Source organism: Myotis daubentonii, chromosome 7, assembly GCF_963259705.1.
Source record: "Myotis daubentonii chromosome 7, mMyoDau2.1, whole genome shotgun sequence".
In the NCBI taxonomy this organism is placed as follows: domain Eukaryota; kingdom Metazoa; phylum Chordata; class Mammalia; order Chiroptera; family Vespertilionidae; genus Myotis; species Myotis daubentonii.
In genome coordinates, this window is record NC_081846.1 from 58,174,423 (window position 1) to 58,307,190 (window position 132,768).

The following is a 132,768-nucleotide window of genomic DNA, read 5'->3' on the forward strand; positions in this document are numbered from 1 at the left end:
GCCAAGTGCTTAGTACCCTGTCTAAGGGGTGAGCAAGTGGGCATGGCCTAGTGTGGGAGCCTGTAGGAGCACCGACCTTGTCTGTCATACTTGCTCTTTTAACTCTAGTATCCAGCACATAGTACGTGCTCAATAAATATCTGAGGAATTACAGAACGATGAATAGACTTGCTTTCCTAGTGACTTTGCTTGCAATGGTTATCTGAAGGGCGTCATAAAGTAATAATTGCTCTATGACTACTTGGCCTCATGAGTTAATGTTTGCAAAGTGCTTTGAACTCCTTGGGAAAAAGAATGGTGTTTTTGTTGGCACCCTATCATGTTTGCAGTGGCACAGACATTACTCCTCCTTCTCTTCCTCCAGCTGCCCATACTGTGCCCTCCCCCAGCTCCGTGCTGGGCCAGGATCTTCCAAAGGGCAGCCACATCGCTCTCACTGCCTTCTCCAGCCCTGCAGGACAGGTAAGGACAAAGTACAGGCCAGACAGATTTCTTTCTCAAGAGACGCTGGGGAAATGGAATTTAGGAAGAGCTTAATGATGCTTAGAGGGACTGCTGTAGAGAGGAAGGCAGGTTCTTGGCCAGGCCTAGAAGAAGCTATTGGGACAGACAGGCTGATCTGTGAGGACACATCTAACTAAATCCTGGAGGAGAGGTAGAGGGTGTTATATGGGTGATTGTGAGGATGTGCCCAAACAGCTGGTCTCTAAAGTGCATATGGTTATACACCCCTAAAACAAAACCTCGACTCTAACTGGCAGGAACTACTGTAGTTTTGTTAGAAGAAACTCCTAAGACAAGCCAGATTTCTTTCAGATGGGCAAACATTTTAACTACTGTGATTACATTCGCCACAGTTTTTAAAAAAAATATTTAATGATGGCACATAAAGGGGTTCTGTCTCGCAGTAATCATAGGCTGCAACTTTTCCAATGTATTTATTACTATAAAAATTGCTTTTATTTTTAAGAACTTAATAGTTAAATAGTTTAAATATGATTTAGAAAAATAAAAGCTGTTTTTCTATTTAGAATGGCTGTTCTTTACGAACAAATTCAAGAAAACAATTTTCCTTTTGAGGTTCTATTAGCTTTCGACGGATCATGCCTAAGAATTATTTCAAAGGAATGCGCAGAGAGCTGGTTACAGGTGCGGAATCATGCAAATGACTATCGGTGGCAGGTCTTGCCTTTAAGGCAGGAACAGGTCCTATTTTCCACAACTTTGAAGTGACTTGTTTTCTAAACCAAATCATGAGGCTTTCTGTGTGTGGACTTTTTCATGATACATATTTATATGCTGGTTGCTATACATGTGGCAAATTTGCTGTTTCTATAAATTGTTTCTAGACTGGCAATGAATGTTTTGTGGACAAAAGCTAACATGGTTTTCTGTTAAAAAGATAGACCATGTAACTGGTGTCTATTCTGTACTTGCTATTAATCTGAAACCAAGATCAAGCACAGTGAAATTCGTAGTTAGATCATAGTAAGCAACATTGAAACTCTGAAAGATTAAGATGCCCATAAAAACCACAGGTGAAACATTGATTTGGGAGTGACTCCAGATAAGAAATGGTTTATTTTTCCACTTGATTCATTAGAGGATGAGGAATCCTGGTTTTTCCCTCTGTATAGGGCTTGTGAATCACAAAGGCATTATTGAATTGTTGTTGCTTTTTTTTCTCTTTTATTTTAAGGTATTTGAAACTAGACAGTTTGTCCAAGTCCTGCAATAAACACATGGGAGCGCCCGAGGAAAGGGGAGGAGGGCAGCGTGAGTTGGGGTGAGATCGAATTTCCTTTCCAGAAGGCCAGTGTCCTGTTGCATTGCAGGGCGCTGCAAATTCATTTAGCACAGAAGAGGCGAAACCTCATACCTTCTGGCTGGGTGACTAGGAATCGCTGTCGGTGATTTGCCCACTCAATTCCATTTGCCAACTAAAGTTCTATGGTAAGTGTGGGTTTGAAACGTATGGGTTGATTCTCCTTATGCATTATTGTTATTTTCTTTGATGTGGGGGAGTGGAGAACATGAACACGTTCTAGTGTAGTTTTGCATATTAAGAAGAATAAAATATTAATGGAATTATTGCTGGAAATTCATTATTCAAATGTTTCTTGAATAAGCTGGTTTAGCTTTTAGGGTCCCCCTCCCCAGTGTTCTGGATTTCCACTTGTGTTTTTACTGTAGTTATTCTTGTTACTAGGTCTCTTCTTACATCATAGCGTCAGTGAATTTAATAATGGGTATTTCTTCTATCAGGTCGAATATGGGGTTTGTGATAGCCAGACAATTTTTGGTAATAACGGGAAAGGTGCAATAAATATACAGGCATGTGATATCATTGAAAGGAGAAGGGGAAAAAGACTGGTCAAGAAAGTGAAAGTTTCTTAGTAAAAGAAAAAAGAAGGAGTTGGTGAGAAGCCAAGTTTAAACTGGCTAAGCACTAGAGCTCAAACATGATGTTCTAATGAAGACAGGGTAAAGCAGCTCATGGAAATTTACTCTCTCTCTCTCTCTCTCTCTCTCTCTCGCTCTCACTCTCTCTAGAATAGGTTTTTTCCTTATCTACAGCTACACTAACATTTCTAAGACTAGGAATCCTGTCCTTTCAGTTCTGCATTACCTGCTAATAGACAACTGATAAATATTTATTGATCAAAAAGCTATCTCTTTTTGTAGCTGCTACCAAAAAAAGGTCATCAAACTAATTGCTTTGATGTGCTTTCTATGAGATAGGCCAGAACTCAGCCAGAGGCAGCTGATACTTAATCAAATAAATTGCAGCCAAAGGTGAGCTGTGAGCTTATCACAGAGTATTTTCTCAAAGCCCTATCTTGGCAGAGTCACACTTTTGGGTTAGACCACCAGGGGTCAGCGCGTTATTTGCAGGAAAGTTTTATTAAAGGACACTTTCCGTGTCAAAGAAGAAAAAACAAAACAAAACAAACAAATAAACAAAAAACCTAGGGCCGTGGATCTCAAACTTTTAAGCATGAAAAGTGCTCAGGACTGGTTCCTGAGACTTATTGCTAGGGATTCTGATTCAAGAAGTTGGGGGAGGAGTGTCCCTGGGAATCTTTATTTTGTCAAAGCTGCAGGTGTTGGAGGACCTCACTTTTAGGAAAATGTGTGGGTTTTCTCTAGCTTGTTTATCTCATGAGAGGACTGCAGGCTTGGAGCCCACCAGGAGCCTGGCTCTCAGACTCAGATAAGCTTAGATGAAGAGGCAGGGTCTGTCACAGAGACCTGGGTTTGGATTCCCTGTGGCTTTGCACAAAGTACTTTTCTAAGAGACAGGTTCCTCCTTTTTATTTTTATTTATTTATTTTTCTTTATTGTTGAAAGTATTAAAGGTGTCTCCTTTGTTGATTTGTTTTTCCCATTGACGCCCTCCATCCCGCAACCACCCCTCACAGACCTTCACAACCCTATTGTCTGTGTCCATGTCCTACATAAAAAAAGGGTAATATGCAAATCAACTGAATGGGGGAACAACTGGTCACTATGATGTGCACTGACCACCAGGGGGCAGGTGCTCAATGCAGGAGCTGCCCCCTGGTGGTCAGTGTGCTCCCACAGGGGGAGTGCCGCTCAGCCAGAAGCTGGGCTGACAGCTGGTGAGCGCAGTGGTGGTGGTGGTGGGAGCCTCTCCTGCCTCCATGGCAATGCTAAGGATGTCCTACTGCCAGCTTAGGCCCACTCTCTGTGAGGAGCGGGCCTAAACCATCAGTCAGACATCCCCCAACGGCTCCCAGACTGCAAAAGGGTGCAGGCTGGGCTGAGGGGCCCCCACGCCCCTGAGTGCATGAATGTTGTGCACTGGGCCTCTAGTATGCATATAAGTTCCCAGGTTAATCACTCCCATCCACCACCACCCATGCCTTTGCTCTGAGATTCATCAATCTGTTCCATGCTTCTATGTCTCTGGATCTATTTTGTTCATCAGTTTATTTTCTTCCTTAGATTCCACATATGAGTGAGATCATGTGATACTAATCTTTCTCTGACTGGCATATTTTGCTTAGCATAATACTCTCCATATCCATCCATGCTGAGAGGAGAACCATACTGCCTACCTCATGGTGTTTTGCCAGTGAAAATGGGGTTCTTCCATGAAGTCACAAGAAAAGCATTTTAGGGACCCATGCACGGGAGGATGGGGTGTAGCGGAAAGATTTATTGAAGCTGTAGCAAACACAAAGGACCATCCCTGATGCTGGGGGTTTCATCCACCACCAGGTAGCTTAGCTCCATCCCGCTGTGGAAAAAGTCCAGCTTTGTCTTCATCAAGCCCAGAAAAAGGACCAGAGTCCAGAGATGTTGTCCCACTACCTGGCATCAGCAGGGCATATGAAGCTGTCGTAGTTCACTTTAGTCCATGCCAAAGCTTAATTCAGCCCAGTCTCTGTCCCCACCCTTTCAGGCTAGCTTAGTCTTTGTCCCAGGCTGTGCTTGGCTGGTGCCGAGCTGTTGCATGGAAGCCTTTGCTTGGAGCCCTGCTTGGAGCCCATGCTTGGGTGTGTGTAGCTGCCAGGCCTGCATGGCTGCAATGGACCTGCATTTGAAACTGCACAGCTACTATGGCGAGAGAACAAAAAACACACAAACAGGCCAACAAAGAGGTGCTACTGAGGGGCCCTTGCCCTTGTTAAGCTTTGATTATAATACCTTAGGCTTGGGAAGGAGTAAGCTTTCTCTCAAACTAACCAATCTCTTTCCTGCCTCTTTGCGGGCTTGTATTAGGTCCTCCCCCTATCCAATCCAGTCTTTTCCCCAGGTTAGATTCCTCCCCTTTTTGGTTGCCATCTTGGCTCCTACTGTACATGCACCCAGCAGAGGAATTTCCTCTTTATTATTTTCTCTCCCTGGGTAATTCTGGATAGTGATTGGTCCTGCCCCCACAACCTGCTTTGGGGATTAAGTCTCCTTGTGGCAGGATGCGGTGGACCCTGGGAAGCCTGTGAATGTTATAGCTTCCTAGTAAGTCAGGCTTGATGTCCGACTGAGCTCCCTAGTTTATTATACTTAATGTCTAATACCCTTTGCTCCCTTACTTTATTAATAACCAGCTACCTATGCTAACAATGGGATTGAAAGAAATAATTCATACAAAGCACTTAGCGGAGTGATTGGCATATAATAAAGCACTTAGTAAATGGTAGCGCAAGGTGGGAAGAGAAGGGAAATGTCAATGACAAGCCCTCTGTCCCTAGGAACATGGTTGCAGACAGAGCCAAGGTGTGGCTAACCAGGAGGTTAGTTCTTGGATGTGGGGGTCCAAGGCCAGTGTCTGAACATAGGTCCTGGAACAGAAGATGAATATACATGAGGATGGGAGACATACTTTCTCACGATTACAAATTTTCCCCAAGAGTAGTAATGAACAACCCAGATGGCACAGTTAATTGGAATTATAATTGATTCCCAAATAGTATTTAAGTCAACAGTTTAATTGACTTTCCTCAGGAAAACTATAAGAACTTCTGAAAGGGAACAAAGTGGAATATATCAAATTTGGTGATTTGTTCATATCTGCCACCCACACTACAGGGAGTGGCGAACGAAGAGAAAAACGATCAAAGGAGGAAGGGAACAGGGACCACGAATCAAATAGACTGCAATTAAATGAAATCCTTGTCTGGTAAATGTCAGGTTGTACTGAATCCGCTGGCTGGCTTGCATGTGGCTACTGCCAAGTGCTCTCCCAAGATGAAGCCTGAAGAGCAGAGGAAAGGGGGCTGACACCTTAGTTATCTGCCTTTCTTAAAAGACAAAGATGAAATTAGATGAAATTGAGCAGCACTTGAATGCTGCGACTGAAACAGCCAACAAGTGTATAGATGTGTGTGTGGGGCGGGGAGTGGGGTGGGGGGGAAGGGGGAGGGTATGAAGGATGAGTGGGGATGTAGTAGGATCAGACTGTCTTAGGCTAATCATGTAGCTTCTTTGGGCTTTCCTTTCCTAAGTCACCTTCTAGTCCTGAGACACTGTGGTAAGGTACAGAAAGTGGGCTGAATCCCAACCCTTTTATATTTTTCTCCCTACACTAGCGTATCTAAGTTATTGCCAAATGCTAACTATTTTGAGGAATTTTATTTACCCAAACTATGAATGTTTTAGTGCTATGGGTTTATATGTTTGTTGGTTTGCATAAACCCTGATTTTAACTTAGATAGATTTTTACCAGAGTTGTTCATTCTCTGGATAAATAACCATGATAATAGATGGCAATTTATATATATAAAAGCCTAAGCGACTGTTACAACCAGTTGACCAAACGACTGGTCAACCTGTCGCTATGATGTGCACTGACAACCAGGGGGAAGACACTCAACGCAGGAGCTGCCCCCTGGTGATAAGTGTGCTCCCACAGCCAACCTCCTGCAGTCCGTCCCCCTGACCTGGCCAGCCTCAATCGGCCCCGATTGGGACTGGGTGAGACAGACCCGATCAGCCCCGATCACCGGCCAGGCTGAGGAACCACACCCATGCACGAATTTGTGCACCAGGCCTCCAATAATAAATAAATGGTAAAGAAACAATGCTGATAATAGTAGCCACCATTTTCTGAGCACCTATCATTTGCTAGGTATTGTGGGGGTTAAAAATATTAATGCTTTTTCTCTCACCTTCTACATTTTTCTGGCGGGGCTAATCATCAAATTAACAGAGGCAGATTAACAGGAGAAAATCAGTTTTAATATATGTGATATTGGTGGAAATGGAATTCTTGGGAGAATGGGGTGTGGTGAAAAGCTTTATTGATGCTGTTAAATTGAGGGGGTTTTCCTGCAAGTTCCTTTCTCTGTCTGTTCCACCATGGAAAAAGTCTGATTTTGCCTTCAGCAGAGCCAGAATAAAAACCAGTATCCAAAGTTACTGTTCCATAGTAAAGTCATGCCCAGTCCAGCATCTGGCAAGCTTAGCTTGTGTTCCCAGCTGCAGTCATTTGGGTGAGGGGTCGACACAGCTTTAGGCCATGTAGCTGCTTAAGGCCACATGACTATGGAGAGAGAATATATGAACACATGGGCAAGTGCAGGTCACAGAGCCAGAGGAAAAAAGCACACAGGAGCAGGAGTGAGCAAGAGAGAGGGAACTCTTTGTCTCAGGATTTTAACCTTCCAAGATTTTGCACATTTTTGATGGGCTCCACTCCTAGCCAATCCATTGCTCCCCAGGCTAGATTGACAGGCAAGCACTTTCTCTATATCACCCTGACTTCCCTGCACGTGCACCCATCTCCCCCTTTTTTCAATCCCAGTGATCTGCAGGGAATAGACCAGAGGTTCCCTGGAGAGCATGAAGCTATAGCTTCGTGATGAAACTGCCCCGATGACCATGCTTATAATGTCTGGCCTTCCCTTCGCCCTCTTCCTATTATTAATATTAATAAACTAGCTAACTATGACAATAACACATATACATGGGGAATTCACATAGGCATGAAAATTCCAAAGACAGTGAGGTCACATTGGGTATATAAGACATTTTGGACAAAGGGGAAAAGGAGGGGAATAAGGTCTTATTTCAGAAGTGAGAATGGGCAATTTACAGGCAGTTGAGGAATTGGGGGACATACATGCAAGAAATTTCTTACAAGGCAACTCAGAAACAATGGGATACAGGGGGCATCTAGCTCATAAACACCTGCCTGAAGCCTTCCTCTTTAACATACTTAATTGAAATTAGTCTGAGGTGAACATCCCAAGATCCCGTTTCTGGAGCAATTTTTTTCTATCTGAATCTCTTGGGCAGGAAAGTGGGGAGGATCAAAGTTTCCCTTTGAGTTCGCTTCCCAACGAACAGCTTAAAAATCAACATCCCAAAATGGCAGACTCAAGGTGGCAAAATCTGTTTCTTCTCAGTAGTAGGCTTGCCACTTTTCATCGGCAATCCTCACACTAACCTTGTTAGGAGGCACTCTTGTGGCCCTTTTCCATGAGGATTTTGAGAGGTCGCAGAGGTAGCAAATAGCAGTCAGGATTTGAATCCATCTCTTTCTAAATCCAACACCCATGTTTCTCCATCTCTAATAAGACATCAGTCTGCTGTGCTGAGTGCATTCATAGGAATAATCCTGTATAGTTTGCTCTTTAGTTCAGGGTCTCCTAACTATTAATCAAAATTACAACGTAATGTGTCCTCCTCCTTAACTTTTCACTTGTGACCACTTTAGTGGAACACTTTTTCCTAATGGAAATATCATATTATTTTGTTTGCTTTGAGTAATGAGTTTGCTGACTAGTCTGAACTTGCCTGGGGCTTATACATGAGAGTAACAATTATTTTTTCTCCTTCAATTACTTAAGCTTTGTCAAATTTCCCTATCCTTAGGCAGATACAATAATCTTTTGGTCCTTTTTTTTTTTTAACAAAAAAAACTAATTCTGTGTTATAAAAACTCAATTTCAATCCATTTAAAAGTATCCTAACTGACATCATAGGTTAGATGCAGGATTTGGGGATCAGAAGGAGAGGGGTGTGATATGTTCCCCTTTTGGCTATTACAGTTTGGGGAGATTTGGGACAGGGACAAAGGGGAAAAAAGGACAAGTCTCTCACATTTAATAGTCCTTCCTCTGTGTAAGATTTTGACTTTTTCCTGGTTCCCATGGACTGGCAAGCTGAGGTCCTCGGTGGTTGGCATTCGCATGAGTTCTCGGCACCCTGGGGGCATCCCCAAGGCAGTCATGGATGTGGGAGATCCAGTCCAGAAAGATCTTATCCATGTGAACATCCCAGCCTCCTGCACCTGGGCCTGCTCATTCAGCAGCCTGCCCTCATGCATGGAAAATGGCAAGTTAACACCAACCCGGCCACTGTGCCTGAGTTCGCTCAGCCCACGGACAGAGGTTGTGAGTTGCCACAATGGCTGTGACTTCTTTCCCATGTCTCTTTTTCTCCTTAATTCAGACGGGGACAGGGTAAGGCCACTGCATATCAGAGGTCAAAGCTGGAAAAGAAATAGTGGCATTCCCTTCCTACAGGCACCCCTCCCGGCTTTTAGAAGGGCTCTCTTGGCAGCCCCCCAGCCCCCATACTTGGCTCTGCTCCGGCTCGGTGGTGAAAGGTGTGTCCTTAGAGGAGTGGATGAAAAACCTGCAGCATTGCTCTCTTCCACCCTCCCAAGGCCACCTCACAGTGTTGCTGATTTTCCACTTCTCTTCCCCAGTGCCATCTCCTTTTAGACTCCACCAGGGAAGGGAAGGGAAGAGCATGGTCTGGGTGACCATTGAGAGCAGCACAGCCTGCTTCCTGCCACATAGTAAATCTGAAAAAGGTGACAGTTCCAGCTGTTAGTTCTGTAGCTTCTTTACCCCAGTATTGGGGCCCTAATGCCTAATTCTGAGGTTACAGGAAAACTTGCACTTAATAGCCTGTTACACTTGTGCACTTTGGGAGGCAAAGTTAATTGGTGTAAAATTTAAAACTTATTTGTGAGAGACACCGTTAAGATAATGAGAAGACATGCTGGGAGAAAATACTTGCAAATGATGTATCTGATCAAAGACGTATCCAAAACATATTTGCCAAAACTTGAAAGCAGCCACGGTGTCCTGAAGTAGGTGCATAGATAAACTGTGGTACCTACAAGCAATGGAATATTAGTCAGTACTAAAAATAAATGAGCTGTTAAGCCATGAAAAGACATGGAAGAACCTTAAATGCATATTAGTAAGTGAAAGAAGTCCATTTTTAAAGGCTACATACTGTATGATTCCAACTTTATGGCATTCTAGAAAAGACAAAGCTATGGTTACAATCCAAAGAGTAGAGGTTGCCAGGGGTTAGGGAGAGGGAGGGATGAACAGGCGGAGAACAGATGTTTAGTGCAGTGTATATAATCTGTATATTATGATGGTGGATACTGTCATTATACACTTGTCAAAACCCATGGATTGAACAACACCAAAAGTGCACCTGATGTTAACTATGGACTTGGGTGATTATGATGTGGCAGGGTAGGTTCTTTGATTAAAATGAATTGACTGATGTGGGATGGTGATAGTAGGAGGGGTTTTGCATGTGTAGGGGCAAGAGGTATATGAAAACTTGGTACTTTATGGTCCATTTTGCTATAAACCTAAAACTGTTCTAAAAAGTAAAGTGCATTAGAAATTAATTTATATTAAAATATTATAAAAAGTCAAACAAAGCCAAAATAGAGAAATCTATTTTCTAAATGGATAACAGATTGCTTTACTTTTTTGCCTGGGACCAAGTGATGTCTTGTTATATGACTGCATCCCTTGGACAGGGAATGTCTGTCAAATGATAGACATGGTTCGTTCTTCTATCTCTTCTCTGTATTTTATACTCATAGATAAAGATCCTGAGATGACTGGGCAGCAGCACAGGTGGGTGAGTAGAGAAACTTTTTCCTGGAAGCCTTCTCCTTGGTAATGTAGCTCCCTCACGGCTGCACAGAATTCTGCATCACATTTACTGTTGTGAGTGATGCAACTCTGCGGTGACTCATTATTACCTAAAACACAGGAATCCCCAAAAGTTGTAATTCTGTCTTCTTAGAACACTCTTTTCTTTGTTCACAATTTTAGTCTGTCTTTAAACCAGGTAAAAGCAGCAGAGAAAGACAGAATTGTAGCTGGCAAGTTAGACATAGTATAGTTCTGAGAAATTTAACTACTTGAGCAAAACTGGCATTTGCCTATTATGCTATTCTTTCACATTTAGTTACAAACACCCATTCAGGGCCTTGGTCTCTCAGACTATCTTCATATCAAAACTAGAGGCCCGGTGCATGAATTCATGCACGGGTGGGGTCCCTTGGCTGGCTGGTGATAGAGGCCTATCAGGGGGCCAGCTGGCAAGGGGGGGGGGACTGCAGGAGGCTGGCCTCCATGATCAGGGCCTGGGGGGAAGGGCCGTAGGAGGTTGGCTGTGGGAGTTCACTGACCACCAGGGGGCAGCTCCTGCATTGAGCGTCTGCCCCCGGTGGTCAGTGTGCATCATAGTGACTGGTCAGTGGGTCATTCTAGTGATTCCGGTCCTTCAGTCGTAATGGTCACTTAGGCTTATATATATACTAGGGGCCCGGTGCACGAAATTCGTGCGCTGGGTGTGGGGGGAGCAGGGGGGAGTGTCCCTCAGCCCAGCCTGCCCCCTCTCACATACTGGGAGCCCTCAGGCGTTGACCCCCACCACCCTCCAATCGCAGGATCGGCCCCTTGCCCAGGCCTGACGCCTCAGCCAGAGGCGTAGACCCCCATCACACTCTGATCGCCTGATCGGCCCCTTGCCCAGACCTGACGCCTCCGCCAGAGGTGTCAGGCTTGCACAGGGGACCCCCATCTCCCCCCGATCACTGGCTCTGGCCCCCGCCCAGGCCTGAGGCCTCTGGCCCAGGAATCATGCCTGGGCAGGGGACCCCCATCTCCCTCTGATCGCTTGCTCCACCCCCCGCCCAAGCCTGATGCCTCTGACCCAGGCTTCAGGCCTGGGCAAGGGGACCATCATATCCTCCCAATCCCCGGCTCAGCCCCCCGTCCAGGCCTGATGCCTCGGCCAGAGGAGTTGACCCTCATCACCCTCCGATCACCAATCACCGGATCGGCCCCTTGACCAGGCCTGAGGCCTCTGGCAGAGGTGTCAGGCCTGGGCAGGGGACCCCCAGCTCCCCGCGGTTGCAGGCTCCGCCCCTGCCAAGACCTAACGCCTCTGGCTGAGGCGTCCGGCTCGGGCAGCGGGGACACGCAGCTGCAGCGGCCCCGTGATCGTGGGCTCCGCTTTAGGCCCAGGCAAGGGACCCCTAGCTCCCGGGACTGCCAGCTTCGACTGTGCCCAGCTCCCATTGCTGGCTCCACCCCTACTTCCTGCTATCACTGGCCAGGGCGGAAAAGGCGCCTGATTCTCTGATCATGGCTGGGGGGCAGGGCAAAGGCGGCCCCAGGGCTGCCTTTGCCCTGCCCCCCAGCTCTTAGCTCCCCCCTGGGTTTCCGATCACTGTCAGTGGCAGGGGGCTTCTTCCTGCTTTCCCTTTCGCCTCCCTGCATTGTGCCTACGTATGCAAATTAACCGCCATCTTGTTGGCAGTTAACTGCCAATCATAGTTGGCAGTTAATTTGCATATAGCCCTGATTAGCCAATGAAAAGGGTATCGTCGTACGCCAATTACCATTTTTCTCTTTTATTAGTGTAGATATAGATAGATAAGAAGTTTTGCACAACTAATAAAGAGCTAATATTTGGTAATTTTCTAGCTAGATATAAAAAACATGTATCTTTGGGAGATGGGTTATAAGTGATTTAAAAGTTAAATTTATGCACTTTCTGAAAAATGTTTTTATAATGGACATGCACTTTTTATTATCAGAAAAATAATATATTTTCATTTGTAAATGAAGGTTTCCTGAAAGAAAAACAAAAATATTTATGAAAAATTTTTTAAAGATAAGATTATAAGGACTTACCTTATTAATATAGGATAATGACAATAGTAGTAATAGTTAACTTTCCTGTGGCACTTTCTATGTGCCAAGCACTCTTCTAAGCTCTTTATTTTATTAACAAATTTTATCTTCACAGCAATCTCATGATTGAAGTAGTATTGGTATGACCATTAGACAGATTAGGAAACTGAGTCATAGAGAGGCCATGACTAGCTCATTGTTAGATAGCTAGTAAGGAGTAGATTTGAAATCTGAGAACATGCACCCTAGTTCCATAGTAGAATTCTTAATCACTCTACTGGGTGCAAAAGCCACAATAGTAAGAACAACATAGTACTAGCTAAAGATCAGAGCTATGAATGCAATAGAAGTAAATAGGCTGTTCAGTTCCTGTAGAAATGGACCCTCAGAGACTCCCAAGCTTGGCCTGGGGTGAGAAGATAGCCAGCTAGAGAGGGCAGTGCTTCCATTTCAGTAGACTGGCCCTGGCCTTCACTTGCTTCTCCAACCTCCTCAGCTTCCCCCACTCCTACCTTGTCTTACACTGTGCACCTCTGCCCTGCACTCCACTCAGCCACCACTGCAGACAAGCGCTCCACCCTCCACCTTCATTTCCCCCACCACTGAAGCCACCGCCAGGCCTATTGCATAGAGCCTACCTGTATGCCAATAAACAGCAGCTGAAATAAATGAATGAATGAATAAATAAATAAATAAATAAATAAATAAATAAATAAATATGCTGGCCATAGAAACTAGAATACAGAAAAGTTTAATAATGAATAAAACACCATAAATCCATGAGCTAGGGCATGGGTAATTTTATAATGCTATTTGGGGAAATTTATTATTCAGATAAAAAAAAATTCAGGTTAGTGCACCACCTACCCCCCACCCCTCAAGTGCAAATAATTACCCACTTTTACTCCAAATAGATTAAGGAGTTAAATAGAAATAGCTAAACCAAAATATCTTGGAAGAAATATAGATGAAGATTTCTCTGATCTCTGGATAGGAAAGGACTTTCTAAACTTATAAGCAATTAAAGAATTTACAGAAAAAAAAGGTTGATGGAGAAAATAAAAATTTTCTGTATGTCATAAACAAAATGAAAAGTTAACTAACACATTTGATAAACTGTGATTTGAAAAACACATATCTGTAAGAAAATCAAAAAAGAAACAGAAATGGTTAACAAATATGAAAAATACCCTATTTTGTAATACACAAAAGACAGATTTTCAAAAATCAAATAAAAAACAAAATTAAGGTAGTATTTCTCACAGAGCAATTTTAATAAAGATTTTTAACTGGTAGTAAATAAAAATTGTCAGGCATTCTGTAGTATCAATGACCTAATATACAACCCTTTGGCCCTAACCGGTTTGGCTCAGTGGATAGAGCGTCAGCCTGCGGACTCAAGGGTTCCAGGTTCGATTCCGGTCAAGGGCATGTACCTTGGTTTCTGGCACATCCCCAGTAGGGGATGTTTCTCATTGATGTTTCTAACTCTCTATCCCTCTCCCTTCCTCTCTGTAAAAAATCAATAAAATATATTTAAAAAAATATACAACCCTTTGGTCAATAACTTAGCAATATCTATCAAGAGCATGAAAAGCAGCCATATTTTTCAAAACAAAATTTTTTACATAAGGATTGATCCTACAAAAATGTTGACAAAGATTTATATTCAAATTTTCATCATACATTATTTCTAATGCTGAAATAACTTGATAGTTAATAAAATTGGATAAGTTGAATAACTAGAAAAGATGATATAGCTAGCTATAGGATGCACTATTATACCACAATTAAAATCATGTTGTGAATAGTTCTTAGTGAGAAAAGAAAATACTTATTAGATAGCAGTTTAAGTGGTTCAATAAAGGGTACATAATTATTTAAGCATAATTGTCTCATCTAGTTAAAATTAGTAACAATAAAAAAGGACTAGAAGGATCATGACAAGTTCACAATGATTACTGGTTGGTGGTGGAGGGATATCAATATTTTACAAACTGCCTAAAACAAACAGATAATAATTGAGAAAAACTTATTTTGAGTAAGAAAAAGTGAATACAAGGGCTAGGTAGCTCAGCTGGTTAAATAATTGTCCTGATATGCCAAGGTTTCGGATTCGATTCCCAAGTCAGGGTATACACAAGAATCAACCAATGAATGCATAAATAAGAAAAAAGAAAAGAAAAGAAATACAGAGGACAATACAAAAAAAAAATTAAAAAGTCAGATCATTGAAAATGGTGAGGAGCACATGGATATGATCTCATATCTGAAATTACAGCAGAGCCAGGATAGAGCTTAAAAGAGATAAAAATATTACAGCAATTAATGCCTTGAACAGCACCTTGAAAGTGTTATGGTCAATAGAAAAACTAAAATGACAGACCTTTGCTTCTCTCTCTACATTTGGGAAGAGATACCCCTGGTAAATGTTGATAACACCTGTGTTTTTACTAAAACAAACCAGTTCCCTGCCCAAACTCACATTTTTACAGATGTCACATAGATGTCACATGTCACCTCTAAAATATCTGCTTAAGATGTGTCAAAGGAATGAGTCTTGGAATTCAGCCCCTACCATTTTCTCCTTATTTTGAGTTGTGAATTTTCCAATTCATACTACAGTATACATTTTGGGGAGTAGGGAAAGCAGCAGGAAAAGGAAAAGTAATTTATTAATTTGTGTTCATTTTTTTTTATATAGTCGAAACATACAGAAGTTTCCAACTCTTCCTACCCTCATCTGAATTGCATTTCCTAAAATGTCTGAGAGGAATTTGAAGCTCAAATTATTTTCTTTAAATACTTTCCTCCCCTGGGAATTTGGATGCATTTATCTCTCCCCTGTAGGCTCTGCTCCATCGCCAGGAGAATTTATGACCCCACAGTTTTAGTTCTCATGTGGACCTCTTGTTTTAGAGTTGAGCCCTTCCATACTTCTTCTCAGGGTACTGGATCCCTGGTCCACACGGTCAAGTTCACATGTTCAGTTTCCATCTTTTCATGCTGTGCCAGAGTAACATTTTTTGAATGCCATAAAGTTGGAATCATACAGTACGTAGACTTTAAAAATGGACTTCTTTCACTTACTGTTTACTCACTTCCTGGCCTCCCTGACACTAGCCTGCCTACCACCACCTAATCCCATACCCCAACAGAGAGTGACCTCGGGGAAGCATGATAGAAAATAACATTATTTTATTTCCTTCCTTTTTAGGAGATATCAATGTATTTTGGTTAAATCATGAACATAACTTTTTATGTCTAATAAACTTGAACAGAAACAAAGTGTAATTGAAGCTGTATTTTCCATTGAGTCATCATCTGACTGTTTTATGTAGAGAGGAGCATTTTTTTTACCCCTCAGTCTCAGTAAGATTCCATGGGGCTCTCCATCCAACCAAAAGATGTGATTCTGGTTGTTGGCTCCACAAAGCACGATGTCACCGAGTCCCAGGGCATTAATCATCATGGCATTTGCATTGTTTTGCTGCTTTGCTCTGCTGAGCCAAGAGATGATGCATATGAATTCACACTCCTCCACTCTTACCTTTCCTCTCCCATCTCCACTTTCTCTCTGAAGGCAGTTTTGGCTGCCACCAAATACTGTACCCCAAGTGCCAAATTTTCAAATGCAAATGGCGTTTTTCCCATTTACAGGAACATCTTGTCACTTGGGCCAGTTCATCTTTCAGTGGGTACATACCTACTGGTAGTACAACACTGAGTTTGGCACTGCTCCGTACGGTAAATATAGACGTGGCAACTAGAATTGTGTAACGCTCATGTAAAATTGGAAGGCCCGTTGGTAGGCTCAAATGCCTCCGGGGTCACTAAGTCTCCTTAGTAGTGTGGAGCTGTATCAGCCTGGGATTTTGCTCTGCATCACATAAGCCCCCCTCTTCCCTTTTGGAAACCCTGTTGCTAAGAACCTCTGCTGTAAACATTGTCACCATTGCTTCTACCTCTGCATTCACTCATTCAGCTAGCAAATAGAGAGAGAACACCATCCACTGCCAGGCATTCTGCTAGGTGCTAGGGATACAAGCAAAAAAACGAAGAAAGAGAGCCTGCCCTGAGGGAGCTTACATTCTATTGGAAACTACAGAAAAGAGAGAGCCAATTGCAATATGGCGGGACAAGAAAACCCCCTGGTGGTGTGGCAGGACACAGACCTCAAGAGGGACACGTAGATTGGCCTTTGAAAAGGGTGGCCAGGGGAAGTTGCCTGAAGAAGCAGTCTAGAACCTGAAGGAGAGAGGCCTAAGGCTGGGTGGGTCTGATGCCTCATGGGAAGCACATGAATGATGCATGTAACACAAGCACACACTGGGATTCCAGAAGCCCCAGGATAACACAGCAGTAAATCACCCAGACCAAGCTTGGCCAGGCTCTGGCAAGCAATGAAAATCACTAATTTATGTTTCTGGTGGTGCTTTGGGTCATTAAATTTTTGAGGTGTGTTTCGTGTTACTTAATACAGGTTAAACATAAAAATATATAAATAGTGATTTCTTTTTATGAACAAAAATCCTGGATGTGCTTTTCTGGGTCCAGGGATCCTCCTAGTATCTTACTGCAGATCTAACTTTCCTGGAGGTTGGCTCAAGGCCATAGAGTGCCCTCTGCGAATGGATCCACACTGTGAATAGCCTCCTTAGAGAGAATGTGTGTGGGCACGGCTGAAGCGATGATGCCATCTCTCCAGGATGCCTTCTGTAGGTTCCTCTTTGTTCTGCTCAGAGGCAAACTTCACTGACTCAGATTTCTTGAACCTTAGAATTCAAATGCCTTCCACAACCACTCTTTAATTTGATCAGCCTGTAATATCCCAGGTCTCAACTTGCTTCTCTCTTTTCATCATTCTTCTAATAGCATTCCAAATAGCTTCACTAATGACATTTTTACCTATAATCCTACTTCCACTTATACTACCACTTGTACTATTACTAATAATACCACTACTAACCACTATCACTACTTCTACTACTAGTACTGCTACTATTACCACTCCTATTCTTACTACTACTACTACTACTACTGCTATTGTAACTACTACTACTACTACTTCTGTGGCTATTACAACTACTACTACTTTTACTGCTACCATTTCTCCTCCTCCTTCTCTTCCTCCTCTTTTACTTTCTTTTTCTCCTTTTACCACTACTACTAATGTGGGTGTGTTTTTTTTAGTGACTATATTCTAGGCACTGTCCTAGGTACTTTTTCATATATCTTCACAACAACCCTGCACAGAGATATTATCTACATTTCACAGGTGAGTTTACTGAGGCTCAAAGGATTTAAGAAACTGAGTTCTGCTTTCTTCTTGTTTTGTCCTCACATGGTAAAGAGAGCAGAGAGAGAGGCAAGCCCTCTTGTGTTTTCTTATAAGGGCACTAATGCCATCTTTAGGGCCCCCCCCGCCCCTTATGACCTGATTACCTCTCAAAGGCCTCATATCCAAATATCACCACAGTGTGTATTAAGATACAATACATGTATTTTTGAGGGACACAGTCAAACGAAGGGTCTTCTTGAGGGCAGGTGGGTCCCATGTAGGAGAAACCCAGCCTGTCAGACTTCATAGTCAGTGAGTAGTGAGGAGGACAGAGTACTCCATCCTAGGGCAGAAGTGTCACTAGGCATTCGTTTTCTGTTTGTTTTGTTTTTGTTTGTACTATCTGCTGAGTATTGGTAGTTATGGGCTTAGAACCATTAATTTTTGGCACAAAAAACTTATCTTCAGTACTGTAGTTAAAACCACCCATCTTGGGGACAGAGAGAAAGGTGCTTGGATTATCAGATCAGCATTATTAACATCAGCAGTTCCTAAGGAACCCTGCAAATATACTGATGCTTTGGCATGCTCCAGAAGTTTTATTATTTTTTAAAAAACTCACCTTTTAGTGAAGCTATTTAAACTTATTATCAGATTCATAAAATAACAAAGAACATATAAAAACAAATTTAAATTTTTACTCTCTGTTACCTAAGGGGCTGTGTGTGTGTGTCTGTGTGTGTATACACACACACATACTTTGGCAACAGTTAAGAAAACATGCCTTATCTGGAGGGAATAAAGTTAGAGCAGGTGTTGAATTAGTTTTAATAAGATCTTTTGAAGAGGCACTTAGAGTGGTGGAGAGAGAGCTATGGCCTGAGAGATTAAGAATGGGAGGTGTATTTAGCCACAGGCCATGGGGTGGTAAGGCTCTGTTTCTTGTTGTTTTGGAATAAAGTAATGCCAACCTCAGTGCATTTCTCTTTTTCCCTTCACCTTCATTGAGATACAATTGACAAATAAAATTGTAAGATATTTAAAGTATACAATGTGATGGTTTGATAAATGTACACATTGTGAAATGATTCCCCTCATTTTGTTAATTAACACATGCATCACCTCATAAGGTTACTTTTTTTTTTCCCAGTGAGGACATTTAAGTTCTATTTTCCTGGCAAATTTCAGCTGTACAATATGGTGTTATCAACTATACTTACATGTTATACATTATGTCCTCATACTTTATTCTTCTTATACTGAGCAGCCTTCTTGTTGAAGCAACTCTTTTGCTAATGGTTTGTGATCAAAGGCTACTATAAGGTAGCAAAGAGAATCATTGACTTAGTCTTTTCTGAACATGGCCTTCCACTTTCTTTTCCAGAATGTTAATAGTCTAGACAGAGACAATGAAAAGGAGGGAACGTGGCCTGGAAGAGGGCTGGAACTGACTGTTGCATCATATTATTCTGTGTACAATTATTTTTTCTGGTGGCTTTAACCAGGTTTCAGAAGTCCCAGCTAAGTGTTGTCATAAAATTGTTGTAGGTAATTTTTCCCCTTCAAGAGATAAGCATTTCTATACAGCTCATTAGGCATGCTTTATGCCCCTATACAATTCTATCCAATGTATCAGTAGGAAATTCAAGTATGCAATTTGTGCACTTCATATTCATTACACTTCATATACACATTTGTTCATACTTACTACATAGTGAATCTTGGAATCAACAAGATTTTTCATCATGAAAAATTTTTATTGAATTTATTGGGGTGACATCTATACTAATAAAAGAGAAATATGCAAATTAACCATCACTCTGCTACTCTGCTACACCCACAAGACACACCCACCAGCCAATCAGTAGCGAGTATGCAAATTAAACAAACTAAGATGGCGGCAGCCATGGAGCTGGAGCGAGCAGGAGGCTTAGGTTGCCCCCAGCAATGGAGGAAGCCAAGCTTCCCGCCTGCCCTGGCTGGTCCTGGGCTCTGCTCAAGGCTACAAGGTTTCAATTATAGAAGATAAATAAATCCCAGATACCTGCTTCCAGCCCGCCCTGGCCTCCACTCAAGGAGTCACTGAAAAAAAGAAAAGAAAAGAAAAGATAAAAAGGAGAGGCTGGGAGCTTGGGTCTCCAGGGGGCATGGCCAGCCTGAAAATGGCCATCAGCCCCTCACCCAGGCTGGCCAGGCAACCCAGTGGGGACCCCCAACCCTGAAGGGGCTGTGGCCAGCCGCAATCAGCCATCAGCCCCTCACCCAGGCTGGCCAGGCACCCCAGCAGGGACCTCCACCCTGAAGGGGGAGTGGCCAGCCTGAAAACAGCCCTCAGCCCCTCACCCAGGTTGCCCACACCCCCATGGCATGAGGGTCTCTGTTGGGAGGCTTGGCCAGTCTGCAAACAGCCATCAGCCCCTCATCCAGGCTGACCAGGCACTCCAGTGGAGAGTCACACCCTGAAGGGGGTGAGGCCAGCCTGAAAATGGCCCTCAGTCCCTCACCCAGGCTGGCCAGGCACCCCAGCAGGGACCCCCACCCTGATCCGGGACAAACCAGCCGGCCCCCACCCATGCACTAGGGCAAACCAGTCAGCCCCCACCCAGGCACCAGGCCTCTATCCTATATAATAAAAGGGTAATATGAAAATTGACCCTAACTGCAGAACCACTGGGAATGACTGGTCACTATGACACACACTAACCACAAGGGGCAGACGCTCAATGCAGGAGCTGTCTCCTAGTGGTCAGTGCTTTCCCACAGCGGGAGCTCTGCTCAGCCAGAAGCCAGGCTGACGGCTGCCAGCACAGAGGTGGTGGTGGTGGGAGCCTCTCCTGCCTCCTCAGCAGCGCTAAGGATGTCTGACTGCAGCTTAGGTCTGCTCCCCGCTGGCAAGTGGACATCCCTCGTGGGCTCCCGGGCTGCCAGAGGGATGTCTGACTGCCAGCTTAGGCCTGATCCCCCGGGGAGCGGTCCTAAGCCACCAGGTGGACATCCCCTGAGGGGTCCCAGACTGCGAGAGGGCACAGGCCGGGCTGAGGTACTCCCCTGAGTGCACAAATTTTTGCACACTGGGCCTCTAGTTGGTTAATAAAATTGTACAGGTTTCAAGTGTAAAATTCTATAATACACCATCTGTTCATTTCATGTTCACCACCCAAAGTGGAATAAGCAAGATTTTGTTTGTTTTTTAGTCAACCTCTTGGTTTATTCACTTTCACCTAGTTTATATCAATAGGCTAAATTTTAGTAAAATTCATCAAGTTAGCTCTTGACCACATTTAGCATGATTCTTCTTGTCTTTGGAAGACTTTCATTTTGTCATTGTTGTTCAAGTCATTGTGAGTTTAAACAGATCTCTTATATTTGAGAGACTGGTATCATCTCTAAGTTAAAAAAGGGAAAATGGAGATGTAAGATTATTCCTAAAATGCCATAAATTTGGATGAGGTGAAATGCCTGGTACATAACAAAAAAAAAGCCCCCACAAACATCAGGCCTAGCCACCTTTAAGGAGCTGAAATGGTTCACGTTTCTAAGATACTTGGGTAAATTAAACCAAACAGGAAAAAACAGAAGTTCATGAGTCAGAGAGGAACTGCTCATTAGTCATTTGACTTTGCAAACAGAATGATGATGCCATTACCCTAAAATCTAAAAACTTAAGATAACTCATTGTCGATTATGAAAATCCTATGGCTAAGCTCTTGCATCATGAATCCCATGAGCTACTGCCTTATCCATTTTTTAGATCACTCCAACCCTTCAGACCTCTAGAACTAGATCATGTTTTTAACAACTTTTTAGATGATGGGGCACTTTGGGGAAGATAGCTTAACCTCATTCCATCTTTTGAATGATGTAGCCCATTCTATATAATTTGAATGGGGAAACTATACATAGGAACAAATGGACAGACAAGTGTTCCTTTGACATAATAGAGACAGTGCTCAGTTTCTCAAAATGCAGGGACAAGGTAACATTACGTGCAAAAGCAACCACTGATCTCTTTGGCCTCCTGTGGATGGCAGTCATGTGTAATACGCAGACCACTGTCACGCCCAATGAAAACCATGAAGGGGAAGCAGAATGGAGAAGTAGGCATGAAGGTTTTAATTTAGTGGTCTTGTAGCATTTTGGAAAATATAAGTCAGTGTTGTATTTGCAGAAGTTCTCACAATGTTATCAAAGATGTCATATACCCTCTCTTGAAACATTCCCTAAACAATGCTGGTTTCTTTTAATCCTTAAATCTAGGGAGGAGAGAGAATGTTTCCCTTTCTAAAGCAACAGTCCACTTCTGCCCCCTGGGTCTCTGGGTCCATATGCCATGCCAGTGCTCAGGAGCTTGGGATTTCTTAGATATTTTAATTAACATTTATTGAATACTTAGTATTTTTCAGGTACTTCTAAAGCACTTTAACTTTCACAAAAAACCCTCTGAGGTTGGTACTATCTATATATGTATATAAAAGCCAAGCAACCAGAACAACCAGAACGACTAGAATGACCGGTCACTATGATGTGCACTGCAGCGGGCCAACTGGCCCGATGGGCGTCGGGCAGGCCAGCCAACCTCCTGCAGCCCCTCCATCAAGCTGGCCCCGTCCCCATTGGCCCCGATTGGGCCAGCTGGCCGTACCCCACCTGTGCACAGATTCATGCACCAGGCCTCTAGTTTTTTATACAGATACTAGAGGCCTGGTGCATGAAAATTCATGCAAATTGGGGGTCCCTCAGCCCAGCCTGTGCCCTCTCACAGTCTGGGACCCTTGGGGGATCCCCACCTGCTGGCTTAGGCCTGCTCCCCAAAAACAGATGATCTAAAAGAAATAATCATATCCTTGGGTAAGGATTTTTTAAAAAGGTAATGGTCGCATGAAAATTCACTGCCAGTGGGGTTGAGAAGACTGGGGGACTCCAGCGCCTGCCACCCCCCAGCTGAACTGAGGGGACTGGGCACCACCATCTTGTGGCTGTGGGCACCACCATTTTGTGAGGTTGTGACAGTCAATTAGCATATTACCTCTTTACGATATAGGACAAAAACAGGCACAGAGGGAGACAATGCACTAGTCTCAATAACTGGTATACTGTCCCCATAGGACACCTGAAGTAAGTCCTCATGTGGTACCTGCAGCATTTTTTTAGCTCTTTCCCTCTTAATCTATAATTGTTTTAGAAATTTAAACTGATTTTGAAGTTACAGAAGTACATGTATAAGGTAAGGATTAAAACATACAAACAGGTAGACAGAACTCTTCCTTTCCTTATACCCAAGGACTACTCCACAGAGGTGTAACTATTACCAGTTTATAATGTATTTAGAAATAATCTATGCATAAACCAGGCTATATACACATATGAATACATATTTATTTTAGCTTGTGTTTCTCTTAAGGATTTGTTATACCTTGACATATTATAGTCATTTTGTGAACGTGCTTATTTCCCTGAATTGACCATAAGTTCTCTGAGTTCATGCTACATATACTGTTCTGGTTAGCTATTATTAAGTAACAAATGAGCCCAAGACTTAGTGGCTTTAAATAATGAGAACATTTATTTTGCTCAAAGACATGAAATTTGGATAGGGCTCAGTAAGAACATCTCATCTTTGTTTTACTAAGCATCCGTTGGTGGCTCAGAGACTGAAGGTTCAATCGTTGACATTTGTGGTGTTCAATGCTGCTTTCAGGGGGACCTTGAGTGAGATAGCACTTAGCACACCTATGCATGGTCTGTCCATGTAGCTGCTTGGTTTCTGCAGAGCATGGTGACTGGATTCCAAGCATCCCAATGGAACTGGGCAGAAGCTCTATTGCCTTTTATAACTTACCCTTGGATGTCACATAGTCTTATTTCTGCAATGATCACAGGCTTACCGAGAAATCCATAGGGAGAAGGTATATTCCAACTCTCAAAAAATCATATGGTAAGAAGAGCATGTGGGTTGGGCTATATTGATGAGGCCATCTTTAGAAAATACTATTTGCTACAGTATCTTTTCATCTTGGGCTCATCTCTCTACTGTCTAGGTCTTTATCTCATAGCTTTGTATGGAGTAGATGCCCAATTAATGCCCAAAGACAATTAATTGTTGAATGAGGGTTAGGAGGAGGCGGCTCTCTGTACTGAGCTAGGATAACAAGGGAGGGGAGGTGGGGCTCATGCTTGGGAAGACGCTGCTGGGTATCTCAAAAACAAGATCCAGGATATAAAACCTCACTGGGCACAATTGCTAGGGGTGGATAGAAAAACTGTTCCTACAGCTATTCCCCTGAGGTAGCTAGCAGATGCCTTGAGCTTTCTTCTCTGTCCAAGAGGTTTCTGAGAAGTGCCATTTTGATTGCAAAGGGGAAACGGGCTAGCACAATACTGGGTTTCATGTGAGCAGGTGCATTGAGACTGCATCTTCTAAGAACCACAGTCAGCACTAAAGCCCTACTCTTTTCTAGGGAAGCTCACCTGAATTGCTCACACGCCTTTATTGTGTGTTTTGCAGTGGTTAAGTTAGTATGAAGGTGAAACTCTGGGTAGAAAAGATGAAGGTGGAGTGTGAACTTTGTGTGCTCTTAGATTTTATGGGCATACATATCATAGGTTCCTATCAGAGCAGGGCCTGAAAGGCTGATAGTATCGATGTTGGTCCTCTGGGTCTGAGACCAGGTCTCTAGCACCAGTGGAGGTTTGGTATAGAAGAATTCATCTCTTGGCCAAGCAAAGCGAAGTAAGCTAAACATAAGGGAAGGGTGGGGACAGAAGGGAAGGTCCTATTCACAGGACTTGTCTCAGAACTCATTCCTGTTATGTCTTGTCTTTTTTTTCTGGTTTTGTTTCTCTTATTTCCTGAGTCAGTTCCCAAGCTCCTCTGCTCACTAGACATTGATTGAAACACTTGTTCTCCTATGGCACTGCATCACTTAAACTTGATAACCCTTGCCATAGCCTGTGTGGCTCAGTTGGATGAACATTGTCCCATGCACCAGAAGGTCATTGGTTTGATTCCCTGTCAGGGCACATGCCCAGAGTTTCAGCCTCAATTCTCGGTAGGGGGCATGCAGGACACAGCCCATCAGTGTTTCTCTCTCTCTCTCTCTCTCTCTCTCTCTCTCTCTCTCTCTCTCTTCCTCTCCTTCCTCTTATTCTCTCTAAAATATCAATAAAAACATATTTAAAAAACACACACCTGATAACCCTGAATCAGACCAACTGGCCCAAGGAATAATCTCCACCACACCTCACCCCGCCACGCTCACATATTGCAATGTGCATACTCTGTCTTCTCCCATAGGGTCTTACATGAGGCTCGAGCTCCAACTGCTCTGCTTTTCTTCCCATTTTGTCCTAGTAGAGTTAGAGCAAACACTCATTAAGATTCAGTGATGATGTGTTTACAGAGCTTAGGACCAGAGATACAATTTTAAAAATGCTTGTGTGCACATCTTTTGATAATATTTCTGGCTACTTGTAGGAGCTTTCTGTCACATTGCCTATACTGACTTCTTCACCCAAGTGGGTATTCATAGTGTTTCTTAACTCCATTTTCCCTTTAATTTAGTTTATTATTTTTAACACTTAGGCTGCTTTATTTTTATTTTTTTAAAAAAAGATATTATTTTTTTAAAATATAACTTTATTGATTTCAGAGGGTGAGGGAGAGGGAGAGAGAGAGAGAAACATCAATGATGAGAGAGAATCATTGATTGGCTGCCTCCTGCATGCCCCCTACTGGAGATCAAGCCTGCAATCCAGGCATGTGCCCTTCATCAGAATCAAACCTGGGACCCTTCAGTCTGAAGGACAATGCTCTATCCACTGAGCCAAACTGGTTAGGGCACATTTAAACTACTTTAACTCATTACTTTTGAATAGGTCATTAAAGGTCAACTTTTAGCTGCATACCCATCACTGTCCACATTCCTCCCCTTCTGATAAGATTAACTGGTAGAGTATGACGTCTAATGGGGGTTGCCTAAAATAGGAAGAGGTAGCAGCTGAAACATGACTTTCATGACAGCCTTTGGTGTTCAGGTCAGATTCTCTTACTGGACATTGGTCTGAAGGGATGGTCAGACACTAAATTATCTAATCGAGTTCAAGGTGTACATTTAGTGTGACTTTCAGAACTGTTGTTTTTGGAAAGCTACAGAATCTTGGTATTTGTTAACCTGCCATTGTAAATGTTTTCTGTAGTGTGGAATAAAGCAAATATAAGATTTTCCAATGTGGTTTAATTTTGGGGTCTTAGAGTTTGAACACGAGCTTGACTACTGTTGTCTCAGTGAAATAGCTTCCTTCCATTATTGCCCATGATATCATCATCCGTTTGTTGCCCAGGATGGTTCAGAATCATCAACTCTGTCTCCCATTTCTCCTTATACCTAGGAGTCACCAAGTCCGATTGCTTAGCCATGTCCAGTGCTTCTGGTTTCTCTTCTTTCCTTTTCCCCTCTCCTCACTAACATTGCTTATTTATAAGTTTCTGGCATTAGTAAACTATAGCTCTCTCCCCTACAATTACTTATAATCCACTGCCAAGTCAATTTCCCTAATTTTTTTTATTTAGTTCACTTATATGTCACTGCTAAAAATATTAGTGATTGCCCTGTGATTATTTTTAAAATTTAGTTTTATTATTTATTAAATTTTTGGGGTGACATTGGTTAATAAAATTATATAGGTTTTAAGTATAAAATTCTATGATATATCATCTGTATATTGATTTGCGTGCCCACCACCCAAACTCAAATCTTCTTCTGCCACCATACACCTGACCCTGGTGATTATTGAATCATGTCCAAGTTATTGAGAAAATAGGGACCCTTACCCATCCGGTCCCAAGAAGGTGCTTGGTAGTCATCTTTTACTTAATACCCCACCCTCCTGAAATACCAGCATTTTAAAATCAATCTTTGATCAGTTATCTTTGTGTTCTCTCCTCTCGGTGATTCTCCTTATATTCATTCCTATGTAAAATGTTTATTCTCCACTGGCTGCCATACCTGTTGAAATTCTACTGATTCTCTAAACTTGTCTTCCTCCTTCAAAGGCAACTCTTGCCCGCATCCCATAGAAGAAATCAGTCTGTATTCTGTCTTCTTGAAGTGCTTTGTGCGATTTTTTTTTCTTTTTCCACTTTTAAAAAAATTTATCGTTATTGTTGAAAGCATTACATATGTCCTCCTTTTTCTCCCCATTAACCCTCTCTACTCACAACCTGTCCCCCCCCCCCTGCCACCACCACCGCTATTGTCTGTGTCCATGGGATATGCATATATGCATATAAGTTCTTTGGTTATTCTCTCCCCTCCCCCCGCTCCCACCCCGGCCTCCTTGTACTCTGTGGAAGTGGGCAGGCTGATCTCTTCCTAGACTCATGCAGGGCAGAGATGAGGTTTTAATAACTTCAGCATTGCTTTCCCTTAGCCCAGAGCCAGATGTGTAGTAGGGCTTTAGTAATAGTTATTGTTTTGAATTTAATTTTTACAGATTCTCTCTGGGAAAAGGTTACATTTAACTCAAACCATTAATTCAAGGTTTTCTGTAAAGGGTGTAAAATTGGTGTGGTGAAAATGTATGATTGGTTTGGTGTCTAATTACTCTGATTATGTTTTCTAAATAAAAATATTTAAATGTGATTTATTATGTTTAAGAGATATAATTGTTGAAGGACACTAGGACTCTTTTCTCAAAAATTGGAGCAGGAAGAGATTAACCAAAGAACTTATATGCATATATGTATAGCCCATGGACAGACAATAGTGTGTGGGGGGGTGTGAAGGGGGACACTAGGGGAGAAAAGGGGACACTTGTGATACTTTCAACAATAAAGATACATTTTTAAAAATTTGATGTTCAGTGCTTGATCTGTGTATTAGAGCTTCTCAATTCTAACTGCCCTCATACACACAAATAGTAACACCAATGGTTGTTGTTTACCCAATGTACTGCCATGAGAAATCTTTAAATATTTTGATTTATATACCTATGCCTTTATTTTCCTCATCTTTTTTAGAGGTAAGCTCTATTATGTGGTACGTTTATGAGAAGTGAGACCACCAATGTGTCTTTCCCTCTTCATCTGTACTAACAAGATCCAACTAAGGTGTAGGCCAGTCTGAGAATTAGGGTCACAGAAATTTGGGCATTAAAGACATGAAACTGCTCTATTTAAAAAAAAATTTTTTTCTTCTTGTAATTTGTTGCCCCAAATTATTGTTCTTCTGTATTAAAAGTTGTAGTGTTCACAACTGATTCTCTTTGCACCTTGTAACAATATCTAGTTATCCTGTTTTCAGTTTTGAATACTGTCATTTTTCCATCACTACGTGCAGGTCATATATACCCCTTTTCTGGTGTTATTCATAATGGACCTGCTTTTCAGTCCTCACTACACATTTAACTACTTCTTTTGGGCACAGATCTTCCTTTGAAGCCAGTGGGAGCTTTGTCACAGATGAAATATGTGCAGGAAGGGAACCGTTTCCCACCTTCCTCTCTCTCTGACCCTTTCATCATGTGTAACAACGTTTTCCACTCCTCTGAAGATAAGAATCTCTTTGTGAATTTTCTATATTTAACACCAACTCTACTGTTAAGCAACATCAGCCATTCTCACCACATCCACCCAGATGAAAAGTGAGCAAAGACAATTAGGTTACTCTGGCAGGCACTGTGACCCGACAAACTGATAATTTTTTATAGTGTCTTCCAGTCCCTGTAGATACAAACAGTGTGTTCTCTTCTGCAAATGTCAGGAGGCAGAGTAAGGCAATTTTCTTTGTAGCACCTGTATTTTTAAAGAGAATCTGATATGTTTATTTTGTCCAGGCATGCTTGGTCCTTTGCTTGACTTTTTAGAGCTAGAGGGGCGCTTGATTCTCAATTGTTATACACTCAGTGCTTATATGAAGTCACTGGAATTCATCCAACCCTCTTTGCCTCTATGCCTTGCCTAACTTGGTCAAACTTCAGGAAAAGGCACTCCACAAATTCCCTTGATGAGACATGCTAGCGTTGAATGGTCTTTCCTTTCTGGATAGCACCACCTCAAGTAGTCACTTGAAGAACAATAACCAGCTTGTTCTTGTCTGGACCTCTGACGGTGTCAGTCATGTCCTCTTTTAGATAAAACACACGTCAGATCAGTCCTCATGCTCTGCCACACCCTGTCATTCAAGTCTTAGCTTCCTCCTGATTTCTTCTCTGAATCTCCTTCCAGGTACCCACAGTCTATGAAAGGCTAAAGCTGGGCTTTCCTTTACTCTGAAGTGTGTTCTCATATTTAGCCTTTTTCTACATAAAATAAGCTCAGTGGGGGAAGTTTGCTTTTCACCAACCAGTTCAGCTCTACTTCTAGTTAAGAAATTCAGGGACCAGAAAGAGCTACTCCTCTGACAAGTTTTAATGAAAGGACAGTCTTAGCCTTTAATTGGAGTGTTTTCATAAGCATGGATTGAACACTTGAGGCAGACAGTATATATTTTTAAATATTCAGTTATGAATTATTATGAACGATCTAAATGACCATTCCCCTGCCCAGTTCCCCAGAGTAATTTTGTTTTGGAGTTCATGTTTTTCTCCTAATTCATTTAGAATAATTATCTACATGTCCTTGTGTGTAAGATGAAGCAGGAGAAGGGGACTGTCCCAAGCATGTTTTTAACTCTACTCATATTTTTAAATTTTTGTGATTCTAGATAAACTTTGTTGTGGATATAAAGATGACTTGAAGGGATATTTAACAGAAAGACATGAATTGTACAGTTAATAAAATTTGGTTCAATAAATTTAATTTAAAAATTTGGAGTCAAATTCATCTTTCTCCCTCTGAGAGAGTCTTCACATAACTCAAGAAGAGTCTCCCAGCTTCTCCTCCTGCTGCTTTCCTTCTCTTTTCCCCCTTATTTTTCTCCTCTTTCCTCTTATGCTCTTCTTTTTTCTTCTTTCTTCCCATTTGATTCTTCAAGAGGAAAAAAAGACAATTTTTAAGGACATTTATGTAATGACTTCTCCAAATTCCTATTGTAATGTAGACCGATATTGAACAAAAAAAATCTGTGGCAATGTCCATGTGTGGCTTTTAAACTGTGCTATTTTATGCTAAATTAACTTTGCAATTCCCTAGTTTCCCACCTGAGACAGCAAGGGCTCAGGAGAGAGAATATGTATTGAAGTGTGAGGTCCTTTCCATATCCATAATATTTTTCCTTCTCATGAGAAAAGGGCATGCTCATCCAGTGTGCACATTTAGTACAATGGATTTTTATTGCTTCAATATATTAATTTGATTTCCCATTGAAATTCCAGTTACAGTGATTGCCTCTGTATTCTATCTCCTCTTCTATCTTACCTCAAATAATCAAACACAAAAAAGTGTCTTATATTTAGAATAGACACAAAGAAAATCAGTATTTCATCTAGTGTTCTTTTATCTCGGACTTTTTTCAGATACCTATAGAATGAAACCTTTTTTTTTTTTTTTTTAGCTTTCCTATAATTATGTTTTAGTATTGAGGATTATTTCTTGTCAGAGTATATTTCTAACAATTTAGTAAAATGTTGTAAATCAGTCAGAGTCTTTAAAAAATTTGTCCTACCAAGACTGAAATACTTTCCTACATATTCATGTTTGAATTGATGGGCGGATGACAGCAGTAGGCAGAAGGATTGAGTACGAAACAATTCTGTGTCAGGCTTCAGAAATCTTAGCAATGTGATCTGTAGCAATGAAAAGGAGTAGGGAAAGAGCAAAAACAGAAATATGTATGAGAATTTGGTCTTAAGTAAGAAAATAGCAACAAAGAATTATTTTTAGTCGCTGGCCTGGTAGCTTCGTTTGTTAACATGCCATCCTGATATGCCAACGTTGCATGTTCGATCCCCAGTCCGGACACATACAGAAAGTAACCAATGAATGCATCAATAAGTGGAACAACAAATTGATCTCTCTCTCTCTCCCTCTCCTTTCTTCTCTCTCTTAAATCAATAAAAATAAAAATTAAAAAAATTCTTTCTACTAAGGATGAGCAGAAAAATAGTAAGGTTAGAGAGCTGGAACTTTCGATATCATTATGGACAAATGAACTGATTATCTTAAATTTTGTCGAAAAGTTGTCTGTTATCTGGCATAAGTCATGCCGAAATTTTAGAGATTTCTTGAAAGACCATAAAACTGACGGAAAGGTTTGAAGGCTGAATTTATGACACAAGATGAAAAAAAGGCAAAGTGGTTTCTAAAAGGTAGCATGGTTTGATGGGAAGATCATTGGCCTGGGAAATAGAAAGCCTGTGACAAATTTTACAGTTGCTCCCAATGACCATGTGTCCCCAGGCAAGTTGCTTCAGTCCTTTGTGTCAAATTGTGCCTATCAGCAAAATGAAGGCATTATATTGGGTGATTACTAAGGTCCTTCAGCTCAAACTTTATAATAGCTTTTCATCTACTAGCAATATAGAATGAGAAAAAAAATGTGCAGAGTATGGATCAAGTTCACCTTGGTAAGAAAAAAAGAAAATACTTTTTAAGCTAAGGATAAACCATTCAGAATTGGGGGAAATTTTATTTAATCTACACTGTTGACATTTGGGTTTAATTCTTATCTTCTTTTCCTTTTTTTTGCAAAGCCCATTGTATCTTGCTTATTCTAAGCAAGTGTTCAAATACCAGCTGCATAAAAGAAAAACAAGTGTGTAAATGGAAAAATCAGTGCCAAGTACAATTTCTTCTAGGGAGTCCACTGGTTTCCTCTCAGCCTGCCCTACTTAAAAAAATAAAACCACAAAAACACCTGGTTTGCATGCCAATTTTGTGTGTTTCTTTGTAAACCTTGTTAGAGATTTTGCAAATAAGTAGAGAAAGAGGAAGAAAAATAAAAATGATAAAACTAAATAAAATTAACAGGTTGGCAGTACTTAAAAGCAAAATAACACAGAATTGCATTCCTGTCTGCACGGAATCATTCAGGAGCCCATGGAATCAAGTAAAACATTAACTACGACTCACTTGGAGAATGACAAAGAGGACCTTGGGTTTGTTGAGCAAGGACTCGATGATCTTCCAAGTCCCATGCAGTCCAAGGTTCCAGGACATGATTCCTGCCCACAGGGAAATCACATTTCAAGAGAGGAGGAAAAGGGAAATTACACAAAGCCAAGGTAGTTCACCTGAAAATGACAAAAGCTATTTTACCTCCTAGTGTGTCTAACCACTCCCAGCATCCCATACACTGGGGAGTTCCCTGAATTAGCTTTTTCAGTTGCTTGAGAAAATGAACCATATCCCAAAAGCTAAACTATTAAGCAAAGGATAGCAAACAGCAAGTAAGGAATACAGTGGAAAGTGACAAGTGCATAATGGTATGCATTTGTAAACTATTTGCTAGTTAAGGGAATTCAGAGGCACGAGTATAATAAGTCATCAGTTTGTAGTAATTGAAATACAAATCAAAGTTAATTGTAGTGAACACTATTGTTCATGTTATCTCTGCATTTCAGAAAGACTATTTTAAAAACATTTCTTTTTAAAAATCTGCTCTAAAAGCCAGCTAGGAAATTGACTCTCTCAGCCAGGGAGAGTTGGGAGTCAATAGCCTGGCCAAAAACAAAACAAAACAAAACAAACAAACAAACAAACAAAAAAACCCACCATGTTGCAAACCCTGTTTTCTGGAGCGAATAGGGAAGGAAACGTTCCCTAGTTGGTTACGTAATTGGTGTGTGATATGCACAGAATGCTTTGCCAGGTGTGTGAGTGAGATAAAATATGTGACAAACACACTTTGCCCTTATGCTAGCTATTATTCAGAAAGATGAAATACAGCAGCCTGAGAAAGACTTGGGAATATTAACAATCTGCTTCCCAGGCAGTGAGTGGAGACCTCCCTGATGATGGAGTGGGATATCACATCATAGATAGGAGCGACAGATCCATACAATCTGGCTTTTCCTCCATTCAGTTTCTTAGCTAGTGGCTAGAAGTCAGTGAGTGACACATTTTCCTGTCTCTTCCTGTAGAATGGCATGTTTTCTCTTCCCTCTTTCCTGTAGAATGGTGGTGCTGCCTTTCTCTGACACTGCTAACCTAAAACCGTGGTGTTTAGGTGATTGCATGCACTCTGGTGTTCCTCCTCCCTATCCACAAGAATATTTAACATTTGATCATTTCCACTTTGCACCTGTTCCACTTGGTCTGAACCAAGCAAGTTGGTCAGGGATAATGGCTGTGTTACCTTCTAGTGCATCCCGAAAGATGCCCCGTGTACGAAGTGTTCCACTGAATGCACATGTGAAAGAGTTTGAAATAAAATTCTTAATGTCAGTCATTTGTATCTGCTTTCACCCCCTCTGTGTTACTCAGTCACTTCCATGTGACATCCAATTGACAGAAATATCTGCTCCCAAAATCATATTAATTTACTTGACATATATATTTTACTAAACCAAGATGTTATTTAAGCCCATGAGGGTCACAAATATATATACAATGGGGTTCCCAGCCTAATAGGAGAATCCCATACCCCCAAATAACTAAGATATATGGCAATGTGTTAAGGGATTAATGAGTGGGGCAGATACTAAACTGTATAGGAGTTCAGTAGTGGCAATGAGACATTCCAGCTGCTGTCAGGGAATGCCTCACAGAGCAGGTGGCCTTTGAGCTCAGGTCTTAACAATGGAGGGAATTTCAATGAATAGAAATTGGGGTGGGGGTTTTAGGAAGAAACAAAGGTGCAAAGGTTTGACAATGTTAGGCATATTCTCAGGAGGAAGGCTATTATATCTAGAAGCCTCTAAATCAATTTACTTAGATTAAAAGCTAAGACTGGAGAGTTAGGTATGAATTACATTATGGGTGATTTTGAATGCAAAACTAAGAAGTTTAAGTGTAATTCACTAGGCAGGACATAAAGCATGATTAGATTGGAAGTGTTGGGTTGTCTGTATATAGGGAAACCAGTTGCCTGCAATTGTGTTGTGTTGAGGGCCATCCCTGGGGCTTGGAAGATGCAGGTGGTCATGGAAAGGAGGAGCCAGATGTGGGATGTTCTAGCGGCAGAAGGAACAAAACGTGAGGTCCAATCAAATAGAAAAAGAGAAGTCTGAGACAATAAGAAGGGAGGCTGTGTTCTGCCTGACAGGACTGGCTGGGCAAGCCTGGTTTAACGTGTGTCCACCTGGGGACACTGAGGAGGCTCTTCCGGGAGATGAGAGCCCTGACTGCATTTCTTCACTTCTGATGCACATCTTCCCACTTTTTATTTCCGAAATTGGGATGCTCCCTACAACCTATGGCTACGTTTAATGTGGAAGTTTTTCTTTAAAAAGTAGTAGTTAGTAAATTAATGGTGCATGTTGCTGTGATGGCACCTTATCATCAAATAACTAAAGTATAAAATGTATATTATTATTGTATTAAGTTTTCCTTTCAAACTGCAAATTATTTTGTACAACTTACAATTAAGCCAAACAATCCAGTAAACATAAATTACATTTAAATATTAAAAACACAATAAATATGATTCATCAAACACCTGCATTGCCCAAAGTAAAGAATCACTAGGAAAATAAATCAACTCCCAGAGCTTTGGGCAGATTATGAATGTATTCATCAAATGCTTACAGAGCAGCTTTTATGAGAAAGTCACTCGTCAAAGTGCTAGAGGGATACGAAGATGAACGACAAAGAATTCTGTCTTGGGGTGGGAGTGGAGGAGGTGAGCTCACAATTTATTAAGGAGGAAAAGACAGGTACACATAATTTTAACAAGGCACAATATGATTCATCATAAGAGAGAGCTCCAAGATGTGCTTTGGAGGATCTGAGGAGGTGATGCTCGTACCTGCTTGGATTTATCAGGCAAGGCTTCATGAATGATGTGGCATTTAAGTTGGGCCTGGGAGAATGGGTACGATGTCTACAGATAGAAGTGGAACAGGTAAATCCAGATGAACAATATGTGTGGACAAAGGTAAGAGGTCGGAAAAGACCATGTGTATTCAGGAAACAACCGTCCAGGGGTGCTGGAGGGCAAAGTATGACTAATAATAATGATTACAGAAAGCATTTATTGAGCAATTATTAGGTGCTGAGTAGTGTTATGTTTTACTTGGTGAGATGTAGTATAATTGGTCCTGTTTTATAACTAAGTACAGATTAGTTAATTTCCTTGATTAAGGGCCCAAAAGCTCAGCTGAACCAGTTTGCCTTGCTCCTTTCACAAGCAGAATCCAGGGAAAGGTGCACACACAGGGATATGCAGCTGTGAAAGGAGGCTGGACAGAGGTCAGGGGAGGTGCTGCACGCCCCGTGGGGAGTCTGAAATTTATTCTGTAGCTGAAATGACAGCATTCTCTGGATTTGGAAGATGATGGCACCACCCTTTTGGTGTGTATAATGGAATCGGATAATAATGGTCTTTAGAAATATAGTACCCAAGGAGTGTAGGTAATGTGTCCAATCATAGCATCCTATAGGTATCTTTTAAAACCCTTAAATTTTTATAAGACTTTACATTCTTAATTTTTATTTTGTTTTATATGTTATCTATTTGGATCCTTACAATGGTGTGGCATTTCTCCCTGTATATGGAGAAATGTACCCTAAATGGGCACTGACTTTGACAAACCCCTAGGACTGGTAGGTGGTAGAGCTGGGGAAGGAAACAAGACCTGGGGTCTAGATCGATGCTCCTGTCTTTTACTCAATCCTCTGTTCCTTTTACTGGCTTTGTCTCAACTCCTCTTTGCAGTCAGAGGTGTGAATGGCCACACAAATGGTAATTGCTGGGTTCGCTCAACACTGGAGAGCAATGCTCCTAGGTAGAATTTTTGTCTGACAAAAGCAATGGACCATTCTCTGGTTGGCATAGGCAGGACCACACGGTCAAGTACTTGCCCAGGGAGGGAGTAGCTCCTGTACTTTTCCATTGGTGAGGGGGGAGCAGTCCTAGCTGGCTGCCTCTGGAAGCTCACATGGCAATTTCCCCAGGCCTCTGTGTTGGGAACGAGGCTGACTGTCAAACTACCTCAGGTTAAACCCTTCATTTCACAACCTTTTTGCTCCACCACCTCCCCAGCCCTCTCCAGTTTGTTAGTAAAGTAGACTGTTCACTGGGCTAAAGAGAAAGTATCACTGATTCTGAATTCAGCACAATTCTTTGTCATATACAGGGTGTCCCCAAACATGCATATACTCTTTAACAGCTGATAGCTCAGTTGATATTTCCTTTTTTTCATATTTAACCCATTGGAATTAGTAATTAGTCAAAGTGTGTATACATGTTTTGGGACATCCTGTATTTTTACATAAAATTTCAATACTTGTTATTTCAGACCTTCCACTGTGTTTTGAATCAATAACCAGACCAAAGAGGTGCTGAATAATCATCTATTCTTGAGATTGACAACACTTCCCACCTTTATTTTTCTCATAAGACCTCTAAATGTAAGGAAAAATGGATATTGGGTGAGTTTCCTAGGGCTGCGATGACAAATTACTACAAATTTAGTATCTTAAAACAACACCCCCCACCCCCCCGCATCGTTCTAGAGGCCAGAAGTCTGAAATCAAGGTGTCAGCAGGGCCATGCTCCCTCTGAGTTTCAGGTAGACTCCTTCCTCATTTCTCCCCAGCTTCTAGTGGTGACCACCAACCCTTGGTGTCTCTTGGTGTGCCTCTGCAAAGCTTACAGTCAAAATCTGCCTGTCATTACCTTGTGCTATTCTTGTGTGCCTATCAATATGGTGTTTTCCTCTTCTTATAAGGACACCAGTAATATATTATATTGGATTAGGGCTCCCCCTAAGACCTCAACTTGATTACACCTGCAAAGGAAGGTCAAGATCATGGGTGTCAAGAATTAGGACTTCAACATATGTTGGGGGAGGCATAATTCAGGCCTTAACAGATAGAAACCAAATAACTAGCACTATTCCTTTTCTTAAGGTTAAATGTATACAGATCATATGACTTTATCTAGATTGTAAACTTCTTAGGGGTATGAGGAAGGACAGTGTGACCAGGATGTGGTATGATATATCATAGGAATTTCTAGTACATTCAGGACCTCAAACAATAGGCTAAGTAAAGAGCTTGGATTTTATTCAAAGGCCAGGGGGAAATCGCCTAGATAGCATGTGGGTGTTTTGTTGTTCCAAGTATTTACACAAAATTCCAGTTTCAAACAGGTTTCTTGCTTTCTAAGAAGTTACTTTCCGAAGTCCTGAAGCTCTTCCTAATTTTGTCGATGGCACTGCCCAGACCCACTGGGCAAGTTCAGTAAAAGCTGATCACTGAGGGTGACGCAGGGTGTTAGCTAAGGGAAGTGGAAGGAGCACTGTCACTTGTTTATCTTAAATTTTGATAAAAGACTTGAATTTTGAAATGGAACTGTGTGTGTGGTGGGGAGGGCAGGGGTAATAAATGGCTAATGAGAAAGAATTCAGCAGCTGAGAACTGCTATTTTAGAAACAGTGGATTTCAACAGAACAAACCAATGTCTTTTACCTCCATAAAATTAGTGGCCCATAATTGTGTTACTCTTCTTTGCTATACTATTTTGTGGACACGTCAGCAATCCTTTTTGAGGAGGAATTTTACTTGGTTGGAAGAAAATGATAGGGAGATCTGAAAGAATTACATAAGAGGATTTAAAAATCCCATTAAGCAAGATCTTTGGCTATACACAAACACCAAACATCCAGTCGATACACAAATAATTATCATTAGTAATCATAGAAAGAAGCATGAGGACCTATTATAAAGACGCAAGATAGTGCTATCAACAAAATGTGATTGGTTTCCAAAATGTTTTCGTGATTTATTGATACTTTTAAAGTTGACCAAATAATATATGAATGCACACTTATTATAAAAGGTTTGAACTATATGTGAAATAAATTTTGAACGTCTCCCTTCACACTCCTCCCCTATCTTCCACAATGCCTCCAGAAGCAGCCACTTTTAACAGGAGGATGTAGATTTGTGTTGTCTTTTTTATCTATACATGTTAGTGCACATATACATATGTGATCTTCCTTTAAGAAGAAGGCATAAATGAGATCATATTATGCACATTGTTCTTCTCTCTTTTCCTTTACTTTGTCTTAAAGATCTTTATGAAAATAACTGTTTATTTATATTTCCTAGTGGATGCAGAGTATTCCATTGACTTACATTATTATAAGCCACTTCTCAATTGATATACATTTAAAAATCTAATTTTTCACAATTACAGTGCCACAGAAGAATTCTGTGCTGTTGTCTGCACATGTCAGAGTACTTCTGTAGGGTAAATTCTTAAAAGTAAAATTCTTTACATGCATGTTTTAAATTTCAATACTGTCCTATTACCCTACTAGTAAAGTTTTATTGATTTATAGTTCTACAAAGTGCTAACATCCCATGTACTTGTAACTTCATCAACACTGGAAATGACCAATTTTTATTTTTTTGTTTGTTTGGTGGACAAAAATGAGTGTCTAACTGTTGGTTCAAATTTCACTTTCCTGATTACTAATAAGTTCAAACATTATTTAATAAATGTATTAATGATTTTTATTTCTTCTTTAAAATACATTTTCATAGCTTTTGCTCATTTAAAAATACTTTTCTACAAAATATATTTAAGAACTATTTATATATTATGGTCTTTAATCAATTGTGGATTACAAATAATTTCTTGCTATCTGTCACTTAGCTTTAACCTATGATGTGCATATAGCTTCTATTGACCAGAAGTTTTTAATCTTTATGTTGCTAATCATCTCTGGATATTTTTGTATTTTTAGGAAGACCATTTCCAACTTAATCTTACTAAAATATTATATAGTTTTTGTTATTATTTTATGTATTTAAAATTATGTTGGCATTTAACTCTTTAAGCCATATTGATTTGATTATTATAATAAATGAGTATGACTTAATTTTTTCCAAGTAGGTGCTAACCCTATTTATCAAAAGGTCTATTCTTTTCCTAATGAGCTAAAATAACTTGGTGATATAGTAAATTTCTGAATAAATATATATATGTTTTGTGTCTCTTTATTCATTTGACAATTTCCATTTATCAATACTATTTTTCTAACTTTTTCTTTAATCCTCATCTGAGGATATGTCTTTATTGATTTTAGAGAGAGAGGAAGGGAGAAAGAGAGAGAGAAACATCCATGTGAGAGAGAAACATCAGTTGGTTGCCTCCTGTATTCGCTCCAACCAGGGGTAGAACCCTCAACCTTGGAATGTGCCTTGACTGGGAATCGAACAACACTCCAACCAAGTCACCCAGCTGGGGCTATTTGTCAATATCCTTTTACTGACTTATTCTACTTGATAATACAGTTCTAACTTTTGTAATATCTTTTGATGCCCAAGTAGGGTAGTTTTCTCAATGTCCATCCTCACCTCCATCCCCTACCATTGTTATTTTCAAAAATTCTTCTTGGCTAGTCTTATGCACTTTCTTTTTCACATAGGTGTAAGAATATATATCAAATTTTATTAACCAACAAGCAAATAAACGAAACCGGCAGATATTTTGATTCACAGTACATTGAATATTTTAGAAAATTGGGGATAATAGACATCTTTTACAAGAAGGACTCTTCTCATGTGGGAAAGGATGTTGCTTTCCCATAGTCTGGACATCCCATAGAATGTTCTTCATAAAAATCTTAAAAACTGTAGTTAGGGCCCTGTCCGGGTAGCTCAAGTTGGTCAGAGTGTCATCCCAATAAGCCCAAGTTACAGTTTTGATTCCTGATCAGGGCACATACAAAAATCAACTAATGAATACATAGGTAAGTGGAACAATTAGTGTTTTGCTCTCCCCCTCTCTCTCCTTACCCCTCTCTCTCTCTCTCTCAAATCAATATTTTAAAAAAGGGTTTAAAAATGCTTGCTAGGTTTATTCCTCTTTTATGACTTTTTGGTTATTTTGACAGTATTCCTTTCCTCTATTATTATAACTCCTTCCTTATCACCATTGTTGCTGTTTGAGAAATTTATTTATTTTTATATGCATCCTTCGAATTCTACACTTAGAAAAACTGTCTTACTAAGTCTGTTCTTCAGGGGAGTGTCTTGGATATTCTAGTCATGCAACCATATTACCAACAAGCCTTACAGTTTTGTCTCTCTCCCTTTTCTTCCCCCCCCCCCAAGTTCTATACCTCTTATCTATGATATAGAACAAAACAGTGACAGGTGGTGAGGGTTATTGTCATCACTGCCTTCTCACTACTATAATGGAGACACATTTCAAAATTCAGGACAATATTTGGTGGGTGTTTCTGGCAGATACCTTTTATTATGTTAAAAATATTTCCTTCAATTCCTAGCTTACTTGGGATTGTTCAAAGCAAAGAAAAACATTTTTAAAAAGTAAAATTTTTAAAAATACAGTTAATGATGATTCTATGTGATAAGTGCATGACATGAAAGTATCAAGACATTTAGTTTTACATCTAAAAGAAGGCTTGAAATTACCTAAGTGGATTCCTGAAAAGCCAATCTAGATAATCTATTTAAGGCCCCAGATAATGTCAGTTCTTAAGCTCTTGGATGATATTGTAATCTACTCATAGGTCATGATTTGACTGCATTAAACTTTAATAGCTCAGAATATTGTTTCCTTGTATATGTGTTAACAATATATGGATATGATTTATTGTTAGCTATTATTTATATTCGGTTTACAGCTGTGTGTGTATGCTGTTTTAAATATGTATGTCACCTCCCCAACCGAAGGACCATGCATGCACATAAGCATAACCAATGGACGCAAGACACTGGGAGGGAGGTGAGGGCATGTGCTGAGGGGTAGAGGAGGCTGGGGGGAAGGTCAAATGGAATAAATAAATAAACAAATAAATATGTATGTCACAACTCTAAACTAATACTTGGTTTGCATCTACCTTGGGATTTCTAATACAGGGACTTCACAACCTCTGTTTCCTTATTGTCCTATCCTGTGCTAGCTACTTTTCAGAGCCAATCCTGATCATAGAGTTTAGTTTACCTTTTTCTGAAAGACTACTCCTCTATGGGAATTGCTCTGAGAGTCCCAATAATCCATCCTGAGTGGGGAAGATGGAGACACCCTTCCACCAGCCAATCACTCAAATAAAGTGAGAAATAGGACAAGCAGTCATCCCAGTCTGTGGGCTCTCTGGGATATATTGAGTCTGCCGTATATAAATTCAAACATAAAATATTCAAATACTATCTCCATGACTTTACCCCATTTCCTACATCAGTCCAGGTAGCTAAATAAAGGTTTTTCTGTGGAAATAAAGGCAAAAAGCCAAAATAAACAGAATAAGCAAACCACAAAACAAAACCTTGTAATATTCCAGGAAACTGAATAAAGTCTTCTCATGCAAATAAAGGCAAGCAGCCAAACCAAAATGAACAAAAACTCAATAACTATCATAAAATCAGAAGGACAGAGAGTCATCCTTATTTTTTGAGTAACCACTGACTCCCACGTCTACCCTAATGAATAGATGAGTCGGGCTAATGGTAATCCAGGAACTTCAGACACTGGCTCTGACGGCTTTGCAAGCATACCTTGGTGAATGACAGCTAAGATTTTCACATGCATTTTAGACTTTAAACCAAGCATGTCAAACTCGAAGGCTAATGCGGGCCAAATAAAGGAGGCATGCGGCCCGCAGGCCACGAGTTTGACATGCTTGCTTTAGCCAGCGGTTCTCAACCTGTGGGTAGCGACTCTTTCACAGGGGTCACCTAAGACCATCGAGAAACACATATATAATTACATATTGTTTTTGTGATTAATCACTATGCATTAATTATGTTCAATTTGTAACAATGAAATTGGGGGTCACCACAACATGAGGAACTGTATTAAAGTGTCGCAGCATTAGGAAGGTTGAGAACCACTGCTAGACTATATGGTAGATGAGGCCATGAGGTGCATTTGGTAATGGATAGGGCAGCTCATAGAGCATTAAGGATCATTTTTCTTTAAAGTTTTTCCTTTTAAATTCTTATTACTGTACACAAAAACTCCATGGTAATTCTTTACTTTTACAAAGTGATATGTGTGGACTATTTTATCTATTCCTCACTAAAAATTTTTATTTTAGAATGTGGAAACTGAGGTTCAGAGAGTGCATTAGTTAGCTCACACTAATACCATCTGTAATAATAAAAGTGTCATATGGTAATTAGACTGGACATCCTTCCGGACGACCTTCCAGATGAAGCCTGGGCTGCCAGGCAAGCCTGGGTCCCGGACGCCTGCCTGAGGCTGGAGGGAAGCCTGGGTCCTGGGTGCCGGAAGGAAGCTGGTGCTGGAAGGAAGGCCTACTCTTTCACGAATTTCGTGCATCGGGCCTCTAGTAATACCATAATGACAATTACCATACCCTGGGTGGTATCGACTTTGGCAATTAACTATGCCAATTATAAAGCACTGCAACTCTGAAGATTTTACTATTTTTACATTTCACAGGTTCTGCTTGAGCGGAATTCACCTTGACTTCCATTTTAGTTGAAAGACTTCCTAAATTCTACTGTTGACCTTCAAAATGATTTCAAAAATCGTAGTTGACTTTTTTAGACTATGTAAAACTTCTCTTTTTTTTAATTTTTGTTTTGATTCTTCCTTCTGTTTCCATCCCTTGCTCCTCCTCTGAAACCAGTTCTCTCAAAACACATGTCCCCAGCCCCAGCCGGAAAAAGCATGTGGTCTTGACTACTTCACCATGGTGCCCTTGACCCATAGGCACATGCAGGGGCCACTGGCAACATTCTTGTGCCACTTTGGTTGGCCTGTCACCTTACTGCCCTCTCCATTCCTCCCAAGGCCCACTTGCTGATGCTGCAGCGAAGTCCACTCTAAAATATAGCCAAGTCTGTGCTCTACGTGTGCCGGTCTTCCCCTGCCCTTGTTCCTTGTAAAGATGATGGATAATGTTAGCCAGGGCAACGTAGTTAAAGGACAACCAGGAGAATGCTGAATGGTTACAGTCCACGTGGCACATATAATGTCTTTCTGATGAACATTAATGGGTTACAGTGTACTTTGGGGAAAGTACATTACAAGGACTTTGCGAGAGAACATTATGACCAGACCTTGTAATTCTTGCTTATACTCACGAGAACTGAATGTTCGCACATCCTGGCTTTTACATCACCTTGCTCATATTAAATAGGAAAATGGATGGGAAAGAAATGGCAGAACTTGGGAAAAATTTTTCTTCCTTTAAAAAAAAAAAAAAAGGCAGATGGTGTTTTGAACACAACTTGTCAGAGAACATGAACGCATAAGAGTCCTGGCTGTTTGAAGGGGGGGAGAAATAAGTTGGTTCTTTTTTAGTGGTAAAAAGTAGCTATAGGTTTCTCTCAGGAGCACAAAGAAAAAAGCCACTGAGAAATGGGAGTGAACTGCAAGATAGGGTTTCTGTAACAAGTACCTCAAACCACAGAAGTCACATGGGCTCTTTCTGCTTTGCTACTTCTGATTACTTGTCAGAGGCTTATACTTTTAGCTTCCCCCATCCTGCAAGGCCATTCAGCCATGTGCCAGCTGGAGTGATCTTTGCGCACCATGTCTTTACCAAGGCTCATGCACCAGAGCAGCAATGGCAATTTGGTGGACGGCTGTGCTGGCCCAGCATGCGGCTCATACTCCCTACTCACAGGCAGCTTTTCCATGGATGACAATAGGCGGATTCAAATGCTGGCCGACACTGTGGCCACTTTGCCTCGGGGACGAAAGCAGGTACGATTGCTATTTTGTAACTTTTAGAGGGTTCATGGTCTCTTGAGAGCAGAGTGATATGTCTGTCCGGCTTCATACTGAAATTGTTATTTTAGAGGCTTCCAAGAGAACGAGTGAGGAAGGAGGTGAGGAGCCCAGACAGTACTAGTGTATTGTCCAAAAATTTAAGATCATAACAAAACTTCCTTTGTTATGGCAAAACTTAAGAGAAGATTGCTTTTCTCATTTGGAGAGGTGTCAATTCTTCATCAAATTTGAAGATGCTACTTATAGACATGGCCCATTTGAGAATTCTTGATTCCGCCCCCCTGTGTGTGTCCCATTGATTCTTTCCCCCCCCAGCCTCACTCCCAGTCTTAGATGGTCGTTTCAGTTCATAATCAAATGAGAGTGCTTTTTTGGAGGACAAGTTTTGTGGACTAAATTATCTTCAGCTTTGAGGCATGGGCACATGCCTCATGCTCTGGAAAATATTTGTATTAGATAAGTGAGTGCAGATTGCACAACAGTCCAGTCACTTAAGAGCTGTGGGATCTTGGACAAGTCACTTGCCTCCCTAAGATTCAGGTTTCTTTTTCCTAAAGTGACGATAATAATAGAACCACCCCATGCGGCTCTTCAGCTGCTTCAGTGAGAAATATGCAGCGCTTAACACTGAGACTGAAATGCAGTATATGCTCAATAATTATGCTATTATTTTTATTTTTACTGCAAAGTATTTCCCCAGAGAGGGAAACACATTAGGAAAAATCCCATGTTTAACTGGATTTATTGTAAACATTTTTTATTCTTTGACTTCTAATTAAAAAAAAATTAAAACCATAACACTGCTTTAGTTATTTAACCTGCTATAATGCCCTAAGTACATATCTGAATGTAGCCATAAGAGTTGTGCAGAAAATACTTACAATTGTTTTAGAGCATAAAATTTGCCCTTAAATGTTGCAAATGTATCATGTTCTCCATGTAAGCCTTTTAATTTTGGAATTAGAGAGTAGAACATAGTGGGAGTCATGATCTTTTCTCAGTGATGTATGTAGCTGATTCCTTGGAATTTTTCACAATGAAAATAAGGGTATCATTTGCCATGGTTTGGATTATCAATCTTTTCAATGCAAAAGTGCTTTTATGATGTTAAATTTAACATAATGATGAGCATGTCCATCAATTTACTACCTGTATGAAAAAAAAGCAACTATTGGAAGTACCAAAATCTTCATTTAGTTTTCAGAAAAAGAACAGTATAGGAGGTATAATAGATGAGAAGAACATGTTTCCTGTCCTTATTGGGTTTACAATGAAGCAGGAGAATGAGTAGGTGTTATACAAAGTAAACAGCATAAATACTTGAATCCAAATACTATGTGTTTTTGAATACAACTTTGAAGGAGAGATATTCCAGATATTGGAATTCCAGAACAAGGGAATAATTACTGCCGAAGCACAGATCTTGGGGTCTTCAGGGAATGTTTAGGGAAGGACACATTATTGGGTCAGGAGGACCTAGTGTCTGTGTGGGAGGTGAGGAGAGACCTCAGAGATGGGCTGCTTTGCAAAACACTTGGACACTCCCCCTGAGGCAGCAGCAATCTGAGCAGCACAGGGAGCCACTGAGTGTGTCTGAGCAGCAGAGGGACTCAGGAATCTTATTCTGGAAATGTGGTCTGTGGATAAGTGGGTAGAGACTAGTGGTGAGGGAGCAACTCTTGCACTCGTTGGAGAAAGAAGAAATGGAGGGAATGGAGAGGAGACCCAAAGTTTTGAATACCAAAGGCAATGAAGATGGAAGAGGGACCTTTGGATTTTAAGCCTGAGTGAAGACAGCATGAACTGAAAAAGGGCAATCAGTAGGAGGTTACTGGAAGAAAAGAGGGATTTCAGCATATGAGATGCACACAAGTATGTGTATATGTTTACATGTGTATAATATATATATTTACACATATATTCTCACCCAAATAAATTTATTTGTATGTTCTCATCTTTTCTAGGTCTTTTCTTCTCCCTTTTCTCATGGTCCTTCCTCCTAGTCAAATAGCTTTTTCTTACTGTTATGAGAATTACCTTAAAAAAAAAGGCAAGACAAAACTCTTGTACATAATACTTTTGATTCTATACAACTATCATCAATGAGACTTGTTGCAAGTTAATCCCAGCATTACACAATTTTCCAAAAGGAGGTCCATTTCCTTGAACTGGTTTTTAGAGAATAATCACCCGCTTGGCTCTGACTGGATTGTAGGCAACAAGATCTCTGGGAGGCCACCACAAGAGCAGGTGTTTCTCTGCCCGCTGTTATTTTCAACCCTCGCAGGGTTGACGTCAACAATTCACACTTCTCGTTATTGTTGGCTTTGGTTTCTGCAAAGCCGTATCTGGTTAGCCTGTAGTTTCAGATGCATCTTCAGAATCATTTGGGTGTTTACACTCAGAATTGCTTAAAAAAGATTTCTATGTGTGCAAATTTATCTCATTACCTGTATATGAAAGAGGTGACAGACACCCCGGTGCAGCTCCTACTTCTATTTCTGAACACAGTGTTAGGGGGAAAAATACCTACAATGGAAAACACTGTAGGAAGGAGACTGGGGACCGTAAGGCAAATCTTTAGAAATGTTGGAATGCCCAAGCACTAGGGTTGCTCCTCGAAAACAGCTTTTACCAAATGCTGTAGTGAGGCCAGGGGCCTGACCTGTGAGAAGCTTGAATATGCACTAGTGGTGCACACACTGAACCTCTTGGCCTGCTTTTCTCTTGGTTATCCAATGACAGTTGACCCTTGAACAACGTGGGGGTTAAGGGTGCTAACGGTTGAATATTGGTGTATAAGTTTTGATCCCCAGTCTTAATTATTAAAGAGCCTACTATTGATAAGAAGCCTTACTGAGAGCATAAACAGTTGATTAACACATCTCTTTTTTTTCTTTTTTTTAATTAAATCTTTATTGTTCAGATTATTACAGTTGTTCCTCTTTTTCCCCCCCATAACTCCCCTCCACCCAGTTCCCACCCCACCCTCCTCCCTCACTCCCCACCCACAGTCCTCATCCATAGGTGCATGATTTTTGTCCAGTCTCTTCCCGCATCCCCCACACCCCTTTCCCCCCCAAGAATAGTCAGTCCATTCCCTTTCTATGTCTCTGATTCTATTATAATCACCAGTTCATTCTGTTCGTCAGATTATTCACTTGATTTTCAGATTCACTTGTTGATAGATGTGTATTTGTTGTTCAAAATTGATTAACACATCTCTTGTTGTAAGTTATATGTATTATATAATGTATTCTTATAATAAAGTAAGCTAGAGAAATATTAAAAAATATAAGGGAGAGAAAATACATTTACACCATTTATTTTAAAAATCCACATATAATGGGCACAGTTCAAACCCATGTTGTTCGAGGTCGATTGTATTACTAAACAGACAACTTCCGGGAGGGTGATTTCACTTAAAACCTCAGATACGGACTATTGTGCTCAACTCTGTAATGCGTGTATTTCTGGGATGGGGCCTGCCCGTGAGGAGCCTTTACATTATCTGTGGCCGCACACCCGTCTGTTACCAAACCTCCCAAGTGCTCCTCCTAGCTTGGAGGTATTTTGCTCATTGAATGAATCATTTTAGGTAGAAAACTGTTCATTTCACCACAAAAGAATTGGAAAAGTCTTCTCTGATCCATATTGTTGCATGCTGGGAGCCAAGTTCCAACAGTTCTTCCTGAGAAAAGGGATTGTTGAGCTCACCATGAGACTTTCCTGGGGAGCTGCCACCCTCTTTGGGTTCCTTAAGGGCACTTACAAGTCAAACAATTGAGTTCAATGCCTTTATTTCCCTGTAACATAGAGTCATCTGCACAGCCTTGGTATCCCAAGAATCCTGCTTTCAAAGGGAAAAGCAAGCAACCTGGATTCATGCAAGAACCCGGGCGAGTGAGGCAGGGGACAGGAAAGGGCGCAGAGCACATGATTTGCAACTTTGGAGACAGACAAACAAACAAACAAACAAACAAAAGCACTCCTCACCTATGGATGAGTGCCTCCCCTCTCTCTCTTCCCTCAATGCTTTCAGGAAGTGAGTACACAGCGGGGACCAGACCAGGAAGTAGCGCTCTGTTACTTAACAGCAGGAGTGGCTACAGTACTGACCTTTGAGCTCCTCCGAGCCTGACAGGCAATCTGACTGAGCTACGGCTCATTTCTCTTTTGCAAGCTGACAGCTGAAGCATTTGGTCTTGGTTTCCCACTAAAAAGGGACATTGTAAATCGCTGGCTAGCAGGAAAAATTACATCTTGAATATTAACGCCTGATTGTTAAGTCATCTGACTAAAACCAAAAGAAGAGGGATCATAAACCCAAGCCCAGGCATCTCTACCTTAGTGGCTAGCAAGAGGTTAAAGAGCTATGTGTACTTGGCAATCGCAACTGAATTGCCAAATTGCTAAACCTAGCGTTCTCATATTAGATAATGTGTAATAAAAGACAGCTGTTGCCAGCATATGCTGTTCATTACACACCAGTGCCTCATTCATGAGTTTTGGTGCCGTCACCACCACCCTGAGAAAAGACTCCGGAGGGCAGGCTGGGAGTAGAGACTCCTCTAGTTAGGTCCTAGAACAGGGCTGCTCACATTGGGAAAGGGCTGCAGGGAACACTTTTTCCCAAGTGTCAGACCTCTGATAAGACCTTAGGCAGACTTCTCACTGAGGCAGGTAGCTTGGGGTGAGAGCAAGTTTGAACCCTGAGAACATTCCTTTCCACATCACATGAGCCTGACAGCCCTGATCAAAAGCAAGCAGTCTTTGTGTCAAGAAGTGGCATGGGCCAGGGAATTTGATGGTGCCTAGTTTATTTAAATTGTTTTTCTTCTTTAAATGTTAAGTCCCTAAAACAGGCTCCTTGCTAACCCAGAGTGGAAACTAATTTATAATTTGGCTTAGTCTGATTTTTGGGCGTGTCACTGATAACCCGAATCGGTCAGTCCGCAGGAGCTGAGTACCTGCTATGGCTCTAACATTGTCCTAGGCAAAAAATGTTCATTTTCAATGAGTCAATTAGCTAGATGGAAAGGGTAGCAGGAGAGAGGTGGGGAAATTTCCTTCTCTTATTACACATAATATGAGAACGCTAGGTTTAGCAATTTGGTGATTCAATTGAGACTGCTGAGTACCCAAAGTTCTTTAACTCCTTGCTAGCCACTAATAGAAAGATGCCTGGGGTTGAGTTTATGATCCCTCTTCTTTAGGTCTTGGAGTTGTCGCGTAGATTTAAAAAATCTTAGATTTGATCTATCTAGAATGATTTTTTTTATTTTATTTAGAAGGTAGGATGAGGGTGGACCAGATGAAATCTTGAGGTTCCTATCAATGCTATGACTAATCTGCTAACTAAAAGCAAGAGTCATATTTTTAAATATAAACCCTGGTTATGATTATAGATAACATAGATATGACCTACCTAAGTAATTTACAACTTGAAAGAGGATAAAAAAGCCGATGAGATGCAAATAATAAAAACAGATTAAGAAAATGAGAGAAACAATGTAAGGGAATGATTGAGAATGCTTGGGAATATCGTTTCCTGCTCTCTTCCACCAGAAGTTCGCCTACTACACAGCTTAATGGTCCCCACTCTTCTTATTGATACTTCCCAGGACAAAATCAGGCTGAAATAAACCATGCACATTGTTGTAGCTCTTCCACAGTCAGTCTTTATAAGTGGAAAATAAATACTTTGCAGCAACTCAAGACAACCTTTTTGTGTCTGAGCCTTCCTATTGCTACTACAGGACAATATAAATGATTTGAGGTTCAGAACTGACGCAAAAGAAAGATATAATTAATTTACATCAACTCGGTGGGAAGAAACCAGCGCTCCATTACATTAACTTTACTGACCAGCAGCCAAACTCTGCCCTAATACTGAGTGTTCCAGAAAATGTGTCAGAATGTTGCCATCCGGTACTAGGTAATTCCAGTTCCTTACAGGGCTGTGGGCTTCTCTCCTAACAAATGCCTTAATGAGGGTTTCTTTCGTGCATTAATTCCTTCTATGAGTTTTTCTCCTTACAGTTTTTCTCCTCTGTTTTATTTGGATTTGTTTAGACTCAGTATGCATTGATCTCCTGACAATTTATGTTAGGTTGACAGCGAAACCTCATGGGTAAGCTTGGAGCATGGATGTTTATGTGTAGGGCCCCAGGACCAACACTTGAGAAAAGGCTAATTAACATTTGTTAATTCCTCAACAAATAAACAAAACACGCACAGAAACTCATTTTGATCACTTAGAAAAACAGCTAAAAATCTAGATGCTTGCCCTAGCCTGTTTGGCTCAGTGGATAAAGTGTCAGCCTGTGGACCGAAGGGTCCCAGGTTCGATTCCAGTCAAGGGCACATGCCCAGGTTGTGGGCTCGATCCCCGGTGGGGGGCGTGCAGAAGGCAGCCAATCAATGATTCTCTCTCATCATTGATGTTTCTCTCTCTCTCTCTCTCTCTCTCTCTCTCTCTCTCTCTCTCTCTCCCTTCCTCTCTGAAATCAATAAAAATACATTTTAAAAAATCTAGATGCCACCTTTTGTCAGCTTTTCCTCAATTGACAATGGTTGAATGTATTTTGGAATTTTATGTGTATATGATCTTCTTCCAAAACATAAAGGGAAGGTGATGTTCTTTATGCCATTTAGACCATTCCTTGGTTCCTTTTTCTTCCTTGGCTGGAAATCTCACTGCATTCTTCCAAAACTATTACAAAAATAAATCATAAACAGAATTTAGGTTTTGAGTGTTTGGCTTTGCCTGGGTTATATTTCTGCATATGAATCGGTTCTTTAGAGCATACTTTAACCTGCTTTTAAAAAGTAACATTTTAAAGTAACTATTACTATAAACGCAGTCATCTCATCAGCATCTCCAAAAACGATTAAGTATTTGGGTTTTGCATGCCGTTCTCTGGGTGTTGTTTTCTTTGGATTTCAGTGTGATTAATCTCTATGGTTAATCTCTCAGAGTCTATTTTCAATTGCTATGGTTAATCTCTCAGAGTCTATTTTTAATACACATTAGATATGAAGTTCTTTTTGGGAAGCTTTGGAGTTTTGCCACATTACATTGACTCCTGCCACAGTGTATTATTATCAGAGCTTTTTTAAATCTTTTAAAAAGAATGCTTGGGCCTCCCTTTGCCAGACCTCCAGTGCTACCACTAAGGAATGGAAATTACTGCCTTTACCTTCTTTGAGCTGAGCCAAAGAAGGTGATTAAAAGCAAAGTTCTTTGTGATTTAAAACATTTACAGATGTGTCTTAAGGACCTTTTGGTAATGGTGTGTTTGTTGTATTTTTCAGCTTGCATTGACGAGATCAAGTTCTTTAGGTGATTTTGCCTGGTCTCAAAGGTAAAGAGATTTATTTGTTTTTTTGGTCTCTCATCAACATATTTAGGAACACAGCTCTCCAGACTTATTTACACACACACACACACACACACACATGCACACACACACAGTTACAATACTACAATTTACATAAATGTCAGCTATTTTAAATTGTGGTTATTTTTCATTTTCAATAAGTATGTGACAAATATGATACTTTGATCTTTATGCATCATTTTTTAAAACATTTTTAAAATATTTTATTACAGAAAGCTTGTTACTGTGGAGAAGCAGGATAATGGAACATTTGGATTTGAAATTCAGGTGGGCAGTTTTCAAACTTTTTATAAAGATAGTGGCACTAGTAGTGTCATGATATTTGCAAAGTAAGAATGAAGTAGAGAATGATGGAGACTCTGATTTTTATTCAATGTGTGGTTATCTTGGTAGTTCTTTAGTGTCTTTGGGACGATCTAGGAAAGAAAACATTGAAACACATAAAATAAAACCCCTGAGACTTGCTCAACTCTTTGTTCTTAGTTGCTTCAGTCTCCATGAAAGCCTGAGACTAATCAGAAATGCTTGATGTCATCCAGGTCTTTTTATTTTATCTTTATTGTTGAAAGTATTACATATGTTCTGTGGCAGGTCTTAAATAAGAGAGAGAAATAATCTTCATAGATGTGTATTTTGAATATTTGCCTGTCTGCTATCTTTGCCTAATGATTTTTATACTACATGTCAGATTTTAAATCTATACCTGGTATTTGATATTTAAGAAATCCTTGAAAACATATATATTTGTATATATGGACTGCATTCATGTATAATTCCTACTACATTTTGGAAAAAAATTATTTTATGACAAATTTGCCCTTTTATATTAATGATGACACTTTGATGATTATAACTTTATAATTTGAAACACTTAAAAACATTGCTCTATTTGCGTAGTGCTTCGTAATCTGGGAAATTTTTAAAACAGTCTATAGGTTTCCATGTAATAGCCAAAGAATTTCAGTTCTTATTTGTTGTCTGCTTTCTAAATGGCCATATTTGTAAAGATGATGAGTTTGGGCAAATGAAGTCTAATGCAATTAAGTACCGTAGTAGCTTAAGTGTTAACTGTGCATTTTTCCATTACACTTTTGTGGTTCTTTCAGATGTATTTTGCACAATCATATTCTTATACTGCACATCATCTTTTAGGTTTTAGCTTTGGTGCTGCTTTCAGAAAACGTTGGTGACTTTCCACAATTGGAAAGTCAGCGTGTATTTTAAGATAAGGAACAGGAAGCTGCTAAGTAAAGCATGCTTTATGAATAAAGAAACAAAATGGAACTCTATCTTCAATGAACATAGAGCGGCTGTAGGAGAACAGAAGATACCTTCTGTTTTCTGACCTCTTCTATTTTAAAATTTGGGGAAATCTATAATTCTTCCATCAGTACTATGCGTCTAAAAGCAGTACTATGCTTTCTCCCCATTCACACAAAACAACCCCTGATCTATTGCAGAGACTGTACGTTTTGTGATTGCTTTTTTTAAATGAGAATTATGCACAAGGATGTGCAGCCATTGCTACTGAAAGCAGGATCAGTGGCTGCTCACGTACCCTTATTTAAAGTGACAAATAGGAATTTTTTTCTCATGCTTCTATGACATGTCACTGCCCCCCATCTGTCTCCCCCATACCATAAACACACATTCCATGTGGAGCAAGGGTCACTAACAGATCACAGCCTACAGCACCATGAACCTTTGTAGCTCAACATGAGCTAATGGCTTCACTTCTGAACCGGAGCACCTATGTGTTATCTCAGTACTGCAGGAACTCACTCCTCTGGACATTCTTTTTGGGTGTATGCTTTCCATGACCAGCTCCCTGCGGTGTCTCTTCTCTAGTACTTACAACATTTGCATATTCATTGAATAGAGGAAATGCTGTGGGAACTTTCTGAAGACCAGACAGAACCTCATGTGCTCTTAATGTTAACACCTATGTGGGTCCTGGTCTACCAAGGGAAGGGGTGGTTAGAAGAGAACAACCTCACTGTCCTCTCTGGTTTTCCATGGATTGCCACTCATATGCTGCTAGTGAGATAGGGTATGATAGAAGCACGGACTTTAGATTCAGGTACACCTGCCTCACGGGGGTTTTAGGAATTTCAAATGAAATAACACATACAAAATACTTAGTAATGTGTCTGTACCAGTAGAAGATCAGCAAATGACAAGTGTTAGAATGAAGGTCATTGGGTAGTATGAGAAAGGGCAATGTGACTTTTGTGTCTCTAAGGATTGGTTTTGTTATTAAATGTGAAAGCAGAAGACAGAGAGAGAGAGAGAGAGAGAGAGAGAGAGAGAGAGAGAGAGAGAGAGGTATACAACTAGTTATTTCTTGCTATAACTTTGGGGCCTCTGCCTTTTCTTTCCTATCTCTAACCCACAAATTTTATAGCAGTTGGCAAACATTTCTCCTTCCCTGCACTCACTTTCATCGCTGGACCTGGAGGGCACATTTTCACTGCTAATAGAGTTGGTATAACAGTGGTTTCCAAATGGAGTGTCTGTTATAGCCATAGTTCTTGTACCAGAAAGGTCTGGGCTGGAAAGGTCTGGCTGTGGCAAGACTTCCTGGCAGAAAAACTGTTAAAGGGTGTATTACAGAGATGGGAAATATATTATGTGACCTCTAAAAGTCCCTTTTACCTTAAGATATGGGGATTCTAAATGCCTTCTTGAGTGACTAGAACCTTGCATTTTAACAAAGACAAATTTCTAGAAGTTGCTTGCACATGACTACCTTCTGGTTCTAGAGCTCGTAAGCCTGTAAAATAAGACGGAATGAGCCATGGCCAGTGTGACTCAGTTGGTTAAGCATCGTCACTGGTTTGATTCCCAGTCAGGGCACATACCCAAATTGCAGGTTTGATGCCCGGTAGGGGTGCGTATGGGAGTCAAACAATTGATGTCTCTCTCACATCAATGTTTCTCGCTCTCTCCCTCCCTCTTCATTCCTCTCTTTTTAAAATCAATAAAAATAACAACATATTTTTTTAAAATGAGAAGGGTCCTGCTAGTGTGGCTCAGTGGTTGAGTGTCAACCCATGAACCAAGAGGTCACTGGTTTGATTCCCACTCAGGGCACATGCCTGAGTTGCAGGCTCGATCCCCAGTAGGGGGCACTCAGGAAATGGTCAACTGATGTTTCCATCACTCTATCCTTTTTCCTTCCTCTCTCCTTAAAAAAATCAATAAAAACATATTAAAATATAAGAAGGAATACTCATCAGACATTAATTCCTTCATAAGGAGGCAGTTCTGGAATGTGGTTTAATTTTAGGATCAGAATGGTGATTTTGAGTCTAAATGGAACTAGACCCCATAATTTATCTGTGTTGGGCTATAAGTCAGCTAGCAAACACGTATGCAGTGCTCTTGGTATAATTTAAAAAAAAAACACAACCTGCTCTTGCCAAATTGAGGCAAGATGTGAAGCATAACCTTTTCTGATTTGGTTGGGTGGCTAATGAACCAGTGATTATTCAAGACAGGTGTACCAGCAAGTGCTCAAAATGAAGGTGGCTGAGTTAATTATAGTACTTTTGAATGAATGCAGGGCAGATTGTCATTATTTGCAGAACCCTAATGGAAAAGAATTATTGTTGGCATATTCATTGCTGGACATGGACTATTTTGTCGTCTCCTGTAGCGAGTATTTTAGCATGGGAGACCCACAGGGACATCTTTCTCTTTGCTATTGGCCACCATTTTTTTTTATCCCATTTGGGAAATGAGAAACTTAATTTTCCTCAAGAAATATGCCATCATGAGAGCATCAGGTGGTCTCTTAGGCCTGAAAATATAAAAGCTTGAGCCAGTATTATCCCACTTTTTTTCTCTAGGCAGGTTTTTTTTAATGAATGGGGTTGGTTGAAGATTATCTGGTAGGATTGCAAAATTGGTCTATTTCAGTGGTTGGCAAACTGCGGCTCGCGAGCCACATGTGGCTCTTTGGCCCCTTGAGTGTGGCTCTTCCACAAAATACCGACTTCTGCGCATGGGCCACAAGTTTCAATTGTACCGTATGTGCGCGCCCGCACGTGGTATTTTGTGGGAGAGCCACACTCAAGAGGCCAAAGAGCCGCATGTGGCTCGCAAGCCGCAGTTTGCCGACCACCAGTGGCTCATCCACCACTCGTGAGCCACATGTGGCTCTTTGGCCCCTTGAGTGTGGCTGTTCCACAAAATACCACGTACGGGCGCACACGTGCAGTGCGATTGAAACTTCATGGCCCATGCGCAAAAGTCGGTTTTCGGCCTGGGCGAGTCTATTTTGAAGAAGTGGTGTTAGAAGAAGTGGGGGTACGTTCGCTGAGGTCAACCCCTCAGATTGAGGACGTTTTTAGCAAAGGCCAGTTTAGGAGTACCCTAATTAAGTTAATAACAATGTACCTACCTATATAGTTTAAGTTTAAAAAAATTTGGCTCTCAAAAGAAATTTCAATCGTTGTACTGTTGATATTTGGCTCTGTTGACTAATGAATTTGCCGACCACTGGTCTATTTGATTCAGTTTATATTCAGGAAAGCCTTTCCAAATTGTTCTTTGCATCTACCATTATACCAATTACACAACTGACACCATTTTATTTTTTGGCAAATAGATTTTGAGTTTTTGGAATAGTAATTATGTCTCACTTGAATTTTTGCAGACTTACAGGCTCCAGAACCAGAACACCTACACCTCAGAGCTGTGCACTCTGATCTGCAAAATCCAGGAGGACAGCCCAGCACACTGTGCTGGCCTGCAAGCCGGTAACTCACAGCTTTGCTCATGTTATGAATTATTTAAATAGCAAGAAGAGAAAACTTTTTGATAGCCAAGGTCAGGACAGTATTGTTGCTTTGGATTTTCTTAGTGCCTTTATGTTGCTAAGGTTTGAGGCTTGCTTGTTTTTCTTCGTTTGCATGTCAGGAAGGATTATTTAACCAATCACATTAACACTCATTTTTTTTCTTGGCATCTCCCAGGTGATATCCTTGCAAATATCAATGGTGTGGGCACAGAAGGCTTTACCCACAAGCAAGTTGTTGACCTGATCAGATCGTCAGGAAACCTGCTAACGTAACTATCCATCTGCTTCCCATGGGGCTTCAGAAATGTTACAGTCTCTCATAATGCTGTTGAGTGAATGAATAGACTTATTGTTCAGGTTGCTAAGAAGGGAGGCAGCGCACCATAGCTTTGGAACTGGATACAGACGTTTTTATCAGTTCCTTTTGTTTCTCAAGGTTTCCTCAAACTTGAACATGTTGTCAACATCTGAAGTCAGAGGACACCGATAGCCCAAACATCCAAGTGGGAGGGAGAGTATTTTAAAAAATAACATTCAATTCAATTAAATTGGCACTCCTTTTCTTTGGATAGACAAAAAATGATCCAATTTCCATGGCTGATATGAACTTGTGGTTAGAACAAACAAAAGGTCAGAATGGTTGAGTTTTTCATTTTATACCACAAGCCAATAGTTTTTCTCATAGAGTGTTCCATTTGGAAGGAAGAACCAAGTCTGACAGCCCTCCCCACCCTGCACACACACACACACACACACACACACACACACACACACACACACACACGCGCGTGCGCACTCACCCCTGCTACTATTTCAGACTTAATAATGGGACACTGGTCTCCCCTACTGGAGATTTATTTTTTCAACTATACCATCCCTAGTACCTAATAAAACTTTAGTATTTAGTTAAAAGATGGATTTCACTCGTTTGTTAAAATGGTATTTCTTGAGCAAATATGTTTCCAGCACTGTGATAGGCTCAGGGGAGATGGAAGGAGATGGATAAGAAAAACCTGCAAAAATAAATAATGTTGATATTGCAATTATCCATAATTGCTATGAAGCAAGTACAATAAGGTATGGGTTAGAACATTGAGTAAGAGGGCTGATACTTTAGCCTAGGTGTTTAAAATGGCCCTCTCTGAAGAGGTGGACTTTGAGCTGAGACTTAAATGAAGAGAAGGATGATTATATGAATTCTTCATGAGAGAGCATTTAAGGTAAAGAGAGAGGTCTCTAAGTAGTCAAAATGGGCTTGGCACATCCAAGGAAGAGAAAGAAAGCCAGTGTAATTTGTGGTTGGTGGTTTAGGGGGAATATAATAAGGGATGAAGGCAGGGAGTTGAGCCCTGGACAGTGTGCTCAGTGGTTAGATAGTTGGCTCATATATTGAAGTTTCATGGATTCGATTCCTGGTCAAGGGTTGCAAGTTTGGTCCCTGGCCCCTGTTGGGGCTTGTGCCAGAGGCAACCAATGGATATGTCACTCTCACATCTCTCTCTCTCTCTCTCTCTCTCTCTCTCTCTCTCTCTCTCTCTCTCTCTCTTCATCTCCCTCTTCCCCTCCCTCCCTTCTACTCTCTCTAAAAATCAATGGGAAAAATTTCTTTGGGTGCAGATTAACAACAACAAAGACAGGGAGTTGGCCTGGGGGCAGAGTATGGGTCTATCAACCAGGCTAGGTAGTTTAGGATTTATTCTGATTATGTTAGATCCTATATTTTCTCATTTCTTCTTCAGAGCCACCTCATGGGGCTAGTTTTATTCCTATTTATAGGTGAAATGACTGAGACTGAAACGAGGTTTAGTTAAGATCAACCATCTAGTAAGTCACAGGGCTGGGATTTGACCACCTGCTCCGGATGCCAAGATCTCTTCTTTTCAGCCACAGCACAGCTGCTCATTGTGAGCTGCCAATAGAAAATCCACTGGCCACTCTTCAGTGATTGTGGTCTAAAACTTCAAAGGATGTTTTGGGTGTGTCTAGTAGTTTTGGAAGATGACTGCTGGTGATAGAGGACTGAGTCCAACTACCAGCATTTTCTCTTGGACTCTATATGGTTTCTGCCTTGCAGATTCAAGCTTCTCTTTATCTGAACTCACAGGATCCACAGAGTTGGCATCAGTCTTCTATCAGCACCAGAAGATTGTTCTTAACTAAACCTAATGTAAGCGTCAGGAGATACCTAAGGAGTAATGGCTGGAGACAGTGGGAAAGTCAGAGATCAGGAAAATGATAGTCTATAGTAATACTGAAGAGAGCAGCCAATCTAGGCCTGAGGTTTTTCCCATAGACATCTGTTGGTTGGGCAGGTCAGATTGACATTAAAAATCCCAATGGAACAGATTTGCAGGGATCCTCACCATTGCTCACAATCAAGACTGCTCTAATGAGGAAGCAGATAATGTCTTGGCTTGCTATCATTTCATTATCTTGGGTATTATGCTATTAGAAATTGAGGAAAATTGATCTCCACATTTAATGCTTATATTTTACCATGCCTTGAAAAATTCTTGCATCTTTAGAGCGTTATAGAAGGAATTTGAACCAATACTTTAAAAATGTTTAGCTGTGTGACTCACACATAAAATTTATCTTATTCAGATTGATGGCTTAACAGTGAAAATAAAGGCCTTAGCTTGTGCCCACAAAACAAATCAAATCACTCAGGATAGAACAAGTCTTTTTATTTTTAGAAAGGTATAGGGAGAAAGAACACTATTAAGCAGATAATTCTAGGATTGAAGTGTGTGAGCTTAAAAGGTTTTGAGATGAGAGAGTCATATGAAGGTTACTAACTGATAGTAGTTCTGGTTTTCTTTGTTCTCATTCCAAAGTGAAGACAATTTACAGATGTAAAAGCTCCTGACATGTTAGTGAGGAAAAGATTTTTTCCCTTCAAGGAATAGCATGTTGATGCCACTGTTTGAAATTCTTATTGTTATTCTTATTGCTTGCTATTCTTATTGCTATATTCTTCATGCTTAGCATGGTGTCCAAAGTCTGGTACATAGTAGATGTCCAATAAATATTCACCAAATGGATGAGGTGATTCAGCCACACCCCATAAGAATAGATTCTAGTAGAGAACAACCACCATCGTCATACAGGGGCTTCTATAAAATGAGCTACAATTGACAAATTAACCAAATTCTTTCAGTCACCCTCTGCAGGGGAGGTTTTTTTTGCTTGTTTGTTTCCCCCATTTTCTTTCTCTGAATGTTGTTAGAAGATTTGAAGTAGGTCCAGATACTTATAGTGCCAGGAGAATCTTAACGTTTATGTTGCCTTGTAAGGAGCCTAAGTTTAAATTGTAGTGCTATTCATAAGGATGGTACTTGTTTGAATGAATCACTCATGCTCTTCTCCTCCCCTCCGTTTTTTTTTTTCTTAAAACAGGATAGAGACTCTTAATGGAACAGCAATTCTCAAGAGAGCCGAGCTTGAAGCAAAGCTGCAAGTTTTAAAGGTAATTTAATTTAATACAGTGAGGAACATTTTTCATCCTTGAATGTGTGAGTGGTAGGATGAAGATCTATTTGAGGAATTGAGATAGCCCTTGAGGATGAAATGTCATGATGAGTCTAAACTGCTGAGTTATCAAGAGACAGACAATTGGCTTTGCAGGCATATTAAATTTCACAAACCAGCGCAAATCATTTCCTCCCTCTTTCTGTGTGTCTATGAGGCTCAGAAAGGCAACAGGAAGGCACATCAATTGAAGAACATTTCATTAATGCACCTTTCTCTCTTGATTTACATTTTGTGTGGGGTAGGTGAGGGGGAACAAAGAAGGAGGAGCTGGTCTCTGTCATTTTCCCAAGTGCTGTGTGTGTGTGTGTGTGTTGGTGTGTGTGTGTGTGCAGAGGGCCTGGAAGTTTTGCTTCCTATTGTCTTCCTCTGTGTCCTTCCATTCTGCCTCATTCTTACCACAAAAATAATCTCCCTGTACTCCTTTGGCTGTCCTTGAATCTGCTTTCACTGGCAAGCACACAATCAACTTTGAAGAGGAAAAAATAAAGCTTTGAGGAGAAGTGCATAGTGTAGGATGTTCAGTGAAAATTTTCTGGTATGGCTCTTTGAAGGTCTTAAAGTCTTAGTAGACTGGAGGGGTTCTGCCAGGCCATGAAGTTCAGACCTCACTCATGTGCACCTGGGTCAGAGCCCTGCAGACCCTGCCCGGTTCCAAGGACTCTGTATCCCGGGGCTGCAGCCCCTCTGAGCAAGGATCGCAGGGTTTGCTGAAGACAGGCTGCTCACTTGGGTTTTGTATAGCGATAGCTGCCATTTATTAGTTTTCTTTATGAAGTATGTCCTTCTAAATTATTGAGCCCATTAATTACTATTGATCAGTATTAACTCCATTGAGGATGGAGTTACTATACAGTATTTATATTTTATCTTGTATTCACTTCCCCCACATCTAATTAATCAACAAGACCTGTTTTCTTCTTTGTCAACATCTTGCTATTTTGCTTATACCTATTATTATTTTAAACCAATTTGTAAAATTCTTTGGGGAAAATTTTCGTTTAGATTTTCAAAGAAATTGAATTGCATATATAGAATAAATAAAATCAATTGACATCTTTATAGTTTTTACTTTTCTTTTTTTTTTTTTAAATATATTTTATTGATTTTTTACAGAGAGGAAGGGAGAGAGATAGAGAGTTAGAAACATCGATGAGAGAGAAACATCGATCAGCCGCCTCTTGCACATCTCCTACTGGGGATATCCCCGCAACCCAGGTACATGCCCCTGACCGGAATCGAACCTGGGACCTTTCAGTCCGCAGGCCGATGCTCTATCCACTAAGCCAAACCGGTTTCGGCTACTTTTCTTATTTCAAACACAGTTTAATAATTGGAGGTAAAGGGACAAAACTTTATCTACAAAAAAAATTATAACTATACAGAAAAATCTAAGGAAATCTTAAACATTTTATTAAAATAAAGAGAGATCATCAAGACTATTGTATTTAAAAACCAGTAACAATAAGTTAAAAATCTTTTAATATTAAAATATTATATTTATTAAAAAAGAAAAATTAGAAGGTACTTAAGAATAAATATAGCATATATATATATAATTGCATGAATAAATTATAAAATGTTTTTGAAATAAATAAAAGATTCTATAAATCTTTGTTAGATTTATTATTTTATAATTTATGATTTTGTTTCTATAGTTTCTTTACTTAAAATTAATATTTTTATTGAGATTTAAGTATAGATATATAAAATAACATTTTCTATGCTGTTGCTATATTCAAACACCTTGCTAAACTGTATAATTTCTAATAAATTATCTATAGATATTTGGAGACTTGCTATAAAGATAATAACTATCTGTTAAGAATGACATTTAGTTCTTTTTCTTAGTAACTAGGGCCTGCAATATAATGGTGAATAGAAACTGTAATTGTAGAAATCCTTGTTTTGTTCTTGACTTTAAAAAGGGAATTTTTTGCCTCTTTCATGTTAGCAATGAGCTATCTCTATGAATACACTTTTCAGGTTAAAGAGGCTCCCTTCTATACCAAGTTTGTGGTAGTTTTTATAGGGCTTGTATATTAAACTTTACCAAATATCTGTTTTTGCATGTGTTAAGATGGTCATCTCATTTTTTTATTTAAAAAAAAATCTGGTGAATATGGTGAATGACATTTAAAGGTTTTCTAATGTAAAGCCACCCTTGAATTTCTAAAACAAACCCAATCTGATCCATAATTTATAATCTTTTTTATAAACTTATAGATTTGATTTGCTAACATTTTCTTAAGGATATTTGAAGGTAGCTTCACTTTCAGATAGAATGGCCTATATTTTTCCCCCCTTAGTCTGTCTTTAGTTTTGGTATCACATTTACTGGCCTCCTAGTGTGAGCTAGGGAATATGTTCCCTTTTTGTTCTCTGTAGAATATTTGTAACACTATCTGAACTATCAGGGCTGGAAGTTTTTTTTTTTGGTGGAAATACTTTTAAATTGTTTCAGTTTCTTTATTAGTTATAAAATTACGTAGGCTTTCTGTTTTATGGGGTGTTGTGGTTTTTCTGGAGCCAATTTTGTCAAATTATCTTTTTGTTAATAAAGTCTTTAAATAATTGCATGAAGTTTTTAATAAAATTCTATTCTCGTTTTTTTTTTTTTCCTTTTCTATCACAACTGATTAGGTCCTCATTTTTATTTGTACTACTTTCTATGCCTTCTCATCTTTTTATTTCTTGGTAACTCTCTCTAGAGGATTGTTGAGTCTTTTAAAAAACAGTATTTCAATTTGTGCCAATTTTTTATCTTTTGCTGATTGCTTTTCAGCTGTTCTTTTGTCTTTACCAATCTAAAGTTTCACCTCAATGTGACTGCATATGGATTCATTTCTAAATATATACTGCATAGAGCTTAGAACTTCAGTGCCCTTTGCATCTAAACACTGGTGACTGTCTTTAGTTTTAGAAAACTATCAGCTTGATACCTTTGAATAGATAGTTGACCCTTGAACAACATGGATTTGAACTGCATGGATTCACTTACACATGGATTATTTTTCATCTTATAATCAGGCTGTGTAAACTTATGGCATCAGAAATACAGCACAGTACTTTAAACTTATTTTAGCTTCCTTATGATTTTCTTAACATTTTTTTTCGAGTTTACTTTATTGTGAGAATACAGTATATGATACATATGACATACAAAATAAGTGTTAATCGACTGTTTATATTATTGGAAAGGCTTCCAGTCAATAGTAGACGATCAGTAATTAAGTTTGGGGTGTCAAACGTTATATGGTTATACGCAGATGCTTTACTGTGTAAAGGTGGGGGGGCTCCCTCATTATTCAAGGGTCAGCTTACCTTTTTAGACCATCCCCAGAATTATCTTGTGGAGTTCCTTATGTTTGAGTCCTTTGATTTGCCTTCCAGGCTGCCTATCTGCCCTTTCATATTTCGTATTCCTTTATCTTTTTTATGTTCTTTTTGAATTCCTTAGTAATAGCTTCAGTAATGTTGTTTGTGTTCAGTACAGAATGTGTTCTTTCTATTAAAAGTTAATTTTTTATTTTCAAATAGCTCTTTTTTTATGTAGATCAGTTCTTGTTCCTTTTTGTTTCAAATGTCTTCTTCTTATTAACATTGATATCATTCACCTCTCAGAAGATTATACATATTCTCATTTTAAAGTCTTTTTGGACACTTTCTATTTTCATTTTACTTGGAGAGAATCCGTATACTGATGATCAGTTTTATTGTCCTTGTTACTAAACTTCAGCAGGTGTTTTGAAATTTAGATTGCCCACTTCCCTTGCATGGTGGCCTCTCCCTTCTGCTCAGTGTGATAGTTGGGTGGTTGCCTCCATGATAGATATCAACCCAGAGCCAGGCCTGGCAGCAAGGATGTCTTCCCTGGAGGGTCAGTGTGCTGCTTGGCTCGGGCCATGAGGCTGCGTTTATGTACTCCTGCCCCCTCTGCGAGCCATCGCCACCATTAGACCCTTTCCCCAGCCTCCTCTGCATGGTGCTGGAGCTTCCGCCAAGGTTCTTTTCTCAAGCAGGAACCTGGTCTCTGTCCTGTGCCACATAAGTATATTTAAACTATGTATCCCCATAAGATCCACGTTCCTAGTGACCTTTCTGATTCTTCAGGTCCAGCCGGACTTTGGGTTCATTCCTGCTTACTACTTGCATTTCTGTTCCTTTTCTAATCTTGAAATGTTAAAATTTCCAGTTCATCTCTTGAGCCAGAAGTTTCTTTGGTATGACCTATAACCAGGGCCAGGCTGTCTTCCCCTTCACAGAACGACATTTAGTATGTAAGGGTGCACTCTGTTTCCTCAAAGACTCTGTGTTTTCAGGGATTCCCTTTCTCATGACCTATGATTCACAGTTTAACATGAAAATAGTACATCCAATGGGCTAGGGGGGGAATTACTTTTTAATCCAGTTCCGTCATTGACTGGGTTTGTAGCCCTTGGGAAATATTTTGCTGTATTGAACCTTTATTTTCTAATCTGGGACATTTTTGGACGGTTAGGAAAATTAAAAAGCAGGTTATCCATGAAAGCACTATAGAGTAGTAAAGTGCCATGGAAATAGTTAACTTACATGTGTGTCTCATGTAGACTGAAAACATTAGAAATATGTCCAATCCAAAATATTTAATCTGTGATAGTTGAATATTGTTGCAGGGAGCCGTTAGTTTACATGTCCACCCAACCAATATTTATTGAGCTGTTGCTATACCAGGCACTGACCTGGGCATAGTGAGGGGATGTGGCCCAGTATAGTTAAATCTCCCATGTGCTTTTTCTCCTAATGGTGAAAGATTAAATCGGTGCAAATATACAACTGGTATGTTAATAGCAGCCAGAAACAGACTCTGAGGAAAATAGAGAAGCTTAGATATAAACTAAAAACTCTTAGTCACTTTGACGTATCTGCTCTTTACACTGGTATTTCCTTGGTTTAAGTGATGACATACTTAGATGACTGGGCCAGATCAACAGATTAGATATTTTAAAACCTTTATTTTTTTAAAACAAGTTCAGTATGTAGCAAGCCTTGACTTTGTATTTCTGGATAAGTAGGTGCAGATATACAACTTCCTCTTCTCTCTACTTAGTTGACTATCAAGCCAGCCTCATGCTCCCCTATTAGACTCTATTCCTTTACAGGAGATAAGCCTTTTTAAGAAAGAAGAAAGGGGTTGGGATATAGGCCAGATATTTTTAGTTCTACTATACTCCTTGGGTCCCTAATTCGGACCTCCATGTGACTGATGAAAGGTGTGCACAGATAACAGCTGGGATTCAGGTAGCCCAGCAGTCTTATAGCCATATGGACTATATTATAATACAGAGAGAACAAGAACTTGATGGGGTCAGGTATTTTATGGCTTGAATTTATTGCTTGCAATATTGTATTTGCAACCACAGGATGGCTGCTAAATGTTATCAGGGATTGGAAAATCCTGCCCAGTGACTGTTTCGTCCCAGGATTCAGGAACCAGCCATTTTCCCTTAAGCATTAATGACATGCTTGTATTTTATTATTTTCTTTCCTTTAGGCCTTCCCCTTTCAAATGTACTTCTTTTTCTCTTCATTTTTAGACTTTATCTGACCTTCCCAGATTGCATCAAGTGAAGGACCCTTTCCCACTAGGTGTCCGGAGGCAAAGCTGAGCTGTGCCTGCCTACTGGGCTGGCTGTGGGGCCCTGAAATGGCAAAGGAAAGGGTGGGGTAGAGAACAAAGAGCAGGAGAGAGAATGAGCCTTTGGTGGTACCTTGCCAGATGCTTTTTGCCTGGTTGGCTTTCAATTCCCATCCCCTCAGCCCAGTCATGCGCTAGTCCAAGCCTCCCCTGCCACCTTGATCATCACATCAGCCACTCCATTCCCACCCTGGGCCACTGCTCTCAGGTGCTGGGCAGCAGGGGAAGGAAGCAGTTGAGAAGTCAGGGTGCTGTGCAATGTTTAAGTTTAGCCTTCCAAGAAAGCCTCTCAGAACAGGTAGACTTCCACTTTTTGGTGTAGCAAATAAAAAAGCTGTCCAGCAGAAAAGACAGCTTTTTATTTTCTAAAAAGTTTTAGTGCTCCAGGCTTAAAAAGTGATGATGGTATTTATTGAACAATTACTACAATCTAGTCACTGTTCTAATCACTTTACATCTATTAACTCATTTAAGCTTCATGACAATCCCAGTGTTTAGGTTCTATTATTATCTTCATCCTGCATATGAGAGAATCCTAGAATGAAAGTCCCTGTCTAAACAGATACTAAATGGACACAAACCTAAGCAATCTGGTTCTATAATATTTATTTAAAATAAAAATATACAAATGTCATTGTTTCTATTGTCTATTGTTTTTATTGTTTCTATTGTTTTCATTGTTTCGATTGAAATGATGTCATGGTTTCAACTTCTTGGTGCTACTCAATTATTTATTGAGAAAGTAGTTTTCCCAATATCTGCCTTTTATACAGAAAAACATCTTTCAAATGAGCAAGAGAGGTTGTTAGTGCCAGAAAGAAAATAAAATAAAATCTAAAGACAAATCTCAACACTCAGAAGTAAATTGCTATTTCACTGAGGTTTCCTAATATTGGCACTTTTTTCTTTTTTCTCAGCAAACCTTGAAGAAGAAATGGGTGGAGTTCAGAACTCTGCAGTTACAGGAACAGCGCCTGCTTCATGGTAAATGTGATTTCCTGTTCAGAAACCACACTAACATTTCACCCTTTTAGTATTTCTGCCTCTAAGTTGCATTAAGATTATCATCATTATAAGAAAAAATTGTGCAGCATGGATAATGAATACCAGTTGCATTTCTTTGGAGTGACCTATGTATTTGGAGGAGGGATAAGTTAAGTCACATCCCTCCTTCATACACATAACACATATGCCCATCAAAGCATGCAGATATGCTCCTGCATGCACATGCTTGCAAGAGGCACCTGGAGATTTTAGAAGAGCAGCAGGAATGATGGCCTGATTTCAGCAGATGAGTGAAATTCCTGAGAACGTCCATGTCTCAGGGGCTGTGTGGTTTCCAGAAACTACTGAGGCTGGAATGGTAGCACACTTTGTGTGTAGAGCTCCTAACACTTGTTCAAATTGTATAGGTTACATTAATGCAGAGATATTCTCCTTCATGACCACTGAGACTGAAATGTGAATGATCATAATAATAGTAACGTCGTGGTTCTTGCCATTGTGTACCTTCTGAAGGGAAGGGATGAGTTTAAAATTTGTCAATTTGAGATTTGCTATGTGACTAGTGTGGCCTGAAGAAGAACTTGTATGTATAAATAATTCATTGAAACCACTAGCAGAGTGGGTGTGAAAGATAGGTTATATTTCCATCAAATAATACTAAGTTTAAAGTCTCTATTTATAACCTAGATATGTCAAAAGTGATAACCTCTTTACAGAAAAAAGGTACATTTAATTTTTAATTAGGCACTTAACTATGGCTTAGAAATTATGTTGAAGTTGTTTTTTGATAAAAAGTTTGTATGAGTTACTTCTATTTTTTATATATTTAACTTAATATTTTTTAAAAATTCATAACAGATTTTTGGGGGGCTTGAAGATTACTAGCAAGACAGGTACAAAATTTAGCTACCTTTTGGGTTTCTGTAGACCTGAAGATTCGGGAAACCTTTGCCTTCACTTTTGGAGCATTCTGGAGTAGAGATGGGCTTTGTTCTGGGATTCTATAGCAATGGCCTTGTGGAGACAAGGTCCTTAGGTAAGAATGAAGGAGACTGAATCCTCATAAGGTCATTGTTGTACAAATTTTTTGAGAGTTGAACGAGTTCTTTTTTACTTTTTCTAGACCTAGAATAAATATTCAGGGCATGAAATTCTATAAAGCAATTGCTCTCTAATCAAAGCATTGCAAAATGAAATAAAGTAGGTTGTATTAGCAAAAAGAAAAGAATTATGATTAATCACTCACTGAGGGCTGGCCATACTTAACCTTACAGATCAAAAGGAAAAATAAACAGTCTCCTTTTATATTGTCAACAAAGGACAAAGGAGAGCAGCAGTAGAGATAATCAATGCAAAGTGAAACCATTTCTGAATGTCAATGTTCTTTTTCTTTTTTAAAAAATCTTTTAAAATATGTATTTTCATTCATTTCAGAGAGAAAGGGAGAGGGAGAGAGAGATAGAAACATCAATGATGAGAGAGAGTCATTGATTGACTGCCTCCTGCATGCCCGCCCCCCGCCCCTCCCCACCGCCCCCGGGGATTGAGCATGCAACCCAGGCCTGTGCCTTTGACCAGGAATTGAACCCTGACCTTCTGGTTCATAGGTCGATGCTCAACTATGAGCCATGCCAGCTAGGCTTTCTTGTTTTTCTTGAAGTACTTACCATCTAATTACAGTTATCCCTTGGCATCCATGGGAGATAGTTTCTAGGACACACCCTGTGGATACCAAAATTCAAGATGCCCAAGTGTATTCCATAAAATGCCATAGTATTTTCATACAACTTGTATTTACATGTAAGGCTACCAAATGGTATGCTATCTTTCACTTCATTCATGTGGATTCAGTGTAGTGCTCGGTGCCATGGCAAATTCAAGTTTTGCTCTTTGAAACTTTCTGGAATTATTATTATTTTTCTCAAATATTTTAGATCAGTGATTGGTTGAAACTAGGGGGCTGGACGTATGTCTTTCTCAGGCTGGTATTACAGATAATCTGCTTTCTTTTTGCATTATACCAGCCAGAATAGAAGCAAGGGGGGTGGGGCAGGATATTGGTCTGTGATTACAATTTGAGTTTGGGGACCCCAGATGTCGGTTATAAAAGGTTGATGAAAAACTCAGCTAAGCAGATAAAACTCAATTCCTTCAAATGAATTGTTACTTATTTGAGGACAGGGCTATTTTCTGGGCACAGTACCATTTCAGAGCATTTAAGTATTATAGCATTCTAATATGAAACTTGGAATATTGAGACTCGACAATATTCTTTTTGCCTTAAATACCTTTGACTTCTCTATAATGAGCCCACAGGTGCAGGTTTTATAACTGTGTTTCCCCTACACATCAAATAATGTTATTGTAAGTTTATAATCACGAAAAAGGACAGTAGTTAAACATAAGAGGAACTAAAAGGAGAAAATCTATAAGACAACATTTCGCCAAGTATATTCCTTATAGTCCCATTTCTTTATCAAGTTTTTAATAAAAGATTGCAGGTCACTTCAGTTTAAAAATGATCCTTTCAAAAATTTTCAAGTCATGCAGGCATGCTGTCAAATGAATAGAACTTGTTCTCATATGAAGAATCTGGTTTAAATGTATTTAATCTAGCCTTACCCTTTCCATGACCATCAACCCTTTTACATGGCAGGTAGGCCATGGGCAACTAGTTTGGGAAATCCTACTATAAGGTTTATCAAATTGCCTTATAACCAGTCATTTATTCACGCAAGTCAAGACTCAGTGAAAAATATTATTTACCCTCGGAAGAGAAATTTTGGTGTATTTACTTGTAGGGAGTGATGGTGCTTAGATCCATTCCACAGTAGACTTTGTTTTCTGCATTCTAGGTGATGCAGCTAACTGCCCAAGTTTGGAAAACATGGACATAGATGAATCAATTTTGTTTGGAACCCTGCCCGGGTCAGGTTCAGCTCTCCCGGACCGGAATCGATTATCCAGTGAGAGCAGCTGTAAGAGCTGGCTGAGCTCCATGACAATGGACAGCGAGGACGGCTACCAGACATGTGTGTCTGAGGACTCGAGCAAGGGAGCCTTCAGCAGGCAGACAAGCACCGATGATGAGTGCTTTGTCCTCAAGGATGGGGACGATTTTCTGAAGAAGTCATCTTCCAGGAACCGGAGCATCAGTACTGCCAGCAGTGGGTCCATGTCTCCCATGTGGGACAGCAACTTCTCAAGCATGTTTGGGACTCTGCCCCGAAAAAGCAGAAGGGGGAGCGTCCGGAAACAACTCTTGAAATTCATCCCTGGCCTTCACCGCCCTGTGGAAGAGGAAGAGAGTCGCTTCTGAGGGGTTGCGATGCCCCTTCCTATGAGCTTATTTCATAAATACCTTCTGGACTTGTTTAGATCAACTCCACCCAGCTTAGTGGGAAAGTGCAAATGAATTGCAAAACTGACATCCCATTTTAGGCAATAGTGACCTTTATTTAAAGTTTTTCTATCGTGTTTTGTTTTTTTTCTGCATCTTAATGTTTTAACTAGAACAGCTGAAGTTCTAAGCAGACAGCAAGGAAATAAAGTTGTAAGTTAGATAATATAACAAATGAACACAAATGCTTGCTCATGCTAATGCTGCCTGTGAAGGCAAGAATAATATTTATTTTGTAGATTATCCATGTGAAAAATTGAGAACCTTGGAGTCCAGTGTAAATAAGAAAGTGACAATATAATTATTTGGGATACCTTCTGTAGGTAAATAAGTAGGTATCAAAACTTTATGTTAACTTAAGCTCAGTAACCTCTGGGGAGGCTTAGAAATAGGCAATTTTGAATGTTTCTATTGAAATCTCTGAAGGATTATAAACAAAGATGACCATCAGCCATTTTTCACATCTACAGTGACAGTCAAGTGGGAAATGTAAGATTTAATATGAGGGTTTAAGCTTCATGAGATCCATGGAAAGATATTGTCTAAGGTGGGTACTGAAGAAGATTATAATAAGTTTGGTTGTTTTTTGTTTTTTTATAGGCAGCCTAAACAAAATTGGTGGAAATGTTATTCTTACTTGATTCATTTTTTATTCTATCTAAATATTGAACTGGCAAGATTTTATAGCTTTGTAATTTTTTTAAACAAATCTAAAATGTGAAAAACTAGATTCAGGAAGAGGATTTTCCTCCTGTAGATTTTTTCCATATCACTCCTTACATTATGTTATATATTTTAAATAGTTATTGCCTTGGCACTCTTGAGCCTATTAGTTATGTTAGTATCATATTATGTCTAGCCACTCAATAGCATTTTTTTTCCAATGCCGATTAAAGTCCATAATTTTTCTGTTCTGGTGATACAGCTGCTCACTGCCTCTATTCTAGAGTAAATAACCCTGACAATATAATAACTAGCCCTTACTGATTTGAGTGTGTGTGTGTGTGTGTGTGTGTGTGTGTGTGTGTGTGTGTGTGTTTGGGAGAAATAGAGTCATTTGATAGTTGACTTTAAATAGAAAATCTACACTCAAATAAACTGAGGGAAGAATGAATCATTTGAGAAAAAAATAGAGAAGAGGGTTAGAAAGCCTGTAGGTTAAGAACAAAACAATAAAATAAAAGTGATCTCTAATTGAGACCTGCTCTCTATTAATTCTTTGAACTCAGAAGCATCCAGTGGGCTCTACTTGAGAATCATTCATACAAAAAGCAGAGTGCAGCATGTTTCGCAGAGACAATAGTAATCCTGCCTACAATTACAGACTGCCTAGTAGGTTAAAAATGGTTTCTGTGCGGTCCCTGACATAACCCTGGAGATAGGTGTTAAGCATGCCCTCAGAAGCAAAAATTTGCAGACGTCCCCATAGGCAGTGGCAGGGCTGAAGTTGGAAGCCAGTTCTTCCTGTCTCTCTCCTATCATTATAGTCTCCCTAGATGTCGTTTACCCTTTTTGCTGGTTCTCTGTAGTTATTTTATCACCACAAGCCACAGGAGGTACACTCTCCCTCCAAGAATACATAAAACATGCAATTGTAGCTACTGCATGGAAAAAGAGACTGGTTTTGGTAAATAGGAAAACAAACACCTATTTAGGGTGATTGTCCTGCTCTGCATTAGCAAGTTTTCAGATATAGGCACATTTCTAACTGCATGGTTAGCAATACATTTATTTTCAACCAGGGCTAGCAAATGGGCTGTGATTCAACTGATAGAGCTTACTTCTTATCATGGACTAGAATTATCCTGTCAGAGATCTGCTTACACAAATGCATTTCCTGTGAATCCTATTTCACAGAGTTCAGCAGAAGGAAATACCACATTTATTTGAGGAAAGATGACTTTAGTCTTCTGTGATGTGAGCAATGTTTTGAGAACCACCATGGGTCATCTGGGAAAGCAGACCACAGGTCATTTACTTTTCTTGTGGCTTTCAGTGTTCAGTGTAGTGCAATTCTTCCTTCTTACAGTCACCAACCCCACACAAAAGGCCCAAGGAAGGAACAGAGCGAGTCACACTGCTGTCTGTGATAAGATGGACTAGAGTCAAGAGTCAGTTATGTTCTGGAAAAAAAGAAAAGCACTTTATAACCAGAATACAGGAAGGGAGGGTATGACATGTGTGTTCACAAGTTGTAAGAAAACTAGCTGTTGTTCAGTGGAAATGTGGGTAATAGCTTTTCAGACTGAGTGTGACCTTAGGAGGGCTTTAGATTTCATTTCCCTGCTTAGATGCAAGATGACTCACTTTGATGTAATTTACTAAGAAAATGGTTGAAAAGTGCTTTTTTTAACCCCAAACTTGTCAAATATGTAATATTGGTGATTAGCATTAATTGACAATTTGTTATGAAAATGCATTTGCTAGTATGCACTGATAAACCATAATTTGAATCAAGCATACTGGGAATTTCATTGTTATGTGATTAAAGTAACATCACCATGTCAAAAAGTTAGAAATTATATTTTTGAAATAAAACTTTATTTTCACTTTCTACTTTGTAACACCTTTATATCTTAGGTGCATGATGCAAACAGTATTAAAAATTCTAGTTTGTACTAAAGAAATCAAACATGGACACAGTTTATGTGTTCTGATTATAAAGTATAAGTATTTATGGACGTATGTAATCTAAGTACTAGTAAATAATACATAACTATCAAATCCTTCAGATCACAAAATTATTGGCACTTTATATCCATTTTCTACAGAACTATGGGCAATAAAATAAAAAAATTGATAATTTTTTGAAATAAAGGATGCCATTATTCATTGTCAGAACTTTCTCTCTATCCCTATCTAATTTCTTTCCTTACCTACTTTAAATGAAATAAATGGCTGTTGCGAGTGTAAACTTTTAAAAATCTGGGGTGAACACTTGACACCTCTTAAGGTTCCTAAAAGGCATTACCTACTAATTGAGGCTTTGCACTTGTACTAGCTTTCTGTTCTTTAACAAATTACTACAAACTTGGAGGCTTAAAACATATTTATCATCTCAAAGTTTCTGAAGGTCAGGAGTCTGGGCAAAGGGAGTTGGGTCTGCTCAGTGTCTCACAAGGTTGCAATCAAAGTGTCACCCAGAATGGAGTTCTTGCCCGGAGGCTGCACTGGGAAAGGATTTACTACTAAGTTCCCCCAGGTTGCTGTCAGATTCAGTTCCTTGAGGGCATAAGATTCATAGCAGCTCGCCTATTAAAAACCAACAATGGAAACAAAGACTGAAGCAAGACAGTCTTAAATAATGGAGTGCAAGCACAAGGGTGGCATCCCCTTACTTTTTCCATGCACTGAACAGAACTGCAGAGGGACATCCCATCAACTGCTATATTCTCTTCCGTAGACACAGTCACAGGACCCACCCACCCCCTGGAAGCAGGGATATGCAAAGGCAGGAACATCAGGAGGTGGAGATCAGTGTGCTGCCTTGGAGTCTTCACAGCACCATTCAGGAGGACACAGATTTGACAATACAAAGATAATGAGTTTCTCCAAAATATTTTGAGTAAAAATAAGGGGTGAATGTTACCATTGTTAATTTTAAATGGTAAGATTAAAGATCCTTGAAGTTAAAGAACCTGGTCAAGATTGTATAACTAGCCAAAAAGCTGAGTGGGAAACTGAAACCAGATCTATTACTAACTTCTCAACTTTGTCCAGAGGTGCATGAAATGATAGAATATTTATTATTATTATTGTTATTATATTTTTATTGATTTCAGAGAGGAAGAGAGAGAGAGATAGAAACATCAATGATGAGAGAGAATCATCCATTGCTGCTTCCTGCATGCCCCGTACTTGGGGCATGTGCCCTGATCAAGAATCAAAACCTGACCTCCTGGTTCATAGGTCGATGCTCAACCATTGAGCCAAGCTGGCTGGGCTGATAGAAAATTTTAAAAGAATATTAAAAAGTGAACTTAAATGGTTACTTGCTTTCCAATTTGCTGGGGGAGTCTGAATGTATTTAAATGAATCCAGTGATTGGCATGCTAACTTTATCATTTCAATATTGGTGCATCTTTATGAGCAGAGGATAAAGATTCTACAGAAAAACAAAACAATTCATAATCAAAGTTACAAAGCACAAAAGAAAGGAATGATGATGAGCAGAGGTCAGGAGATATCACAAACAGCGTAATTGTCATATGAAAAAATAAAACAGTTTGAACAAATATAAAACATGTATCTCTCAGGAAGAGGACAACTTAATAAAGAATATCTTCAATGTAATACCCTTTGTAATACTTTAAGCAATTAAAAAAAAAAGAAGAATATCTTCAAGAAGCCTACAGCTAAGCCCTCCTGCCACGGTTCAGCAGGCTGGATGTCATCCCACGCGCCAAGAGGTTGCCGGTTCCATTCCCAGTCAGTTCCATTCCCATGCCAGTGCTGCAGGTTTGGTCCCCAATAGGATGCATGCAGGAGGCAGCCAATTGATATTTCTCTCTCTCCCTCTCCCTTTCTCTCTCTCTAAAAAATTCAATAAAACATTTAAAAACAAACAAAAAATATAACTAATATCGTAGCAGTAAGAAATTAGATGCTTTCCCCCTAAGGATATCCTCTCACTATTTCTATTCACCATTGTACTAAAAGTCCTAGCCAGTACACCAAGACAAGGAAAGAAAGGGAAAGGTATACAAATTGGGAAGGAAGAAATGAAACTCTGTGTGTTTGCAAATGACATGGTTATCTATGTGGAACATCCCAAAGAATCAACAACAGAAATCCTGAAACTAATAAGTGAATATAGTAAGGTCACAGGATACAAATCCTATATAATAAGAGAGGCATATGCTAATTAGCCCAGATACGCTAATTAGTCACGACCAGTATGCAAATTGACCATTACTCCAACACACAAGATGGCCACCCCCATGTGGTCAAAGATGGCCACCACAAGATGGCCTACAGGGGAGGGCAGTTGGGGGGAACCAGGCCTGCAGGTGAGGGCAGTTGGAGGGGGACCAAGCCTGCAGGGGAGGGCAGTTGGGGGGAACCAGGCCTGCAGGGGAAGGCAGTTTGGGGGGACCAACCCTGCAGGGGAGGGCAGTTGGGGGGAACCAGGCCTGCAGGGGAGGGCACTTGGAGGGGGACCAGGCCTGCAGGGGAGGGCAATTGGAGGGGGACCAGGCCAGCAGGGGAGGGCAGTTGGGGAGACCAGGCCTGCATGGGAGGGCAGTTGGAGGGGGACCAGGCCAGCAGGGGAGGGCAGTTGGGGAGACCAGGCCTGCATGGGAGGGCAGTTGGGGGGACCGGGCCTAAAGGAGCAGTCGGACATCCCTCGAGGGGTCCCAGATTAGAGAGGGTGCAGGCTTGGCTCAGGGACACACACACACACACACACACACACACACACACACACACCTGTGCATGAATTTCATGCACCTGGCCTCTAGTTATTATATAAAAGTTAATTGATTTCTTATACACTAGCAATGAACAACTAAGATTTAAAATTAAACAAATAATGCCATTTATCCCTAAAATGAAAAAGATATAAACCTAACAAAAATATATGCAGAATCTATATAGGGAAAACTCTAAAACTCTGATGAAAAAATACAAGAAAATCTAAATAAACAGAGATACTCTGTGTTCATGGATCAGAAAACTCAGTAGTGTTAAGATGTAAGTTCTTCTTAACTTATATAATAGATTTAGTATAGATTAAATGAAATTTCCAGCAAACTGTTCTGTAGACATTGACAAACTGCTTCTAAATTTTATATGGAAAGGCAAAAGACCTAGAATAGCTGATGTAAAATTGGAGGAAGAGGAGGGGGAGAAGAAAGAGTAAGAGGATGTTGGAGAAATCATATACCCAAATTTCTAGACTTTTAATCTACAATAATTAGGACAACATGGTATTGGCGAAAGAGTAGATATATAGGTCAATGAAACAGAATAGAGTGCTCAGAAACACACACATAAATATAGTCAGTCACTGACCTTTGACAAAGGAGCAAAGACAGTTAAATGAAGAAAGGACAGTGTTTGCAACAAATGTTTCTGGAACAATTGGACATCCATATGCAAAACTTTACACATTTTGCAAATTAACTCAAAATTGCATCATAGACTTATATATGTAAAACATAAAATTATAAAACTTCTAGAAGATAATATAGAAAAAAGTCTAGATGAATTTGGTGATGAATTTTTAAATACACCAAAAGTATGATTTATGAAAGGAAAAGTTGATACATTGGACTTTATTAAAATTAAAACTTCTGTTTTGAGAAAGATACTGTTAAGAGAATCAAAAGACAAGTCACAGACTAAGAGGAAATATTTACGAAACACATATTTGCACAAAAGGACTTGTATTTAAACTATAAAAAGAGCTTTTAAAATAAAAAAATATAAGAACACAAACAACCCACTTAAAACATGTTCAAAAGATCTGAAAAAACAGCTCAAAAGATGGTATATAGATGGCAAATACTTGCATTAAAAGAGTTCAGTATCATTTGTCATTTGGGATTTTAAAATTAAGACAAGGATGAGATATTACTACATGGCTATTGGCTAACTAAAATCTAAACAAACAAACAAACAAAAAAATGTGAATACCAATTGCTGGCAAAAATGTCAGGCAACAGCAATGATTTTCATTGCTGGTAGGAATGTAAAAATACTACAGCCACTTTGAAAGAGAGTTTGGCAGTTTTTTTTACAAAGCCATGTGGTCCATATGATACAACAATCACCCTCTTAGGTATTTACCTGACTGATTTGAAAACTTATGTCCACACAAAACCCACACACAAATATATGTAACAGCTTTATTCATAATCACCAAATATTGGAAGCGACTAAAATGTTCTTTAATAGGTTAGTGGATAAAAAAACTGTGGTATATCCATACAGTGGATTATTATTTAACCATTAAGAAATGAACAATCAAGCCAGGCAAAGACATGACAAATCTTACATTATTATTGCTAAGTTTAAAAAGCTAGTCTGAAAGGGCCACATATTGTATGATTCCATTTTCATGACATTCTGGAAGACGCAATATTATAGAATAGCAAAAAGTGGTCCTATGGATTTGAGGGTAGGGTGGAGTAGTATATGTGTGTGCGCACGTGTGTGTGTGTTTGTGTGTGTGTGTGTGTGTGTGTGTGTGTGTAAAAGGTTAAATAGATGGAACACTGGTGAGTTTTACGGAGTTATTTTAGTTTGCTTGGGCTACAGAAACAAAATATCACAGACTGGGTGGCTTAACCAACAGAAATTTATTTTCTCACAATTTTGGAAACTAACTGCATAGCAGAGTCTTGGACATAGGAATAGCCATTTGAGGACAAAGCAGCCATTTGCAAGCCAGGAAGAGAGCTCTCACCAGGAACCAAACCCAGCTTAAACCTGAATCTTGGACTGGGACTGGAACCAGCATCCAGAACTGGAAGAAAATAAGTTTTTGTTGTTTAAGCCAACCAGTCTATGGAATTTTGTTATGGCAGCAGGAGCAGACGAAGACAAGAGTGGTAAAAGTATTCTGTATAATATTGTAATTGTGGGTACATGAACCTATGCATTTCTCAAAACCTATAGAACTTTATAGCACAAAAAATGACTCTTACTGTATGCAAATTATGAAAACAAATTTAGGAAGTTGGGGGAATCCCAGGATAGAAAGCAGGTGTGACAAAACAATCTAACTGTATTACTAATTACACGACAACCTACTTAAGAAAGTGGAAGGAAAAGGGGCTGATCTACATAACTTTGAAAATGATTGTAATCTGTCAAATTAAACACAAACATTGTGCTGTAGTTGGAAAATTTTGTTTTTCCATGGGGTTCCAGTTAACCATTCATGATGTAGTGAGAATGGCATTTTATCTAGTATATTGGAACTGAACTGTTGATAAATGAATGGCTGGTTACGGGAGCCTGGTTTTTACTGTTGGAGTGGGAGTTTACAGATAAGCCAGCAAGGGAAGAGGCTAGAGTAATCCATGTGTAAAAGGATTAGAGTTAGAAACATCAGTGTACACTCAATATTAGCTTAATACAGATTATATAGAAAATATTTATAGATATGTTACCCTGATGGGATAGTATACACACATATATGAACTTTCTCTCTCACCTGAGAGATCCTGGGAGTAATGATACCTTAGTAGTAATGAGCACATGTAACACCAAGATTTTGGTTTCTAATTCCATTCTTCAATGAAAGAAACCAAGCTTCCTTGGACAAATAACTGATTCTATGACTGGTACAGAAAATGTACCAGAAGAGCTTGGAGTATTTTGTAGTGCCATAATATAAGGAAATTTTTAAAAACAAAAGCAAAGCAAAATCTCACAATCATGGTATAGTGAAGGGACACAGAAGCCAGTAGAATGAGCTTCCAGTGGCCAAGTATGCAACAGTTTGAGCAATAAATAAATAAATAAATAAATAAATAAATAAATAAATATTAGATTGTAACCCAAAAGATAACATAAATATCCATGCATGACCCCATCCATACTAATATAAATAGATGACAATAAATAATAAGTGGGGTGAAAAGACAAATTTTCTTTGCAGAATAATTCCAAGGAAGTTATCAGATATATAGATATTGCACCCTTAAGGAGATGGAGCATAATTCCCCATTCCATTAAGCATGGTGACTACCTTCCATGGAGTGTAGCATAGAAAGTGAAGAAAAGAGGTAACTCCACAGTGGAGACAACCAGCAAACACTGCTTCAGCCAGGTGATCAAGGTCAACATCAATAATGACAGGTCATGCTGATAACATGTATGCTTGATATGATGTAGTGAGAATGGCATTTTATCTCTGTAGTCTTCCTCCCAAAACTCATAACTTGAGTCTAATAATAAGAAAATATCAGACAAATCACAGTGGAGAGATATTCTACAAAATACCAACAAATGCTTCTTAAAACTGTCAAAGCCATCAAAATAAGTAAAATCTGGGAACTGTTATAGCCAAGAAAAGCCTAGCTAGACATGATGACTAAATATAATATAGTGTCCTGAAAGGCATACTGGAACACAAAAGAACATTAGGTAAAAAAAATACCCATGCATGACTTAATAAATTTATATATATATTTTATTTGCTGATCATATGCTCATTTTTCTTTCTATCTTTTTTTTGGTTAATTTATTTTTTTTATTTTATTAAATTTTTATTGTTCAGATTATTACATTTGTTCCTCTTTTTTCCCCCCCATAGCTCCCCTCCACCCAGTTCCCACCCCACCCTCTGCCCTTACCCCCCCACTGTCCTCATCCATAGGTGCAGTCTCTTCCGGCATCTCCCACACCCCTTTCCCCACAAGAATAGTGAGTCCATTCCCTTTCTATGTCCCTGATTCTATTATAATCACCAGTTCATTCTGTTCATCAGATTATTTATTCACTTGATTCTTAGATTCACTTGTTGATAGATGCATATTTGTTGTTCATAATTAGTATCTTTACCTTTTTCTTCTTCTTCCTCCCATTGATTTTTTACAGAGAGGAAGGGAGAGGGATAGAGAGCCAGAAACATTGATGAGAGAGAAACATTGATCAGCTGCCTCCTGCACACCCCCTACTGGGGATGTGCCCACAACCAAGGCACATGCCCTTGACTGGAATCGAACCAGGGACCTCTCAGTCCACAGGCCGACGCTCCATCCGCTGAGCCAAACCGGTTATGGCGACTTAATAAATTCTTAATAAAGACCGGACTTAGCTAACAGTAATGTATCAATATTTTTTCATTAATTATAACAAATGTGCCATATTAATATAATATGTGCAAGGTATATGAAAACCTCTGTACTATCTGTACAATTTTCTGTAAATCTATAACTTTTCTAAAAAATAAAGATTATTAAAATTAAGGACATTGAAGAAGTTGATTAAAGATAGAATAAAAATAAGGAATAGAAACCATAGTGGAGTAAAAATTATTAACATAAATTAGAAGGATATAAATACATATAATACATTTTTATTCTATAAACATTGTCTTTGAAATTAAATTTTAATGATGGGTGGAACAGCATATAACACATAGATACTGAGAAAATTTGTGGACTTAAAATATAGAAAATTACCTTAATGTGGGGGGGGGGAGAGAGAGAGAGAGAGAGAGAGAGAGAGAGAGAGAGAGAGAGAGAGAAAGTATTAAAACAAGTGAAGAACATGGAGAGGAGAATGAAAAGGATATATATATATATATATATATATATATATATACACACACACACATGTATTGAACATTCTTGAAGGATGCAAGGTGATAACGTGTATGGGTCTGATCCTTACTAGCTGTACTTGAAGATACAGTTGTCATTTCCTCACCACAGTGTGCAACACTTTTAGTTTAGTTTTAAAACTACAGACAGAGCCACTGATTCAAAACAGGATGTGGGTGAATAGTCATGTATAAAGCTCACTGGCCTAGACATGAGCTAAGAAAGTGGTTCTGAAACAACAGACTTCAGACAATGCTGGCTGGCTGCATAAGAATCACCTAAGAGACATTAACATGCAGATCCCGGGTATTGAGCAAAGTTAAGGCTACTTGCCTTGTGGTGAAGTCTCCTTCGTGAGGTTTTCCTGTTAGTGCACCTTATTAAGGACAATCTCAATTCATCAGAGATCTTAAAAATCCAGTTTTAGAGTTTAAAGAGAGTGATTGGTGTTCATTTCTGGCTTCTAAACTCTTGTGCAAAGGTGTCCAGCTCTGCATACCAAGGACATCAGTTGTTCACTGATGAAAGGGCCTGTTGTGTCTTTACAACTAGGCTAGTAGGTTGCCATGTGTGCTTCATTTAGCTAATTGAAGAGTCACATTAGTGATTCTTTCCTTAACGACAAAATAAGTTGTAGTCTCCATTTCTAGACTTGGAGAAATTTGTCATAATTTTACATGCCTTTAATATGCGTGTATATCTACAGATATACTAGTATATGTACTTCCTATATAATAAAGAGCTAATATGCTAATTAGACTGGATGGTGGAATGACCTTCCAGAACGACCAGTGGGTGGGGCCGTGTGGTCACAGGGCAGCCAGGGCCATGAGACAGTTGGGGCTGCCAGGGCCGAGCCCTTTGCACAAATTTTGTGCATCGGGCCTCCAGTATATACATAAATGCATACACACACATTTGTATATCTACACATCTATGCATCTATGCAGCTTCTCTTCACTGATTTTCCCTTGAATCTGCTGCTACTATTGTATCTTTCTCCCTGTCTAAGCAATCAATCTTCTGGGAAAAGTGCTCCACCCATTTACCATCTCCACTTTCTTCTAATTCAATCACTCGTTGGATCATGCCCCATCACTCAAGCATAAAACATTCTTGTCATTGTCAACCTTCTAAAGAACAACACCATGGCTTTTTATTAAATCTTGTCTTCTTCAACCTCTTTGTAATATTTGGTATCTGCTATAAGACTATTTTCTGTATGAAATACTCTATTCCTGCCTTCTTAATTATTCCTTTTCTAATTTGTCTCTTGGCCACCTAGAGACATTCCTTAAGTTCTTTCCTTAACACAAAATAAGTTGTAGTCTCCATTTCTGTCCCCTACTCTCTCCTTGACCCTTCCTACACTCTTTTCTTTAGGACTCTCAACTTCAAATATCATGTCTGTGTACCTCAGCCATTTTTCCAGACAAGAATTCCTTGCTCCTAATCCAATTTTCTGATCCTATCTCTCACTGTCTCTCCTATATACTTTGGATATCAATTGTTTGAAAAAACAAACTTTTCTGTCTCTATGATTACAAAGAGTAAAGAGAATACATAAATGAGTGGTGTGGGCCAGGGAAAGACAAATCATTTTGTAATAGACACTCAGCCTCAGTGTAAGGACAAGAATGAGAGGTGGCAGCAAAGGAGAGCGCATGGCCAGAAGGCCAGCTGCTACTCAGCTCCAATGATTTTTTCCCAGGTTTTTTTGGTCTTTATTTTTAATTGAGTTGTACATAGTCCCCTGGTTTCTAAATGTAGATAACTAAATTTTAAAGTTTAGAAAATACAGTGCAAGGCTAAGAAAATATACATTCCAGCCATATTTAACCCAATGCCAACCAGCTTGCAACTTCTGACCTAAACCTCAGTTATTGAAGAAATGCCCTGCACAATCCATTCTCTAACTCCAGATTCTACCTATTCCCACTCACCCTACTCAATGGCCAAATTAATCCTTCAAAATCCAAAGTGAACTGCAGATCATGTTATTTCCCACATAATATATTCCATTATTGATCAAGTGAGCATTAAAACCTTAGCAGAGCTCTAAATGCTCACTTCAATATAGTCATAATCTTCTTTTCCAGCTTTACTTTTCCCCGCTTCCCTACATGTATACCAAATTTTTGAATAAACAAACTTTTCTGTCTCTATGATTACAAAGATTAAGGAGAACACATAAATGTGTATGGGGGACAGGGAAAGACAAATCATTTTATAGTAGACACTCAGCCTCAGTGTAAGGACAAGAGTGAGTGGTGGCACCAAGATAATTCACATTTGGTGTGGCCATGCACCTCTACTTCCTCAAGTTGAGGTGTATGCTATTCAAGGTTTGGTTGTATTTATTTATTTATTTATTTACTAGAGGCCCGGTGCATGAAATTTGTGCACTGGGGATGAGGGGTGTCCCTCAGCCCAGCCTAAACCCTCTCCAATCCGGGACTCCTCGGGGGATGTCTGCCTACCGGTTTAGGCTCAATCTCTGCCGATGACTCCTAACTGCTCGCCTGCCTGATCACCCCCTAACTGCTCCCCTGCTGGCCCGATCACCCCCAACTGCCCTCCCCTGTGGGCCTGGTAGCCCCCAACTGCCCGCCCCTGCCAGCCATCTTGTGACAATGTGGGGGCAGTCACCTTGTAACAAAGTGGGGGAGGCCATCTTGTGACAATGTGGGGCAGCCATCTTGTGACAACGTGGGTTGGCCATCTTGTGACCATGTAGGGCTTGGAGGCGGCCATCTTGTGATGCGAGGGTGTGAGGGTCAATTTGCATATTACTGCTTTATTATATAGGATTTATTTATTTATTTATTTATATTTTATTGATTTCAGAGAGGAAGGGAGAGGGAGAAAAAGATAGAAACATCAATGATGGGAGAGAATCATTGATTGGCTGCCTCCTGCACACACACCCCACTGCCCCCTACTGGGGATTGAGCCTATAACCCAGGCATGTGCCCTGACCTGAATCCAACTGTGACCTCCTGGTTTATAGGTCAGTGCTCAACCACTGAGTCACGCCAGCCAGGTGAGGCTGGGTTGTTTTTATTTGCAATTGTACTTGTGACTTAAAAATTGTTGCTGAAGTTGGGCAATATGATATAAAAGATTGGAAGAAATTAATAAAAATCCAATATTCTGCACTTAGATCGCTTCCTAAGAGTCTGTCATTTCTTTCACTTTTAAGAAACTGGGACTGGATATTTTGGATAAGTTTCTATACAAAAATGATGACCTTGGAATTCCAATTAGTGGACCCATAGTTGAAAAAGAGTGCTTAAACTTAGGCCACAATGTTGATGAATGAATCTGCATCTGTATATTTTAGGTTAAAATAAAATGTATTCAGGTAAATAGCATCTTTAAGTTTATCTGCTTTAATAGACTTCGTAAATTTATTGACTACTAGAGGCCCAGTGCACAAAAATTTGTGCACTCGGGGGTAGGGGGTCCCTCAGCCCGGCCTGTGCCCTCTCGCAGTCTGGGACCCCTTGGGGGTGACCACTTGCTGGCTTAGGCCTGCTCCCTGGGGCATTGGGCCTAAGATGGCAATCAGACATCCCTCTGGCAGCCAGGAAGCCCTTGGGGGATCTCCATTTGCCAGCGGGGAGCAGACCTAAGCTGTAGTCAGACATCCTTAGCACTGCTGAGGAGGCGGAAGAGACTCCCCCCACCACTGCTGTACTGGCAGCCATCAGCTTGGCTTGTGGCTGAGCAGAGCTCCCCCATGTGGGAGTGCACTGACCACCAGAGGGCAGCTCCTGCATTGAACGTGTGCCCCCTGGTGGTCAGTGTGTGTCATAGTGACCAGTCATTCCCAGTCTTTCTGCTGTTAGAGTCAGTTTTCATATTATCCTTTTACTATATAGGAAGAGGCCTGGTGCATGGGTGGGGGCCAGTTGGTTTGCCCTGAAGGGTGTCCTGGATCAGGGTGGGGGTCCCGCTTGGGTGCCTGGCCAGCCTGGGTGAGGGGCTGATGGCTGTTTGCAGCTGGTCACACCCCCTTCAGGGTGGGGGCCCCCACTGGGGTGCCTGGCCAGTCTGGGTGAAGGGCTGAGGGCCGTTTTCAGGCTGGCGGGTGACTGAAGCTCCCAGACTCTTTTTTTAATTTTTTTTTTTTTTATTCTGAGATTTATTTACCTTCTATAGCTGTCACTGGAGCTGAGAGCCTGCTCTAGCTCTGAGGCCTTGGCCAGCTGAAAGCAGGTATCTGGGGTTTGTTTAGCTTCTATAATTGAAACATTGTTGCTTCCAGAGCTCAGACCCGGGCCGCGGCAGGCGGGAAACCTTGGCTTCCTCCATCACTGGAGCAAGCAAGCCTCATGTTTGCTTCAGCTGAGTGGCTGCCGGCCGCCGTCTTTGTTGGCAGTTAATTTGCATATCCTGCTGATTAGCCAATGGAAAGCATAGCGGAGGTATGGTCAATTACCATGTTTGTCTATTATTAGATAGGATGTGTCAAAATTATCTTGTATTATATTTAATATTTTGCAGCCTCATTCCATCCTCAAGCTTTCTTGACATTATTGTTTTGTTTATGCTGTTCCCCAGGTCTATATAGCCCCTTCTCATTCTATTTTTTTGAAATTTAATCCAATATTATAAATTGACTCAAGTGCCACACTCTCCAGCACCCCTTATACTGGTATGTGCAAACATACATATACATGTGTGGCCATTCCCACACCCACAGTTTTCCTCTTGACTTGTCCACCTTAATATGAGTTCTCCATCCTTTACCTATTCTTGGTCTTTAGGCTTCTGTTTCTTAATAGCACTGGTTATATTCCTCATTGTTATGCTGTATAGCCATTTGTGTTCTTATGCCTCTAAACATACTACATTTTCTAAAGACAGATTTGTTTATTTAATCATCTATGTTTCCCATAGTACCTAGTGTTGTATGTGCACATGGGCAGTATTGAGACTCACTTGCTTTGTTGTGTCCCCAAATCCTCTCTTCTCTTACTTGGGATCAAATAATGCTGACTGGCCAGCTCCCCTGGGTGCTCAACCCAGTTGGTAAACAGAAATTTTAAAAAATATATTTTATTGATTTCAGAAAGGAAGGTAGAAGGAGAGAGAGAGATAGAAAGATCAATGATGAGAGAGAATCATTGATTGGCTGCTTCCTTCATGCCCCCTAATGGGGACTAAGCCTGCAACCCTGGCATGTGTCCTGACCAGGACTCAAACCGTGTCCTCCAGGTTCATTTGACACTCAACTACTGAGCCACTCCGGTCAGGCGGTCATCAGAGGTTTCGAATGGATTGTATTTAAACACAGCAGGTCCTTGAATGACATTGTTTTATTCAATGTCATCTTGTTATAATGTTGATTAGAAAAAAAAATGATTTACAGCAGGGGCCACGGTCTCTATGGAGTTTGTAGTATGTCCCATGTTGTAGAGAGTTTTTGGCTTGACTATATAGTCCCAGTTTGAGTATTCGTGTGTGTGTGCCCAGCTGTCCAGGTGGGTTCCTGCCTGTCACTCTGAGCTGCCAGGATAGCCATCTGCGACCCTGAACTGGAATAAGCAGGTTGGAAAAGCATTAGTATCTTACTTGTTTTATTAATTTTTCTTAAATGTATGCATAGCTCACATCTATTTCAATATTCAATGTTAGAAGTATTAATATCAGGAGTGTGTTGGGTCTTGATTTAGAAGTTTGGTGATGTCTTGTGACCAGAAATATACTGAGGGAACTTGGCTCTTGTTTATATCAATTAGCCTCTGGGAAACTGGTTTCCTTATTTTTTGTTTCATTTAAAGTCACAGTTTCCAAGGACGACGTTAAGTGAGGACTCACTGTACTCCATTCAAGAGACTTAGACTGTTTCAGAATTTGCAGGCCAGTGTAACAAATGAGTTTCTTCCCTCTCTGTCATCAGAGATGGCACATGGACCAACCCTTGGAAAAAAGATACACTGAATTTAGAAATGGTATATTGGCAGGCCAGTGCTGAGTTGATGTTCATTGCTTTTAGAAAAATCTTTGCATTTTTAGGTGTTTAAATGTTGCAATAGTATCTATGCTGATTTCACAATTGGACTAATTATTAAAAAAAATAAGTCCATGTACTTTACTTCTGTGTAATTGGATATTTTCTTATTATTGCTATTTGAGGGGGGAAAATTTCACATTCAAAATGGTCCAAAAGATAAACACTTTTGCCTTAAAATATTTTTTAAATATTGTGTATGCATCACTAAGCATAGAAGAGACAAAAACTTGGTTATCATGTTAGACAGTAATAGAAATATGTGTGCCCTTTGGGCTTATTTTGGAAACAAAAAAGAATTTGAAAGTGTCATGTTTATGGGAGCAGAATCCCCTTGTGAGGTGCCAGGACAGGGAACATGCTTAACAGCAGTCTCCTTTGAATGCCCTCAAAGAAGAAAGGTTATGTGCCCAGCAGTGACAAAATAATTTTTATGTTTTTATTAAATCAAATTTAAAATGTTCCTGGTTTATTCTTATTTCCTCAGAGATATTGTTAACACTTTAGTGAGTTTTCTTATAGGCCTTTGGTCATTTATATGTTAACTAGAGGCCTGGTGCATGAAAATTAGTGCACTCAGGGGGTCCCTCAGCCCGGCCTGTGCCCTCTCACAGTCAGGGATCCCTCGGGGAATGTCCACCTGCCAGCCCAGGAGCCCTCAGGGATGTCTGACTGCGGCTGAAGCCACTCCCCTGTAGCCACCTCTGCAGAAGGCATGGTGCTGGGACCGGGACCATGCAGCCCCCTCTCCCACTGCCTCTGCGGAAAAGGGGGCACTGGGACCACCATGGCTGGCCTGGCAACGCAGGCTTGCTCCGCCCCCCCCCCCCCCCCCCCACTGGTTGCTCTGGCAAGTTGTTCTGGAAGGTCGTTCCACCGTCTGGTCTAATTAGCATGTTAGCTCTTTATTATATAGGATTGTACTTTTAATACTGAAGTCTTTAATATATTTATATTAACTGAATTATACCAGATGTGATACTCAGCTATTTGAAGTTTTAAATTTCAATAGAAGTGTATTTTCTGAGCCTTTGATATATGAAAGTGTTTGCTTTCTTAGGTGAATGCTGTGCTGGTAGCATGGTGCATTGTGGGATCACAGTCCTTTCTCAAGATGGTAATAAATATTATTTGTTTTTTGGTTTATACTTCTGCAGGTAAACAATCCATAGGCAGTTGGTTCCCCTTGAGAAGGGTTTTTGAAACACCTGTCCTTAAAATTAAAAATTTTGCCTATAAATCAGACCAGGAGTATGAGTAGCAAATGTTTTAATTAAACTTGTCTAAATTGATATTTTGAGCTTAAACATTTCATCTTCTTTTTTTTTTTATCACAATAATGGTTTGCTTCTGTTTTTTTGTGCTTATTGCCTCTGCTCCATCTTCTTTTTCTCTTTTCCTTACATTCCCACCTCTATAAGTTTAAATATCTGATTATTCTCTTCTCCAACTCTTTTCCCACCTGATTTCTCTATTTTTCATTTTTTGCCTTGTTTACAAAGGTGTTCCTTTACAAATCAAGAACTCTTTTTCCTTTCAGCACTCCACTACTTTTTTAAAAATTTGGAATCAGGTTTTTAATATCTAAAACCTTAAAAATTTTAATGCTATCACCTTGAAATTAGTAATTATATTTTTAATTTTTTTCTTCTAATTAGCATAACAACATGATCTTAATAACAGTCCCCTTGCTCATGCTAATGATTGCCCTTGCTCATGCTAATGATTTCCTGATTTTCTCATTCCTTGTCTGTGTTAGTTGCGGATATCCAGTCACCCCACCCCACTCCATCCTGTCTATCCCATTTGAAGTTTAAGGTTATCCAAACTTTCCAGTACTGGTGAAGGTCCTTACTCTTAACTGAATCACCCTACTTTCCCTCACTGTGACCCTGTGGACTATTAAGGTAAAACTAGCCTTAGGATCAATCCGAGTAGTGTTTGCTCTTTTTTAATTTTCTTCACATTTAACTAATTCTTGACAATTTCTTCATATTTTCTTTCAGCTGTGTCTAATCTCCTATTTAATAGGCTCATCAAGTGTTTAATTTCAATCCTTATGATCTCTAAATGTTCTAGTTGGTTCTTTTTAAAATTTTCATTATTTCTTATTACTATTTCATTCCTTGCTCATTTAAAAAAAATCAATCTTTTATTTTTAAAAGTACCCAGTATATAACTATGTTATATTCTGTATCTAATTGTTCCTCTTCATGGAGTCCCTTCTCAGAGTTCATAATCCCATTAATTTCGTAAAAGCATAGAGTGGTATAGCTTAATTTTCTTTAATTTGTTAGCACACTGTTTAACTTAATTTTTCTTGTCCTTTCATTTATTAACAATTTTTTGTAGCTTCTGGTTGAGGGTCTCACGTTGGAATCTTAGTTTATTAATTAGCCTTCTTGAATGAGGAGATTAATGTGCACCTGTGCTTTGATTAAGAGCAGTTGGACAAGCACCACTGGCTGGAGCTGGGGCCATGACAGCTTCAGATCAGAATGTTGCCTCACAAGTCCTCATCAACTCAACATTGTTTCCTGACCTCACAGCCCATTTCATGTCAGGGGAGCAGGTGAACTCATCAGAGGTTACCTTGGGTTACAGTAGAGCCTCTTGGTTTACCGTAGTTTTAAAAGTGATCATTCTGGACTTATTTCTGCTCAGTTGCATTTGTCTTTATATGCAAGTCTGGGCTTTGTTTCCCTTTTATTTTTCTCCTCATGTTACCTCCAGGTGGTGTTTTGAGGTCAAATATTCAGCTTCTGTGGTAGTTCCTACTATGCTATTTACAACGTGTTGGCTTTGACATTTTCACAGCTATACATACACCAAGCCGTTTGTGGCCTGCCATGTCCCTATTCCTCCTTATTCTGTATAAAATGCCATTGGAAGAGTTTTTAGTGATACTCTGGCTTACTTTTAGACATAAAAGTGCATAACTTTCTTTCTCAATTTGGGCCACATTTTACTGAATTGCCAGATTTTGTGTGTGTGTCCCATGATTTTTTGTTTGTATGCTTGTTTTGTAGTTCTTTTCTGAACTTGTAATCTTCTTCCCCATTTAAAAAAATTTCAGTACTTTGCATAGATTGCATGGAAAGGCATAATATAAATATGCCTTTAATTTTACATAGTTTCCTGAAATTCCAAACCAAACAATTTAAAAAGAATAGGGCTGAATGCAAGGCCGGCTTCTTTTTCAATGTAAGCCTATGGGATAGTCCTTTGATGTGGTGTGATAGGAGATGCCATCTAAGGTGGCCAATCTGAACAGCCAAGCAAGATATAGAGTGCATACACCATTAACTTGTTCCCAGATAAATATTTTTAGCAGAATCTCCCCCCAGCCCCCACCCTCATTACTTTTAGAATAAAAAAGTGACACCTTGCATTTTTGTTTCTATCCGAGAAAATCTTATAGAGATTTTTGGGTACAAAACACTATATAAGCTTGCACGAATATACTCCTCTCTCATAGAACTTAAATACTAATTTATATGGAGGGTGGAGTTTGAGCCAATGGACAAATCCAAGCAATATTCACCATCACCAACCAGAGCGCTTTAACAGTATGCACTTAGTTTGAGGTCTTTCCAGGAAGCTTCTCTGTCCTGTCATTATTGCAACGTGCTGCTTCCTGAGGACACTGTTGGGTAGAATCACATTTTTATTTAGCATTTATGTAATGTTTGCTATGTATGCTCTAGCACTCTTCAAACTCTTACACATGATATTTCATATCTGCTCATTGAACTCTTAGAGTCAGTTATATCATTACTCCCATTTTTCATATGAGGAGACTGTGGCTCACTGAGGTTATATGTCTTGCACAAGGTACACATAGCTAGTAAAGTGTGACATTAATCCAATTTTCTGATTAAAAGTTTGGGTTTGTCATCACATAACTCTGGAATCAAATCCTGCACCTTTTTTCTAACTTTGTGATGTTGTACAAGATATGACTTGTACATTTATATGACTAAATTTCAGTTTCTTCAGCCATACATGCAGGCGATAGTAACATCTACCTGTGGAGATCTGTGAGGATTAAATGGATAAGTTATGTATTGAGTTTAGCACAATGCCTAGCACATAGTAAGCACTCCAATAAATGTCAGCTATAAAGACAATACATAATTCATATCTTCATTGAAAGCAAGAGGTTACATCAGAGGAGGGAATGCCTGCAAATCAATCCAACAGTTTATTGAAATTAATGCCTAGTGATATTTGCAAGTGGAAAAGAAAATGGAATAGTTTTGTTTATAAATTCACTTGAAAAAATAGGAAGCCCAAATGGAGACTTTCATGGGCTCGTTAAGAAACTGACAATAAATTGTGAGACTATATCCCATAACATACTGCTCCTTTTGAAAGAGTTCAATTTCATAAAGCAGTGGTTCTCAACCTTCTGGCCCTTTAAATACAGTTCCTCATATTGTGGCCCAACCATAAAATTATTTTTCATTGCTACTTCATAACTGTAATGTTGCTACTATTATGAATCGTAATGTAAATATCTGAAATGCAGGATGGTCTTAGGTGACCCCTGTGAAAGGGTCGTTCGACCACCAAAGGGGTCGTGACTCACAGGTTGAGAACCGCTGTCATAAAGTATGGCTAAACAGCAGGATGCTGCAATTGGTGAGTGGAAATGTTCGGGCAGGAGCTCATGAGATCTCCCAGTGTTGTTAATGAGTGGAGTGAAGTAGTTGAGTGCTTGGACTTTGTAACCAGATGATGGTGTTGTCTGTCTCATGATTGTACAATCTTGGCCCATTTCCTTGTCTTTAAATTGTAGCTCAAAATGTTGCATCCTCACAGAGTTGTTGGATGATGAAATAAGATCCTTAATGTAAACTCTCAGTGTAGTGCCTGGTCCATAATAAAGATTCAATAAGTGTTAATTATGCTCGAAACTGCCACACTTCATCACCTAATCCCCCAACTCTTGAAAGTTGAGAAGTTTTTTTTATTAATTCTCAAATTTCTCTTTATCAATAAGCTTACTTGAGTTTCTATAACTCAGACTATTTCTTTTCTATTTAAAACATTTTCAATTATAGTTGACATACAATATTATATTACTAATTATATTATATTACTAATAGTGTATGTCAGACCATTACTTTCCAAATATTAAAATTTACCTTAAATAAATCCATATTTATTGCTCTTCTGTAGAAATTCTGATCCTTTCTCTAAAAGTGTTTTTGAAAGAGAAGAAATTTCCTGTCTTGCCAGCCTCTTACTTTATTCCTTTTATCCCTCAGCCTGTAAAAAAGGGCAAGTTTCCCATTATCTTCTGTCCTGAGCTTCTAAGGCAACAAGAAGAAGTGCACTTGTGTAAAGAGGCAGTTATTTCATTGCCACCTAGTAAAATGGCTCAATGTAATTACACAGGAGGCTGCAGTATTTAAAAAGAAAAGAAATATGGAATTATTTTCATTCTCTTATTTATTGAATTAGAGGCTCAATGCATGAAATTCATGCAAGGGCCTTGGCCCCCACCCGCCGTGGCTTTCTCTGGAAGGAAGGACATCCAGAAGGACATCTTGTCTAATTAGCATATTAGGCTTTTATTATTATAGATAGAATCTGATTGCCATTAAATACAAAGTGTTAAAGTTTTGCTACCGATACCGGTAATGGGATTGTGAAATAGATGTGAAAGTCCTCTAGATATTATCTACCACAGGTCAGGTACTTCAAAGGTGCTGTTTTATTTATGTTTTACAACAGCTTCATGAGATTAATTTTTGAATCATAACTTTACAGTTAAGGACATTGAGGCTCAGAAAGGAGAAATAACTGGCCCAAGATCACCTGGTTGATAAGTGATAGAGTATGGCTACAGATGTCATTTTTTACTAAGATCCTCTGCACTTTTTTTTTCTAATATCATGTGGCTTTCCAATAAAGCAGCCTAGATACATGAATTAAGCTATAATGCATGATTTTGCTTTTGATATCATTTTTTTCCAGATTTGTACAATCATCTATATATACTAGTTCTTTTTCTTCCATTAATGGAAAATATTGTTTCTACAGGGGCTCACTGGTACTTGCTGATTACCAATAAAAAAGGAAAACTTATTATGTGCTTTCATATCACCAAAAATAATGTGTCCCTCCCTCCAGACCCATTATCCAATTTACCTTGGCCATTTTACCATGAAAAGTTCTATATAAATACTTAGTGAAGCAAGACCTCCAATTTTAACTCAAGTACCACTTTGTTTTATTTATTCATGTTGACAAAATATCTTCTGTAAGTGTTTGAAAATGAATTTTAAAAAGTTTAGAGCTCTGAAACTTTAACTTTCTTATGCTCTGTATTCCGTAGCTAAAAGGAACTATTTCTTGTAATGAGCTGGTAAAGTTGAATGTGTACAATTACCTTGAGACTTAGAGAAGTAAAGCTCTATAAAATAAAATTTTCTGCAACCCAGGTCTACTTTTATGGTGTTTCTATTGAAATGCCCTTGCATCATTTATCAGGCTATGAATCTAGATTTACCAAAATACCAAGGACCATGAAGTTCAAGGCAGAAGCTTTCTGCAGAAGGCCTTGTGTAATCATATTTGTACTTCAAGGACTTAGACTGAGATCCCATACTATTTTTCTACTAAGAATAAAGTGTTCTGGACATTATCTCTATAATACAAATACAGGTCGTGGACCTTTTCTCTTCATTGTTACTGTTCACCTTCATAAATGCAAAAGCTTTGAAAAACATAACATTTGTTTCAAATTCAAATTACAAAGAACTCAGGCCTTTGCATTGCCTGGCAGCCTGATACACAGTTCCTAGATTAGCCAACAAAGAGGATGAAGCAAATAGAGGGGAAAGGCTTGAAATGCAGTGTTGGGAGCCCAGATTTTTTTTAGAGTTTTTATTTCAGCATTTCATAATATTTGTTTCCCTCAACTTCTCTTTCACTTAAGAGAACTAACTTATTAAACCAAGAGATTAGACTCAGATTTTTCCCCCCACTGAGCAGCTCATTGGAAGACTTCTAAATATGGTTCCCTCAAGTACTCAGTTTAAATTTTTCTATTAACAAAGACACGTTATCAGTCTTGGCCACCTTTTGAACTCACTCAGTTCAAAACTTCCTCAGTTCAAAAGTACACAGGAGCTGATGATTAGAAATGAACTTTCTTTGATTTTCCAGGCGTGTTTAAGGCTTTTCCTCTTTATTCCTTTTATCCTCTTTGATTCTACATTTTTTTCACTTTTATTTTGTTTTCTTTTCTTTTTGTCCAGATTTATGCTGACCAAATTTTATTGAAATTACATAATAGGGTTGTGGTGCTTAATGAAATATTGTGCAAAATTTAGTCTTATATATACTGCAAAGACAGAAGTAGGATAACCTGTTGAAATAGAGAAAGGAGGCGGAAAATGTCACAAACCCAGAACCCCCGGTGTTCCTACATTGATCACAGAGCCAGACAGTATTTACTTTAGTTTCTGTGGAGGTCTCCCAGCCCATTGTTCTGTAATTCTCTAATATCTAGTAGGTGATTCCTCATTCTCATAGAGTGTCCATGTAATAGAATGGCCATGTAACAGAATGGACACTCTGTTTTTTAATATCAACTTTAACTCTTACCATGCAATGCAGAGACCAGTATAAAATGAATTGAGAAATAAAGTACAGAGAAATTGCTGCCTTGATTCTTCCTTTTCATTTCATGTCACATAAAAAAAAAAAAGATAACCTTTGGCTTTGCCTCCAAAATATAACCTGAATCTGACCACCTCTCACAATCACCATTTCTTCTCCCCTCCTGCCCGCAACAGTACTCCAAGTCATCAGCTGTTTTTGGCTATATTACTGAATGTTTCAAAGGCCTAGATAATTTCCCCACTTCCATTCCCATCTGCTGAATAACCTAAGTGAGCTCCTAAAATGTAAATTAGACCCTATCATCCATTTCTAAAAACTCTCCAATTGCTTCTTCACATTGAATTTCAACGAAAATCAAATTCCTCATCTCGATTCATGGTTCAGGTGTCCTTGCAGAATCTGGCTGTTGTCTATCACACTGACCACATTTCCAGCCACATCTGATTGCCATGCTGCAGCCTCTTCCTTAAACACGTCGTGCTCATCATTGTGGTTCCCTTGGCTTTAACCATCCTTCCTTCCAGTGTTCTAGTGGCAGGCTCTCACCACTCCGTTTTTCACTTCTTAGAGCCTACCACAGTCACCCAATCTAACTAAGTTCCTCCTTATCCCATCTGTGTTGCTTTTCTTTATTTTATTACCCAGTTTCTTTTCTTTATAACACATTTCCATCCAGAATTATCTGTTAATTTATTGGCATGTTTACTGTCTGCCTTCCTAACACAGAAGTGAGGGTTTGCAAGAGCAGGATACTCATCTGTCTTGCTGACTGCAGTGTCTTCAGCCCTGGGAACAATGCCTGGTCTGCTGTAGATGTTCAATAAATGTTGAATAAATGAGTGAATGCCTAAAGAGAGTCATGCATTGAGGGAAAAAAAGATGCAAGGCATCTCTTACCTATGACTTAGTCACAATAGAAAGGTTGGTCTCAAACACATGTATTGTTATGAACATAAAGGTATTTAAATAACTCGCCCACTTGTTATTTTAGTAACCAAGACTTTATTGCAGCTTCCCAGCTACTCAGTGAAATGATTCCCAGAGGCTAAAATGTAGTACATTAAGATAAACATTAACAAAAAAAAGCATAGATGCGTGTATGACAAAAACCACACAGGAAACCTATTTTTAGTGATATGTCATGTGATCTTAATTATTATCTCCGCTTATGCTAAAGAACAAAAAATGACAGTCTCTTGGGTTTTCCCCCTAAGATTTATTGAATAAGTTGTAACTCAATTTGCGTGTAGAGCCTAATATAAAATATAGAACAATTGGTGATTCTATACTTATGAATCATTAAGGGGAACCAAATGATAGAAATGTGGGGAAGGGAGAGATGAGAATCAAGACAGCACCGCTGGTTGGTACTAAGTTCATCACCTAGGAGGATGCCTGAGTTTTTGCCCCTTTGAAAATTGCTGATTTTCTTCTGAGCACCAAATAAATTCTCTGTAGTTCCTTGGGAGAAATTGCCTTGTTCACATAAGATACTGAGGCTCTGTGATTTCATTTCTGGATTATAGCCTAAGGATATTACAGAAATTTTTCCAATGTCTAGAGAATTGTAATACTTATTATAAAATTTGATTTCCACACTCTGAAAGTCAGGTGATTGACTCTCTATTTTTCAAATGAGGAAATGGAATCTCTGAGATTCAAATAATGCTTAAATTCAGCAAGAGCCAGGGTGGAATATGTAAAATCAATTCTTGTGTCTGTGTATATTTATATCTTATTCTCATTTCTCCTTTTTTTTTTGTCTCACATGTTAATAAAGGATCTGGATTATAGGCTTGTATTGAAAGAAGTAATATGTTCAATTTTGCTCTGTACTAAATATGATGCCAGTCATCCTATTATATCCTGAGACCTAAGAGTTAGTTTATCCATATGAAGAAAAACACTGGCTTTGAGTTATGCTCTAATGTAATAGAAAACTACTATTGCAAGGGATTATTGAGGAGATCTTATTTAACTTCTCATAGAAAATGGAAGCACCTTCTAAAGCATTCCTATGAGTGGCGGTATTGGATAGGCCACCAAAGTGTCTTCCATTTATAGCCTCTCTTAAGAGCTTGTTTCACACAGGTTGCAGTGTTGACTATCATGTAGACATCACTCTGGTCCCAGCTGAGCCAATGTGGCTGGGTAGCTGTCCAAAAGGCAGTTACCTGGAGAATGCAATCTGGAAGACAGCCTCATGAGAGAACTATGACAGCAATGCACTCTACTAGAGGCTAACAGGCCAATCCAAGAAGATGATCTCCAAGGAGGTTTTAAGGTAAGTCATAGAGGAAAATCATCAGATAGCAGAGACGTCAGAAGTCAAACAACAGAGAAAGGAACTAGTGAGGAGAAGCCATGGGACAGGTTTGCTTGCCCTGAAACATAAGAGGCCATGAGTAGGTGAAGCCATGAGAAGGAAAGAAATTAGAGTCCCAGGGGTGGGCAAACTTTTTGACTCGAGGGCCACAATAGGTTCTTAAACTGGACCGGAGGGCCGGAACAAAAGCATGGATGGAGTGTTTGTGTGAACTAATATAAATTCAAAGTAAACATCATTACATAAAAGGGTACGGTCTTTTTTTTTCAATAGTTTTATTCATTTCAAAAGGGCCGGATCCGGCCCACGGGCCGTAGTTTGCCCACGGCTGAATTAGACGGTTGTGGGACAGGTCAAAGCAGGTAGAGGAGCAAAGAGGAGAAGCACAGTCATGAGCACAATGACTCACGTTGCTGTGTTTGGTCAACAGAACAGTTATCTGATAACCAAAGATAATATTAAATTGTGGACATCAGTAAATAGACTTCTATTTCTTTTTTAAACACAGCTGTGAGATTTCTGAGACTGCTGTTTTCACTAATGAATTTTCGGAGTGAACTCTTTTAAGTGAGGTAGCTGGAAAAATGCCCCTTTTTCTTGGCAAGTTCTAAGACACTATCTAATCAGCCGCCTCTTTCATCAGCCCATCTTCTTCTGAGACAGCTTATTGAATCATTTCATTATGTTACACCTAAACTTAATTGCTTATAACTATCATTTGTTAGTCCTAGTTTGGGACTCTAGAAAAACACCAATTAAGTCTACACCATTATCCTTATGACAATCTTTTAACTACCACATCTTAGCAACCCCAGAACTTCAGCCACAAAATTACATCAATTAAAATATCCCCAAACTCCCCAGTAATGTCATATGACATAGTTCACACACTTTCAACTTCATTGTCTATGTCTGGCTCTCCTTTAAGTTGTAAACATTCTATTTCAAGGTTTCATCTAGAGCACTAGTTCTCAATCTTGGCTGCACATTAGAATCACCTGGGAATCTTTTTAAAATCCTGATTTCTGGGCCTCATCCTCCAGAAATTCTGTTTCTTTGTTATGGGGTGAGGCCACAACATTAGTAACAAAGAAACAGAATTCCCGGATGATGAGGCCCAGAAATCAGGATTTTAAAAAGATTCCCAGGTGATCCTAATGTGCAGCCAAGGTTGAGAACCACTGATCTAGAGCCAAACATTCATCTTCACCTCCCTTGATATAGACACTATACCTCTATTAATGTAGCCTAGAATTTCATAAACTTTTAACTTTGTCATCATCTTTTGACTCATGGTAGTTCTTCTCTTGAGCATTTTAAAAGACACTGTGGGACTGAATTTTGTTCTTGCATAATCAGGCTTTTAAAATATCAAATGCCAGATTTAAATTTATCTCTATTAAATTTAGTCTTATTGGTTTAGCTCTACATATTATAACTTTTTGCTGTCTTTCCCAAAATGCTTCCCATGGAGCATTCATGTGCTCATGAAGATAGTAAGAACACACACACTCCTCATAATGTTATAAGTTTGAGAAGTTTAGTGTTAAAAGAGGCTACCCTGATATTGTTTCTTCGTGGTTAGAGCACCAGCCCAAGCACTGAAGGGTCTCAGGTTTGATTTCTGGTCAAAGGCAAGTACCTGGGTTTCAGGTTTGCTTCCTACACCCAATTGGGGTGCCTGCATGGGGCAACTAGTCATTGTGTCTCTCTCACATCAATGTTTCTTTCTCTCCCCCTCCCTTCCACTCTCTCTGAAAAGAAATGGAAAAAATATGTTCAGGTGAGGATTACTCCTCTCCTCCCTCCAAAAAAAAGAGGCTAAAAGATTTATATCTGCATGAGCTCTCAGCACCTAATCTCTAAAGAGAGAAATAGGATAAACTATCCTTCAAAATTTTTTTGACCACGTAACTATTTTTGTAGATTATCTATCAACATTTGCAGGAACACAACTGTCTTTGTGACCTCAGGGATATTATGAATCTTCTAGAATCATGGCCTCTTAACTCACAGAGGTAATAATATTTATCTTGTAAGGTCAGTCATTATGACTATTAAAGGAGGAGATGTATTTGACCCATAGAACGGGCACAGCATTTCCTCTTTTGTATTCTCCTTTAAGATTTGTAGTTTACTGTTTATGACTTTTATTGATATATTGTCTTATTTAGTCATCTGAATAAAAAAAAAGTATGTGGTCCTAACAGTTTGGCTCAGTGGATAGAGTGTCGGCATGCGGACTGAAGGGTTCCAGGTTCGATTCCGGTCAAGGGCATGTACCTGGGTTGCGGGCACATCCCCAGTAGGAGGTGTGCAGGAGGGAGCTGATGGATGTTTCTCCCTCATCGATGTTTTTAACTCTCTATCCTTCTCCCTTCCTCTCTGTAAAAAATCAATAAAATATATATTTTTTAAAAGTATGTGTTTGTCTTTAATATTTCACTGGAATTACCAGACATCTTATCTGATTCTCTATTCTTCACAGTATGCACTTTTATCTAGAATTATTTTCATTTCTATTAAAATATCAAATTAAAATTTCACTTTGTTATCTAGTTTCAGTTCAATTCAACAGCTGTTTCTTGGGAATTCTTGCCAAACATGTTGATGCTGGCCTTCCTTGCCATGCATCGTGAGTCATCATGCACCTCTCCGTCCCCTTTCTTACTTCCTTGAGTGCCATTGCTTTGGGTTCAGATTTTCTTTCACCCTCTCAACCCAACCTCTAAATCAGACACACAGCTCTTGCCTACTGAGATGAGTTGCTATTTGCAATAAAATAATTCTTTCATTTGATAAAATCTCAAAGTGACTTTGGATGACATTTGCACAACTTTTTCAGTTTTTTGTTTGTTTATTTCTTCCTATTTTGCCTCTGGTAGAAATTGGAAAAAAAGCATTAAATAAACACATGGAAATAAGACAGAGGGACTAGAAACATGCCTGCAACTTCTCTGTTTTGCTGGATCCTGTCTTCACATACAAGTAGAAGTGCTGCCCTGAGTCTCCCCACCAGGTATCTAGGGCAGTCCCAGCTGCCTCTTTCAGCTGTGGCATGCGGTGACCCAGAAAAGGGCGAGGTGGCCAAGGGCAGGAAGCCAGTGTCAGGGGAAGTGTGGCCAAGCCAGCACAACTGCTTCAAAATAACTCCTAATTGTTTGGAATATTACAATCCATTTTACTTTATTTTGTTCTTGCACTCCCCAACCTTCTTCCGATAATAATCCATGGAAAGTGCTATGTTAGGAACTTGTGTGTATGGGCAAAGTTCCTGACATTTCTCTGAGCCCACCCTTTCCTCCCCTTTGGGAATCTGTAGTCCCCAGTCTGGGAGTCAGGGCTCTGGAGAATTTTATATGCGCACAACACCGGTCAGCCCTTCACTTGCCAGGTGGTGGGTGCAGGTCATCCAGGTCTTCCTCAAGCATAGGCAGGGAATTAGCACCCCCTCCTTTTCATGCCTCACAGTTTCCTTTACCACTTTAAAGCAGCCTTGTTTCTTCAATCCTAAAGAAAGAAGCTGTGCTAGACTCTTAATTTTATACCCATGAACAGACATGGTTTTGAGAAATAACTGATGTGTGTGTGTGTGTGTGTGTGTTTGAATTATGTTGGCAAAATTTTGAGGAGACAGAATTAATCTTTAGCATCCTCTTCTACTCCTGATTTTCTCCATAAAGTGCAGGCCCATCCAGATTTGTCCTCCCTTTCTTAGCAAGATCCCAACCTGCTCCCCTCTCCCTTTAGTCGTAGGATTCTTTCCCTCTATGTTTAGTCATAGGATTCTTTCCCTCTGTGTGGTGACATAGAAATTAATGGGTTAATCAAATAAATTTCTTCCTGTGACCCAAAATATTTGCACTCATATTATCACTGCACTACTTTCTGTCACGGTGATTCTGGCAAGTCTCTCAATAATTCTAGGCCTCAGTTTTCTCATCTGTAAAATGAGGGCATTGCACTAGAATGACTTCAAAGGTGCCATGCAAAGCAAAGCCAAACTTTAGGTAGCCTAGGTAGTCTATGTATCTAAGGAGACAGACATTTCCTTACCCTCACAAGTGTGCCATTTATTTCTTAGAGCATGAGGCTCAAAGCCAGGTAGCCTAGGTTCTCAACCTCACTTCTTATTAAATGATATCGTTATATCTGTCAAGGCTCAGTCAGGATAATAGAAACCACTGTGGGGAACATAGTGGCTCCCTAGGACTTAGAGCCACTGCTGTCTCTTCAGAGAGATGTGGAAGCCTGTTCTCTACGAAGCTGAGGAGTGGTAGTAGTAAGCTGCCCCCCTAAATGAGAATAATAATGGTGGAAAGCTATCATCAGCGAACAGCCAGCCAGCCCAGCCTTCAGAAGGTTCAGAAATCGAGGCGCCCATGAGCAACCTTGCATGCCAGACAGATGCCAGAATTTCAGATTCTAGCCAATTGTGTTTTGTGGGCAGTCATCCTTGTCGCTTTTCTTAAAGCACCTAGAGACCAAGAGTCGGAAGCAAAGGAAAAGCAGAGTGCTAGTTGAGAGGGTTACATCTGCTGAAAGAAGGAGCTGATCAAATGGAACTGCTGTCAGCTCTACTTACCCAGCTTCCGAGGCAGAGGATTTTATTTTATTTTCCCCATTTGACATAGGTTCTTCTCTTTATTTATTTTTTAAATTGATCATTACTGTTGAAAGTATTACAGACATTTCCTCCCTCCCTCCCCCATTCACCTCCTCCTTCCTGCTCCCACCCGTGAGGATTTTAAATCTAACTGTGGACAGCCTTCCTCTGCAGCCTTTGGTTTTTCCTTTTAGGTATTTTCATTGTAAATAATGCTTCTCATGAATATTGAGACATGGTCCATGATGAGGTTCATGGAAACATTTGCATTCCATTTGGCTCAGGACTTTGAGAAACCTTCGTGATGAGAATGTAGAGGTGCCAGTTTCCTTTTCTTATTGGTTATATAGGATTTAGGTATTTCAGACATTAAGATGTCAGGAGTCCAAAAGTAGACTATGAATGTGGGTGAGATCTCTGGAGAGAAACATCAAAAGGTCTCACCTTCTGACTGTTGATAAAGGCTCTCTTTATAGGACATGTATTGTCATGGTGATGGGGAGCAGGAGCTGGATTGGGAAAGGATGAGAGAAGACATTAAAGTGTAGTAAAAGCCCTAACCGGTTTGGCTCAGTGGATAGAGCGTTGGCCTGCGGACTGAGGGGTCCCGGGCATGTGCGGGCACATCCCCCGTGGGGGGTGTGCAGGAGGCAGCTGATCAACGTTTCTCTCTCATCGATGTTTCTGACTCTCTATCCCTCTCCCTTCCTCTCTGTGAAAAATCAATATAATATATTTAAATTTTTTAAGTGTAGTAAAAGAGCTGGTAAATACAAACTTTGGAGGAAAACATACTTCCTGGGTCTAGTCTTGGACATCACACAGCCTACGTACAGGGTACTGGCAGACATTATAGAATCAACAAATAGCTACAGGTTCTGTGAGTTAGACTGTTGTACTATACATCATCCGAGCTATAACTTCAAATCTGAGAGTGGGAGTTAGGTATAAAAATTGTGTTGTAGTTAATATCTGAGGTACTTTGAGAAGAGCTGGGAGTGCTTTGATATCTTAAACACAAACTTCCTGATACACCTAAATGTCAGTTTAACACATCTGAATATTTAGTTAGCAACAATTGTGCACTCAGTACTCCAATTGTTACTGTAGGACATGCAGGGGAGGTAGGGTATGATCCTAACTTAAAGAGATAAAATCAGATATCAAAGGCCAGTTGCATCTTTATCATTTATGTGTGAATTTTTTAAAAATTTTACATAATAAGCTTTGGGAAACAGGCTTAGGAATCTGTAACTATGCACCAATTTTTCCAGGAATTATTTTTATAGTAATAATTCATACAAATAAAACTTCATTGATAATGCCAGTATAATACATTAAAAAGGTATACAGAATATTTTTTCCAGTCTTTTATATACTAAATTCATGATTTTTGCCAAACTTTAACTCACTTATACTATTTTTTTAATTAATTTTATTTATTGGTTTTAGAGAAAGAGGAAGGGGGGGTAGAGAGAGAGAGAGAAAGAGAGAGAGAGAGAGAGAGAGAGATTTCTTGTTCCACTTATTTATGAATTCATTGGTTGATTCTTGTACACGCCCTGACCGAGGGGGAACGAGCCCACAACCTTGGCGTATTGGGGCAACACTGTAACCTGGCCAAGGCTCTGCTAGCTTTTGCTTATTTAATAGAAATCAATTTTCTTTTTGTTTAAATCACTTGAAAAACAATGAGTCATTGAGAAAATGTTGCTTGTTATAAAAAGAAGGCAAGAAAAAATATGTACAGTTAAAACAAAATAATGTAATTAAATTCTAGACAAATGCTGTTACCTCCTAAAAGGAGGCCTGTGACCTATTGTCCCTTTGTTTCAAAGGGAGATTAACAAGAAAGGTGGGGAACCATACTAGCACCAAACATTTTCTTCTTTACATATTTAGAAGGATTAAAAGAGAAATGCAATATTTTTACTATGTGATTTAGTGTTACTTAATACATGTACAATAGCCATCTAAAATCATCATGTTTCACACTCTGGAATTCACTGTTCTGAGGTTCCAAGATCAGGCTGATGTATTGTATTTCACTTACCCTTACAAGAACCTTATGCGGTTGGTGTTAACAGCATATTCAATTATTTACGCAATTTTACAGATGTGGAAGCAAAGGCACAAACAGATTAAAAGACACACAACCTCAGTCCCACCTTTTGTTTAGTCTGTGTTAGGTACAGACACAAGCCCAGATTTTTGAAAACCAAACCCCTTTTCCATTATACAATCAACATATAATATTATATTATACACTATTGTTATATTATACATTACCCAACTATCATCTCAAACTTCTTTCTCCTCCCTCAGCTTCATTTAGATATAATTGACTATAACATTGTGCAAGGGTTAAGGTGCACATCTTGTTGATTTGATACACTTATGCATTGCAAAACGATTACAACCATAGTGTTAGCTAACACCTATATCACGTCACATAATTACCATTTCTTTTTTGTAGTGAGGACATTTAAGATTCACGCTCTTATCAACTTTCAAGTACATAACACAGTATTATTAACTATAATTACCATGCTGTACATTAGACCCCCCAGAACTTATTCATCTTACAACTGGGGATTTGACCTCTTCGACCAACATCTCCCCATAACCCCCAGTTCCCCAGCCCCCGACACCTACCATGTTACTCTCTGTTTCTATGAGTTTGGCTTTTTCAGATTCCACATGTAAGTGATATTACGCAGTATTTGTCTTTCTCCATCTGACTTTTTTTTAAAGCTCTTTCTTTATTGTTAAATATCTATCTATATATAAAAGGCTAAGCAAGCATTATGACCGAATGACCATTTGACTGGTGACTATGAACGCACTGACCACCAGGGTGCAGATGCTCAAAGCAGGAGTTGCCACCTGGTGGTCAGTGTGCTACCATAGCCAACCTCCCATGGCCGGCCAACCTCCCACAGTCCCTCCCCCGGGCTGGCCAGCCTTAATCAGCCTTGGGACTGGGCGAGATGACCCCCATGGGCCCCAATTACCAGCCAGGACAAGGGACCCCACCCATGCATGAATTCATGCACTGGGCCTCTAGTCTCAAATAAGTAACAATGGAAATTATCAAATATTTTTTTCTTTAAGAAACAGGGCATTTATTTTCCTCATTTCAGTACCCTGATGATAAGCATTTTATTAACTAGAGAGGTATTTGGCATCTCCTCATGGTTTATTTCAACAGGGATCTTGATTAGTAAGTAAATTTTATTCATCTGCATTTGTATATAGTGTAATAGATATATGGAGAAAAGAGAGATTTTGTTGCCGGTAGAAATGGAGTTCTTCCACAGAGTCACAAGAAAAGTATTTTGGGGACCATGCATGGGGAAATGAGGTGTAGTGGTAAGACTTATTGAAGCTGGAGCAACACAAAGGACTGTCCACAGGTGCCCGAAATCTGTGTCTCATCCATGGCCAGGTGGTTCAGCTCCGTTCTGCTGTGGGAAAATTCCAGCCTTATTTTCATCAAGCCTAGAAGAAGGGCCAGGGTCTGGAAATTCTGTGCCATCAGCTCAGTCTATGCCAGGCTTAGTCTAGTTCAGTGTCTTTCTCAGTTCGGCTAGTTTAGTTTCTGTCCACGGCTGCACCCTGGCCAGCACTGCCTTTGCTGTACCTAGGCCTGGGCTTGGACCTGGGTTTGGAACCCGCGCTTGGGCCTGCACAGCTGCTAGGCATGCATGACTGCTACAGAGAGAGAATGCGCCAACCAAGGGGCAAACTAAAGTGTGTTATTGAGCAAGAGGCCTTTGTTAAGCTTTGATTATATTATATTATATTATATTATATTATATTATATTATATTATATTATATTGGGCTTTCAAAGTGACCAATCTCTTTTCCAATCCTTCATGGGTTTTTCATGGGCCCTCACCAGAACCAATCTGTTTTTTTTCCTTCATTAGACACCTCCCCTTTCTGGTCACCATCTTGGCTTCAACTTGGCATGTGCCCAGCAGAGGAATTTCCCCTTTATTGTTTATTCCACCCCCTCATAGTCCGGGTGATTGGGCTGGTTGTACCCAAGGGAGATTGAAAAGCTGGTCCTTCCTCCCTACATGGGGACACGGAGGGGTGGTAATCCCCTTGGCAGGGCAGTGTGGCTGTCCTCTGGACTGTGTGGAGCTGTAGCTTCTGATATAATTAAGCTTAGCCAGTTTTCCCCTTGTATTTTATTAATATCTAGCTACCTATGCTAAGAATTTGACATGGGTGGCAGCAGACAAAATCAACTGAACCCTCCAATGAGCTCAGATTTAGAGCGATGGACATAAGAGCTCCTAATGTTGAAAAATGTAAAGTGGCAGCAGAGAAAGAAGCAAAGATCTGAAGATCAGATTTAGAAAGGCTGAGGTTGGAAATGGGTTGAACTTATGATAAAATCAAGGGTGATCAAAAGATCTTAGTAACATTTAGGACAAGAATATGATCATCAAATGAACAAGCTTAAGAGTAGGGGGTTATTTCACAATTAGGTTATTCCACCCCTCATAGTCCAGGTGAGTGGACATATTCTAGGGTGCAAATAAGGACAGTTATATGTCAAGAAATTTGAAGGATAAAGGGAAAAATGGAAGATAGGAAAATGCAGAAGTAGATTCACATTTTCAAAAGAGGAACCAAAGAAGATTATGTTCTGCCATTCCAGAATAGTGAACTCTAAATGAATGTTGGGCAAGGATCCAGAATGAATTATTAAAGAGATGATTCATAAAATCTTAGAAAGGGATTAAGCAAAAGTTCACTATTCATGAGAGAATAACATCATTTTCTTCTTTAGCCAGAAACATTGTCTGTTCTATGAGTATGTCTGATATTCAATAAGCATATTGAAATTGCTTTCATGCCCTAACCCGTTTGGCTCAGTGGATAGAGCGTCAACCTGTGGACTCAAGGGTCCCAGGTTTGATTCCTGTCAAGGGCATGTACCTTGGTTGCGGGCACATAAACAGTAGGGAATGTGCAAGAGGCAGCTGATCGATGTTTTTCTCTCATCAATATTTCTAACTCCCTCTCTGTAAAAAAATCAATAAAATATATTTTTAAAAAAAGAATTGCTTTCATAAAGTTTCTGGGGAAAGGATTCAATGCAATGATCAATACCCTATTGCAAGAAGTTTCATATGTGCATGAAAAGAGATGCTTGATAGAATATCATACAAAAAGGAGATACATATGTTGCCTCATAAGATATTTCCATATTTAACATTTCTTGCATGACAGATCTATTGGTGACAAATTCCCTCGGTTTTTGTTTGTCTGATTAAAGTCTTTATTTCATCTTCACTTTTGAAGGATAATTTCATAGGATATAGAATTCTAAGCTGGTGGAGTTTTTTCTTTCAATCCTCTTGATATTTCTCTCTTCTCTTCTGTGGGGGCTGAAAAAAAACCCTAAAAGTTTTCCTACCTTCTAAGTTCTTTTAGCTGGCTAAAAATTCAAATGACATATAACAGATTAAGAGGGAAAAAATCAGATTTTAATTTGTATACACAGGGAATTCACATAAGCATGAAAAGTGAGGATTTGTGGAAAGGAGGGGGGCCTGAAAGCTGTCTTCAACTATCTAAAGGATTGTTAGAACACAGACTAGACTTGTTCTGTGTGGCTCCACAGAGTTCATTCAAGAACAACTAATGTGTCTGTATGATACATAGGAACATTGTAAAGAGAGTAAATCCTATGAGTTCTCATTGCAAGAGAAAACATTTTTCCTTTTTTCTTTCTTTTCTGTTTATTATATTTCTATGAGAAAATAGATTTTAGTTGAACCTATTGTGGTAATCATTTCACAATATATGTAAATCAAACCACCATACTGTCCACTTTAAATTTATACAGTGATGTATGTCAATTATTTCTCAATGAAACTGGAAAAAAATGTATCATTGAGAAACTCCACTGTACTTTCTACTTGTGATGGGCTGAATAATGTCTCCCAAAGATGTCCATGTTCACATCCTCCAAACCTGTGAATATATTACCTTACAAGGCAAAACGGACTTTGCAGAAGTGATTAAATTAAGGATGCTGAGGTGGATTGTCTGAGTTATCCAGGTATACCTGATATAATCACAGAGATCCTTATAAAAGGGATGCAAAAGAGCAGAGAAAGAGAATATGCTAAGACTTTTGGGGTTACTAGGACCACTCCATCTCTCCAGTCTCTGTGCCCCTTGACTTTTAGTAAAGAAGGGTTCAAATTCTAAATTAGAAATGCAGATAAGTGTAAAGATCATTGCAAGTCTATCCATGAACACCAGACTAAAGAATGTTAACAGTGTGTGAAATTGAACACGGGGATTCTGAAAAGTAAAAGAAGTTGAGACCATCCTATTTAGGATAAAGTAAAAAAAAAAAAAAAAAGATTGAAAGCTTTAAAAGGTGTCATGTGACTGATATATTAGTTACTTGATCCCCTGTGGTCTCCATTAAATGGAAATGCATTCAGGAAACTTGGCCCTTATTTTGAACAACAACTGTTTAGTCCACGTGACTGATTGGGTAGTGACTATTACTATGCTTTTAATAAAAGGTGGATTTGTGTTTAAGAGCAGAGGCTCTGAGCCCGTCTTTCTTGGTTCAGATTGTGGCTCCTGGCTCTGTCCCTTCCTAGATGGGTGACTCTGGCAAGTTACGTAAACTTTTTCTGTTCCTCACTGTTCTTACCTGTAAAATGATGACAACAGGAGTTACCTATCTCAAAGGGCTGTTGGAAAGATTAAAGGGAGAGTGTATTAAAAACTCTTTGACCAATCTTGGTGCATAATAAGTGTTAGTGTGTGTGTTGGTTATTATTATTATTCCTGTTACTCCCAAAAGTTTATTTGTCCCAAGGCTTTAAGTTCTTAAGTAATATGAATAATAATAATAAAAAGTTTTGTCCTCCAAGAGAGTTGCTACCCTTTCCTTCCCCTTGTTTAGGCATGAGCTGGAAGTTAGGAAGCACAGTATTGCTTATGAGACAGTGTACCAGACTCACGCAGGTTCTTATTGATAATGCACATTCTGTGTCTCAGCCAAAAACAAACTATCTGTGAGTGTGGTCTAGAAACTTGTTTGCTGTAAATGGGTATCCAGAAGATTCGAGGCCAACTGAAGTTTGAAGACAACTGAGTAAAGCAAACAAAACCCTACTTTTGCTTATCACAGCAATAGGTCCATTTCTTGAGCATATAGTAGACACCCGCCACTAAGCTCTCTAAATTGGATCTTATTTAACCCTCACAAGGGTCCTCGGAGGGCCGGTCCTATCATGATTTAAAATTTTCAAGTCAGAAATTATGGCTTTCATGGGTTCAATGATTTGACCAAAATCTGGTGGAGAGGGGCACACCGAGGGATTGGATGAGGTCTAGTTGTTGAGGTGTTCCTAAACAGGTCGAACAAGTCACATTCTGTCTGAGCACATAATTCTCTGCTGAGGCTTTCAGTTCTGGCAAATCTGACCCAGAATATTCACCTCCAGATTAGTCAGGGCTGATGCAGCAACCCCTCCATATGAGGAGTATATTAGCAAGAGCATTTTCTACAGCCGGGAGGATGGTGAAAAACAGAACATTGAGAATAAACATCCGAGGGGCCATAGAGCTGTGTTCATTTACTTCCTAACTTAAACGCCTCCTATCTGCCAGTAGGTGGCGTCTTCTAAATCATACCGCAATCCTACACTAGAAAAAACAACGCTTAGATCCTGAATCCCTCATTTTTTTAAATTTAAATAGATAGAAATGGATTTATAAAGAAAGGATGAAAAATGGGGTTGGAGATGTGTTCAAATGAATTTTCCTGTCACGTTCTAATGCCAGAAACCTCCGTTGCCAACTCAAATCAAATTTATACAACATAGACTTTGAATGAGGTACGCTTGTCTCTATAGAAGTACAAAAATGAGCCACACAAAGTTTGCAAGGACCTGACAATACATTAATAGCATTATTGCTATTGCTCAGATCTCACTATGTGTCCGACGCTGTAAGTGGTTGATTCTCATGTGTATTGTCCTGAAATTTAATAAAAACCTCCGTGAGAAAGACATTCATTCTCCCAACGCTCAAAGACTCTGAAAAATAAATAATTTGCCCAAGTTCATACAGCTTTTCAGTGGCAGGACTGAGATTTAAATCAGGGTCTTTTCATTACAACATAAGCTTTTCTGGTAGTGAGGTAAGACAATTGCCTAAATATGCAAGGCAACCGGAAACAACATAAATTGCTAAGAGGCTCAAAGAAAAGTACAAGTAGAGCCTTTGGGTAAAAGTGTCATAAAATACTTCCTAGTGGATGTAATACTTGAGATAGGGCTTGACACAGGGCTCTGGCTTTGGAAGAGAGAGTGAGGAGGATGCTAAGTGCTGTGCTCTGAGGAGGCAGGTGTTCCAGATATGGGGGAAAGAATAAGCCAAGAATGGACATAGGAAATTATGTTTGGTATTATGGAATAGTTCTCTATGGAAAGGTGAAAAAAGAACTGGGCACTGTGGGTTGATAAACCTGAAAAGTAGCTGGATCATGTTATAAGGAGTTTATACTTAATACTACAACAATGGGTCAATGGGCAAAACCTGAGGTTTTTTTTTCTTCTCATTTATTTGTTTTCTGGTATGTGTGTGTGTGTGTGTGTGTGTGTGTGTGTGTGTGTGTGTGTGTGTGTAGGTTATTATGGAAAATATAGAATATTTTTAAATTAATTTTGATTGAATGTTTACTATGACTAGATAATGTACTATGTGATTTACCAATATTATCCCAATTTGGAGGTGGGAGACAAGAGATTTAGAGATGAGTTAGGAGACTGGGTTGAAGACTATTACAATAGCCCACATGAGCAATTCTGAGAGGCTAAATTTACTTTACTGTGGGGACTCTATTGAGTCCATGTACTGCTCTGCTCCCACGTGTCTCTGAGTTGCACAGCTCCTGAAGTACATTTCCTGTCTGGCTTCAAGTTCTTGGAGGTGAGTAAGCTAATCAATAAATAGAGCTTTAAAGTCATAGCTCTCTTCATCTAAAGGTCAGTGGTAGGGCTGTCCAATATTCCTTTCTTGGATTCAACACAAAGGCTTGACAAGAGCTTCTAATATACCTGCGGATTTATCTCACGCCCTGAGAGCATGTGAATTTTCCTGCTTTCCATCAGACAGTGTGCTGAGCAAAGTTATCAGAGGATCCTAGGAGGAACGGCATTTTTTCATGATCACATCACTCTCACCTTCTTGCAAAATCAGAGACAACTTGTTTTTTTTCTTTGTTCCTTAAGGAAAAATGTGTTTAATTATTTTGTTGCATTTCTCCGCTGAAAAACAACACGTTGCCTTAAATTCCTGGTGACGGGAAACTAAGATGGTGGCATAGATAAACACCGGAAAATTGCTGCCTCCCACAACAACTTCAAAAAAACAACATAAAGACAAAACGGACATCATCCAGAACTACAGGAAAGCTGGCTGAGTGGAAATTCTACAACTAGAAGGAAAGAAAATCACACTGAGAGCCAGAGGAGCTGCGGAAGTAAAGTGCAGAGGTACTGAGGCTCACGCGCACAGAAAGGGGCTGGCACCTGAGGACACGGCTGTCTTTTTGAATCGGGAGGGAGTCACAAGCTCCTGACTGCTCTGAACTCCGGTTCCGGGAAGTCTCTGGGGACCCAGGACTCATACGGGGAGAAACTGGACTGTCTGGCAGTGGGCAGAACTCGGAACTTGAGGTCGGCTTTCCCTCAGAGGTGCTTGCAGCAATTACCGGGACACTGAGACGTGGGGCCCCTTAGGGCAGGGCTGAGAATCCGCCATAGCTGCTTGCTCCGCCCTTTGATTCCCAGAGACCCCGCCCCACCCAGGCTGCAGCAGAGGCTTTTGCATATGAATGCCCCGGCCCTTTGCAACCTGAAAATTACCTAACTGCAGCTGGGCCAGACAGACCCAGAACTTCCAAGAGAAGGCCCAAGGCCCCACAGCAGCTTGCATTGCTTCACAGCTGGGCCTCATCAGGGTACCTCCAAACTCCAAAAAAGGAAGGAGAATCTGCAGTTCTCTTCATAGCTCCTGCTGTGTAACCTCAGGCAGAGGCTAAATTAGCACCTCCTTAGATCCAAGAGCCAGTGTACCCAGTGGTCAGAGGGGGACCATCCAGATTACAACTCCTCAGATCCATACGGGACACACTCAGGGTGCAGACTCAGTGAGCACCAAAACCCCACTGAAGCAAGTCTTGCCCCAGAAGGGTGTCTTCAGCACAGAAGTTCTCCCACTCCAGACACAGCTGATTCTCACTGCCAATTGGCCTGGAGGTCAATTCCTCCCAGTGATCCTACAACAATCAAGGCATAACTACAATAAGACTGTGCACAAAGCCCACAAGGGGGTACACCAAGAGTGTCCACCTCATGTAACTGGGGAGGCTGAGCCACTGGGCTCTACAGGACACCTAGCACACAAAACCACTCTATCAACACAGGGAAGCATAAAAAATGTGGAGACAAAGAAACAGGTCACAAATGACAGAAATGGAGGAAAACAAACGACTGGATAGAGTTCAAGGCCACGTTTATAAAGTTTTTCAAGAATTTTATGGAAACCGCCGATAAATTTAGTGAGACCCTCGATAAATCTAGTGAGACTCTCGAGGATATGAAAAAGGACCAACTAGAAATTAAGCATACACTGACTGAAATAAAGTATAATATACAGAGATCCAACAGCAGACAAGAGGATCCCAAGAATCAAGTCAAAGAATTGAAATACGAAGAAACAAAAAAGACCCAACCGAAAAAGAAAAAAGAAAAAAGATTCCAAAAATATGAAGATAGTGTAAGGAGCCTCTGGGACAACTTCAAGCGTACCAACATCAGAATTGTAGGGGTACCAGAAGAAGAGAGGGGGCAAGATATTGAAAACCTATTTGAAGAAACAATGACAGAAAACTTCCCCTACCTGGTCAAAGAAATAGACTTACAAGTCCAGGAAGCGCAGAGAACCCCAAACAAAAGGAATCCAAAGAGGACCACACCAAGACAAATCATAATTAAAATGCCAAGAGCAAAAGACAAAGAGAGAATTTTAAAAGCAGCAAGAGAAAGACAGTCAGTTACCTACAAGGGAGTACCCATACGATTGTTAGCTGATTTCTCAACAGAAACCATGCAGGCCAGAAGAGAGTGGCAAGAAATATTCAAAGTGATGAATGCCAAGAACCTACAACCAAGATTACTTTATCCAGCAAAGCTATCATTCAGAATAGAAAGTCAGATAAAGAGCTTCACAGATAAGAAAACGCTAAAGGAGTTCATCACCACCAAACCAGCATTGTATGAAATGCTGAAAGGTATGCTTTAAGAAGAGGAAGAAGAAAAAGGAACTCTTACCATTTGTCACAGCATGGATGGAACTGGAGAGCGGATAAATACCACATGATCTCACTCATTTGTGGAATATAATGAACAACATAAACTGATGAACAAGGACTGATCCAGAGATGGAGAGGCATTGATTGGACTGTCGGGCCTTGGAGGGAACGTAGGGGAGGGTGGGGGTAAGGGGGAAAGATCAACCAAAGGACTTATATGCAAGCATATAGGCCTAACCAATGGACATGGACAACGGGGTGGGGGGGGGGGGTGAGGGCATGAGCGGGGGGGCGGGGTAGAGGGTAACGTGGGGATAAGGACACATATGTAATATCTTAATCAATAAAAAACATATTTAAAAAAAATTCCTGGTGACGTTCAAAATGAGGCTGCTGACAGTGACATTACTTTCACGCAGTCCTGCTTCCCCAGGAGGATCATAAAATGTTTTCAAACTACCAAAGAGCATGTGTGCATATATGATTCAAAATTCCCTCTCTGCGGTTTTATAAACACCTGCACAAATTCCATTTCTATGTAGCTGACACAGAGTCTCCGTGAACAGAGAAACCATTCTTTCCATTAAAATGTACTAAGAAAAATCCCACTGCAAGTAGACAGAATTATAATTGCTTAGCTTAAAGCTCCAGAGAGCCCAGCTCATTGGGGGCACTCCCTTGTGCATCTGGGAGAGCAGACTCTCTAAATTATGACCAAGAGAGGGAAATGATTTCATTTTGTGGGGATTCCCCCTTCCTTATCTGTGCGGTTGCTCTGCAATGGTCTCATACATGATTCATTCTCTACTGCATGGATTCATGTGAAGAGGAATCTATGGATCAAGGTCTACAGTCACGCTGCTATTTCACACTCTCTTAGGATCAGTTTCCACCAAGTCAATGCACTGGGGTGTTTGTAGTGGCCATAGGCTAATCACACACTAATCCCTATTCGAGGTAAGGAAGATGAAACCATGGTACTCACCCAAAGTGTGTGTTATTAGCTAGAACAGATGCCACCATTGTTTGCAGTGACATCCTACAACAAGCCATTCTAAAGGATGCCAAGCAAAGAATGAAGGTTTTCTGGGGACTATAGGAAGGATAGGACTGAGGCCACATTAGATCTAAACTCCATGTATGTGCACCAATCTCAAGAGTAGACATGTCACAGCCTCCACATTGCCTTCCACTGAGTAAACAGAACCTTTCAGTTACCAAACACCAGTCTGGCCTCAGAAGTTTCAGAGTCTGGCTTGTTAAAAAAAAAAAAAATCCATGCATATGTAGATGAGATATGCCCTGTTCTTTCAGGAGACTTTCTTTCTCAAATAATAATAAAAATAATACATACTCTTCATGGAGGAGCAATGAGAAGCGGCAAGAATTCGCTCATGCCTGATTGTGAAGCTGACCATCGTTGCTCTAAACAGGCCCCTTAAGTCTTGATTTAGACCATTTCCTACTCAAGACTGAATTTTAGGAGATTTGGTAGAAAAATATCAGATGCTTTAGTGTTTTTAATTTTCTTACAGTTTTTTGTAAACTGCTACAAGCGTCAGTCAAACTTGTGTCAGAAAGATGAGAGAGAAGCTAATATAACTTGATTGTGAGAAGCATTTTTGGCCAGTAAGAAGCAATTCAAGATAGTTGAGTATCAAAATTATATGGCCCGCAATGGTTGAAAGAGCTGAATTTTCTGCCCCTAGCTAGTCAATGAAAATGAAGTCAGAGACAGGATAATTAGTGTATTAGTCTCCAATTACTGCACTGACAAATTACCACACATTTAATGACTTGAACAGTACAAATTAATATTTTCAGTTCTGGAGGTTTGAAGTCTAAAATCAAGGTGTTGATAGGGCTGTATTCCATTAAGAGGCTTCAGATGAGAATTCAATTTCTTGCCTTTTTCAGCTCTTATAGGCTGCCCACGTTTCTTAGCCCATGATCCCTTCCTCGCATCACTCCAACCTCTTGCCTACAACCCATACTACTCTCTTTAACTTTGCCTGCTTTGAAAGTATTACATTAGATTCCATCTAATAATTTCCCCATTTAACATCCTTACTTTAATCATGTCTGCAAAATCCCTTTCACCATGTAAGGTAACACTCTCAGGTTACAGGAATTAGGACGTGGCCACCCTTGGGCTGGCCATCATTCAGATGAACACACTCAGCTGGAGATATTAGGGGACTCAAAATAAGACTGAACCCTCAGGTCCACCCAAGTACCCCCTGCTACTCACCTTCCTTGTAATTGGGAAAGGTTATGTGACATTGTTGAAATCCTTGGATCCAAATAAGTATGAAGCCAACTCTGGACTTTCTGCAATGCAAACAGGCCTTGCCCAGGGTCACAAAATAGCAAAGCCATGATTTCATTCCAGGTCATCTGATAGCCGAGTCCATCCTCTTGACCACTATAGGGGTCACTGATCATAATACTCATTTGTCCTCTATTTGAGGGGGCCTCTTAATTCTTGTTTAGTGCTATCCTTCCCCATCTTGAACCCCTGTCTGGGCCACAGGGACTTACATTGTGGCTCCTTTCAGAGCTATACTCTCCACTAATCCTCACCAAATTACCAGCCTATTTCTTCCGATGCTTTTCTTGACATGCAATGACTCACTGGGAAGCTAGGCCCCAGATTCTAGGATCACAAACAGGACACCTTCCCTGGGATATAAGAAAGGCTTTGTTTTTAGAGAAATGATTGACATCCCCCTCCCCGCCCCCCACCTAACACACACACACACACACACACACACACACACACACGCACATGCACACACACACACACAAGTGACTCACCTCTAAGTTTGGAAAGCATGCTTCTTATGAGATGCAACTGAATTTTCAAATTCTGTTACATTAAATCCTTAAAACTTAAGTGCTATCCATAGGCTACAACACTGGCTTCCTGGGAGAAGCCATCCTTTTCTTGAGATCTGGTATTGCCAAAATGATAGCTGTTGCTTCACACTAGGCATAAACATAAACACAAGGTGCCAACTTAATTTATACCCAGTGGAAGGCGGTTATTGTTTTTTAAACTAAAATATTTGGAAACTGATTGATTTTATTGTATTATGATATTTTATATTTCTGTCTTATAAATTTGGAATGTTTATTCCTTAGGTGAACCATATCAGATTATTCTATCTCCTCAGGGACCTTCAGAGTTGCACACTTCCCTGAGTTATTACTTTATTCTCTACAGAAGATTCTGTGGGTTATTAGTAGGATTTTGAGCTGAAAGTTTGCACATGGTACCACTCTGGTTCAGAAAGGTACTGAAAGCCCAAAGTAGTGATGATGTTATGTCAACCTGAGATTTGCATAAATATTGCCCCCAACCTGCCAGGATAAAACACTGATCTTTTAAATTTACTTCTTGTTTTTATTCAGTGCTCATTGTCTGTTGGAGCTATAACCTAAACTTGTGGCTTGGCTTTTCATATGTTATTGAAGGTCAGGAGCTATGACTTTTCCTTAAGTCTTGTTTTTGGACCTAATATAGCCTTAATGTTAATCATTTGGCATTTGACAAATGGAGTGTAGATGTTTACATAATTTTATTTCTATCCTATATAATAAAAGGCTAATATGCAATTTGACCGAACAGTGGAACGACCGGTCGCTATAATGCGCACTGTCCACCAGGGGGCAGACACTCAACGCAGGAGCTGCCCTCTGATGGTCAGTTCGCTCCCACAGGGGGAGCGTCGCTCAACCAGAAGCTGGGCTCACAGCTGGCGAGTGCAGCAGCAGTGGCAGGAGCCTCTCCTATCTCTGCGGCAGTGCTAAGGATGTCCGGCTGATGGCTTAGGCCCGCCATTGGTCAGACATCCCCCAAGCGCTCCTGGAAAGTGAGAGGGCGCAGGCTGGGCTGAGGGACCCGCCCCCCCGCCCCCCCCCCCCGAATGCACAAATTATGTGCACTGGGCCTCTAGTACTTTATAAACCCAGGTGAAGAACTTCTCATTATGTTTTGTTATAGATTTAATAGTTGATACATTTATATGAATTTATATAATATCCTTTACTAGAAAGCATAATAACTAGGGGAAAAGGCAACTAATTCAGTAAATCATCTAAAAAATTATGTTTCATACTGTGGACATTATGTAATAGTATTTGAATTAAGGATCATTAGTGCAAATTCTAATATATTTTACAAGTAATAGTTTGTTACATACAATGGGTGGCAACTTACCTTGTTAAGGATAAAAGACCCTATGTTTTATTTTCTAATTGGGTAGATTCATCTTGGCGTAAATGTACCTCATGTTGCCAACTACTTGTAGGAACATAATACATGCTGCAAACCAATGACCTGATGTCCATTATTCTGTAGCACAGCATATGAACACTGCTCTTTCTAGAGGCAAACACACTGATTGGTTGATACTGATGGAACTCTGTATCATTTCTCTATCTTTGAAGATCTGAAATTTAATGACAGGAAAAAATGTCAAAGCATGGCATGAAAAAGAAGATATTAAAAAAATTAAACTTCCATAAAAACTAAGCCAGGGGTATGAACTGCAGGTTGCTCTAGGGTCATAGAAATCTAGGGGTGGAAAAGATAAACTCAACTTCCTACACTCTGCTGTGTCCCCTGATTAAGGACCGTGGCAGTTTCAAGGGAATGGAGAGTGACTGAAGACAGGTCTTCAAGGATAATGTGAGCATCTCTCTGTTTGTATGTTTATTGCAGGGCATTCCATAGAATCGTGTCACTTTCTGCTCTTAAGGATCTCACAGTCTAGTATGTCCCTAGCTTTGGTGTTGGTTTTTGTATTTTTCCATCAAATTTCATACATTATTTCCTTCTTGCCTTAGATCCCGGGCTGTTTAAAATCCAAGTTAGTGGGATGGACTGACCTAGCCCTCAAACTCCAGATTCTGATCCTTGAATCGAGTGATTAACCCTGCTATTCCTGGTGAGAGAAACACCCTGGCCCTCCCAACACTGTCCTCAGCAGCTGGGGTGTCCACCTTAGGGAGGGCTTGTCCACCTCAGGCACTCAGCTGCCCTTTCCTGGATACAACTACTTCTTGTACATCTTGCTGCAAGGTGGGTCATTCATCAAGCTGGAGCCCAGTGGGACTTATGGCTGAAGGAGACAGTAGCGCCCAGGCCAGGAAAAGCACTCGGCTTCATCTATGCTGCAAACTCTCATTGGTAGGCTTGCTGGCTGTGTGACCTTGAACAAGTTCCTCAATCTCTCTGGTCTTCACTTTTCTAGTCTGTTGAAAAGGTATAATAATAGTACCAACTTTACAGGGCTTTTATGCAGATCAAATGTGTACTACTTGTGAAGCAATTTGAATAGTGCCTGGCATATAGTAAGTGCTATATAAGTGTTTGTCAAACAAAATAAGATCAAACAAATGAAGGATAACCGACTATGCCACCCCAAAATATGTCTCTTTGGCCTAAGAATTACTGTGAGCCAATTATTTTTCAGAAACAGCAGACACTGGAGAATCTCTGAAAGCAAAGCAGAGGATGTAGAAACATTCCCCTTTGGGGTGGGGAATGGACATTCATAAAGAAAATCTCTGTGTGTCTCCCTCTTTGTACTAGGAAAGAAGAATGACTAAACCACAACAGAATCTCATCAATGGAAAAGTTGGAGAAGGCATAACTACTGCAGGACAGACCTTGCCCTCCTTTACTGTGCTTCCCTGGTAATCCCTCATAGCTCCCCCCGCCCCCCTTTCTTTCCTTTCTCTTTAGTTGAAAGTGATATTTAAGTAACTTGGGCCATCTCAGGGAATTACTCAGTTTCTCTGGGTATCTCCTAGGTATACCTGAGATACACTTGTTAATAAACATCTGTTCCCTTTTCTCTGTTTTTACTACAAGGCCTCAGCCAGTAACTCAGAGAGTGAAAACTATTGGGTAGAGAAGGATGAGTGCAGACAGGGAGATAATTCCAGGATCTGTAGACATGTCTTCATGTCCGTGGTGATACGGGAAAATGGGACTGGAACGTGGGCAGGATGGTTCCTGGGTTCTTTGTCCAGTGGAGTCGAAGAATGAATCCACGGATGAAAGGTGGTATAGCAAAACGTGGAAATTATTGAGAAACAAGCACAGACTCCCACGTGGGGAGGGGGAAAGAGTCCCACGGAGTCCCCCTCTTCTTAAGGCTGCCGTTTTCCTGCCTTGATAACCCATCTGACTGGTCACTATTTCCCCTTTGATTTGGTCACTATAGAAACTCCTGAGCTCAAGCCTTTACTGTTCTCCTATTCCCTCTGAGCTTTTCTTCCTCCCTCTTTGAATGAGGGGCTTCCTTCCCTTCATTCTGTAAATGTGTACCTTTTGCTACTCTCAGTTCCCTTATCTTATGGAAATGTAACTTCTGCTGCTCCCAGCTCCCTTGTCTTATGGAAATGTACCCTTTGCAGCTCTATAGCCCGGTGCTTTTCCATGGACCCCTTAATTCCTAAAATGTCCTAAACTGGCCTATTTCACCCCAAAAAGTTCTTTCATTGGGAGAGGATGAGCCTAGTGCCATGTTATTTGTCATTCCTGACAAAAATCTTAGAGAGCCTAGCTTCAGATATAATTTTAAAGGTGATACATTTATAATTACTATCCAACCTCTCTTCTTCTCTCTCTCTCTCTCTCTCTCTCTCTCTCTCTCTCTCTCTCTCTCTTTCTCTTTTAATATGTTTTTATTGATTTCAGAGAGGAAGGGAGAGGGAGAGAGAGATAGAAACATCAATGATGACAGAGATTCATCAATCTGCTGCCTCCTCAATGCCCCCTACTGGGGATTGAGCCCCCAACTTGGGCACCTGTTCCTGACTGAAATCAAACCCAGGACCCTTCAGTCTGCAGGCTGAAGCTCTATTGACTGAGCCAAACCAGCCAGGGCTCTTCTTCTCTTTAGAAAAGATCTGAAATGTATTCTCTTGGGAGTAAAACTTATTCATTTATAATATTCAATAACATATTATTTTATTGAGTACCTACCTAGTTCAAGGCAGATGTTACATGGTGAGGACACATTCTGTTTCTTTGTTATGGAGTGGGGCCACAACATTAGTAACAAAGAAACAGAATTTCCGGAGGATGAGGCCCAGCAATCAGGATTTTAAAAAGATTCCCAGGTGATTCTAATGTGCAGCCAAGGTTGGGAACCACTGCCCTAAGGGCAGGCTATGTTGGTGCTATATAATTTTACCAATGTGAACCAAAGGGGCCACATGCTAACCTGACTAGCTCAGGGAAGGCCTGCATGGCAGTCTTGCATACTCAGAGACCTGAAGTAACCACAAAGGATCGTCTGAAATTAAACTTTAACTGAAGCAGTTATGGTGGGTAGTCACCTCCTAGGCTGGTATCTTCCCTGACAAGGTCAACCTTTATCTTTACTGAGTTTATTGTCTTTTTGCATCTATGATAACATATCCTTGCAATGCCAGGGTAACTTGCAACTTCCCTTTTTTCAGGACTACTCAGGGCACAACCAAATGCCCTGGGCGCCAGGACAGATTACCACAAATTCCTTCATTGTTATTGTTATCATGCTAATTGTTGACTGTTAACTATACTGTACCCACTTAAGTAAAAGAAGTATGTGTCTATTATTTTACTTTTTATCCAATCCCAGAGGTCCCCCACCCCTTTGCTTCCTCCCTCCTCCCTAATCTATCACCAATGGATTTCATATAACCCACTTACGTCTTCTCCTTTGGTTGTAAGGTATAAAAATAGATGAAAAACTGCCATTCTCTGGAGCCAATCCATTGAGATTCTGCTTCCTGGCAATTGTCAACAGTTTGGCTCAAATAAACTCACAAAATTCTTTACAGGTTTGAATGCTTTTACGTTAACACCAGCATCATGCAGTATCCATAGAGAATACAGAGACAATTTCTGATTGGAGGAGGCAGAACTTCATGGGGGAAGTTATGTGAGGGGTTTAAAGGGTGGGTTGGGCTTCAATAGATGTAAATAAGCTGGAGAATAAGAAGCTACAGACCAAACGCATTACCCTAAAATTGTAATCTTTTTGCTATTAGCAAGATGGCAGGATTTTTTTCCCCCTCTTAAGTCCCTTCTCTGGGCTCCTGAAAGCAAAGCACGGGATCTGCGGCCAGAACTGCTTCTAATGAAGTTGTCCTGTTTACAGGATTTGATAAGCTGTTTTTATTCTTGAATAAATAAGAAACGATGCCATTGTCCCCTACAAAATAGCTCAGGCTTTACTTGAGCAAAATCTGTTTGGAAATGTTAAGCTGGTTTCACAGAACTAATATGCCTCAAGGTGGTCATTCTCTCTGGATTAAAGCGGTGGAACAATGGTGGCTCCTGTTACGAGGAAAATAACAAAAGGCCATTATGAAAGGGACAACAATCTCTGTTCCCAGAGGGGGGCTGACAAGCTGAAAGTCCCCCTCTACAAGCCAACACAAAAGCCTGATTGCCTCCAATTGTTTGTTTATGTAAATCAAAGGCAGCCATTAATTCTGCTAGTGGGGCTGCTAAGCAGCAAAGAAGGTGGCGATTGGCCCAAATCTTGCTCATGGGCTGGTGGCAAATCTGACAAATCCTATTGCTTTTATTCTAAACAGCTCTCTGGGCACCTTTAGAAAAAGAAGCTTGTTATTATGTACTAAAGTAAAAAAATTGTATTCTTAGAGTCGGAGTTGGAACTATAGGACTTGAAGGCAAGGCGACTTATCGAGGATCGGTTTACTCAGTTTCCCCAAAGCTCTCTCTAAATTGGACTCAACTGTACATCATGACAGATGTTCCAGTGACATTTAGCCAGGTTGAGTGTAACGGCGATACACCACCTGAAAACGGTAACCCACCAATCCCCCAAACCAATGATGCGGTCAGAGATGTGGATGGCACCGCACCGTACTACAGGGTGGAACCGAGTCTTGAAGATGTGCCCGCAGAAGGGAATCAGGAGAAAAGAGAAAAATTACAAGGGAAGATGCTGCTCACCTGGCCCAAGGATGAGAAGACTCTAAAAGGTAAAACATTTTCCTTCTTTTCAATTCGCTGGATTTGATTTGCAAACTCATCCGGGATTCTTTTGATAAATTGTCATGACAGGAATGTGATGTACATCCTCCCACCCCCACCCCTGTCCAGATGTGGCCCCTTTTGCTACTGGGGCTGCATAGTATTAGGACTAAACTTGTGCCTCGGGTTCAATCCAGGCTTATCTACTTGGTAGCTCTGTGATCCTGGACAACTTTCCTAGCCTCCTGAAGACTTAGTTTTCAAAAGGCAGAATAATGACATTTGTCAGGTTGCTGTGAGGATTACTCAGTATTGGTTAAATGTTAGCTACTGTTATTTATTATTCTTATGGACAGCTCCATTATTATTTGAGCAAAGGAATTCAGAATTTCCAATTTTTCTTCTAAATATACCATAAAGTGTTTGAATCATGGTTATATACCTTAGATATGGAAGGAAGATTAGCATATGTTTATAAATAAAAGGAACCAAGGAAAAAATGAGGGGGAAGAGGGAAATAGCTATTTTTAGTAATCACAGTTAAAAATCAATTGTTAGAGTCTGAATTAATAATTTATTTAACCCTGAACTACTTAAGCATTAAAATATTAACCTAGTGTGCTTCCTCCCCCACCCCCACCAGAAAAACAAGAAGAGCATCTCTTCATTGTTCATAAGGCCATCACAGATCTTTCTCTCCAAGAAACCAGTGTTGATGAAATGACATTCAGAGAAGGTAAGAGGAACTGCTCCATTTTGTACACAATTTGTCTGACTGGGTGTGGGTGCCAGTTTTGGCATGGGATGTTATGTGAGTGTAGTGCTGAGAAAGCTTAACCCAGGCAATGCCTTCCAAAGCTCAACGCTGCTGTAGGCAGATAAGGGAGTCTTGATTATCTGTGGGTTCCACCTTAGAAACTATTCTAGAAGCTTCAAGACAGACTACGTGGATTGGTGTAACTGATTGTCACATTTTGACCTGACAATATGTCTGTTATATGTCTCTTAGTAAGTTAGTCCACTAAATCAATGTTTTTTAAATTTATTTAGCATCTCAAAATCTGTGTGAGTCAACTTGTGAAATATAAATGTTTTCCAAAGGGTTTATCCTAAAAGTTTACCATTGACATACATACAGTTTAAAATAATTTTATAAATTTATTTGGTATAAAGGAAAATTCCAAGCCTCTGAGGTAAACACAAAATGGTTACCTCATTCTTGTCAAAGAAATCTCCCAGGTGGTAATTTTAATTGTATTTTTCAGAATAAAAGCATTGTGAGAATAAAAAAAAAAATATTGATTTTTAAGTGGCTATATTGTATTTCAAATAAACTCAAGAGACTAAGAGACACACAGTCTTTTAGACTTCTCTTCTAAGGAGACACCTTTATTCAAGAAATTTCCAAATACAGAGAAGGGTAAAAACCTATTAATTAATAACGTGTGTCCTCTCTTGCGGCCATAGCCTCTTATCTCAAAACTGAAGTCAGCTTGTTAGAACTAAGCAATTTAGTTTAGTTAGGACCTTAACAGGAAAAATATTGATGAGATTATTGGTTGAATTTAAACATCACACACTAGTAAAATAATAGATGCCAGGGAAGACATGGATGTGATTGGCAGTTTCCTGGGTTTGTCCACTTTGCCTGGACACCTCTCAGACTGTCACTGACCACAAGCAGTGGTCCGCTGTGTAGACACTTAAGGAAGAATGTAGTAAACAACAGGCATTGTCAAGCTCTTACCTTATCACCGATAATTAGCCCCTATGAAATGAACTAAAACTCTTTGCCCTGATCTTTGTGCTTCCAATGTAGGTTTTGAAAGCAGGGATCTCAATTTCCATCTAGAGCCCCTTTCAAATTTCTAATCAGGAATTCTAGTGGAGACAACAGTTTTCTAGGATCTTTCATTTTTATCATATAGAGAACAAAAGCAGTCTGGATTTTGAGAGTAGTGGGTCTAAGGGTGAATTTTCCCCTGAATGAATCCTTTTGTTTTTGGTGGAACATATGTTTTTCCAGGAAGGTAGAGGTATATGTTTTGTTGTTTTGTTGCCTTTTATGTTCACAATGACAAGCAGCTATAAAGTCTCCAAAGAGAATATTCCTGGGTTAAAGAAAAATAGAAAGATGCTAAAAATATTGAAGAAAAACTGTAATTTAAATTCAAGAAGTAATTTCATGCATGACAACTCCATGCCTGAGTCATGAATATGAGCAAAAAGATCATTTTATTTGGTTCTTATGGAAAAAATAAAACAAAACAAAGTTCAATATTCTCATGCACATTTATTTATAGAGTAAACAACATGGGCTGCGTATCTGTGCACAATGAGTTAGAAGTGGAAAATCCATCTTCAACTCTATCTCTTTTTGTAAGTTTACCATTGACCTCTAGTTGGGAAAACAAAAGAATAAAGAGAGAATGAAAAATATTTGATGGAAATGAAGTTGTAAACATCTTTCAGTGAAAATAGAAAATTGTGGGGGGAAGGGCAAAGAGAAACCTCATCTCTCACTTTAGGTCAAGGCTCTTAGAGTGTTGAAAGGGAATAGTGGACCCAGGCCTGACAAGTACTCAACACAGGCGCTATTTCTGAGTCATGCGCACTGCAGATAGATGCTTCCTACACAAGCCCTCTGGGGTGAAAGCTCACAAAGCTACCTCTACTCTCTGATAATTAATTCTTTTTGCATTCTCTATAAATATTGTTGAGAGTATCCTAATATGATCCATTTGCAAAGTGAAATTTGCAATGAATTAAGTCTTTTAAAAATTAGGACATGGTAGCAAACAACCTGAATTAATTAGTTGTCATTAGGGACATGTCTAAAGCAATAGGCTAATCTAGCACTATGTAAATATGACTCAACATTATTTTTAAATCTTGGCTCTCTAGAAATTCATAGCAGGTATCAGACTAAAGTGTGTGTGCTTTGTGGGTTTGGTTTAGCCTCAGTTCATGACTTCTGACCATCTGTGGTTCTCTGCTCCTCCTTCTATACCTGGTACCATAGGGCAGTGATGGTGAACCTTTTGAGCTCAGCATGTCAGCATTTTGCAAAGCCCTAACTTAACTCTGGTGCTGTGTCACATGTAGAAATTTTTTGATCTTTGCAACCATAGTAAAACAAAGACATATTTTTGATATTTATTTTATATATTCAAATACCATTTAACAAAAAAAACTCAACCAAAAAAAATGAGTTCACGTGTCACCTCTGACATGTGTGTCATAGGTTCGCCATCACTGCCTTAGGGCAACTCTGAGAAGCGTGGGGGCAAATACTGAATGTGCTACTCTGAGCATGACAGTCAGGGACCGTCCTTGTTTTTACTATTGGGAGGAAGCCATCTTCATTTCCCTGTGAGATATTTTTCTAATTTTCTCTGAGGGGTGTGTGTGTGTGTAAGATATAGGTCCAAATATTTATTTTACATATTCACATTTAGTCATGACAAGCTAGACACATTTTTAGAAGTGTATCTCAGCGAATACTGGTCGCACTCAGTACAATAGTCCACAGCAACAACAAATCCATAGTCAAGTGAGGTTGAGTTGCTAACTTTCTTGGAGATTTACAATATTCTTTAGCATTTGAAAGGCTTGAATGAATTCTGAGGAAGCTCACTTAACAGTGTTAAATGCAAATGTTTTCCAAATGAATTTGATGGGCTAGCCCATTGTATGGTATAAAATATATTAGTAACCCACAAAAGAGTATTTCATAAAGCAAATGTGGGGAAATGATTGTCCAGAAAAATAATTTTGAGAACAACATCTGAGTTTTTGGAATCTCTGCACATCTCAGCTATCAATTGATTTTGCTACAGGGCATCCGTGGAAGAAGATTCCTCTGAGCAGCAGTAACCAGGAAATAAGCAGACAAAAGGAGAGGATTGCTGAACAACCTCTAGAAGAGCGAGAAGTTGGGGATAGGAAGAACAAAGCTTACCAGGCAACTGAAATCGAATGGCTGGGATTTCGAAAAGCTGGCCAAGTTGATGTGTTGCATGACGAGGAGCAAGAGGTTTGGGATGAAGAAACTAACAATGAAGATGATGATGAAGATGAAGTTCGAGTGATAGAATTTAAGGAAAAACACGTAGAGGGTTCTCACTTCAAAGAGGAAGGTGAGCCAAGTGAGGACTCCCCGCTGAGCAGCCCCAGTTCCCAGCCTGTGACCCCTGATGAGCAGCCACCTTTTGGGAAGAAGAGTGATATTTCCAGAAATGCGTATTCAAGATACAACACAATATCCTACCGGAAAATCAGGAAGGGGAATACCAAGCAAAGAATTGATGAATTCGAGTCTATGATGAATTTATAAACTAACTGGATCTGAGAAGTTCTCAGCCCCACTAAAGCAAAAGCTAATTCTGTTTTCCTGAGATGCATCTTTGTATCCCTTATGTCAGTTATCCTCTTTAAAGATGTGGAAGCTTCCTTTTTGTTTCACTGTAGAATAATGTGGAAATAACCCTAGGCAAAATCCAGTCTGGTAACTTCAGATCAAAAACATTTACGTTTATTTACGGACATTTGCTTTTTAAAACTTCACTAACATAGCACATGTGATAAGCCCTGAACAGCTGGTACCCCTGGGGAATCTGGCATGATTTGGCTTTAAAAGGAGCAGCGCTGGGAAATACAGTCATTCAGTGCAGAGACCTATTTGATATGATTCCTGTATTTCTTTTGGGGTCTTTCTTCCTGGACCCTGAGGCTGATAGTCTGTTGTTAACCCTTTCTTAACTTTTAAGCACTATTTTATAGGCTCGGCCAGTAAACTTTTCAAAAGACTTCGCCTTTCTTATTACCTTCAAAAGAGATTTTAAATGGCTTCCTTGGCATCTGCAGAGTGAAACTTTGGTACAGGCTTCTTCCTCACTGTTACCATTCACCGAATTTTCTCACTAGAGGAGCTGAGCAATTGTGAGTCCAGAGAATTCTGTTTACTGAATGTTGCCTTTATGCTCTCAAGATGAATTAAATCCATTGTGAGGTTGGTACAGGGAGGGGCTACACAATTGGTGGGCAACAGACTAAAGAATTATATTGGATAGTTTTATTTCTGTGACAAAATAAAATCTAGTCTAGCAAAGTGAAAGTCATTAAAAATGAAAATGAGTGCCTTAGTACGTCTTAAAAAAATACCCCCTCTTTATTATCACACTTTTCCTTATTAATTATATCTCAGAATAATTTTCTTTCCTTAGAGACCTGAGACAACTCTAGTCATAACTGTACTAGTTACTATGAAAATGGAAATAATTATCTGAGAATATTCTCAAAGTAGAGTGTGAGCATGCATTTTTAGTGAGAAAGCTCTGATAGTTGTTGGGAATATATGATTCACTGGACTTCAGCCCAAATCGAGATGCTTAAATGGAGTTTCATCAAACCAATGTGTCAAATAATGTATTGAATATGTATGAAAAAGGAGAGTCTATATTTATATAGATTTCTTAGATAGTTTCATAATTTTTTATTTCACGCTTCCATATATATTATCTGGTATTTCTGTCGTCACAGATAAAGATATTTTTTTGGCCCTGCAAATAAAAAGACAATTCCTTATTGTCTGAATGTAATACAGTCTTCATTGTACTAGTCAACCTTTGTTTCTTTCTTTTTTATTTTGTAAAAAAAAAACCCAGTTTCTCCCTTCATAGATTATTGCTTATTTATGTGTAACAAATCCCAAACATTCTAATGGGAAATTCTTTAATTCTTCCTGGTCATGTAATATATTTCCATAGTATCACGTGCTTTTAGTTAGTGTTTACAAGGCTCAATTTTGAAATAAGATTGCAGTGCTCCTCTTATTCTTTCAAACAGATACTTTGCAACCTGAATGTATAAATGTTCTGCCATCCTTCATCAGTAGAACCTGTAGCTTTCACTCTTGACAAGGCAAGTTTTCAGATAAAGCTAGGAAAATCAGGTCTTTATTAATAAACGTAGATAGAAGGTGAATGCACTAGATCAATTTCCTGTTTATTTAGATCCTCTAAACCTGTCCAACAGGACAACCTAGTTTCTTTTCTGGATTACTGATGACCCCTACAATTTTCTATTTAACTTCAAAGCTCAGTGTTGCGTTAGCCATCACAGAACAGGGTCATATTGTTAATCTACTACCATGAACAGGGCCTATATTTTAAATTATTCCAAGGGAGATGATGATGTGATCTATGGCCTTTTGATATGGCCAAGCAACTAGCTCTTTTGCAGCTCCAACGCATATATATAGTAACCGTGGCCTTTGTAGCTTTGTGCTTTTACCAGACAATGGCAGCATGAAAGATTTTGTCAACAAAGATTCTTCAGGGCATATTTGATGAGTACATACTTAATGCTCATGGATGAGGCAATGTAGTTGCAAAAGAGCACTGAAACTATTCTCGTTTTAAAATGTATTTTTATTGATTTTAGAGAGGGGGGAAGAGAGAGGGAGAGAGAGAGAAAAACATCAATGTGAGAGCAAGACATCTATTGGCTGCCTGCTGCACACCCCCCACTGGGGATTGAGCACAACCTGGGCATGTGCCCTGTCTTGAATCAAACCGGCAACCTGTTCGTGCATGGAATGATGCTCAACCAACTGAGTCACACTGGCCAGGGCTGAAACTATTCTTTGACATTGCCCTGTGCTGCTGCCATTTTATATTAAGGCCACAGAGTTAGGTGGCCATAAATAACAGGACGGAGATGGGTGGTTATTTGGTTCTTTGTAACCTAGGGAAGACAAGGGACTGGTTCAGATTGCATGAGGAATTTTATTACATTAGAATACAAATTGGTAGCTGTACAGGAAAGTTTACCACTTTTGTGATTCAAGGTTCCCGGTTGGAAGAAGGACTCTGGTATTTGGGAGGAGGGAGAGTTGATTTATTGTGAGAATGCTGATATTTCTTACATGACTTTTAATTTTCTTCAGTGGCTGGATGAACAGGAATTAATAACAGCTCTATTTCTCTGTCAATTTAAAATGTACCTTTAATATAAGGCTAATTTTGAAGACACAGAATATGTTACAGTCTGTCCATCCAGTAACAAATTAATTACAGAACTTCTGTGTCTGACTTGTTCTCAATAAAAATTTGGATCCTTGTTTTCGGTGTCTCGATTTTATTTTCTTTAGCTGCCCTTTAAAATTGAAAAGGAAACCTTGCGTATCAGCAGCTATTAAGAAGATCAATAAATGCTGCTTCAGAAATCATGAGAACATGCTATTTCAATTCATTTGCATTGTTTATTTCTATAGGTCTTCAAATGATGGTATATGAAATTGCAAAAATTTCTAATGGGTAGTATGTAATGTTCATGAAAATTTTCTATTATTTTTACAGGAACTGAGCTATTGTTTTAGATGCATCTTAACTCCAAAACTTGAAAAAAAAAATCTTTGTAGTCATGAAGGTAATATATGTAAACTATGCCGGTGCTTTTATAGTAATTGTTTCTGCATATTTACATGGGGTAGTACTCTTGGTACACTTACAAATGGCAAATGGATATTTAAGTTTTTCAAAGTGATATTAAAAATATTTATAATAAGTAATAATAGAGAATTATGGGACAAGATGAAGCACTCGTGTATCATAAAGAAGAAATATGCTTGACCATATGAGAAAGACAACTCCATTTTTTAAAGCTTGAACTTTCATTGTCCTATAAAAACAAAAAGGGCTATAAAAAGTAAGGTAAAAAGTTATAGAAAACATTTGCCAATATTACAATATCAGACTATATATATAAAAGGCTAATATGCTAAGTGTCTGACCGGTCGCTATGTTGTGCACTGACCACCAGTGGGCAGACGCTCAATGCAGGAGCTGCCAACCTGCAGTGACTTGGCAGTGGCGGTTCTCGGGTGATGCATCCCGAAACCAGAGAAGAGGGAGCCCAATGGGGCCGCGCGATTCCACCTTCTGCCGTGGACTACGTTGTTGCTGTGGCACTGCTGGCCCCGAATCTGGTTTACTGCACACTTGAGTTTGCGTTCTACACCCTGTACAACAGCAACTTTGCAGAGTGCCCTCTTGCACTCCAGGACCCCTCAGGGGATGTCAGAAAGCTGGTTTCGGCCCAGTCCCAGCAGGCCTAGCTGAGGGACCCCCACCTGCCAGAGGGACCCTGCTCACTCCACAGGGAGGGACAGCGGGAGGTTGCTCCAGGGCATGCCCAGCCCATCTCGCCCAGTCCTGCCCCATCAGCCACCTTCTAATTTCTTTTAAACATGCACAAATCCATGCACCAGGTCACTAGTAACATAATAAATATGAATTCCAAAATGTGTATACAGCTCATAAAGAACACGAGGTGACTAGACCATACAATCAACAGAAACTCAGTGACATGGGTAGAAATCAGCAGTAGGAATCAGTCAGATACATGGCAAACTACATAATCAAATGATAATGTCTAGTAATTAATTGCCAGCTAAGGAAACTTTTGAAAATGAATTTGGAAAGTGATTTAGATTTTTACTTGGAAACTTCAAAATCAAACATTATTTGTTTGCTTCCTTCTTTATAATAACTTCAGTTGTTCAGAGGCAGAAACACTGGGTACTTAAAAAAAAAATATTCAAGTTAACTCCAAATTCCTGTATACTCCATAGTTTTAATCTAGTTCTCCCCATTGACAAATGTTTTCAGATAATCAAAAACAAAATTCACTAATTTTACCTTTGCCTCCTCTCATTTTTATCACCACCTCTTATAGCTAATGTGTATAAAACCAGCAACATTTGGGCAGTTATTTTGAAGGAGAGGAATTAAGGCCTGTGTATAACCCTAACCTGAATAACAAACATTTTGAAGATTTAGGGTTTGATTACCCCTTTCAAGTATGAAAAAGAATACCCAGAGTGAAAGTCCACCTGCACTTTTGTCCAGAAAGCCAGATGCAGACAGAGCTATGCACTTAAAAAGAGAGTTAAAAATCAAAACCTATTTTTTTAATTTTTTTAAAGTAGAAACTCTTGGTTTTACTTTCTCCCAATTCAAAGCATAGAATATAGAGATGCATATATACACATATATGCATAAAAATAAATATATGTGTGTATTTGTATATATTCACATATACAAACATGCACATATCTTTACAAAGATCAATATTTTTTCAATAGTCAAGATCTGCTATCAAAAATTTTAGTTTCAATATCTAATATAAAGGATATATATATTATGACTAGTATTCTAAAACTGGCAAGTATCTATCAATCAATAATAAAATAGCCTCTGTTTTTAAAGAAATTATTTGTTATTTGATGGCAACTGTCATCATTAGGGACTCAGCATATTAGCAGAGTTGCTCTATTTGCTAGAAAATGAGAATTTCATGTGTGTTTTTGCAAAGCAACGATTCACTTAAACTTGCAAAGAGACCCTAATTGGAGTGGTAATTATTAGTTGACTCATTAGGTTGAAAACAGAGGCAGTAAGTCTCCTTAGTGTAGTGGTATTTTTTTCTTTCTTTTTTTTTAGATATAGGCACCAACAGCACCTGAAATACCATCCAATAAACCTAATCAGGAGTATATAATACTTTACATGGTTTATTCAAACCTGTCCATGAGATGACTATTTGCCAAAAAAATAAATATTTTCTACATTAGCTTTGGTTAGTGTTCCTTTTCTTGTTGCAAGACATTTTGGCTAGTAGGAATTGTTGAGTAACCTATGCAAAAGTTGTTTGTTGCAAAAACACTATGGTGGCAACACATAGAAGTAAAAATTACAAGTCTCGATTTATGCTTTAAATTAAAGGACTCCTCAATTTTTTACTTCCCACCTTTGTTCAGATCTCTCAGCTTTGATTAATGCTTAGGGGAAGAAAGAATTGGTAATATTCAAAGAGAAGCAATCTCTCTATAGCCACTTCTCCCTCTCATATTTATTCCAGAAAATGGAAAAGAATGTGTCCAACATGAAGTCAAGGAGATAGACCACAGCAAAGCATGTGGGGTTGGCTATCCGTAAGCTACACTTCAGTTGCTTAACAGAAGGGGTGCAACTTCTATTTCCTGACTGTAGAGCATCCAAGATTGAAAACGAAGAGGTTTGATTCTACAACCAAAGGATTTTAACTGAGCTCCACTGAGCTGACTGCCTACTTAAAAAAAAAAAAGGAAAAGAAAAATCATAGTAACATGGCATAATGAAAGAGACTTTCTTTCCTCTTTTTTTTGAGCCACGTAGAATAAAAATTAGGTTTTTAGCTATTATAGTGGGATGACATTAGACAATCCCTCTCAAGAACCATCCTCTTGTCAGCATAATGAGGAGAATGAGACCTACCTCTCCGAGTTGTGCACAACATTGAGCTGTGCCTAGCACATAGTAGGTACTCAAAGATAATTTGTTTTCTTTTTTTTCCCATTTACTCCTTGTCATTTCCTTGTTTTTATCCAAGGTATTGGGCCTTCATCTGAGGCATAATTTATTTCCTGTGTTTGCATGTGGAAGTTAAATTAAAGGTGTTAAAACAAATAAAGATGGTACTATCTGGTACATCTCAACCCCATTATCTTTCATGAGAGCCTTCTGAAGATCACTGTAAGCTATTCATGAAATCAAGGTTGCCCAGGAAAATGGAATTACTATACTCTAACAATATTTTTGCCCCTTTACAATTCCTAAGGCCATACTAGAAACAAGGTGTTTTAAAAGCTAAGAGAGTATTTCCAAATTAGTGTGGAGAAGCCTACAATGCATCGTGATCATGATACATGACGGTTTTTGGCCCAGTGAGTGACAGCTAACTGCATGTCAGCAAGCAGAACTGAGGAAATTTGATGCTGGTGATAAAACATCGTGGTACCAACAACAGCTGTGCCATCCTTTGGGGAGAGTGGGGTAGAAGCTTTGGGTAGCTATTGAAAAAGAGAAAGAAATTGTGCAAACTGAAAAGCTCAGAAGCACTCAGATGGTTTGGTAAGTTAGTGTTTGGTCAAATAAGTCCTTCAAAATATGGCAAAAGCTACACTTGTGTATAAGGTAATAGACATTTTTCTAAGAAGGGCAATGACTCAAGTCAATCAAGGAAAAACTGTGAAGTCCCCAATAACACAGCCCCTATAGAAAAGTTTAGGGCTAATCAGGGTCCTATTGTGTCCCACCAAGGGTTTTGCATTAGAAGTATCAGAAGACCTTGTAGTACTTTTACCTTTACTGCAGCCTTCTGAAAACAAAATTTATAGGGCAATGCTTAAAAAAATGTTGGTAGTAGATTTCACAATTAGTACTGGCAAGGTCAGGCCTGGAAGATTCCTAACTAGTGATTAGTTATTTGTATCTTATATGAATTGAAAAAAATACATGGTAAACGCTGGTTTTAAAATTCTACCCAAGAACAAATATGTGATGTATGAAAACAATCTTTTGTTGTATTGACAATATAGTTTCAAATATAGCTTCATAAGATAACTATGTCAAAGTAAAGTCGGGAAGAGCATACACTGAACAGACTCAAAGGATTTTTTTGAGAAAAACATTCAAATTTCTTCTGCTGTTATACCCGAAGTGGAGTGTATGCAAACCATAATTACTCTTTTTCTGAGCAGAGTTGACATTTTTGATGGAATCTGTTTTTGAATAAAAATACAGTCTTTAGACTGGGGGAAAATAACGGTTCAACATTTTCCAGTTACATGAAGAATCACATGAAGCATCTAGCATATTCAGTTTGGTCAGCGATTTAATTAGACATTTGGCAACCACCTTGTGTTTTATTCCCCCACTTGGCTCTGTATTGAAAGAATTAGCTCATTTTCTAATCATTCTCTTATCTCATTTGCAATGTCAGTTATTTGAAAAAAAGCATCCCAAATATGTTGCAAAAATGCAAAACTGTTTCTTCTTCTGATTCTTGGTTATTGCTCTGCTCTTGTGGAATTAATTGGAAATTAAAAATAGATTTTAAATGTTTTTATTAGTTTTTTAGAGAGGAAGGAAGGGAGAGGGATAGAAAGATAGAAACATCGATGGGAGAAACATCTCGATTGGCTGCCTCCTGCAAGCCTGCTGTTGGGGATCAAGTCCAAAACCTGACCGGGAATTGAACCAGGGTCCTCTTCGTTCATGCTCAACCATCAACCACACCGGCCAGGCTAAAAATAAATTTTAAATAGGAAGTCAGAACTAAAGATGCCCAGGTTTAGCCCTGGCCTGTGTGTCT

General features: G+C 39.6%; 2 protein-coding genes across 5 annotated transcripts; both read left to right on the plus strand.

Moving 5' to 3' along the window:
• Nucleotides 1–345: 345 nt before the first annotated feature.
• Nucleotides 346–70,946, plus strand: CYTIP (cytohesin 1 interacting protein). 4 transcript variants are annotated; one of them, XM_059704398.1, is made up of 10 exons: nucleotides 346–462; nucleotides 1,836–1,953; nucleotides 43,316–43,475; nucleotides 50,820–50,869; nucleotides 51,118–51,172; nucleotides 55,566–55,668; nucleotides 55,885–55,978; nucleotides 59,109–59,178; nucleotides 65,835–65,901; nucleotides 68,778–70,946. In XM_059704398.1, the coding sequence occupies exons 3-10, from the start codon at nucleotides 43,320–43,322 to the stop codon at nucleotides 69,239–69,241; spliced, it is 1,059 nt and encodes a 352-aa protein (XP_059560381.1). In that variant the 5' UTR covers nucleotides 346–462; nucleotides 1,836–1,953; nucleotides 43,316–43,319; the 3' UTR covers nucleotides 69,242–70,946. The 4 variants fall into 4 exon arrangements, with proteins under 4 accessions (XP_059560381.1, XP_059560380.1, XP_059560382.1 ...); XM_059704397.1 differs by lacking the exon at nucleotides 346–462 and having other exon boundaries at nucleotides 1,761–1,953; XM_059704399.1 differs by lacking the exons at nucleotides 346–462; nucleotides 43,316–43,475 and having other exon boundaries at nucleotides 1,762–1,953.
• A 49,359-nt stretch (nucleotides 70,947–120,305) lies between these two features.
• Nucleotides 120,306–127,416, plus strand: ERMN (ermin). The gene is made up of 3 exons (XM_059704402.1): nucleotides 120,306–120,578; nucleotides 121,214–121,306; nucleotides 124,410–127,416. Exons 1-3 carry the CDS (start codon nucleotides 120,338–120,340, stop codon nucleotides 124,904–124,906), a joined length of 831 nt encoding a protein of 276 aa, XP_059560385.1. The 5' UTR covers nucleotides 120,306–120,337; the 3' UTR covers nucleotides 124,907–127,416.
• The last annotated feature ends 5,352 nt before the right edge of the window (nucleotides 127,417–132,768 follow it).

Excerpts from the sequence above, each read along its gene's own strand:
- CYTIP (XM_059704396.1), top strand. The coding sequence starts at position 43,302 with ATGTCTTTACCAAGGCTCATGCACCAGAGCAGCAATGGCAATTTGGTG. Across the intron at positions 50,870-51,117 it reads GATTTTGCCTGGTCTCAAAG|AAAGCTTGTTACTGTGGAGA; the intron begins GTAAAGAGATTT and ends ATTTTATTACAG. Across the intron at positions 55,979-59,108 it reads TCGTCAGGAAACCTGCTAAC|GATAGAGACTCTTAATGGAA; the intron begins GTAACTATCCAT and ends TTCTTAAAACAG.
- ERMN (XM_059704402.1), top strand. The coding sequence starts at position 120,338 with ATGACAGATGTTCCAGTGACATTTAGCCAGGTTGAGTGTAACGGCGAT. Across the intron at positions 120,579-121,213 it reads GGATGAGAAGACTCTAAAAG|AAAAACAAGAAGAGCATCTC; the intron begins GTAAAACATTTT and ends CACCCCCACCAG. Across the intron at positions 121,307-124,409 it reads TGAAATGACATTCAGAGAAG|GGCATCCGTGGAAGAAGATT; the intron begins GTAAGAGGAACT and ends ATTTTGCTACAG.